Raw genomic sequence first — 121,896 nt, forward strand, 5'->3', positions numbered from 1 at the left:
TTAAATACCTCAGTTAAAATTTTCCCATATTTACTCAAAAAGGATGGAGGATTTTTTCAAGTAGCAATGGTGTGACTAAAGAGACACTGTCCTGAGGCTCTCAGTAGGGAACAAGTCCTGAGTCTTGGGGTAATTCAAGTGGAGGGTCACAAGCAGAGTCTACTTAGGAAGGTCAAGTTACAGTCCCAGTTTGTGTTGAAGAATTACAATTTCTCCCCTTTTGTAAGGGTCCAGCCAGGATCTAGGAATGTGTGCCATTCGTTCCAAACAGTCTGGACCCTTCACCATTCTGAGAGATAAGTATTTAAAGTGCTAGGGCCCTGGCTGGGTTGCTTGGTTGGTTAGAGCATCGTCCTGGTACACAGAGGCTGTGGGCTTGATCCCCAGTCAGGGCACATACAGGAACAGATCAATGTTTCTGTCTCTCTCTCTCTCTCCCCCTTCTTCTCTCTCTGAAATAAAAATAAAATAAAATAGCCCTGGCTGGTTGGCTCAGCGGTAGAGCGTCGGCCTAGTGTGCGGGGGACCCGGGTTCTATTCCCGGCCAGGGCACACAGGAGAAGTGCCCATTTGCTTCTCCACCCCCGCCCCCTCCTTCCTCTCTGTCTCTCTCTTCCCCTCCCGCAGCCAAGGCTCCATTGGAGCAAGGATGGTCCGGGCGCTGGGGATGGCTCCTTGACCTCTGCCCCAGGCGCTAGAGTGGCTCTGGTCGCAGCAGAGCGGCGCCCCAGAGGGGCAGAGTATCGACCCCTGGTGGGCAGAGCATCGCCCCTGGTAGGCGTGCCGGGTGGATCCCGGTCGGGTGCATGCGAGAGTCTGTCTGACTGTCTCACCCCGTTTCCAGCTTCAGAAAAATACAAAAAAAAATAATAAATAAAATAAAATAAAATAAAATGCTAAGGCAAGAGTTGGCACATTATAGCCCATGTACCCACTGCCTGTTTTTATGAATAAACTTTTATTGGATCACAGCCACACCTATTTGTTTATGTATTATCTATCACTGCTTTCTCACTGCAATATCAGAGTTGAATAGGTGGGACAGAGGCCTCAAATGTTTACCCTCTGGCCCTTTACAGAAAAAGGTTGTCAATTCCTGTGTTAGAGGACTGTTCCTATTAGTTCAGCCTGTCTAGGAGAATAATAGCACAAAAATAGAATAAAATTAAACCCGTGGCCATAATCCTCTCAACTATCCTTTGACATGGGTTGACACTCTTGTCACATTTTACAGATGAAGAAGTTGAGATACAGAGAGGTAGAGTGACATAGCCAGTGAGTGCCCAAGCCAAGATCTGATTCTGGACAAACTGGCTTCTTACTACTACATACATAAGACCAAAGCAGAAGAACTACCTGCTTTGTAGGGCAGAGCTAGGAATGCAGCCTTTATCGGGTTCCCAAACTGTTAGTGTTTTCATTATTCCAGAGCCCCGTGAGGCCTCAGCCTGCAACTGGACTGAAGCAACATGCTCCCAGAACAGCACTGGGATCCTGGAAGACAGATAATTCCACTATTCTTTACATCTTGTCTGCTTTTCCTGGTTACATCTGTGGTATAAGTCCTCCATTCTCCTCTCCTTAATTGTATTCTCCACACAGAGAAAAGTGCAAAGAAGGTCATAAGTAGCACCCTACCATTTACTATTTAATTCTAGCATTTTCTTATATATGCTTCAGAATTCCAGTTATTAAGAAATAAAATACAGCCTGACCAGGCGATGGCACAGTGAATAGACCGTCAGACTGGGATGCCGAGGACCCAGGTTCGAGACCCTGAGGTCGCCAGTTTGAGTGCAGGCTCATCTGGTTTGAGCAAAAGCTCACCAGCTTGGACCTGAGGTCTCTGGCTCGAGCAAGGGGTCACTCAGTCTGCTGAAGGCCCCCGGTCAAGGCACATATGAGAAAACAATCAGTGAACAACTAAGGTGTCGCAACAAAAAAACTGATGATTGATGCTTCTCATTTCTCTTCGTTCCTATCTGTCTGTCCCTACCTATCCCTCTCTCTGACTCTCTCTCTGTCTCTGTAAAATTAAATTAAATTAATTAATTAATTAAAAAAAAAAAGAAAATACAGCTTTGGCCAGTGACACAGTGGATAGAGTGTCATCCCAGAGCACTGAAGTCATTGGTTAGATCCCTGGGCCGCTGGCTCGATCCTGGGGTCACCAGCTTGAGTTCCAGTGAGGGCATGTGTGAGTAGTGATCTATGGGTGCACAACTAAGTGGGTCAATGAGTCAATGCTTTTCTCTCTCTCTCCCTTCTTTTCTCCCTCTCAAAAATCAATATAAAAAATAATAATAGAAAACTTTTTTAAAAAAGGAACAAAATACAGCTCCTGTTGGAGCTCCCTTAGTATTTCTGGATTTTTCCTTCCTGCTCCAGAGATAACCACTATACTGAAAATGGAGTTTATCGTTCCCATGCATGCCAGAACTCTTTAGTAGCCTGCCTTTTCAAAAATTTCATCATCCAGTATGGCCAAGAAGTACTAGTTCTTCAAGTTCATATAGCTTTCATTCTTCCTCTGATGAGGTATCCTTTGAACCTGGTTGTTTGGAGTCCAGTGTCTCTTGTTCTCAATGATCCTAATCTATTCATGGGCGTGGTTGTCAGGAAAGAGAGTGGGTGGAGGTAAATAGAACTGGAGTGATGACTGAATTATTAATCTTACACAAATCAGTGCTTCCCATCTCATCTGTCACATCCAGTTAACAAATACAGGGCCAAAGCAAATATAGTAGGGACACACTATGAGGGTCTTTGCTCAAATATTGTTCCAAAGTGTATGTTGAACTGAACATGGTGACCCAGAGCAGATCAAAACATTTTGATCAAAGAGATGAGGAAAGAAAGAACCTAGAAGTCACAAATAAGACACAATGATGGCATTAGCTTCCAAAGATGATCTTCACTTTTACATAAGAAAAGGGGGCTATAAGGTGGTTATAAATAAAATATAAGATAAGTGGAGGCCAACAGTTTAAGACCTAAGCTGTGATGAGGAAAGAGTAATAGGGACCAGTGCTGCACGTGCTTTATTGAGATTTGCTCCTCTAGATCCACCCTCCACTTGGCTATGTGCTGATTCCTATATACATACGTCAGTGAGGGTTTGGTCAAAGAGGAGGACAGGCAAGAAATTGCAGGAATGGGCCCTGGCCAGCTGGCTCAGTGGATGAAACATCCTCCCAGCAGATGAAGTCACAGGTTGGATCCCTGGTCAGGGCACATATGAGAAGCAATAAATGAGTACACAACTAAGTGGAAGTGAGTTGATGCTTCTCTCTCTCTCTGTCCCTTCCTCTCTCTCACTCTCTCTTCCTTCCTCAAATCAATTGAAAACTAAAAAGAAAAGGAAAGCAAGGAATGGCAGAGAATAAAATTGGGATACTTATTTCTATGACTTTTTCCCTGAGAGGTTTCCATAAGGTAGCTGCCTGTTTCCCTCACATGAAAATCGTAGCTCTTCCTGTCAGGTAGCCCTTGTCAAGTGACACTTGACCTCCCCCCACCCAGGTTCAAGAAATCATTCTTTCCCTTTGCTGCTTCAGGTACCATGGAGCTAAGCCTTACTAGCGGAGGGTTTAGAATATCACTTGTGGATTCCCCACACACTGCCTACATTTTATAAATAGTTGTTTTATTAAATGCTTCTTTTAAAAATTTGAGTGTGCCTTCTGTTCCTGCTGAATGTTAACTGATACAAGGCTCATTCTTAGGTTACTGAGAACATTTCTGACAAATCAACAGCATTAACTTTCAGTTAAATAAAAGAGGAGATATATAGGAAAAACTCTGTAACTGATCGTTTTATTAAACCGCAAAATAAATTCACCTAAACTTCCTAACGAAATAATTTCCAAGAAGATTGAGTCTTAAGCCAAAAAAATATATCTTTTTTAAAATGTTGAGTTTTACAAAGGTAATCTCTGATGTGCTTACTTGTCTAATGTCTGCCTTTCCCACGAGATTGTAAACTCCATGACCTGAAGGGCCTATCTGTTTTGTTCACTGCTGTATTCTCAGTGACCAAGACAGTACCCTTCAAATAATAGATGCTCAATAAGTTTTTTTTTTAATTTAATGAATGAGTGGATTATGGCTCCTTGAAGAGAGTCAAAAACAGTAGTAAAAATAATTAATTATTATGGAATACTAATAAGTCATTCTCTTAATTAGAGGCAGATATATGTAATGAGGCAGGTATTACTTGTTTGGATAGTTTCCTCAGTGAATTGTGACCTGTTTGTGGCTTAAATCATATCTTTTGGTGAAGGTGGTATACAAGTGTTCACAGATTTTTCAGGATGTCTGCTCAATTAGAGATAACAAAAAATGGTAAATTTCAACAGAGCCTGCACAGAATTCTTTGGGTTTTACTTTAGAAAAGGCTGAATATAAGGCTGAGGGATCCATAACACATGCTTGGCAGAGGTGTGCCTGTAATATCAAGCAAATCCTGAAGGGAAACGGAACCATAAATGCTTTTGCTAGGAGCACCAGAAGAAATTTCTGAATTTGCTTGATCCTCTATTTTACACATCATGTGGAAAACACCCCTCATGAGTGTGCCTTTTTCAGGACATTCATTTGCAGATACTTATGGTCAATCAACAAACATTCATAGCATACCTACTATTTCCCATCTTGTAAAGGCACCCTCCCACCCCAGGCACTAGTAATGAGGAGTAAGGCATAGCCCATGTCTGTGATTGCTCATGGACTACCCACAATTACCATGTGATAAGATAAATACTCTAATAAAAGTATTATTGTTCTGTTTTTTAAACTTTTTATTTGGAAATCATTTCAAATTTACATCAAGAATGCTAGAATAAGAATAGCAGAAAAGACACATGCATACCCTTTTAAAAAATACATTTTATTGATTTTACAGAGAGAAGAGGGAGAGGGATGAAAAGTAAGAACTATCAACTCATAGTTACTTCATTTTAGTTCTTCATTGCTTGTCATATGAGCCTTGAACAAGCAAGCCCAGGGTTTTGAACCGGTGACCTCAGTGTTCCAGGTCAATGTTCTACCCACTGCACCACCACAGGCCCACGTGTATACCCTTTTGTTTGTTCCAAACCCTGGGAGCTTCCTGGTGAAATCTAAAACTAGCCCCCTTATATGGAGGGCAAAGAGAGTCTGAAGAGACAGACCAGTCTAGAAGCCTCCATCTTCTGATTTCTTTTTGCCTTCATAATCAAGATAAAACCAGGAAGTTTGGGTAAAATATTTATTCACTGAGTGATGTCTGGAAGTCTCCAGGAGATGTTTCTAATGTCCTCATGAACTTATCTGTCAGCTATAGTTAATATAGAGCACCCACCATTCTCCTTCTCACTTGCTATAACCCTCTCATTAAACCCTACTGTTCAATCAAATAAGAGTGTTTCACCCTTACCACAACTACATGGCTACTCTCCAAATACTATTTTTGGAAAGTTAAAAATAGAACTCATGGCCCTGGCCACTTGGCTCAGTGGTAGAGCGTCAGCCCAGCGTGCGGGGGACCCGGGTTCTATTCCCGGCCAGGGCACACAGGAGAAGCGCCCATTTGCTTCTCCACCCCCGCCCCCTCCTTCCTCTCTGTCTCTCTCTTCCCCTCCCGCAGCCAAGGCTCCATTGGAGCAAGGATGGCCCGGGCGCTGGGGATGGCTCCTTGGCCTCTGCCCCAGGCGCTAGAGTGGCTCTGGTCGCAGCAGAGCGGCGCCCCAGAGGGGCAGAGTATCGACCCCTGGTGGGCAGAGCATCGCCCCTGGTGGGCGTGCCGGGTGGATCCCGGTCGGGTGCATGCGGGAGTCTGTCTGACTGTCTCTCCCCGTTTCCAGCTTCAGAAAAATACAAAAAAAAAAAAAAATAGAACTCATACAAAATATAAAATGAACCCTTAAATTTTTTATTTAACTCCTTAATGAAGAAAAAGCAGTATGGTAAGTTGGTTCAAAGGAGAATTTGAAAGAAAGCACATATAGGCACTGAAAGAAAGAGTTTTAGAATAAGATTACTAAGTTAGATACAATACTAGTTAATGTCCTATAGAGAAATACAACTGTTGTCTTTGGAGCTATCTTTTCTATTAGACAGAATCATTTGTATCTCTATCAATAAAAGTCTGAAAGTTAACAGAGACATGGCTTTAACTAATAGTAAATAGTAAGTCAAACAAAATGTATTTTACTAGAGAATTAAAAAATCTTTGGGTATATCTGTTAGACTATGCTCCAATATGACATAGAAAAGACAACTTTTTGTTTTATTTCCAAGTTTTGCATGCTTTTCTTGCCACCACATAAGAACATCTGTGTCAAGGGTGTAGCCTCGTTATATCATTGAAATGGCAAATCATTGAGGTGTCAGGGGAGTGCTCCCTCTCACACTAGCACATTCAGCTGGGAACCAGATCCATCAGCAGATGCCATTAACCTCTCCTTCTGTAGTCCTCAAATGTGTGACTCTGAAATTGGCCAGGAAAATCAACACCCAAGAAAAATAAGGTGCCATCTTCTTTATTTTCATGACTCCCAAGGTACCTATACAAACCTCCTTTATACAGGTGCCCTATGCAATTTGATATTGATGCAAATAAATATCTTTGTGTTGCTTGTCCCTTGAGGTTATGAGACATGCCTGGACATGGTTGAATTTCAGCCATGGGAACAATTGACACAAACCAGGAAACCCACAGTAACCATCTTCTTAGTTGATTACTGTCATTCTAGAAGGCTATGAAAGAAGTCAAATACTTGGGAACAGTGAAGGCAAAGGAAACAGCCAATATTGATACTACCCTACTAAGGAGTAAAATGACATCTTGATTATCTCTTTGATTTAGACAGTATTGTTCATTCTCAAGAAGTCTGTGATTGAGAGTCCCTGAGCCTCCCACGCCCACCCCCATTCAGAGACAAACTAGTGAGTCAGGGTCAAGCAGGAGGATGGGATAATGATTCCTCTTTGTTAAGGATCTGGTAGTCCTAGCAAAGCTTGGCCTTCTTAATTCACTTTTGCATGTGCGCGTGCGCACACCCAAGCACACATACACAAATAATCCCAAAAGCCTTTTATGAAAGAATAACTGTTTTTTTCACCCTTACCTGAGATTCATATTTGCCTGCTTTTCTGGGACCTAAGCCCATGATTCTGACAAGTATTCTCACTTGATGTGGAGGAGAACCCCAAACTCAATGAAAGTGGCTATCCTCATCCTGGCAGGAAAGAGATGACACTCAAAGAATTTATCTGAGATTAGTTGAATAAAGATGTGGGCAGGAGTAATAGATGGTTAGGTGTTCAAGGACTAGCAACAGGGGGAAGTCCTTACCACCCTTTCACCAGAAGAGGGAAGGAGAAGGAAATAATGCTAGAGTGTGCTGAGATATGGGAGCTATGGAAAAGAGTTGTGGCCATTGAGGAATGCTGCTCTTTCCAGGACCATGGCTGGGCAGCAAGAGGATAGAGAAAACACATACCCTGACTTTTCTTTCTTCCTACCAACCAATATCATGTCAGTGCCTGCCACTGGCCAAACCTAATCAGAAGTCAGAGGGCAAGGGAGCCCATGTGATATAGCCTCCTGGGCACAGGGCAAGGCAGGAAAAAGTGGAGAATGGCCTGGCCTGCAGTGGCACAGTGCACAGAGCTTTGACGTGGAGCTTTGCCAGTTCGAAACCCTGGGCTTGCCAGGTCAAGGCACATATGAGAAGCAATCAATGAAACTAAAGCAAAGCAACTATGAGTTGAAACTTCTTGTTCCCCCCTCCCTTCTTTCTCCTTTCTTTGTAAATCAGTAAATAAAATATTTTTTAAAAAAATTTAAGAAAAAGTATAGAATGGATTGTGGGGTGTAAGGAGATTTGAAGGAAAATACCCATCACTTTCCTCTCATGGGCAGAGTACTTGGTTTGCTATCTCACTCTGCCTGTCAGGTACTCGTGAGGTGGGCTAGAGAGTGCCCCCCATGCCCTTCTAGAAATATTGTTGGCAGGAGGCTAAGATTAATCTTAGGGTCCACTTTTTTTAAAGATATTGTGGCTTGGCCAGGTGGTGGTGCAGTGGATAGAGCATCGGACTGGGACACAGAGGACCCAGGTTCGAAACCCCAGCTTGACCACAGGCTCACCAGCTTGAGCACCGGGTCACTGGCTTGAACGTGGGATCATAGACATGACCCCATGGTCGCTGGTTTAAAGCCCGAGGTTGCTGGCTTGAGCAAGAGGTCACCCGTTCTGCTATAGTCCACTGGTCAAGGCACGTATAAGAAAACAGTCAGTCAACAACTAAAGTGCCACAACAAAGAATTGATGCTTCTCATCTCTCCCTTCCTGTCTGCCTGTCCCTATCTCCCCCTCTGTCTCTCTCTCTCTCTCTCTATCCCTCACACACACACACACACACACACACACACACACACACACAATATTGTATAATGGTTAAGTATATGATTAACCCAGGGCAGCAAGATGACAGATAATGGGATAAACCTAATGGTAGACAAGGAGAAAAGGAAAGAAGAAAGGGAGAGATGGAGAAAGGAAGAGAGGGAGGAGGGAGAGAGGGGGGGAGCAAAATACATTAAAAAGGGGAGGAAAGAAAGAAGAGAAGGAAGGAAGAAAAGAAGGGGGAGGGACTAAGGGTCAGTAGAGATCAGGAGAGGGAGAAAGGAAGGAAAAAATGTTCCAAGCATCAGTTCTGAGAAGAAAGACAAAGTTATAAAATTGGAAAACTTTCTTCATGACAGAAATCCCTAACAAAAACAATAAACACAATACAGACAAGTGATCAAAAGCATGGGCTTTGGAATCAGACAGACCCTGACCTCTCTTGTGTCTAGATGTCTGGCCTTCTCATGTCTGGGTGGCACACTGCAGTTCTTTCATACCACGTTGGTGTGACTTGGTCCTACATCCTCCTGCTTCCAAAAGTCTCCATATAAGAAATAGGCACAGGCTGGCCTGTGGTGGCGCAGTGGATAAAGTGTCCACCTGGTTTGAAACTCTAGGCTTGCCCAGTCAGGGCACTTACAATAAGCAACAAGCAAGCAATGAACAACTAAAATGAAGCAACAGGCCCTGGCTGGTTGGCTCAGTGGTAGAGCATAGGCCCAGCACGTGGAAGTCCCAGGCTTGATTCCTGGTCAGGACACAGAGGAGAAGCAACCATCTGCTTCTTCACCCATCACCCTCCCTTTCTCTCTCTCTCTTTTTCTCACTCTCTCTCTCACTTTCTCATCGTCTCCGGCAGCCATGGCTCAAATGAGCAAGTTGGCCTAGGTCGCAGAGGATGACTCCAAGGCTGCCAAGAAATGGAGCAGCAGCTCCAGATGGGAAGAGCATCAGCCCATGATGGAATTTTCCAGGTGGATCCTGGTCAGGATGCATGGGGGAGTCTGTTTCTCTGCCTCCCTGCCTTTCACTTGAGATAGATAGATAGATAGATAGATAGATAGATAGATAGATAGATAGATAGATAAATAGAGTCAAGCAACTATACTTCTCGCTCCCTGCCCTGCTCCCAGTAAAATAAATCAAAAAAGAATCTTAAAAGGAAGCAGGTACAATTTTCCTACTTTTGAGTCCTCATAGTGAAACAGGTTTGGGTTGTTAAAGAAAACTCAGAGTACCCAACACGACTATACTTACAAATGTACAGTTTATTACAGCAAGAAAGTAAGTATATGCATCACAGGCAAAGACTGTCTCACAGAAAGGAGTCTAGAAAGGCCAGATGCAAGCTCTAACTGTCCTCTGTAAGGTCCGTGGCAGGATGCACTTTCTCTTTCAGATCAGGGACCACAGAAGTTTAACTCCAGAGCCCTGGACAGGAGTAGCATGTGTGGCATTAAGATCGGGTGCAAATTATTAATCTCACTATTAATGAAAATAAATGTTTTAGTATCCAGAATACATAAAGAAGTCTTACAAGTAACAATAAAAAGACAATCCAATTAAAAATGCTCAAAGCATCTTAAAAAACATTTCCCTAAAGAAAAACACATTGCCAAAAAGCCAAGAAAAGATGCTTGTCATTAGTCATTACAAAAATGCCAACTGAAATCACAAGATATCACTTCACATCCCCTAAGATGACTATCATTTTTTTTTCTTAAGTGAGAAGAAGGAAGGCAGAGAGACAGACTCCCATATGTGCCGACTAGGATCCACTGTCAATCCCCCTACTGTGCAATGCTCTGCCCATCTGGGGCATTCCTCTGTTGCTCAGCAACCAAGCTGTTTTAGCATGTGAGACCAGGCCATGGAGCCATCCTCAGCACCAGGGGCCAACTTTGCTCAAATGGAGCAATGACTGCAGGAGGGGAAAAGAGAAAGATAGAGAGAGAAAGGAGACAGGGAGGGGTGGAGAAGCAGATGGTCACTTCTCCTGTCTGCCCTGACTGGGAATAAAACCTGGGATATCCACGTGGTGGGCCAATGCTCTACCACTGAACCAAGCAGCCAGTGCCTGGCTATCATTTTTTAATGAAAAATAAGTGTTGGCAACAATCTGGAGACATTAGAACCATCAGACGCAGTGGTAAGAATGTAAAATAGTGTGGTCACTTTGGAAACAGTTTGGCAGTTCTTTAAGAAAAATTAAGTATACAGTTGCTGTATGATACAGCAATTCCACGAGGGGATGTGTCTTGGACACTGTGTTAGCTGAGGAGTGGGGTTCTCCTCATGGATTGAGTGATGTTATAGGTTTAAGTGCTTGTCTTATTGGGGCTTTATCTTGGTGTGCCCAGTTCTGGTGTAACCACAAAGTATGATCTGGGAAGGGACTGTCTTCTGGTCCTGGTGTTTGGGTGAGTGGTGTGGGTAGAAGCTCTGTTCTGGCTTGTTGAAGTCTGCTAGTGGGCCATGTGCTTTGGTATGGCTGTATGCACCCATTTGCGATAGGCTCTCTACTGGTGTGGTGGAAGTACAGCTATTGCGTAAGGACTCAGCTCTTCACAGTGACACGTTCCTTCTTTGGTGAATATATGGGCCCTATTTGGGGCCATGAATACTTCCACTATGCTAAGTAGTAGTATAAGGAGTTTCATGGTCTAGTTCACATTTTGGCTTTGATATTTATAATGGTATAGATGTAGGACCTTATCCAAGTGACAGTTTTTTGGGTTTTTTTTTGGTATTTTTCCGAAGCTGGAAACGGGGAGAGACAGTCAGACAGAATCCCACATGCGCCCGACCAGGATCCACCCGGCACGCCTACCAGGGCTGACGCTCTGCCCACCAGGGGGCGATGCTCTGCCCCTCCAGGGCGTCGCTCTGCCGTGACCAGAGCCACTCTAGCACCTGGGGCAGAGGCCAAGGAGCCATCTCCAGCGCCCGGGCCATCTCTGCTCCAATGGAGCCTCAGCTGTGGGAGGGGAAGAGAGAGACAGAGAGGAAGGAGGGGGGGGTGGAGAAGCAAATGGGCGCTTCTCCTATGTGCCCTGGCCGGGAATCGAACCCAGGTCCCCCACACGCCAGGCCGACGCTCTACCGCTGAGCCAACTGGCCAGGGCCAACAGTTATTTTCTAATAGATTCTATGTGAATATAGTTATCAGTCTTGGTCAACAAAGACTTTCTGGTGTGGTGTTCAATGGTGGTATTATACCTTTCCTGTGCAAGGCTTTTTTTCTTGGTTTGCTAAGAAGCGATCTGCAATATAGACCTTAGTCTTGTTAGGGAAGCTCTTTTAGTGTGATGAGTATTGGAATGGTTCTGGATTATTGTTCTAGGTGTGGAGTACCTGATAATTTACTGAATGATAGGATGTGTGTTCCCTGGTCTCTGCTTTATAAGTTTTACTCTGGGCCTTTGTGTTAACCTTCCCATAAAGTGCTGAAGCAAGTATTTGTATGGGATGATTCTTGTTTTTTGTTTGGGATTAAATCTGTCCAGTGGTGTGCCAAACACTGGCATGAGTAAGGGTTCTGGACTACTGGAGGGCCATTTCTTGGAAAACTTTAAAGATATGTGGATGGAAGCCCAATGCTAAGATAAAAGATGTCTCTTGATTTGCTGAAGAATGTGTGAGTCTGAGCAGTGAGCGGTGATCTGAGCTGGATCAAGCTGTGTTGAAGGTTAAAGTGTATTTAGGTTCTCCTGAGATTGGGCTGTCCCCACATGTGTTGAGAGGCGAGATATGTATGTACTGTAGCCACTGTATGAGCTTTCACTTAGACTTGCTAAGTGATGCTAGCGATGCTACATGACCTGCCTTGGTGATGTATTGACTAGCAGTGAGATATAGGTCAAGGTTGCTCCTAAGAGTTAAGTGGTGTTATTTTGTCAGCCTTGAGTGAGGATGGGTTTTGTGGTTTTATAAGCAGGGATGTAGCTATAGACCCACCTCTAGGAAGAGATCATATTCTAATATGTTGAGTGGTGGCAGGATATGGGTCCATGACTGGGTGTGGGCTACATATCCCAAAGCTGCTCACTTCCACACCCTAGATTTCTGCCAGAACAGTATTAAAGCCATTCCTCCACAGAGATGGCCCACTCTGAAGCAACTATGTTTCCCACACACAATACTTTACTCTTCCCACATCAGTCATAGCAATAGTTTCAACTTGAGGACCAAGAAATGCTCCCAAACATTTATTCTGCTCAGATACTAAGAAATCTGGGCCTGACCTGTGGTGGTACAGTAGATAAAGCGTCGACCTGGAAATGCTGAGGTTGCCGGTTCGAAACCCTGGGCTTGCCTGATCAAGGCACATATGGGAGTTGATGCTTCCAGCTCCTCCCTTCTCTCTCTCTCTCTCTCTCTCTCTCTCTCTCTCTCTCTCTCTCTCTCTCTCTCTCTCCCTCTCCTCTCTAAAATGAATTAAAAAAAAAGAAATCTGGATAACAGGAAATAGTGAGGACCTTCCCTTTCACCACTATCATTGGCTTTTTTGCCTTTCCTCAAAAGAGGAATCTAAATTTTCTCTACCAGTCACACCTCTGCCATCTCCACTTGGTAGTTTCAGAAACCCAGAATGCATTTACTGTCCGAGTCATACCAGCTCTTGATCGAGTACATTTCCCCTGTGTACTGGGTTAAATAGTGTCCCCCTCAAAGTTATGTCCATCTGAAAACTATCAACGGGACCTATTTGGAAATAAGGTCTTTGCAGATATAATCAAATTTAGATGAGGTCATATTGGATTAGGGTGGGCTGTAAATCTAATATGTGTAGGAAAATGGCTAGGAATTAGACTGTTGTCCTGAGACAAGTGTTTGGTGCAGACTTTGAACGCCAAGTCCTGTGGGGGTAGAACGCTGCCCCTGCAAGCACTGATAAGATTATTTAAAGGAAACAGCTGATCCTTATGGCCTTTTCCCTACATACCTGAAAAGTATTAGTTAATTACCCTTCTCTGCACCTGAACCCAGGCTCTGCTAATTTGCTTGATGAGCAAAGAGACCAATAAATACGATGAGGCTGCAGAGATCTGGGCTCTTAGTCCTAGAGGCTGGGAGCCTCTGTACTCATCTTTTCTGTATGTTGTGTCTTGTGTGTTTTTCTTAAGTCCTGCAGCGCCTTCTTTATGTGCACACTCATTGCTGAGCTAGTCGTGGCAAATATGCCTGTTGTCTTCAAAAGAAGAGCGAAATTTGGACAGAGACACATGGAGATACACAGAGAAGAGAATGCCACGTGAAGGCAAAAAGAGGTTGAAGTGATGGGTCTACAAGCCAAGGAATGCCAAGGATTACTGACAACTACCAGAAGTTAAGAGGCAAGAAAGGGTTCTTCCCTAGATCCTGCAGAGGGAGCATAGCCCTGTTCACACCTTGATTTCAGACTTCCAGCCTCCAGAAAATGTCTGTTGTTTTAAGCCCCCTAGTTTGAGGTAATTGGTTATGCCAGCTATAGGAAACTAATATTATCAAGTGTGTATTAGCCAAGTGGTACCTATTTAAAGTAGGACTAAATTCTTTTATAGCATAAAAAGTGAATTTAAAATTTTCCCACTGAACCCTGGCAAGTGGCACAGTGCATAGAGTGTCATCTGGGAGCACCAAGGTCATGAGTTCAGTTCCAAGGGTGCCAGCTTGACCCCCAAGGTTGCCTGTTCAAACCCCAGTTAGGGCACATTTGAGAAGAAATCAGTGGCACAACTAAGTAGAATGATATGAGTCGATGCTTCTTTCTGTCCCTCCCTTCTTCTCTCTCAAATAAATGAATAAATAAATGTTTCCCACTGATTTAAAGCACAGAAATAACTCTTACTCCTTGAGAGAAAGAATTTTAAAAATTCCTAGCAAAATATCTTGCATCAATACTGCTTGCTCTGCTTTTTTATCTTATTAGTTTTGATAGTATGGTTTCAAACCATTTTTAATAAATACATATGCTTCATATTTTAGAGATTTATTATGTTCTTATTTAGAATTAAATTTCTAACGATTATATATTTGGGTTCCGGGTACTATATTTGACAGAGGGAAGGCAGATATATAACATTTTATTCCATCTCCTTTTTTCTTTTTTGTAGTTATTTGCTATCCTACAACACTCTCCCTCATTTTGTTTCATCCCATTATCAAACATTCCAACAGTATTTTTTTTTTTTTTTATAAATTTTGTTTATTGATTTTACAGAGAGGGAATGAGAAGTAGTTGCTTCGCTCTCTCTGTTCATTGATTGCTTGTCATATGTGCCTTGATGGGGCAAGCCCAAGATTTTTTTTTTTTTTTCCTCCATCGGGGAATTGAAGTCCAAGATTTTGAACCGGTGATCTCAGCATTCCAGGACAGAACAACTTTTAATTCTAAGGTAGACCCCTAGCTAGCAAATGGTTTGCTAGCATCCATGCCTCATTGAAAACCCAATGTTTAAGGTTATATGATGGATGGAACCTCAAATTATTACTTGAGCTTTAGTAGCTTACTCATCTTTCCTTGCTTAGATCCCAGCTCCTGTCTATTCACTTGTTCTTTGCCTACTGCTGCCCATCTGCACACCACCTACCCTACCCAACACTATTTCTCCAGTTTTTTAACCTTGCCCCACCCTTGTCAGTTGCCTTGACTACCACTATGCCCAGCCAGGACTTTGACTTCTCCACAGGGATCTTTAAGAAAACTCCATTTTATTGAGCCACCCACTGTGCTAAATGCTTCACATCCACTATTGCATTTAATACAAAAACCCTATGAGGTATAAGTCATCCCTCTCACCTTCAGCCAATGACCATAACTTCCATTGTACAGCAAAGAATGAGAATATCAACATAAGCTTGCCTAATTTTCCTCTTCTTCACCTAAGAGTCTCTCTGGATTTTCAATGGTTTTAGTTTCTTTAATTGTGAAAACGTCAAATGGGCAGAGACAGTAATAGAAGGGCATCCGAGAGGTAGACATAGTTGATCCAAAGGCCTCAAGGAGCACAGAACTTAATGAAATCCATAAGGATCAACAGGAGATGATCTAAGAGGAAACATCAAGAGCTTGCCAACCAACTTTTTGGAAAGCTTCTCATCCGAGAAGACACCAAAATGAAAGACAAAAAAGGAACCCCATAAAGTTTGGGAGTTAAGAACTGACCTTGGGGCCTGACCTGTGGTGGCGCAGTGGATAAAGCGTCGACCTGGAAATGCTGAGGTCGCTGGTTCGAAACCCTGGGCTTACCCAGTCAAGGCACATATGGGAGTTGATGCTTCCAGCTCCTCCCCCCTTCTCTCTCTCTCTCTCTCTCTCTCTCTCCTCTCTAAAAATAAATAAATAAAATTTAAAAAAAATCTCTGCCTGCACCAAGACAAGGAGATGGGTTTTTAAAAAAAAAAAAAAAAAAGAACTGACCTTGGTAGCACAGTGGATAGAGCGTAGACCTGGAATGCCGAGGTTGCTGGTTCAAAACCCTGGGTTTGCCCAGTCAAGGCACATCCAACAGGCAACAAGCAAACAATGAACAACTAAAGTGAAGCAGCTATGAGTTGATACTTGTCCCTGCCCCTTTCTCTCTTCTCTCTCTGTAAAATAAATAAATAAAGTCTAAAAAAGAAGAAGAAGAAGAAGACATAGCATTTCATGTGGGGCAGTTTATTGATGTCTAAGAACACCCTTTTCTCATGTAGGGTCCGCTGTTTTGTACAGGCTTGTACTCTTCAGTCTTTTCAAGGCTGTATCTACCTTTTGCTCTCTGCCTTTTCTACCTACCTAGGTTAATCACTCACATGGCTTTGATTTTATCTCAGCAACCACCACTTCAATGCCAATGGCTTCAGACCCCTTCTTTTTTTTTTAATTTTTTTTTTTTTTTTTTACAGAGACAGAGAGTGAGTCAGAGAGAGGGATAGACAGGGACAGACAGACAGAATGGAGAGAGATGAGAAGCATCAATCATCAGTTTTTCATTGTGCTTTGCAACACCTTAGTTGTTCATTGATTGCTCTCTCACACGTGCCTTGACCGTGGACCTTTAGCAGACCGAGTAACCCCTTGCTTGAGCCAGAGACCTTGGGTTCAAGCTGGTGGGCCTTTGCTCAAACCAGATGAGCCTGCACTCAAGCTGGCAACCTCGGGGTCTCGAACCCGGGTCCTCTGCATCCCAGTCTGACGCTCCATCCACTGCGCCACCGCCTGGTCAGGTTTCAGACCCCTTCTTGATGAGTTTCAAATAATGACCAAACGTTCCAGTTCCCCACCATAGCCAAGAACCTCAGCCAGCCTTAGATTTGAGGAAAGCTAATATTACCCTTCTTTACATCATAGCACATTCCAAGATGAAACCTCTCCAATCACTAATCCTCTGTTTTCATCTTCATACTACTCTGTACTTCCTCACCCACCAAATTCCCACCGTATCTCTCCCTCCCAGACTTTTCCAATTGACCCCAGGGAATTCCCGGTCAAAGATAGACAAACTCCCATCCATGGAAACTCTCCCACTTTCTGGCTTTATGATACACAGCTTTCCCCTCAAGACACCAATTCTACTGCATCTCCCTCCAGTGAAGGCTGCTTATTCATTCATTCTCCACACATCACAGGGACCAGAGATTGCATTGGCGTTCTCCTACTACCTAGTCACTCCTTCCAAGCCATCACTCCTTCAGTATTGCTTCTTTGAGGGTCATACCATCCATCTTCTCTTTTTTTTTTTTTTTACAGAGACAGAGAGAGAGTCAGAGAGAGGGATAGATAGGGACAGACAGACAGAAACAGAGAGAGTTGAGAAGCATCAATCATCAATTTTTGTTGTGACACCTTAGTTGTTCATTGATTGCTTTCTCACATGTGCCTTGACCAGGGGGCTACAGCAGACCAAGTCACTCCTTGCTCAAGCCAGTGACTTTGGGTTCAACCTGGTGAGCTTTGCTCAAACCAGATGAGCCCGCACTCAAGCTGGCGAGCTCGGGGTCTCAAACCTGGGTCCTCTGCATCCCAGTCTGGTGCTCTATCCACTGCGTCACCGCCTGGTCAGGGCCATCTTCTCTTTTTATCTGTAGTTATCTAACAACCTAGTGGTCTGTGTGTGTCTCTGTCTCTCTTTCTCTCTCTCTGAATATGTTGCCACTTGCCTCAAAGTCTTCCTTCCTCTCTAACAAAATGGCCATCATCCTGAGCAACTTCAGAGCTCTTATTAACAAGCATTGATCTTGGGCACTTAATGTTCAGGTGGGGGTCTCTAAGAAAGCAGCATTTAAACAGCCTTAGTTGACTAAAACTTGGCTTCCTAGTTGTTTGGTTTCTCAATATGAAATGAAAGCATTTGAACAGAAACTCAGCCTTGTGGTTTCCAGGGTAGAGAATCCAGGATGATTGCAGTTGAGAAGAGTTTCAATAGACTTGAATTTTTTCTCAACAGTAGACTTGGTCTCTGAGTATCTAAGATGGAGAGATTTCTGGGAAAGGTTATGTAAGAAAGAGTTGCAACAGATTGAGCCTAGGTTTATATGGCTGGTAGCACTGTAGCACATTAACTCTATTACAAACAGACGGCCCTTCTAATTAAATTTTCATAAATAAAAAATATTTCAACAAATATTTCCTGAAAACCTACTGTGTGTCAGGTACTCTCCCAGGAACTGAGAAAAGGGGGGGGGGCTTATCCCACTGTTTAAATTATTTTATATATGTTTAAAATAAATAATTTATAATTGAATTGAAATAATGATATTTCACGGGGTTATTGTGAATTTTAAATGAGATAATTTATATAAAGCGAATAGCTCAATAAATGGTTAAGTGGTAAGCATGGGGCTATAATGAACTCTTCTGCAACTTGCAAGGTTGACCACCAGGTGTCAGCGTCCGCTACCAAAACCCTAATAGGTCAAGGGTAAGCAGGTTGTCCACCCTCTTTACCACCAGAGGAAGAAGCAAAGGACTTCCATGCAGCTATTCGCCCCTCACCTACTTCTAATCCAAACGACTTGGATGCAGTAATGCCTTAGTAGCAATTTTAGGCAAGAACTTGTTTGCCTACTGAGTGAGCCCAGTTCAGAGTGTTCTACAGTATTCTTAGGCACCACAATTTGGAAATGACCAAGATCAGGTGAAGGAGAAACAGGAAAAGGACATTCCAGGGAAAGAGGAACAAAGCAATGCCAGTTCAGGAAAGGGCCTGAGAGTGAATGCAGTAGAAGGAGGAAAGAAGAGACTGAGAGAGAGGAAAAGGTAAAATGTTTCTTGCTCAGTCACCTCTCCAGAGCCTCACACAAAGCTTTGCCAAAGTCCTCTCATTTAAACCAGCAGCAACTTGAAATCCCCACTTCCCAGGCTCCTGCCACATATCAGATCCCTTTTTAATCCTTGTAATCCCTCATACTCTAGCTGGCTTTCTCCTGGATATATTTCAGAGAAGAGCTTTAGAGTCCCTAGCAAAGAACTCATTCTTTCTTAGCCCATATAATTTCTACTTTGTATTTGAGCTGCTGTATTTTCCAGACTTCCCTGTTCTCCTTATTAGAAACTACATTTCCATTTTTTGAAAGACATCCTTTTCCCCTTTACAACAGCCTCTTTGACTTTGCCAGTTAACCAAGCTGCATATTTTATTTCCCAAGTGTCTAGTAGTTTTGATCATTGCCATACATTTCTCAGGCTTCCAATATGGTATTTTTAAAATAATCCACAGGCTTCCTGTGGGTTATTGACTTTTTGAATGTTAGTCTTAATTTTTCCTAATGTTTTCTAACATGTGGCATACCCAAACAGGAATAGACCTTGTTCAGAGACCATCCTGAAGTGGAACTGTTGACTTAAGTCTGCTCTCTCTAGACAGAAACCTGGCTGCAACTCTTTCAGGCCCAACCACTAGTTAAGAGCTCTCTCCTTAACGCAGAAAAAGATCTTTGCCAGTAATTTCTAAACAAACCCCGAAGAATTAAATGAGAAAACAGAATCTACATTCTAGAAAGAATATAACAGAGAGTAAAGCATACTGTAATTAACATAAAGGCCAAACTTGTGTGCTCCCGCTAATTCCTTCTCCCCCTTAGCGAGCTGTGGCAAAGGGCAGCAGGTCAATTTCTAGGACAACACGAAGATTCCAGGAACTAACATACTCAGTTAGCTGAAAATCTGAACTTGGATTTCCTCCAAATCATGATCAATCCAGGTCATTGCCAGATCACTCAATACAGGCCTGAATCCTTCCACTTACCCAGCTACTATTTCTATCCATTGTCAACAGAGAAACAGCTTTATTTGGCAAACAGGTCTGCCATGGAGACATTGCATGTAACCATGGAGGTCAAGGCTTGAAGTATCTGAGTTTGGGTGGAATGCCTCGATCCTCCTGGAATATGAGGTGGGAGGCTCGTGAAAGCCACTACAAGGCTGTTTCCCACTGCCTCCCTACCTCCCCTGGGAGGCTGTCATGGGACAGCTTCTCCTGCCTCCCCAGTTCTGATTAGGTATGGCGCTTTCTGTCCTACTCCTTCGGAACAGAGCCGCAGAGCATACAAAACACTGGATTGGCAACCTTGAATGGGTTCCAAAGCAATATTGAAATACTGTTGTTTTGGTGTTGTCCTTTTTACTGTGTGGAGGTAACACCTTAAGATGATTCTACTTTTTGCTGTCTACTTAAGTAATAAAATGTTTAAATCTGGAAGTGGCTCGCTGTATCTTTACTGGCCAAATCAGTCAAGCCTACACCTTGGCATTGCTTTGTCTCATGTGTGAGCTTGACAAGCCTTGAGCCATTCCACACAACCAAGCTGCGGCTGCATCCAAAGCAAGATGGACTGAGGCTACAGTTGATGCCACTGACAAGGTTTGAGTCTCCTACCCTCTGAAGACCGTTGTTGTTTATAACAGTAAGTCAGGAGCCTATAAACTAATCTGTTTCCCTTTTGTACACCTCAGCTAAGAATGTCTCTGAGACACAATAACATCTTCAGCATTTTTTTCTAATTTTTAAATTTTATTTAGAAAATTGACTTTAACAGGGTGACATTGATCAATAAGGGTACATAGGTTTCAGGTGAGCATTTCCATAGCATTTGAACTGTTGATTATGTTGTATACCCATCACCCAAAGTTAAATCATTTTCCATCACCTTATATTTGTCCCTCTTTACACCCTTCACTCAAGTCCCCTTCCTGCTCCCCCATGTTCCCTTCCCCCTGGTAACCATTTCACTTTTAGCTGTGTCCATTAGTCTCACTTCATTTTTATCTATGTCCATAATTGAGATAATTGACATAAAACTACATGTCTGTCCTTGCCTATCTCTCCCCCCTCCCTCTCTGTCTCATGTATAAGTACACTAAAGAAAAAAAACAACTGTTTTGAGGCCCTGGCTGGGGAGCTCAGTTGGTTAGAGCTTCATCCCAAAACACCAAGGTTGCAGGTTCAATTCCCACTTGGGGCACATACAAGAAGCAACCAGTGGATGCACAACTAAGTGGAACAACAAATGAATACTCTCCCCATCCCCCGTCTAAAATCAATCAATTTAAAAATCTGCTATGAATATTTACACACAATTCAACATTGTTTTGAATCCCAAAGAAATGCTTGTTTGCAAGCATGTTTTTTGTTTTTATTATTGAATATTTCAAAAATTAGACAGAATAATAGGAGGAATACCTGTGTAAGCCTCCATTCATTTTACCCACTGTTAACATCCCCCCCACCTGAGTGGTACATTTGTTACAATTGATGAACTTGCATTAACACATCATTATCAACCAGAGTCCATAGTTTACGTTAGCGTTCACTCTTGGTGTAGTCTACAGGTTTGGACAAATGTTTATGACATGTATTCACCATTAAAGAATATAGAGTAGTTTTGCTGCCCTAAAAATCCTTTGTTCTCTGCTATAGGAGGTCATCAGAGAGACATGACTGTCCATTAAGAGCTGGACCTGGGCAAACAGGCCCTTCATCCCCTCCACACCCTTGGAACATATGTTCTACCCGCCATTCTCACTGTGAGAGCTGTTTTCAAGGACTCAGCCTTGAGAGAGCCATGTGTGGTTGAAACCATATGGACACCATACATGACTGAAACCACTGAAAGCCCCTATAGAAACTTTTAGGATTTTGGCAGGTATGTACAAAGATCTACTCATCTTGCAGCCACCCAAGATGAGCTTCATGAAGTTCCCTTGCTTGTTAAACCTGCCACCTACCCATCTGCCTTTGTCTTTGGTCTCTCCTTTCCATTCATGTATGGGGGCCAGTTTGCAAACTAACATCTGCCTATTTATCCCTCCCTCCCTCCTAACCCCTGGAAACCACGGCCCTTTTTATTGTTTCTGTAGTTTTGCTTCTTCCAGAATGTCATAGAGTTGAAAATATACAGTCGGTTGCCTTTCCAGACTGGCTTCTTTTGTTTAACTATATGCATTTAAGTTTCATCCATGCTGTTGCATGGATTGATTGTATATTTATTTTTAGTGCAAAATAATATTCTATTGCAGGGATGCACCACACAGTTTGTTTATCCATTCCAATATTGAAGGATATCTTGGCTGTTACTAATTTTTGACTACCATTTGTCAAAACTCATAGATCTGCTCAGGCCGGATGGCTCAGTTTGTTAAAGCATCGTCCTGAAGCTTAGAGGTTGTTGGTTCGATCCCTGGTCAGGGCACATACAGTAACAGATTGATGTTCTTCTCTCTTTCTCTCTCTCTCCCTCCCTCCCTCCCTCCCTTCCTTTCTCACTAAGATCAATAAATAATAATGAGGAAAAAAAGCCAGCTCATAGTACCTTACAGCACAAAGGGTAAACCTTGATGTATGCAAATTAAAGGGAAAAAATCATTTAGGATGTCAGGGAAATCCCGGGATAGAAGGATGCTGTAACAATAGAATCTAGCCTTATCACAAATGTATGACACAATCTCACTCAAGCAGAATTATGCTAACCTAAGGCAGAAGGTGCTAACCTAAGTACCTTCAGAAATTAGTGAAGTCTGTAAAACTAAAGGCAAAATAAACTGTATGTAAGCACTGAACTTCAGCAGGCAGTCATTTCCCATGGGGGTAAGGGTTAAGAATTCTGAAACTGCTAGATGTGCATACTGGGTTTGAACAATAAGTAAGTGGATAGTGGATGGTAGAAGACATGTTTCTCACTGTTGGACTTAAAGGTTACAGATAAGCAAGACCAAGAAGCTAAAATGAACCATATAATGGTAGGTTAGAGTTGAAGACATCAGTATAAACTCATCTTTAGTTTAGGCCTGACCTGTGGTGGCACAGTGGATAAAGCGTCTACCCACCTGAACCTCTGAGGCTGCTGGTTCGAAACCCTGGGCTTGCCTGATCAAGGCACATATGGGAGTTGATGCTTCCTGCTACTCCCTCTTCTCTCTCTCTCCTCTCTAAAATGAATAAATAAATTTTAAAAAAAAGATTGTATAAAATTTTTAAAAAGATTGTAGTTTAATGTAGACACTGATAGTTACATATAGAAATATTTATTAATATGTGTATATTCATGGTTAGTATACATACATTCTAGATGGAGTTTAAAACACAACTAAAAGACATTATTCCAATAATTGAAAATTTTTAATATGGACTGTAAATTAAATAATGACATTAAAACAAATATTAAAATGTCCTGAGTGTTTTCATTGTATTGTGGTTATACAGAAGAATGCCTTTGCTTTAGGAAATATATGCTGAAGTATTTAGGGATTAAGTGCAATTTACTCTCAAATGATTAAGAAAAAAAAAATAATGTGCCTGGCCAGGCAGTGGCGCAGTGGATAGAGTGTCGGACTGGGATGCGGAGGACCCAGGTTCGAGACCCCAAGGTCGCCAGCTTGAACGCGGGCTCATCTGGTTTGAGCAAAAGCTCACCAGCTTGGACCCAGGGTCACTGGCTCAAGCAAGGGGTTATTTGGTCTGCTGAAGGCCCGTGGTCAAGGCACATATGAGAAAACAATCAATGAACAACTAAGGTGTCGCAACGAATAACTGATGATTGATGCTTCTCATCTCTCTCCATTCCTGTCTGTCTGTCCCTATCTATCCCTCTCTCTGAGTCTCTCACTGTCTCTATAAAAATAAATTAATTAATTAAAAATTTTTAATGTTTTTTTATTGATTTTAAAGAGAGAAAGGGAGGAGGGGGCATCAATCTTTCTGTTCCTGTATGTGCCCTGACCAGGGATCAAACCTGCAACATTTGCAGATTGGGACAATGCTCTCAACTGAGCTATTCCAGTCAAGGTTCGCTGTATTATTCTTGCAACTTAATATTTTAAGTATTTTAATATAAAGGATTACTAGGGAAAACCATGTTGCAAAGAACATTTTTGGACATATCTTCTTGGGCACATGAAATTCTAGGTAGTATACTTAGAAGAAATTGAGTCTCATAAAATATGACCATCTTCAGCTTTATCAGAAATTGCTAAATTACTCTCCAAAGTGGATGTGCCTGTTTATATTTCCACTATATTTCACCACATCTTCATTCAACACTCAGTTCTCCTTTATGCCAATCTGATGGGTATAATATATCTCATTATTGCTTTTTCATTTTATTATGACAAAATTTAAACATACAATAAAAAATTTTAAATTATGCTGTGAATTCAGGTGGGAGTTACATGAACATTTTATCCTATTTGCTTTATCATATATCTATCTATCCATCCCTCTATCTATAACTCAAAATCAATCATATTTTGTATATAGTAAAAACTAAGTTGAAAACTTCAGTACTCTATACTTCATCCTTGAACACTTCAATGTGCATATCATTAGCTAGAGTTCAACTTTAGCTTACAGACTTTTAAGGTAAAATTTATACACTGTGGAATGCCCAAAACAAATATATATTCACTAAGTTCTAACAAATACATATACACCTGTGTAACCCAAATCTCCATAGAAATACAGAACATTACTAACACCAACAGCCAGTTTCCTAATTCCCTTTCAAGTCAATCCCTGGTCCCACTCCTACCAGGTAACCACTATTCTGTATTTGTTTTTCCATGATAGATTAACTTTGTCTGATCTAGATACAATATGTACTTTTTTGTGGAAAACTTCTTTCACTCGGCATAATGTTTTATGATTCATCTAAGTTGTAGTATTTATTGCTAGTCTGTTTCTTTTTATTGCTGAGTAAAATTCCATTGTATGAATTTTTAAATTTTGTTTATCCATTTTTTCTGGTGACAGATTTTGGTCTCTTCATTTTCTGGCTACTATAAGGCTGCCATGAGCAGCCTTATCAGGTCTTTTTGTGAATACATGCTTTCATCTTTCTTGGGATTTATTGTTTTAATCTGCATGTCCCTGATTACTAGTGAACTAGAACATATTTTCATATTAACCACATTTCATTTTACATATTTTCTAACTATATATTTTATTCATTTTTCCGCTGAGCTATTTATCTTTAATCTTATTTTGAAGAAAATTTTTAACGTTTATTTTATTGATTTTAAAGAAAGGAAGGGAGAGACAGGAACATCAATCTGTTCCTGTGTGTGCCCTGACCGGGGATCCAACCGACAACCTCTGCACTTGGGGATGATGCTCTAACCAACCAAGCTATCCAGCGAGGGCTAGAAGAAAGTATTCAGATGCTAATCATGTACCTCATACATGTTGTCAATATGTTATTTATGGTTACTATTCTTTTTTACAAGAGTGAAATAGAGAAACAGGAAGGGAGAGAGATGAAAGCATCAACTTATAGTTGCATCACTTTAGTTGTTCATTGATTGCTACTCATATGTGCCTTGACTGGGGGCTCAAGCCAAGCCAATGACCTCTTGTTCAAGCCAGCAACCTTGGAATCATGTTGATGATCCCATGCTCAAGCCAGCAACCTCAGGGTTTTGAACCTTCAGACCGAGTAACCCCTTGCTCGAGCCAGCAACCTTGGGTCCAAGCTGGTGAGCTTTGCTCAAACCAGATGAGCCCACACTCAAGCTGGCGACCTTGGGGTCTCAAACCTGGGTCCTTTCACATCCCAGTCCAATGTTCTACCCACTGCACCACTGCCTGGTCAGGCGCATTAGCACATATTTTAAATTTAAAAACAAAGTCAGATTTTTAAAAACAGAGTAAGACTGACTGACTTTGCCAATTTGATTTTATAGTGGGCATTTTCCATAAATTGAATAAGTTAAACCAGCAGCTCCAAAAAGTTTTGTTCTTTTATTTTCTCTCCCTTTCTTTCTTTTCTTTTCTTTTCTTTCTTTCTCTTTCTTTCTTTCTTTCTTTCTTTCTTTCTTTCTTCTTTCGTTCTTTCTTTCATTTTTAAATATTTCATTGAATTCATTGTAGTGACATTGGTTAATAAAATTATATAGGTTTCAGGTGCACAATTCTATACGATATCATCTGTATATTGCATTCAGACGTGTTCACCACCTCAAGTTTACTCTCCCTCCAAAAAGTTTTGATAAAAATATATTTAGGCCTGACCAGGTGGTTGTGCAGTGGATAGAGCATTGGCCTGGGATGTTGAGGACCCAAGGTCACTGGTTTGATTGCGAGTTCACCAGCTTGAGCACAGGGGTGTTAGCTTGAGCATGGGATCATAAACATGACCCCATAGTTGCTGGCTTGAGCCCAAGACACTGGCTTGAGCCAAAAGCCATGGCTCAGCTGGAGCTCCCAACCAGGTCAAGGCACATATGAGAAAGCATTCAATGAACAGCTAAGGTGTCATAACTATGAGTTGATGCTTCTCTATAGAGAGAGAGAGGAAGGGAGAGAGAAAGCACAAAGATAAAGTAGAAGCATTTTATTTTAATATACTTACTATATTGGCAAAAATTCATTCAAATTAATAATATTTTTATTTTTTCAACCCTTTCTGACTATATCAAGTTAAATAAGTGAAAATGTAAACAGGCATAGTTACTAATTATCTAAATAGATTTTTTTGTATAATTCTTAGAAATTGAAAAAGTGAATGACTTTAGTGCACAAGTAACAAATCCTTTTGCAGCTCAGGTGGTTTCCTAACCCTTTGCTTTTAACAAATTTGAAGAAAAATCTAATCAGGTAGTCAAACAATAGATCATAAAAAGACATTTCTGATAGAACACTACATGATTTTTGGCAAACAACTGAGAAAGAGTTCAGATAACTATAACTCTATTAGAATACTATTTATATTCCCATAGTCTATGCTTTAACAAGTTTCTCAGTGTGTAGATTTAGAAAAATAAAACCAGAAGATACTGGGAGAGAAAAAATCTAACTCATTCAAGGTTGGATTTCTAATAAAATTTGACTTTTATGTTTTCCATTCATTGATCAAAATGTATAATATATTTATGTTTTGAGCTATTTTATACCAATAAAAATGATTATAATATCTCTATTCGGAGAAAAATTTTAACAGCTAAAAACTTATGTTTACAGGACATTTTTTTTTTTTTTTCATTTTTCCGAAGCTGGAAACGGGAAGGCAGTCAGACAGACTCGCGCATGCGCCCAACCGGGATCCACCCGGCATGCCCACCAGGGGGCGATGCTTTGACCCTCTGGGGCGTCGCTCTGTTGCGTCCAGAGCCATTCTAGCGCCTGAGGCAGAGGCCACAGAGCCATCCCCAGCGCCCGGGCCATCTTTTGCTCCAATGGAGCCTCGGCTGCGGGAGGGGAAGAGAGAGACAGAAAGGAAGGAGAGGGGGAGGGGTGGAGAAGCAAATGGGCACCTCTCCTGTGTGCCCTGGCTGGGAATCGAACCCGGGACTCCTGCACGCCAGGCCGACGCTCTACTGCTGAGCCAACCGGCCAGGGCTACAGGACATTTTTTAAAAATTTATCTTACATTCATATTTTGCTGGAAAGAAATATGATAGAGTGATCAATCAAAGACTTTTAGGCATAAAAATACATCACATTAAGATACAATTCTATGGGGAAATGAAATGGATAAATGAATTAAAGACAAATATATATATAAATTTTCTGGCTGTTAAAGATGAGCTTATTCCTTTAATTTTCAAATGGGCAGTGGGTATCAAATTACTATGTATTTAGATTTTGTTTAGGATTATGATGGAAAATAACAATAAAAATGATGGCTTAGGGCTTTATATCAATATTTAAAATAGATTGAAAATTACATCTTTTATAATTATATATTTTAACTTATAATGGAAACATCCCTATACCACATTAAACATGGAAAAGAGGGTTCATAATTTTTCAAAATTCTTTTAGTGATATGAGAACAAAGAACATAAAAACCACTAATCTAAGAAATCTTTTTCTACTTTATAATTAATTATTATTATTTTGTTTTTAATTTTATTTATTCATTTTAGCATGGATCCAACTGGGATCCACCCAGCAGACCAATATGGGGCCAATGTTCAAGTACTGAGCTATTTTTAGCACTAGAGGCTGACAAGCTCAGACCAACCAAGAGCCCAGGGCCTTGTTTGAACCAACTGAGCTGGCTGCAGGAGTGGAAGAGAGAGAGAAGGAGGAAGAGAGGAGAGAAGCAGATGGTCACTGTAAAGCCAGAAGCCAAAGCCACCTGGCCCATGCAGGTTTGCATTGGATTCGGACAGTCGGTAAAGAAACCATGGAGCCAAAAACTGGTGGGCCATAACCTTTAATCCTACCTTGCACCCGGCGGGCAAGTAAAAATACACACTGGGCTCCAAAACCCAGTCACACTCAGTGCTCACAAAGCCACTGACTTATCCGAGTTTCCTAGAATCAAAGGTTTCTAGCTCACCAACCTTATTCTCCTCAGTTCCCCATTTCCTTCCTTATCCCAGATACAAACTCTACACAAACTGGCATCTCACTCAGCACTCCGCCATCTTGGCTGCTTCTCCTGGCCTCCTCCACGTGGCCTCCTTTAGCTGCTGGCTCTACTCTCTCCGCTCTCTCATGCTAACCTCAGGAACCAAGAGCCAAGTCCCGTTTTGCCCCCATTTTATAGTGTAGCTTCACAACCTTTAATCCAATATACAAAGTAGGGAAGTCTCCAACCCAAAGTCACCTTCTGAGGCATGATTGGATTGCACCACCCCACATTAAAAAGGGTAGGAAAGGCTTAATCCCAAAACCAAGCCCCAGGCTACAAGGATTCCGCCTGCCTTTAGCCCACCCCAACACACATTAATATCACCTGGGCGACGGCTTCCTCGTGTTATCTTTAACAAAGTGAGCATAATACATTTTATCTGCCCAACAATCCACCCCTATGCTCACTTTACTACCCACAATCTATACCACCGGCATCCCTGTGCAAGGAAATTAGAACATTACACAAATTACAACAGCAAAAATAATACAGTTTCAACAATTACAAAGGTACACTTCACCAGTCTCTGAGCACTTTGCCCAAAGCGCAAAATGTCCTTGGCCTTCTTCCTAGCCATGGGAAAAGCTTCCCGGGGCAGGGGAGCGCTTCCAGCAAAGCCACCCCCCACCCCCATCAGGGTATTTCACATTGTCCAAAATCCATAATCCGTAAGTCCATCCAACAAAGGAGCCAATGCCCACTCCGGTCGTAGTCCAGGAAATCAGTCCACACACATGGGGCATCAGCCACCCCCCTCATCCCTGCCATCCTGGCAGGTCTTACACTGTCCCAAAGAGGGGCACATGGCAATGGCAGTCAGCATTTCCATCTCTGCTCCGAAAAGCATGTCCAGGCCTATGTCCCAAAATCGCAGACCTACCGGGGCCATAGTAGGTGCTCCTTCCAGCTGGGCTCTCATCTTACGGAAACTGCGGATTGCAACTCCAGCCCAAATCTCCTCATCCTCCAAAGAGGTACTGGAAACATCAGCTCCTGCTGCCGGGCTCGAACCCTGGGCTGCCGCCACCTTCTGCTCCGCAGACCTTGCAGCTCCGGACCCGGCCTCAGCTTCAGCCTCAGCCCCGGCCTCCTGCCGCTGCTGGCTCTCTGCAACATCCAGGGCAAGCTGCAACTCACGAACCTCTGAATCCTCCTCCAGCGTTTGCTCCATTTCCAGGCAAATCTCGAACACCTGGTTGGCCTCCTCCAGTGCTTCCTCCAGCTCCAGGGTCAACATCGGTTTCTCCTGCGTTTGCTCCATCTCCTTCCACTGCTCGGTTTGCAGGTCCCGGACAGCCTCTTCCACAGAGCTCTGTTTCCTCACGCATGGCTGTAAAAGTCAGCCAGCCTACGGTCCCCAAGAGGACAGCCATGGGGAACCCTAACACTAGCCAGTCCTCTACTCCATCACTCAAAGGCTCCTTGCCAATCTGTATCGAATCCTGCCACAGACTACGCCAAATGTAAAGCCAGAAGCCACGGCCAGGGCCACTATCACAGCCGCCCGGCCCATGCAGGTTCGCATTGGATTCGGACAGTCCGTAAAGAAACCATGGAGCCAAAAACTGGTGGGCCATAACCTTTAATCCTACCTTGCACCCGGCGGGCAAGTAAAAATACACACTGGGCTCCAAAACCCAGTCACACTCAGTGCTCACAAAGCCACTGACTTATCCGAGTTTCCTAGAATCAAAGGTTTCTAGCTCACCAACCTTATTCTCCTCAGTTCCCCATTTCCTTCCTTATCCCAGATACAAACTCTGCACAAACTGGCATCTCACTCAGCACTCCGCCATCTTGGCTGCTTCTCCTGGCCTCCTCCACGTGGCCTCCTTTAGCTGCTGGCTCTACTCTCTCCGCTCTCTCATGCTAACCTCAGGAACCAAGCGCCGAGTCCCATTCTGCCCCCATTTTATAGTGTAGCTTCACAACCTTTAATCCAATATACAAAGTAGGGAAGTCTCCAACCCAAAGTCACCTTCTGAGGCATGATTGGATTGCACCACCCCACATCAAAAAGGGTAGGAAAGGCTTAATCCCAAAACCAAGCCCCAGGCTACAAGGATTCCGCCTGCCTTTAGCCCACCCCAACACACATTAATATCACCTGGGCGACGGCTTCCTCGTGTTATCTTTAACAAAGTGAGCATAATACATTTTATCTGCCCAACAGTCACTTCTCATGTGTGTTGTGACTGGGAATAGAACCTGTGGCATCCATACACTGGGCCAATGCTCTTTCCACTGAGCAACTGGCCAAGGCCTATTCACAGCTCTTGAAATCATGCCTTTACACTCCATTCACACTGCCACTGGCTGTTCTGGGAACTTCCTTATTTCCTGCAGTTGCCTCCTATGTTACCTCACCCCCATTCCCTCCCATCCATCCTCTCTATTACTATACCAGGGTGTTTTTCTAAACTCCAACTCTGATCATTTTACTACCTTATTTAAAGTTCTTTTGATGGATCTGTTGCCTTAAGAAGTGGTTCTCATAGGTGACTGCACCAGAATCAGCTGGAGAGTATGGGAGGGCTTCACATTTTTTCAAAACATAGCCCACATTTACTGACTCAGTCTGCTTAGCAGAAAGTGTTTGGGAATTAGCAGTTTCAAAACATTTTTCAGGTGGCTGGCCTTTGAGCAACAGGAGCACAAGATGGCAGCTACCACAGGCTTGGGAGTGAAAGTCCCTCACACTTTTGGGATGTTGGAAGAATTCGAAGAACACCAGAAAGGAATAGAAGATGGCACAGAAAGCTTGGGTCTTGAAAGTGATGAAGACATGACATTTATAAGATAGACAGTTATGATAATTGGGCCTCCAAGAACAATTTATGGAAACCAATATATAGCCTTAAAATAGAATGTGGACTTAAATACTCGGAGGCCCACACCCCCCCCCTTTGTAAGATTTGTAACAAAAAAATGAATATGAATGGAGTTAGAAGGTCGGATGGAATGGTGGACCCAAGAGCCACATCAGTGCTTAGCAAAATGGCAGAATTCATATAGCATCAAACTTGTCCTGCAGGAGCCTTGGTGCCTAATGATATCTAAAAAAAATATGAAACTCCTCCAGCCATCTGAAAAACAGTGTAATGGCAATTAAAAAGAACAATCATGGGACCTTTTCCTCCCCCTATTCAATTTAAGCAGTCTTTATTTTCCACAGTAGTAAATTTTCTAGAAACATATTTTGCAGACCTCAAAGTACTAGAAAGGAAGCTCCCATTCAAAGGTAATTTATCTTAAGATACTCTAAAGCAGGGGTCTCAAACTCGCGGTCTGCGGGCCGCATGCGGCCCGCCGAACAATTTTGTGCAGCCCGCAGAGTAATCCACGAAGTTCAAAATATTTTGGATAAAATTAAGTAAGCCTAGGGGCCTACTTGTATTTTTCATTTCTCTAGCATCCTAGCTAGATATTAGCTTAGTTAACAGCAGTTGTGATGCGAACTACAGTTTCTGGTCGTTTTGTGACACTGAGTAAACTGCATGTACGATTGTGCTTGTTGTACTGATTTTTTTTTTTGTTTTCAACTGCAGTGAGAAAAGTGTTGCATAACAGTTGCCTTTTGTAGACCTAGTGCGGCCCGCCAAACGGCTGTGATCTTGCTCTGCGGCCCACATGCTGAGTTTGAGACCCCTGCTCTAAATGATACTAATCTTTGTCCATTTGAAATATACAAATTGTGCTATAACAAATCATCCTGTCAAGCATAACCACTCTCCACATAGTTGAATTTCTGGGATCAAGAAAGTCTATTTAAATTGATTCCCATCATAACCGATGGGGCACTTCTAACTTAACTGTATAAAGACACATCACACAGTCACTGTGCTGCTGATTACCTGACCTGAAGTCCTTACCTTCGCCTCCCATGTCTCCTTCATCTCTGCAACAGCCCTCTAAGTTGGGATGGTTTGTTGAGTACATGTGAAGGTTCTAGGTCACTGTCTGAGACTACTGCTGAGTGTGTGTGTGGGGGGGTGCTTTGTCTGTAACCCCTGGCTTCTTTTTTTAAGTCTGAAATGATGCCTCCGTTCCAAATCATCATCTTTTCCCCATTCTCTACTATCGCCCTTGGCAAAGGGATAGATTGTAATCCTCCCCCGCCCCACCCCCACCCCACCACCCTGCTCCCTTTTAAAATTGACCTTTGGTGAAGAACTCAGGGCTTTCTCCATATCTTTTCCCCCCACCTTTATATCTAGGGTAATGTTTTCTCCTTCTCCTCAAGTCCCTCTTACATCGTCCCCACCCACCACTTCCCTTGACACTCCCTTGCTTTGGCCAGAAGCTACAAGATAAGACTGGAAAGTCTCTGACCTCCCTTGTTTAGTTTCGGAACCACATTAATTTACTTTTCACCAGCCTAGAAAATGAATATTGGTTCCTCAGCTCTGCCACCATCTGCTGTCATCAGCAGCAGCTGCGTTTTTGGAGCTCAGGTTTTGATAAGGTGAAAAGAACAGTCAGCAGGGTTACACAGACCTGCCAGCTGTCAAAGTCCTTGCTAGTTAAGCTTGGAGAAAGGCCCCAGAAGACACTTATAAGCACACATAATCCCTCTGAATGAATTGTTTTCTTTCCCCATAATTGCTTTTGCTTTTACAAATTGAAGGAGTTTTAAACAGGGCTCTCTCATTTGGTCATCTTTGCAATCCATTTGGGTCTAATTTGGAATCTGACAACTGGAAAAAAAATATCCTTGAATTCAATGTGTGTTTTGGTTTTGTGCTGCTGCTTCTCACAGTCTACAGCAAGAATTAAGAAAGAACTAGGTGTGCATGCCAGATCCTCAAAACTGGCGGGCTAGACTTCCTGGCAAATTGCTGTATTTTCCCACTTTTCTGTTCAGGATCACTAAACACTGAGATGTAGATGCATGTTGAAATAAAAGCAATTCATTGTGTTCTAAACAGTTGTTTTTTTTGGTTGGTTGGTTGGTTAAGGGGTTTTTGTTTTTGTTTTTGGAGGTTGTTGGGCAGATGAAATATATTATGCTCACTTTGTCAGGTCGCCCAGGTGATATTAATGTGTGTCTCTGTGGGCAGGTAGAATCCTTGTAGCCTGGGGCTTGGTTTTGGGATTAGGCCTTTCCCACCCATTTTGATGTGGGGCGGTACAATCCAATCATGCCTCAGAGAAGTGTCTTTGTATTAGAGCCTTCCCTGTTTTATATATTGGATTAAGAGTTTGGATTTCTACACTATAAAATGGGGGCAGAATGAGAGCTTGCTCTCTTGGTTCCTGGATGATTAGCATGAGAGAGCAGAGGGAGCAGAGCAGAGAGCAGAAAGAGGCCATGTGGCCAGGAGAAGCAGCCAAGATGGCGGAGTGCTGAGTGAGATGCCAGTTTGTGTAGAGTTTGTATCTGGGATAAGGAAGGAGATGGGGAACTGAGGAGAATAAGGCTGGTGAGCTAGAAACCTTTGATTCTAGGAAACTCGGATAAGTCAGTAGCTTTGTGAGCACTGAATGTGAGTGGGTTTTGGAGCCCAGTGTGTATTTTTACTTGCCTGCCGGGTGCAAGCTAGAATTAAAGACTATGGCCCGTCAGTTTTTGGTTCTGCTGTTTCTTTACCGACTGTCCGAATCCAATGCGAACCTGCATGAGCCAGGCGGCTGTGATAGTGGCCCTGGCCGTGGCTCCTGGCTTTACAGAGGTGTTTTTTTTTTTTTTTTGTAGATTAATGTTTGTGCAAAACCACCTTTTGAAGCAACAGCTGTCAAGTCTGAAAAGCAGTTGATGTTTCCATTATACTTTTTCTAAGGAAAACCTTAGTTGTAAGGTGTAAAGCCAGGAGCCAAAGCCACTGTCACTACAGCAGCCCGGCCCATGCAGGTTCGCATTGGATTCGGACAGTCAGTAAAGAAACAGCGGAGCCAAAAACTGATGGGCCATAGTCTTTAATTCTAGCTTGCACCCGGGGGGCAAGTAAAAATACACACTGGGCTCCAAAACCCACTCACATTCAGTGCTCACAAAGCTACTGACTTATCCGAGTTTCCTAGAATCAAAGGATTCTAGCTCACCAGCCTTATTCTCCTCAGTTCCCCATCTCCTTCCTTATCCCAGATACAAACACTACACAAACTGGCTTCTCACTCAGCACTCCGCCATCTTCGCTGCTTCTCCTGGCCACGTGGCCTCCTTCTGCTCTCTGCTCTGCTCCCTCTGCTTTCTCATGCTAATCATCCCAGGAACCAAGAGCGCAAGCTCTAGTTCTGCCCCCATTTTATATTGTAGCTTCACAACCTCTAATCCAATATACAAAATAGGGAAGTCTCTAATACAAAGTCACTTCTCTGAGGCATGATTGGATTGTACCACCCCACATCAAAAAGGCTGGGAAAGGCTTAATCCCAAAACCAAGCCCCAGGCTACAAGGATCCCCAACACACATTAATATCACCTGGGCGATGGCCTCACGTGGGCAGCACCATCTTTAACAAAGTGAGCATAATATATTTTATCTGCCCAACATAAGGGTTTAACAACCTGTAAGTAAAGTTTAACATAACCATATTCCGTAAGCAACATTTTTGGTGTTGGACCATTGCCTGATTTTATCCTTTTTTTTTTTTCTTTCTTTTTTTTAGTGAGAGGAGGGGAGGCAGAGTCAGACTTCCACATGCGCCCTACTGGGATCCACTAGGAAAGCCCACTAGGGGGCGATGCTCTGCCCATTTGGGGCTGCTGCTTGGTTGCAACCATAGCCATTTTTTAGCTCCTGAGGCGGAGGTCATGGAGCCATCCTCAGTGCCTGGGGCCAACTTGTTCTAATCAAGCCATGGCTGCAAGAGAGGAAGAGAGAGAGAGAGAGAGAGAGAGAAGCGAGAGGGGGCAGGGTGGAGAAGCAGATGGGCACTTCTCCTGTGTGACCTGGCCGAGAATCGAACCCAGGACTTCCACACGCAGACCAACGCTCTACCATTGAGCAAACTGGCCAGGACTATATAATTTTTTAAAGTCTGCATCTTTAAAAAAAGCTCTTCAGGAGATTTTATTTCATCACTAGGTTTGGGAAACACTGACTTACATGATAGAGGCTAAAATATTTAATGTGCCATGCAAGCTGGTGTGGACTGAATTATCTTCCCCAGAGGAAGTCCTAATCGCCAGTACCTCAGAATGTGACTATAGTTAGATATAGGGACTTTGAAGAGGTAATTAAATTTAAATGAGTCTGTTAAGGTATACCTAACCCAATATGACTGATATCTTTACAAGACACACCAAGAAGAAAGATTATGTGAAGATATAGGAAGAAAAGTCATCTGCAAACTAAGATGAGAGACCTCAGAAGAAACTGAACCTGCCAAATTCTTCACTTCAGACTTCCAGCCTCCAGAAACTTCAGAAACTAAATCTGTTGTATAAGCCACCCAATCTGTAGTAGTTTGTCATGACAGCCCAAGTAGACTAGTATGCAAGGATTTTCATGGGCCCTTACTATCACTCCAGAACCTCAGTTCTCTTTCAGGTTTCATTCACCCCGCCCTCATCAACACTCACTCACACCTCCATCACGTACTAGTTTTGAGAATGGGCAACCTAACCTCTCTGTAACTATTTTGTTGTTGTTGTTGTTGTTGTTGTTGTTGTTGTTGTTGTTGTTGAGAGAGAGAGAGAGGAAGGGAGAGACATGAGAAGCATCAACTTGTAGCTCTCAGTTTCATTGTTCATTGATTGCTTCTCATATGTGCTTTGACCCAGAAGTACAAGCCAAGCCAGTGACTACTTGCTCAAGCCAGCGACCTTGGGCTCAAGCCAGTGACTTTGGGCTCAAACCAGAGACCTTGGGCTCAAGCCAGAAACCTTGGAATCATGTTGATGATCCTGAGCTCAAGCTGGCAACCTCGTGCACAAGCTGTCGAGCCTGCACTCAAACCAGATGAGCCCGCTCAAAGCAGGAAACTTGGGGTTTCAAAACTGGGTCCTCAGCATCCCAGGTCGACACTATCCACTGCACCACCACCTGGTCAGGCTTTCTGTCCCCACTTTTTAAATTGAATTTATTGGGTTGACATTGGTTAACAAAATGATATTGGTTTCAAGTGTACAATTCCTCAATACATCATCTGTATATTGTATTGTGTATTCACCACCCAAAGTCAAGTCTCCTTCCACCTCCATTTATCCCCAATTTACCCTCTACTACCTCCCCTTCCTTGTTTTCCCTCATGTAATCACCATATTGCTTTCTGTGTCTATGAGATTTTACTTTTTTTTTTAATGCCTTCACCTTTTTCACCCAGGTCCCCAACTCGCCACCCCTCTGACAGTTGTCAGTCTGTTCTGTATCTATGAGTCTGTTTCTATTTTGTTTGTTTATTTTGTTCATTAGATTCCATATATAAGTTAAATCATATGGTATTTGCTTTCTCTGATGGGTTTATCTTACCATAATACTCCAGGTCCATCCATGCTGTCACAAAAGGTAAGATTTTATTCTTTTTTTACAGCCAAGTATTATTCCATTGTGCACATATACCACAGCATTTTTATCCACTCATCTACCATTGGGAACTCGGCTGCATCCAAATCTTGACTATTGTAAATAGCACTGCAATCAAAATAGTGGTACATATATATTTTGAATTAGTATTTTGAGTTTCTTAGGATATATTCACAAAAGTGGAATCGCTAGGCCATTAAAAATATTTATTGATTGATTTTAGAGAAAGAGGAAGAGAGAGAGAGAGAGAGCAAGAGAGAATTCATGTATTCATTGGTCGACGACTGCATGTTCCGTAACTAGGAATTGAACCCACAACCTTGGAGCACTGGGACAATACTCCAACCAACTAGTACACCAGACAGGGCAAGGGAGTTTCACTTCTAATTTTTTCAGGTACCTTCATACTGCTTTTCATACTGACTACACCAATCTGCATTCCCAACAACAGTGCATAAGAGTTTCCTTTTCTCCACATCCTAACCAGTGATATCTCGTTGTGGTTTTAATTTGCATTTTTTTTCCTTTTTTTTAAGAAAGAGAGAAAGGTAAGGAGATAGGTGGGGAGGAGAGAGATGAGAAGCATCAACTAGTAGCTGCTTCACTTTAGTTTTTGACTGATTGCTTCATGTATTGATTAGCATTTCTCTAATGATTAGTGATGTTGAACATTTTTTCATCTATTGGCCATCTGTATGCATTCCTTAGAGAAGTGTCTATTCAGGTCCTTTGCTCATTTTTTAATTGGATTTGTTTGTTTGTTTTGTTTAAGATTTTATTTATTGATTTTAGAGAGAGGAAAGAAAGAGAGAAAGGTAGGAGAGGATAGGGCAGCATCAACCCATAGTAGTTATTTCTCATATGGGCCTTGACCGGGCAAGCCCAGGCTTTCAAACTGGCAATATCAGCATTCCAAGTCAATGCTTTATTTACTACACCACCACAGGTGAGATGGATTGGTTGTTTTTTGGTTTTGGTGTTTGTTTGTTGTTTTTTGTGTTTCTTTGGTGTTGAGTTTTATAAGTTCTTTTTTCTTTCTTCTTTCCCAAGTGAGAAGAGGTGAGATAGAAACTCCCACATGTACTCTGCTGGGGATCCACTTGGCAACCCTTGTCTGGGGCCAATGCTCACAACTGAGCTATTTTCAGCAACTGAGGTGAAGGCTCCACAGTACCATCCTCAGTGCCAAGGCCAATGCACTCAAACCAACTAAGCCATGGCTGTAGGACAGAAAGAGAGAGAAAAAGGGTGGAGGAGGGGTGGAGAAGCAGATGGTCATGTCTCCTGTGTGCTCTGACCGGGAACTGAACCTGGGACATCCACACACCAACCCAATGTTCTACCACTGAGTCAGCCAGCCAGGGCCTATACCGTATTTCTCCATGTACAGTGTGTCCGTAAAGTCATGGTGCACTTTTGACCAGTCACAGGAAAGCAACAAAAGACAATAGAAATGTGAAATCTGGGCCCTGGCCGGTTGGCTCAGTGGTAGAGTGTCGGCCTGGCGTGCAGGAGTCCTGGGTTTGATTCCCGGCCAGAGCACACAGGAGAAGCACCCATCTGCTTCTCCACCCCTCCCCCTCTCCTTCCTCTCTGTCTCTCCTCCCCTCTCGCAGCCAAGGCTCCATTGGAGCAAAGTTGGCCCGGGTGCTGAGGATGACTCTGTGGCCTCTGCCTCAGGTGCTAGAATGGCTCTGGTTGCAACAGAGCAATGCCCCAGATGGGCAGAGCATCACCCCCTGGTGGGCATGCTGGGTGGATTCTGGTCAGGCGCATGCAGGAGTCTGTCTGACTGCCTCCCCGTTTCCAACTTCAGAAAAATACAAAAAAAAAAAAAAAAAAGAAATGTGAAATCTGCACCAAATAAAAGGAAAACCCGACCTGTGGTCGCGCAGTGGATAAAGCGTTGTCCTGGAAATGCTGAGGTCGCCAGTTCAAAACCCTGGGCTTGCCTGGTCAAGGCACATATGGGAGTTGATGCTTCCTTCTCCTCCCCCTGTTCTCTCTCTATCTCTCCCTCCCTCTCTCTCTCCCCTCTCTCTCTAATAAAAATGAATAAACAAAATCTAAAAATAAAAGGAAAACCCTCCCAGTTTCTGTAGGATAATATGGCAGCATGTGCACATGCGCAGATGATGATGTAACACCATGTATACAGTGGAGCAGCCCACGGCCATGCCAGTCGAGATGTGGACGGTACAGAGGAAAGTTCAGTGTGTTCTGTGGCTCACTAAATTCAAATCCGTGACCAAAGTGCAACGTGAATATTGGCACGTTTATAGCGAAGTGCCACCACATAGAAATAACATTACTAGGTGGGATAAGCAGTTGAAGGAAACCGGCAGCAGTCAGTGACGAGTCTGTAGAGGCTATACGGGATAGCTACCTAAGGAGCCCTAAAATATCTGTGCATGAGCCCACATCAAACTGCACTGAATAGGTATGAAACTGGGAGAGTTTTCCTTTTATTTGGTGCAGATTTCACATTTCTATCATCTTTTGTTGCTTTCCTATAACCGGTCAAAAGCACACCATGACTTTACGGACACACTGTATAAGACCCTCTTTCAAAAAATTTAGGTTCTAAAAACTGGGTGCATCTTATACAGTGGTTGTAGATTTTTTTACTTGCATTTCCCGCTTTTTCGTGCTTGTTGTCTTTGGGCTCATTGTTTCGCACTTGTTACTGGTATATTATGGTAGGTTACGCTTTGCCACGTTCTGCCCAGAAATGGCTCAGAAAAGATTTTCGTACGGTGCTGAATTCAAGTTATAAGTGATCCAGTTTGCAAAAGTGAATGGAAATTGTGCTGCTGAATGTAAGTTTGGTCCTCCTCTAACTGAGAAAACAATCCGAGACTGGCTACGGGAAGAAGAAACCCTACTGAAAATGCCACCACAGAAGAAGGCTAGGAGAGAGGCAAGTCAGCAAAATGGCCTGATTTAGAGAGGGAACTGAAGATATGAATTGAAGATCAAAGGGCAATTGGAATTCCTGTGTCCACAAAAATGTTTCAGCATGAGGCAAGAAGAATTGCTGATGAAAAAGAAGTTACTGATTTCAAAGGAGGACACAATTGATGTGAAGAAACCAATTATAGGAGAAGTTTGTACCTGGGTGAAAAGATTCTGGGATAATATCAAGATTGAAATCATTGTCAAGTCATTTAAGAAGTGTGGCATTTCAGTTCTGGCCAGTTGGTTCAGGAGTAGAGCGTGGACCCGGCATGTGGAAGTCCTGGGTTTGATTCCCAGCCAGGGCACACAGGAGAAGCACCTATCTGCTTCTCCACTCCTCCCCCTCTCCTTCCTCTCTGTCTCTCTCTTCCCCTCCTGCAGCCAAGACTCCACTGGAGCAAGTTGGCCTGGGTGCTGAGGATGACACCGTGGCTTCCACCTCAGGCACTAGAATGGCTCTAGTTGCAACGGAGAATGCCCCAGATGGGCAGAGCATCACCCCCTAGTGGGCATGCCAGGTGGATCCCAGTCGGGTGCATGCAGGAGTCTGTCTCTCTGCCTCTGCTCTTCTCACCAGAAAAATACAAAGAAAAAAACGATGGCATTTTAAATGCTATAGATGGAACTGAGGATGAGGTAATATATGAAGACAGTGATTTGTCATCAGACACAGATGAGGACAAGCTAATGGATAAGAGTTTTGACAGTGATGAGGAGTTGTATGAATTTTATGATGAATAAAAATTGAATTCAAATATTTTATGTAATAAAGTTTTTTTCAAATTTCGGACCCTAAAATTAAGGAGTGTCTTATACATGGGGAAGTATGGTAAGTTTTGTATAAATTTTGGATATTAAGCCCTTATCTGAGGTATCATGAGCAAATATGTTCTTCCTTTCATTGGGTTGTCTTTTTATTTTCTTGATGGTTTTTCCTTTGCCATGCAAAAACTTTAGTTTTATGTAGTCTCATTTATTTATTTTTTATTTTGTTTCCCTTGTCCAAGGAGATATGTCAGAAAAAATATTGCTATGAGAAATGTCCAAGATTTTACTCCCTATGATTTCTTCTAGGATTTTTATGTTTTTAAGTCCTACATTTAAGTATTTAATTCACTTTGAGTTTATTTTTGTGGATGGTGTAAGATGGTCTAGTTTCATCTTTTTTTTTTTTTTTTTTTTTTTTGGTATTTATTTATCCAATTTTCCCAACACAATTTATTCAATAGACTGTCTTTACCCCATTGTATGTTCTTGCTTCCTTTGTGAAATATTAATTGACCATAAAGACATGGATTAATTACTCAGCTCTCTATTCTGTTTCTTTAATCTATGTCTGTTTTTATGCCAGTACCATGCTGTTTTGATTACAATGGCCTTATAGTATATTTTCTTCTCCAAATTTGTTCTTCTTTCATAAGATTGCTGTGGCTAATCAGGGTCTTTCATGCTTCCACATAAATTTTTGGAATATTTGTTCCAGTTCTGTGAAATACACTATTGCTTTCTTGGTAGGAATTGTGTTGAAACTATAAATTGCTTTGGGTAGCATGGACATTGTAATGATGTTCATTTTTCCTGTCTGCGAACACAATATGTGTCTCCACTTATTTATATCTTCTTTGATTTTTTTTTCTTCAGTGTCTTATAAATTTTCCAGTACAGCTCTTTTACATCCTTGTTTAAATTTATTCCTAGGTATTTTTTTAATGTTTATTTTATTGATTATAGTGATAAGAAGGGAGAGAGAAGAAGAGACAGAAACATCAATCTGTTCCTATATGTGCCCTGACCTGGTATCAAACTGGCACCCTCTGTGCCTCAGGTCAATGCCCTAACCAACAGAGCTATCCAGCCAGGGCTCCCAGGTACCTTTTATGCAATTGTAATGGTATTGTTTTCTTCGTTTCCCTTTCTGATAGTTCATTATTGGTGTATGAAAATGCAACTGATTTCTGAATAATTAGTCTATATCCTGCTACTTTACTGAATTCATTTATCAATTTTAGTAGCTTTTGGGTGAAGTCTATAAGATTCTCTATATACAGTATCATGTCATCTGTACATAATAACAGCTTTACTTCTTTCTTTCTAATTTGGATTCTTTTTATTTATCTTCTTGTCTGGTTGCTGTGGCTAGGACTTCCAGTACTCTGTTGAATAGGTATGGTGAAAGGGGCACCCTGTCTTGTTCCTTATCTTACATGAAACACTTTTAATTTTACACATTGAGTATGACATTGGCTGTGAGTTTGTCATATACGGCCTTTAGTACACTGAGTTATGTTCACTCTATTCTCACTTTGCTGAGAGTTTTTATCATAAATGTGTGCCACATTTTACCAAATGCTTTTTCTTCATCTATTAATATGATTATGTTACTTTTATCCTTCATTTTTTGTGTGTGGTGAATCACACTTATTGATTTATGGATATTGTACCAACCTACATCCCTGGAATAAATTCTACTTGATCATGTTTGATGTAATTAATATATTGCTGGATATGCTTTGATAATACTGTGTTGAAGATTTTAGCATTTATGTTCATCAAGGATATTGGCTTATAATTTTCTTTATTTTAATTTTTCTTTATTGATTTTTAGAAAGAGACAGACAGAAACATCAATCTATTCCTGTATGTCCCCTGACTGGGGATGGAACCCACAACTTTTTGCAAATCAGGATGATGTTCTAATCAACTGAGCTATCTGGCCAGGGCTGACTTAAAACTTTATCTCTTCATAGTGTCTTTATCTGTTTTGGGGGGTTTTCTTCAATAAGAGAAATATTATTTAGAAAGTTACAGAGCTAGAAGTGAACCAGTTTGGTGTATAGGCTCAGGAAAAAGTTACAGAGTCAGAAGAAGGGAAGGATAAAGGCAAAAGTAATGTGCCTGGGGGGAAAAGAACAAAGAAAAGGCTCAGGCATGCTCCCAAAAAGGAGAGCTCCCTTCATCTGGTTTTGGAATTAGGATAATGCTGGCCTCCTAATATGCACTTATGAGTCTTTCCTCCTGTTGAATTTTTTGAAAAAGTTCGAGAAGGATAGGTGTTAGTTCTTTGAATGTATGGTAAAATTGACCCATGAAGCTATCTGATCCAGGACTTTTGTTTGTTGGGGTTTTTTGATTATTGCTTCAATTTCTTCTTTTTTTTTTTTTTTTTCCATTTTCCATTCCTTTCCTTTTCTTTTTTAAGGTGAGAAGAGGGAAGATAGTGAGGCAGATTCCCTCATGTGCCCCAACCAAGATCTACTAGGCAACCCCATATGAGGCTGATACTTGAGTACTGAGCTATTTTTAGTGCCTGAAGCTGGCACGCTTGGACTAACTGAGCTATCCTCAGGGCCTGGGGCCAGGCTTGAACAAATAAAGTCACTGGCTGTAAGAGGGGAAGAAGGAAAGAATGGGAGAGGGAAGAGGAGAGAAGCAGATGGTCGCTTCTCCTGAGTGCCCTGAACTGCTGGTCAGGGCCTCAAACCTGAGACATCCATATGCCAAGCTGACATTCTATCCACTGAGCCACTGGCCAGGGCCTCAAATTCATTAGATGTAATTGGTCTATTTGGACTTTTTTATTCTCCCTGATTGTTTATTTCTAGAATTTTATTGATTTCAACCAGGTTGTCCAATTTGTTGGCATATAATGGTTCATAATATTTTCTTACAATCCTTTGTATTTCTCTGGTGTCATTTATTACTCTCCTCTTTCATTTCTGATTTTTTTTATTTGGGTCCTCTCTCTTTTTTTCTTTTTCTTTTTTACAGAGACAGAGAGAGAGTCAGAGAGAGGGATAGACAGGGACAGACAGACAGGAATGGAGAGATGAGAAGCATCAATCATTAGTTTTTCATTGCACATTGCAACACCTTAATTGTTCATTGATTGCTTTCTCATATGTGCTTTGACCGCGGGCCTTCAGCAGACCAAGTAATCCCTTGCTCGAGCCAGCGACCTTGGGCTCAAGCTGGTGAGCTTTTGCTCAAACCAGATGAGCCTGCGCTCAAGCTGGCGACCTTGGGGTCTCGAACCTGGGTCTTCCTCATCCCAATCTGATGCTCTATCCACTGCGCCACGGCCTGGTCAGGCTCTTTTTTTCTTGATGAGTCTTTAGTTTGTCAAACTTCTTTATCTTTTCAAAGAATCAGCTCTTGGTTTTATTGATATTTTGTATTATTTTTTAGACTCTATTTTGTTTATTTATGCTCTCATCTTTATTACTTCCTTTCTCCTACTCACTTTGGACCTCGTTTGTTGTTCTTTTTTGAGTTCCTTTTAGTGCAAAGTTAGATTGTTTGAGATCTTTCTTGTTTCTTGAGGTAGGCCTTTTGCTGTGTCCCATAGATTTGGGGTTGTTGTGTTCTCATTTTCATTTGTTTTAAAGTGTCTTTTGATTTGTTCCTTGATCTCATTGTTGACCTATTGATTATTTAGTAACATGTTACTTGCCCTTCATATCTTTGTGTATTTTTCTGTTTTCTTTTTTTCTTGATTGATTTCTACTTTCATACCATTATGGTCATAAGATGATTTATATGATTTCAATGTTCTTAAACTTTTTGAGGCATAAAAAAAGAAGGAAATCTTACCTTTTGTAACAGCATGCGTGGACCTGAGATTATTATTATGCTGAGTGAAATAAGCCAATTAGAGAAAGAAAAATACCGTATGATCTCACTTTTATGTGGAATACAAGTAAAAACAAAGGCATGGATACATGGCACAGACTGACAGCTATCAGAGGGGAGGGGTGTTGTGGGAATGGATGAAAGAAAGTGAAGAGATTAACCAAATATAGACACATAGACACAGACAATAGTGTGGTGGTAGCCAGATAAGAAGAGGGGGTGGGCAGTAGATGGAGATGGACAAGAGGGAGAAAGTGGGGATGAAAGACTTTCCTTGGTCTATTAGGCTCATGATACAGTATGAAGATGATGTTTTATTGAGTTGTACATTTGAAATATATATGGTTTGTGAACCAATGTCACCTTAATAAATTCAGTAAAAAAAATAGAGTAAGCCCTGAGCAGATGGCTTGGTTGGCTAGAGCATCATCCCAAAGTGCAGAGTTTGATCCCCAGTCAGGGCACATACAGGAACAGATTGATGTTTCTTTCTCTCTCCCTCTCTCTCTCCTTTTCTCTTCCTAAAATTAATAAATAAAAATTAAAAATTAAATATTAATAGAATAGAAAATAAAAATAATAGTGGAAAGAAGAGCTTCTGCTTATCATTTTGCAAACATGTTTGTGTAATTCCTTTCCTTTAACTAAAAAAGGAAGAAAGCCTGACCTGTGGTGGCACAGTGATAAAGTGTTGACCTGGAATGCTGAGGTCACCAGTTCAAAACCCTGGGCTGGCCCAGTCAAGGCATATATGACAAGCAACAAGCAAGTAATGAACAACTAAATTGAAGCAACTATGAGTTGAAACTTCTTGCTTCCCCTCCTTGCCTCAGTCCTCCCTCTGTAAAAATCAATTTTAAAAAAGAAAATAAAAACAATCTACTTATAAAAACAGAAAAGACCCTTTAACATTTCTTTATTTCCCTAGAGAGAGAGAGAGAGAGAGAGAGAGAGAGAGAGAGAAAGAGAGGAACAGGCAGGAAGGGACAGAGATGAGAACCATCAATTCTTCATTGAGGCACCTTAGTTGTTCGTTGATTGCTCTCTCATATTTGCCTTGACTGAGGGGCGACAGCAGAGCAAGTGACCCCTTGTTTAAGCCAGTGACCTTGGACTCAAACCAGTGACCATGGGGTCATGTCTGTGATCCCATGCTGAAGCCAGCTGCCTTGAACCCACACTCAAGCTGGTAAGCCTGTGCTCCTTCCGCTGACCTCGGGTTTCAAACCTGGGTTCTATGCATCCCAGTCCGACACTCTATCCACTGTGCTACCACCTGGTCAGTCCCTTTAACATTTCTTATAATGCTGGTTTGGTGATAGTGAACTCCTTTAGTTTTGTTTTTTTGTTTTTGTTTTTTTTCTGTCTAAGAAGTTCCTTATTTCTCCTTTAGTTTTAAATGATTTCCTTGCTGGATAGAGTAGACTTAGTTGTAGATTCTTGCTTTTCATCACTTAGTATATATTATGCCAATCCCTTCTGGACTAAATATTTCTGCTGAGAAATTAGCTGAAAATCTTATGGGAGCTCCCTTGTATTTAGCTGTCTTTCTCTTGCTGCTTCAAAGATTCTCTCTTTGCCCATAACATGTGGCATGTTAATTATGATGTATTTTGGTGCGGGCCTCTTTGGGTTCATCTTATTTGGGACTCTGTGCACTTCCTAGACTTGTCTTTCTCCTTCACCAGGTTAGAAAAGTTTTCTGTCATTATTTCTTTTTTCTTTTATTGTGACAGAGACAAAGAGAGAAGAAGGCAGGGAGAAAGAAAGAGAGAAAGAGAGAGAGAGAGAGAGAGAAACATCTATTTGTTGTTCCATTTATTTATGCATTCATTAGCTGCATCTTGATGTGCCCTGACAGGGATCAAATCTGCTACATGGCCAGGGCGCCGTCATCATTTCTTCAAATAGGTTCTCAATCCCTTGCTGCTCTCTCAATTCTTCTGGCACTCCTGTGATACAGATGTTGTTATGTTTGTGCTGTCCCAAAGGTCCCTTAAACTATCATCATTTTTTTTTCTTTTTTTTTTTACAGAGACAGAGTCAGAAAGAAGGATAGATAGGGACAGACAGACAGGAACGGAGAGAGATGAGAAGCATCAATCATCAGTTTTTCATTGCAATACCTTAATTGTTCATTGATTGCTTCCTCATATGTGCCTTGACCGTGGGCCTTCAGCAGACCGAGTGACCCTTTGCTCAAGCCAGCGACCTTGGGCTCCAGCCAGCAACCTTGGGCTTCAAGCCAGAAACTTTTGGGCTCAAGCCAGCAAACATGGGGACATGTCTATAATCCCACGCTCAAGCCAGTGAGCCCACACTCAAGCTGGTGACCTCAGGCTTTTGAACCTGGGTCCTCTGCATCCCAGTCCGACACTTTATCCATTGAGTCAGCACCTGGTCAGGCTCATTATTTCTTTTCTTTTCTTTTTTTAATTGATTTTCTTTATTTATTTTCTTACTCGTTTTAGAGAGGAGAGAGAGAGAGAGAGAGAGAGAGAGGGAAAGATGGGGGAGAGGAGTGGGAAGCATCAATCATAGTTGCTTCACGTATATAACTTGACTGGGAAGGCCTGGAGTTTCAAACCAGTGACCTCAGCATTCCAGGTCAATGCTTTATTCACTGCACTACCATAGGTCAGGCTCTTTTTTAATTGATTTGAGAGACAGAAAGAGAGAGAGAAGGAAGAAGAAGAAGAAGAAGAAGAAGAAGAAGAAGAAGAAGAAGAAGAAGAAGAAGAAAAGAAAAAGAAAGAAAGAAAGAAAGAAAGAAAGAAAGAAAGAAAGAAAGAAAGAGAGAGAGAGAGAAAGAAAGAAAGAAAGAAAAAGAAAGAAAGAAAGAAGAGGAACATCTATTGGTAGCTCCATTTATTTATGCATTCATTAGCTAGGTGTTGTATGTGCCATGACTAGGGATCAAATTTGCAACCTTAGCGTATTGGGACAACACTCTAACCAACTGAGTCACCTGTCCAGGGCCTACTCTTCACTTCTGACTTGTATAATACTTTTTCATGGTTTCTATGCCCTTTTTCATGGTGGTGAAGTTCTCACTAAGTTCCCTGTAGTTCTCAACATTTTCTTTGATCATCCTTATAACCATTTTCTTAAAACTCAATATCTAGTAAACTCTTTGCCTCCATTTCATTTACTGTAGTGTTTTGTTTGTTTGTTTTTTAGATTTCTCCTATTCTTTCCTTTGGGTTGTGTTTCTTTGTCTCCCAATTTTGGCTATCTCTTTGTGTTTGTTTCTATGTGTTAGGTAGGATAGGAATGACTTCCAGTCTTGATAGTGTGGTCTTATGTAGCAGATGTTTTATTCACCCTGTGGCACAGTTTCCTTGATCACATGAGCTGGATGCCTCAAGAATATCCCTTGTGTGGATTTATGTGGGTTCTCTTATTTTAGTTGAGTCTTGATTGCCCTTGCCCTGTTCATGCTTGGGCTTGACCCTCAGGCTGGCTGATTGTGAGCATCAACCCCAACCATGGTGTGTGAGCTGCTATGCAAGTGCTGACCACATGAAGCAGAATTCACCTCAGTAGGCTCTGATGTTTGCTGAGATAGTCCCTTTAAGTATGCCACTTGTGAAGCTAATTGGATCTTACTCCAATGTTGTTTGAAGTGGCCACTGGTGTGTTAGTCCTGGGTCCTCTTGGGAGGGACTCTGGTATAGGTCAGTATCAGACAGTGCCTGTGACTAGCCCTCGGCAATCTGTTTGGAGCTACAAAGCAGTCCACAGTTTGTGGCTGCCTTTGCTGGACCTAGGTGTGCATGGGAAAGACCAAGCTATGTACCAAGGCTGGCTTCCACCAGCACCGAGCCCAGGAGCAGATCAGCAAAAGACCTAAGGCACTCCAAGATATACCTCTGCCTGCCTCCACCTGCTGGCTGCCTGTTAAGCTCAGTGAAAGAGCCTCTGATGGTACTTGAGTTGCATGAGGTAAGGTCTCAGTGAATCACCAGGTAGGGGCAGGTGACATTCACCAAATTGATACAGGTTTAAACTCAATGGCAGTGCTGGGTGTTAGGCTACTCAGCAAAATCCCTAGTGTACACTAAGTCAAGCTGCCCCTTGCCAGGTGCCTGCAGATCTTTGTGTTAGGGTAGGGTCTCAGGAAGTAATAGGGTAAGGATAGTAGTTTGTCAGGACCAAAGAGACCAACATGTATTCATGTGAAGGAAAGGTTCTGCACTGGCCATGTGAGGGAAAAATGGTCCCCTCCCTAGAGTCATACAGCTTGATCTGGTCCATATTCTGTATGGAACCCAGGCTCAGCAGAGTGAGCCACAGGGAGTGGGAAGGATGAGCTTAGTTGGTCCCTCCTGAGAGGAATGTTCCATTCAGACTATGGGGAAGGTGGGAGGAGTGGCTCCATCCAAGAGCCATACAACTCAATCTATCTCAGATTCTCCCCAGACCTCATAGGAGCCTGTGCTTTGCAGGGTAAGGCCACGAGAAGTCAGAAGCATGGGGTGGCTGGGAGACAGGTCAGTGCAGCTAGTGTATCACCATGAGGGGAGGCAACAGTCAGGTTCATGGGAAAGTGGGGAGAATGGTTCCCAATCCAAAGCCACACAACTCAATCACTGACACCCCTCTGAGTCTGCTGAGACCCAGGCAGCTGACTCTTCAGCAGGGTGTGAGCCCTGCAGGGTGGAGCAACAGGAAGTTTAGAGGGTGAGACTATTGCATTCCCCCAGGCTGATGCCACCCAGAATGGACTGCTCCACCCAAAAAAGATGGCATCTGTGGTGTGCAAGAGGGACTCAGCACAGGTATCCTGGTGGCTGTCCCTTCAGCTCTCTACCCAGAGCCACAAACTCCAGTATCTATTCATACAACTCTAGTCTGTTTCTCCATGCCTTTGCCAGAACCCAGGGTGAATGGCTGTGAATGAGAATTTGTGTGTTAGCCTTTCAAGAGGACTCCTGTGTTTCTAGCAGTCTTGTTTCTCCCTGGTGGACAGAATCCCCGCTGATTTTCACAGCCAGATGTTATGTAGGTTCCTCTTCCAGTTCTGGTGCTTTGGGATGGGTTGCCATGTATGAGGTTAAGATCCCTCACTCTTTAGGGGGAACCTTTGCAGCTGTGATGTCCCTCCAGAATCTCACCTGCTGCCTGGGCTGAGAAGCCAGCCCTTTTAACATTTCTACCCTTCCTTCCAGTCTTGATGTGGTTCTTTCTGTAAATCCTTAGTTGTAAGACTTCTGTTTAGCTAATCTTCAGTAAGTTATTCAGGATGATTGTTCTATCTTTTAGTTGCACTTCTAGTTTGGTCCTGGGAGGAGGTGCCATCTTTGATTCTCCTGTAGTCTCCATTTCTGACTGGTTGTTATCTATGGTTTCTATGTCCTTTTTTAATGCTGTTGAAGTTCTCACTAAGTTCCTTGAGCATCCTTAAAACCCCACTGTTTTGAACTTCCACCTACTCCACCACCGTCTTGGATCCTCCAATCTCCAGTTTTCCTATCCCTGGGGTTGCATGATGATTAAATGTGATAATATATGAAATGCATACTATTCATAAAAATTAGGGGATATTGCAAAATGAAGATAAAGCGATTAAAAAAGGAAGCATTTGATTTTTTTTTATTATACAAGAACATCAGAAAAGCAAATGACAGGTCAAAGAAAGTTGTTTGATTATGCAAATGAGATGCAAAACTAACTTTTATTTCATTGGTGAAAATGCACTACACAAAAGGCTGAAAGTACTGCTGTATCTGCATGTTCCCAGATCTCCTAATTTTTGTGAGCAGTATATTTAATACAGTATGAACATAAAAACATTCAACAAATGTTAGTGCTACACTTCAGCCATAAGGCAGTAACTTCCATTCCCTAAATGCGTGCTGTTTTCTTTCACTTCCATGAGTTAGCACATGATGACAGGTCTACTTAGAATGCCTTGCTCCCATTGCTTCACCTAGCTAACTCTTGGTTGTCCTGCAAGACTGAAGACTTGCTCTAATCCACCCTTCTCTCACTCTGGAGCCCTCTTCTGAACTCTCATAGCACCCAGTGATTGCCTCCACAAAGTGAGAAGCCATTGTAGGGTTAGATCTGGCTTGAGTGCTTACTATATGCTAGTCACCATTCTAGATTCTGAGTCAAGACAAGAATAAAAAGAACACTTAGTGCATAGGGATACTGAGAGGATTATGAGAGATCAAGTACGCCAAGCACTTAAGACAGTGTCTGGCATAGGGTAAACAGTCAGTAAATGCTGACTACTACTATCTGTCTATATTCAGGACACTCCCTCACACCCATTGACATCTGTGCTTTTTGGTTCAGTCTTTATCTCTAAACACAAATCCCACTGACATCTTTGGCAATGATCCCTTCAACATGTTAGCCTCTCTCCTGGACCTCAACTCCAGTACCTTTCATTTCCACTCTACTCCAGACACACCATGGCAACACCCTGACCTTAACATGGTTGTTGAAGTGTCGGATTTTTGCAGACTAAATAGATTGAGTACAACCATAGGAATAGATGAGCTACAGAAAGCCCAAGTGAAATTTTCCATTAGCTTGAGACAAGAGTAAGATCTTCTGTCTCCATCCCAACCAAGCAACAAGTCTCTTTTGTATGACTGGGTCCCTGGAAGATAAAAGCAGAGACGCAAAACCAAGGTCTAGCTGAAGATTCTAGTTTTGCCAGCACAAAATAAGGGCAGGCATGTTTATGACTGCTTAAAGAGAGGAAATTATAGCTGCAGTCTTTCTGGCAACAAGGAGGGAATGAGGGGTTAGCAATCAAGACACCCAAGTAAAAGTCAGGAGACTGAGGGGCGTGTGCTGCCAATACACACTGTTCAACATGAATGATCTTCACAAAGGCTGAGCTCTGATGATGAGTCAAGAGTAGTCCTGTGCAGGTGTGCACTCCTTCCTGCCAGAAGGTACATAAAACTGATGGCTCCAAGAGCAAGACCTGGAAGTCAGGGCATACCTCACCTTCCCTTACTCAAATCAACTCTGCTGTTTATCTATTTTATTTTTTTAGGCTTTCATTTAAACTTGCTTTTGCAAAAAGTATTCTAGTGCTAAACCTTTGCTGTCCCCCCCAGCAGATAACTACACATTTTACTTTCCAAAGAATCTCATTGCCATTAAGGTGTGGTGACCACCCTCAAATTTTCAACTTAGCTATATTGCATGCCCTTTGACCTCTGAGGAGGTGTCCTTTTCCTTGTTCAAGGCTAATGCCACTACTCAGTCTTGATCTCGTTTCTTTCTCATTTCCTCTGAATCATTATGCCATCAATTTTCCTTTCTCCTGTTCAGTCGACCCACATGAAATTGGTGCTTGGGACATTTGGCAATGACGGAACATTGGCAATTCCATATGGTTCAAGCTAATATAACTCTGTTTTTTCCCTCTCTAGATATTCCTTCTCCTCAACCAAAAACAGTTACCAAAAAAAAAACAAACAACCCCATTGTACTGGTAAGAGTTACCTCTCCATAGAATATGTTATTCTCACTTTATACCTCTATGTGGTATTACATATAAAACCTAGACACCATATCTCAGATATACCTGTGTTTGCTGTCCACATCTTCGAAATGACAATATCCCCAACAAGTAGTTACTGAGGGTCAGGTATGTCTATGTAATTTTTTGTTTATGCAATTTTTATTCACTCATTCAGTAAATACCTTTAGAGTACCTACTCTCTGCCAAACACTGTTTTAAGCACTTGGAATAGATCACTGAACAAAACAAAGACCTCTGTCCTCTTGGAGATTATATTTTAGCAAGGGGTGAGAAGAAGGAGATATACAATAGGTAAACATAATAAATAAGAGAAGCATGCAATATGTTAGAAATGACAGATACCAATGGAAAATGAAAAAATACAGCAGGGAAAGATGACTGTGAGTAATAGGAGAAGAAGTTGTAATTTCAAATATTGTGATCATGGTGGTCTTTATTGAGAAAGTGACAATTAAGCAAAGATTTGAAGGAGGTGAAGGAGATCTCTTGGGAAGTGTTCTGGGTAAAGAGCAAGTGCAAAGGTCCTGGGGCAGGGAAGCTAAAGGAACAAGAAGGGAGAATAGTAGGAGATGAGGATATAAAGGTAAGAAGGATGCCTATTACTGTAGTTCCTCATGTATAAGGCACTCCCATGTATAAGACACACCTTAATTTGGGGGCCTGAAATTTGAAAAGAAATGTATTACATAAAGTTATTAAACTCAAGTTTTATTCATCATAAAATTCATGCAACTCCTCATCACTGTCAAAACTCCCATCCATTAACTTATCCACATCTGTGTCTGATGAGGAATCACTGTCTTCAACAATGAGCACAAAAACAAGCGTGAAAAAGCGGGAAATGCAAGTAAAAAAATCTACAACTACTATATAAAATGTTTTAGACCTCAAATTTTAATTTTTAGACCCCAAATTTTTCAGGAAAGTGTCTTATCCATGGGGAAATATGGCATAAGATCTCTGTATGGGTTATCTGCTGCTAGGTAACAAATTGCCCTAAAATTTAAAATAACAATACATAGGAATTAAAGAGTGTCTTGGCTGGGTTGTTCTGGCTTTGAATCTCAAGAGGTTGTAGTTATCTGAAGTCTGGGCCTGAGAAATTCTCTTCCAAGGTAGCTCATTCACATGGTTGGCAAGTTGGTGTTGGTGGTGGGCAGGGGAGATGGAGATGTGAGGAAGGGGAGGACACAGTTTTTCCCAGTGTGGGCCTCTTCACATGGTGTTTGAGTATCCTCATGACATGACATCTGGCTTCCCCCAGAGCAACCAGTCTAAGAGAGAGCAAGGCAAAAACACAATGCCTTTTATGAGCTAGCATTTTAAGTCACACACCATCACTTCCACTGTGTTCTATTGGTTACACAGGTCAGCTCTGGTTTATTATAGAAGAGAACTGCCCAAGAGTATGAAAAGCAAGAGATAAAGATCACTGGAGATCGTCTTGCTGGCTGGCTACAACAGCTCTCGTAGGCGGCTATAAATATGTGGGAACTGAGGAGTGAAATGCGGAGTCACTGAAGGGATCTGAACAGGTAATTACCTTTGACAATGATCTGAGTTATTAGGATAACTCTGGCTCCTGTGTGAATAGACAATAGAGGGGCAAGGATGTAAGCTGGGAAACTGGTGAAGAAGCTTTTACATTCCAAGAGAGAGTAAACAAGGGGCGTAGTGGTATTGATGCGAATTGGTGATATTCTGGCTATATTTTGAAAACTGAAATGACATGATTTGCTCACAGATTATATGTGGAATAGGAAAAAGTGCAATTAAAGATGATTCCAAGGGTTTTGGGGGGATTACAAAAATGGGTTAGATTTGGATCTTGCCACAAATTAACTGAAATGTAGGTAGGATAAGGCATGTACACAGTTGCTACACTGGAAGGTAGAAAGCACTGTGTTCCATAACAAACGTGCAAATGCAAGTGCCAAGGAACGTGAAAAAGTTCTGGAGACGGATGGGGCATGTATACAGTGCCATTGAACTCTACACTTAAAAATGGTTAAAATGGCCTGACCAGGTGGTGGTGCAGTGGATAGAGCGTCTGACTGGAATGCAGAAGGACCCAGGTTCGAGACCCCGAGGTCGCCAGTTTGAGTGCGGGCTCATCTGGCTTGAGCAAAGAGCTCACCAGCTTGGACCCAAGGTCGCTGGCTCCATAGGGGGTTACTTGGTCTTCTGAAGGCCCACGGTCAAGACACATGTGAAAAAGCAATCAATGAACAACTAAGAAGTCGCAACGTGCAAGGAGAAACTGATGATTGATGCTTCTCATCTCTCTCCGTTCCTGTCTGTCTGTCCCTGTCTATCTCTGTCTCTGTAAAAAAAAAAAAAAAAAAAAAGGTTAAAATGGCCTGACCAGGCAGTGGCGCAGTGGATAGAGCATCGGACTGGGATGCGGAAGACCCAGGATAGAGACCCTGAGCTCACCAGCTTGAGCACGGACTCATCTCGTTTGAGCAAAGCTCACCAGCTTGAACCCAAGGTTGCTGGCTGGAGCAAGGGGTTACTCGGTCTGCTGTAGCCCTCCCCCCCCCCCCCCCCCCCCCCCGTTCAAGGTACATATGAGAAAACAATCAATGAACAACTAAAGTGCTACAACAACAACAAACTGCGCAGGGACTGCAGTCCCCTAAACCTGTACAGGGACTGCAGCTCCGAGCTTCTAAAATGGCTCCTTTTTATAGGGTGGCTGTTTAGGATGAGCAAGCATTATACAGAAGCTGATGTGGCTGTTAGTTATTGGCTAGGGAGGTCGTGCGCAGTTACGGGCGGGGGTATTGCTTAGTGGAGAATTTCAAACATAAACATTTTTTTTTTATTTAATAATTTTATTTTTTTAATGGGGTGACATCAATAAATCAGGATACATATATTCAAAGATAACAAGTCCAGGTTATCTTGTCGTGCAATTATGTTGCATACCCACCACCCAAAGTCAGATTGTCCTCTGTCACCTTCTATCTTGTTTTCTTTGTGCCCCTCCCCACCCCCTATCCCTCTCCCATTCCCCCCCTCCCCCCCGTAACCACCACACTCTTATCAATGTCTCTTAGTTTCACTATTATGTCCTACCTACATATGGAATAAATACAGTTCCTGGTTTTTTCTGATTTACTTATTTCGCTTCGTATCATGTTATCAAGATCCCCACCATTTGCTGTAAATGTTCCGATGTCATCATTTCTTATGGCTGAGTAGTATTCCATAGTGTATATGTGCCACATCTTCTTTATCCAGTCATCTATTGATGGGCTTTTTGGTTGTTTCCATGTCCTGGCCACTGTGACAATGCTGCAATAAACATGGGGCTGCATGTGTCTTTACGTATCAATGTTTCTGAGTTTTTGGGATATATACCCAGTAGAGGGGATTCTGGTCATAAAGGTAGTTCTATTTTCAGTTTTTTGAGGAACCACCATACTTTCTTCCATAATGGTTGTACTACTTTACATTCCCACCAACAGTGTATGAGGGTTCCTTTTTCTCCACAGCCTCTCCAACATTTGCTATTACCTGACTTGCTAATAACAGCTAATCGAACAGGTGTGAGGTGGTATCTCATTGCCGTCAAACATAAACTTTTGATAAGGGTCTCTGATTCAATGCAGGATGTTGCTGAACTCTTTGTTCTCAGCGTCACAGGGACCTTGTACACTCTTGGCAGCCCCAGCATGTCAGTACTCCTTGAATCTAACACACAGATTTCCTGTGTTTTCCTTCTTTCTGATTTCTGTACTCCCTATTTATTTTTTCCTTCATCTCCCAATCCCCTTCCTGCCCCCACTAATTGTCTACCGCTCTCTTTCCTTTCATCCTTCTCCTTGGACTCAGACCATATTGCAATCTCAGGTTCCTCATTTATTAGCTGTGTGCTACTGGGGTAGTTATCCTCTTCTGGGCCTCAATTTCGTTTGTAAAATAGGTTTAGTAAGGCTGTGCCTACTGTGTAGGGTTGTCAAAATTATAGCAAAGAACACGTTGTGGCTAGCAGTGTACCTGGTCTATAGTATGAACTCAACATGTTCGGTCTCTTCTCGTTTTATCCTTTAACTTCTACTTCTCTACTCAACCCCAGAATCCAGCAGGTAAAATCCGTGGGAAAAAAAGCACTTCGAGGCTAAAAGGAGGAAATGCTTGAGCTGGGGGGCGGGGACTGTGCGGCGCTCACAGCGCATGCGCGCCCACTCCTTCAGGTTCTGGTTTCCAACTTGGGGGGTGGGGGGGGAAGGGCTTCGCGTGTCCCGGCTGTCCCCTTCCCTCATGGGCAAGTGGGGGCACCTCGGCGGTGCCCCGGCTGGGCCCAGCGCTCCGGGAGGGACACCTGGGCCCTAGGGGTAAGTTCGAAAATGGCGGAGGGCGAAGAAGGAGGGGCTTTGCAGGGCGGGAGGCTGGCCTCCGGCGGGGGTGACGGGGAGGAGGCCGCGGGGGGCCCAGCGCGGGGCCGCGGCGGGGAGACGGGCGGACTTTGTCCGGTGCCTCTTTGAGGCCCTCGGGGTTCCTCTGGGGGCCGGACGGCCTGGTGGGTGCGAGGGAGGGAGACGGAGAGACTTCCGTTTCCTTTCAGGCCCGCGGCCGCGAGCGGAGCTGGCGTTTCCAGATTGGGGCCTGGCCGCCCCTCCCCCCGGACCCTCCCCTCGGGACCGCACGGGGCGCCGCGGGTGATCCGGGCAGGCTCTCCTGGCGCGGTGGGTACTGCCCGCACGGGCTTCCTCCTCCTCCTCCCCCTTTCTTCTCTCCGCTCCCCTCCCCCCGCCGGGCCCGCGCGGAGCGGGAAGGCGGGAAGGCGGGAAGGCCGCCCCTGTCTGGCGGTGGCGGCGGCCTGCCCGGGGCTCCTGGGCCAGGTTTCCAGACCCGGCAGTAAAGCGTGGGCGGGTGGGTGCCAGCCTGAACCTCATGACCTTTAAGGTAAATAGAGTCAAAGAACTTTTTTTTTGGTGATGAAAGGGACCCCTCCCCCCCGCAACTCCCAGCTGATGACTGGCAAGTATGGAGCTGGGTGGAGTGTGTGGGGCGAGGGCGTGTGAAGCAGAGAGAATGGGAGCCAAGAGCTTCCGGAAGAGGAAATTAGCTAGTAATTCTTTCCAACCTTTGCTGCCCTAGTCACCTCCCCAGCATATTCTGTAAGTAAAACAAAATTTAGTCTAATTTTCAGTTTCATTACTTTAACTCCGAAATATTTAATTTTTTTTTCGGGCAGAAGGACTAATTGTTACTGAAACTAAGCCAGGGCCCTCCCCCCCCCCCCCCCCCAAAAAGAGGAAGCCGTCAATCAAAGCTTTGTAAAAACTTTTTTTATAATCTGCTACTTTGCTTTCCAATATAGTTATATTACTAGTTCTGTCACAACTATACCCTGATTGTTAACAACACGTCGACATTTACTTTGGTAAGACGAGGTCGCTATAGTATCCTCTTAATACTTTAACATTTGTTGCAACCAGTTCAAGAGAACACTGTTGCAGACGGCCATCTTAGAATTATTACATTTTAGAGTTTGAAGGGATCTTGACCCAACCGTTTACAAAAGCAGTAACTAAGCCACAGGAAGATTTCATGGCTCGCCTGAGTCGACTCAACTACTTAAATTAGAACCCAGGTTGTCTGGCTTCCTGCTAACCGCTCTTTCTGTGCAACTGCACATAGCCTCCAAGCAAGATGTATTCAATTCAGTGCACATTTCTGAAGCACACACCACTTTTGTGACATACAACTCTGCTTCTGCTTAGTGTTTTAACATGCTCATGAAGCCGGTGCTTAAGACATTTTCTCATCATACAAGAAGTGGTAAAAAATTAGGTTTAAAAGATTTATACATGCACACAGGCACATATGTATACTTGAGTATGCTCAAGTAACTTCTTGAAAAATACACAAAAATGTTATAGAGGAGGGGGAGGCTTTTTACTTTGTACTTCGCATGTGGTCTAATATACAGTTTGAATTTCTACAATAATATTGATTTTATAATTTAAAAACAAGTTTTAAAGTTTACACACATATGTATATAAATATAAATAAGTGTATATCAATGGTATATATAGATATTTATATACATACATGTATTTATGTATTAGTGGTTCGGGTTTTTTGTTTCTTATGTGTCAGTGGTTGTATTGTAAAACCCAGTGTGGTTCGTGTCAGCCCAGCTGGCAAAGCATGCTCACGTTTCTTCCTTAGTTCTCTCCTATTGTTCCTAATGCGAGATGCTAAAAATTATATATGTTATACTAGTCTTCAAATATTTTTACAAAATGTACTAAATTTTTAAAAAAACTTTTCTGTTGAATTTATTGGGGTGACATTGGTTAATAAACTTACCTGAAAATGTGCTAAGTGTTTGATTATCAAATAATGTAACAAATTAACATTCAGTATATCAAATTTGATAACAATGAAAAAAATATGAATGTAGAATCCGTGGATAAGAATCATTTAAAAATTAAGACTGGAAAGTTCCCTGGTGATTAGTAGTTCAGCTCTTTTGTTTTTATGAATAGGTTAGTAAAGACTCAAGAAAATTTGAATTGCCCAAGGTTATATATCTGATTATTAGCAGATCGTGGACTATGATCTAAGTGCCAGTCCAGTGCCTCTTATAATGTGCCTGCAATTTTATTGCTTTTTTAGTGTATTTGATGACTCCAACTAGGCAAAGGAATGGTGACTAAAGGTTAGTCAGACCCTTTTCAGTAGATAAGAATTACTGAAATTAACGCACCATTAATTTGTGTAGTGCTTGAAATATTTTAGTTAACAGAAATATTCCCCTTACATTTGTTGTAAACATTAATTTGTTTAGTGAGTCCTTTGTTGATATTATAAATGCTTAGAGAACCCCAAATATGAAATGATACATTTCACTATTTTTGTTTGGTCTCATATTCAAGTTTGGCAGCTAGTGCTAACAAGAAAAAACTGCTTTCATGTAACAAAAACATTTGTTGAGCACCTACTCTATGCCAGTCATTGTACTGAATGCAGGGTTCCTTGTTATTTTGAGATTGGAAGATTATTCATAAGCTGTCAATTTTCAAACTTAATCTCTGGTCTAATCTAGTAATAGTATTAAGAATGTTATCTGTAATGCTGTTTAAGGTCATTGTGTGAGTAGACTTGAGGAGACAAAAACAGTGGTAAAATAAAGAGTTGCTAGTGAATTGAACAAATGCTCGTTTTGTATCCTAGAGGCCATGTGGTAGGTGGAAAGAACCCTGACTTGGGTACCTGGGTTCTTGGATTTGTTTCCATCTATCTGTGCAATTGTGAGCAAATCACTGAACCTTAGTACTCGGTAATTCTTTTTTCATATGTTTATTCCAACTAATTACAACTATAAGAAGTATTTGGAATATTATCTATTATAAAAGAAATATGTTTATTATAGAAAATTTATGAGATTCAGGATAATATATAGAGAATAATTAAGTATAACATTCTTTTATATTTACATGCTCTTTTTTATTTAGGATTATATTGTATATAGATTGTTTTAATTCTTTTTCTGTCAACATTCTATTGAATATTTTCTCTGTCATGAAGTCTTTCAAAATAGAGTTTTTATTCAATCAGCATATTCTGTGCCCCATTTCCTTCATCTGTAGAGTTACAGGTTTGAACTAGTTGATTCAAAGATTCAAAACCCATTATGAGAGTTTTTAAAAAAAACTGATTATGTCAGATTTTATCAAGGAGAAAAACCCATTAACAATCCCAAAACTATTTGAAATAAATATCTCAAAGAACAAGGTGGAGATGCACTTCTTAATAATTTATGGTTTGCATTTTCATGTATTTTAAAATTTCTCATGCTAAATACTTTAATTTGTTGGAAGTGTACGTAATACACGTATCATTACGGTGTTAAATGCTGACCTATTTAGTTTCATTTTGTAGGGTGGGTGTATAATAGGTTGTAGAGGGAGAAGCTGGGCTTCTGAGTTTGATACTCTGGGATTATCATAGTACAAAGGAGAAAAAATCTGTGGAAACTTGGAAGTGTTCAATAACTTGGCCAAAGTCCAAATAGCTATAAAGTTGCAAAGGTAGGGTTTGAATCCAGATTTCTCTGATTGCATTGCTCATGCTTTCCTTCCGTTGCATGCTGTATTTCAAACGATGAAGATCTCTTAAACATACTTCTGGATGGTATTGCTTTGATCAAAATTAACCAAGTTGGGGCCTGACCGGTGGTGGTGCAGTGGATAAAGCGTCGACCTGGAAATGCTGAGGTCGCCGGTTTGAAACCCTGGGCTTGCCTGGTCAAGGCACATATGGGAGTTGATGCTTCCAGCTCCTCCCCCCATCTCTCTCTCCTCTCTCTGTCTCTCTCTCTGTCTCTCCTCTCTAAAATGAATAAATAAAAATAAAAAAAAGAATGTTTCTAAAAAAAAAATTAACCAAGTTGGTATTTTTGAATAAATTTAGGAGCGAAAATGAAAAATGTTGAGCTAGCACTTTAGGAAAATAGTTTTCAGGCTGAGAGAACCCAAGTAACACACCTGAAGCACCTTCTCTTTGGAGCTGAACTTTAATATCAATGTACTGACAGATTGACAGGTAGTAAGTAGGTACCTGTTTAAGAAAAAAATTGTTGACTGAGTACTCCTGCTTATTACAAAGAAAAGTATTTGATGAAAGGAAAAAAAAATCAACTTCCCAGACCCTCCAGATAATTCAAAAGAAAGGCCTTTCTACGTTCTGAGAAATTAAGCAAAACAGAATATGAGGCCAGACTTCCATGTTTGCCTGGCCTGTGGTGGCGCAGTGGATAAATTAACATTCAGTATATCAAATCTTGGACCTGAAACACTGAGGTCGCTGGATCAAAACCCCTGGCTTGCCCTGTCAAGGCACATGTGAGAAGCAACTACTACAGGTTGATGCTTCCCGCTCCTGCCCCCCACCTTTCTCTCTCTCTCTCTTTCTCTCTCTCTCCCCTTTCTCTAAAATCAATAAATAAAAATTTTGAAAAGTTACATGTTTTATCTGCTCTGTATAACTTAGTAGCAGGTTGTCCTTTGTGTGATAAAAGCCTATTTATGTCCATTTTGTAGGACTTGCATGGACTTTTATTATTTTTAATAGCGTTATAGTTGTAGCTCTGCTGTTTGATACATTCTGGAATTTGATTTTTGTATGATTGGTACCCAGCCTTTGTTAAGGATGCATGTGATTCACTTAACCTGATCTGCTTTTATAATGTGTTTTCAAGGATCTGGGTCATGGTGAAAGTGAGATTTACCTGTGTAGGGGGAAAAATAATTTCCTCCTACGCTTCTAAGTTCTTCTGGCTGGTTTAATAATCAAATTTACATGCAACATTAACAAGAGAAAATAACCAGATTTATTACATACAGGGCTGGAAAAAGTAGGTTTACAGTTGTTCACATGGAAAGTAATACAATAATTAATAACATAAGAGTAAGTATTGTGTGTGCTCACAACTGTAACCCTACTTTTGCCCCACACTGTGTGTACATTTGGGGACTCTGTAAGAATATGGGACCCCAGGATTAATCAGGGAGTTGAGGGTTATATGCCATTTTGGACTAAGGAGAGGAAGGGGCTGCCCTGTGGTGACGCAATCGATAAAGCACTGACCTGGAACACTGAGGTCGCCAGTTCGAAACCCTGGGCTTGCCTGGTCAAGGCACATATGGGAGTTGATGCTTCCAGCTCCTCCCCCCCTCCTCTCTCCCTCTCTGTCTCTCTCTCTCCCTCTCTCTCTCCTCTCTAAAAATGAATAAATAAAATAAAAAAGAAATTCTTGCCATGCCACCCAGAACTAATGGGGAGTCCCCAGACTTGGCAGCCTCCTCTTTGCCACACTTGGATTGTATGGTACTGAGGTGATAGCTCCTATCTGAATTCCTTTAGGCTGCAGGGGGAGGGCCAAAGATTCTTTCTAAGTCTTTCATTTTTTTTTTTAAATAACCAGGTTAAAATAATATTTCAAAAGGCATCTTTTGGAGTTCTTCCCCTCACCTGTATAGACTGGGAATGGCTCGAACTCAGCTGGTCAGACAGGTTAAACTGAGTGAGTTAAGGCTGATTTCCTAATCTGGGAGCAAAGCTGGTGCCACTGTGCATTCCCCGGTATATCTATAAATACTTATATATTGTTTGAACTTTTATACTTACTCCTGTAATAATTTTGTTGACCTCAAAATCAGAAGCCTCTCAGCATATATTGCTATGCAGTCTACCTTTCTATGGCTCCAGCTAATTTTTCAACCCTTGAAAGGGCAAGGAGCCTAACATTTTCTGTTAGGTCACCGGACTACTCCTTTTGCTAATAATTCTTATAGTAATTTCCTTAGACCAATATTGGTCATAATCACAGGGTTTGATTTTTCACTGTTAATTACTGGTCATGCGATCTTTGATGAGTAACAACCAGTCAGAAAACCACAGTTTCCCTATATTTCATATGGGGGTTAGGATATATTGTATAGGTTAAATTAGATACCACTCATGAAAATATTATAAATTTTAAAACACACCTGACCTGTGGTGGCGCAGTGGATAAAGCGTCGACCTGGAAATGCTGAGGTCGCCGGTTTGAAACCCTGGGCTTGCCTGGTCAAGGCACATATGGGAGTTGATGCTTCCAGCTCCTCTGCCTTGTCTCTCTCTCCTTTCTCTCTCTCTGTCTCTCTCCTCTCTAAAATGAATAAATAAAATTAAAAAAATTTTAAAAATGTAAAAAAAAATCACTTTGCATATTTTAGTTATTTTCAAAAGTACCAGTGAAAAGAAAAGAGATGGGCTGTGGAGGAATCACAAGTTTATGCTTAAATTTTGACCATATGTTAAAACAAATAGGATTAGGAGTTTTTAGTTTCAATTCAGCATATTTCAATAGATTCGAGACTTTATTTTCATGTAGCTAAAATGTTGGGAAAAAGAGAAATGAAAATGTGTAGATCAGTGTTTAGAACACATGGGCACTTGTATATTGTATGCATTTGACTTGTAGTCACTGTGGCAAAGTTTACTTTGTGTCTTCTTTTTTTATTCAAACCAAGAATGAAGACAAAACTATTAAATGTTTACATATGGGCAGCAGAGTGGCTGTCAGATAGAAATAAATATTTTTACTGAGGAAAAAGTACTTGTTTCAGGCCCTGGCTGGTTAGCTTGGTTTGTTAGAACATTGTCCAGATATGCCAGGATTTCAGGTTCAATCCCCAATCAGGGTACAAACAAGAATCAATCAATGAATGCATAAATAAATGGAATAAGTGGAACAACAGATCTGTGTTTCTTTCCCTCCCTCTCTCCTTCCTCTCCCTCCTCTCCCTCTCTCTCTCTCTCCCTCCCTCCATCTCTCCTTCCTCTCCTTCCCTCTCTCCCCCTCCCTCCCTCCTTCCTCTCCCTCCTCTTCCTCCTTTCCCTCCTCTCTCTCTCCTTCCTCTCCTTCCCTCTCTCCCCCTCCCTCCCTCTCTCCTTCCTCTCCCTCCTCTCTCTCCTCTCTTCCCCTCCTTCCCTCTCCTTTCTATCCCTCCTCTCCCTTCTCTCCCTCCTCTCTCTCCTTCCTTTTTCCCTCTCCCCTCCCTCTCTTTCCTTCTCTCCCCCTCCCTCCCTCTCTCCTTCCTCTCCTTCCTCTCCTTCCTCTCCCTCCTCTCTCTCTCTTCTTTCTCTCCTTCCCTCTCTCCCTCCTCTCTTTCTTTTCTCTCCTCTCTCTCTGCTTCTTCCCTCTCTCCCCCTCCCTCTCCCTCTCTCCTTCCTTTCCCTCTCCCACCTCTCCCTCCTCTCTCTCCTTCCTCTCCTCTCTCTGCTTCTTCTCTTTCCCTCTCTCCCTCTCCCTCCCTCTCTTCTTCCTCTCCCTCCTCTCTCTCCTCTCCTCTCCTCTTTTCTCTCCTCTCTCTCTCTCTCTCCCCCTCCTTCCCTCTCTCCCTCCTTCCCTCTCTCCTTATCTTCTCCCTCCCCCTCTCCCTCTTTATAAAGTAAAAAGAACTTGTTTTAATACTTGTCTGAGATCCCAGCATGATCATGGAAGAGAATACTTAATTCTGAGAAATATCTGGTATCCCTACTGTGGGTCAAATAAGTTTGCAAATATGATGTATATGTTTGCTAGCTTGTAGTTTGCATTGGGTGTGGGGGCCAGGCTGTAAGCAGGCAGGGTCCTCTTAGCCTAAGGCTCAGTTTTAAGACTAAGCCTTTCCTACCCTTTTAATACTAAGATCTCAACACTTAACTTTTCCCCATACCCTTGACTGTTTCATGATGTGGGATGGTACACTCTCATGAGGAATCCAATTTATGCCTCAGAGAAGTGGCTTTGTATCAGAGACTTCCTTATTTGTATACTAGCTTAAAGGCTTTAATTTCTACACTATAAAATAAGGGAGACTAGGGGCTCTCACTCTCCGTTCCTGAAATTAACATTGCAGAGGAGAAGCCAGTATACAGAGTTTGTGCAGAGAGAAAATGGGGAACAGAGGTGAATAAGGCTGGTGAGGTACAAACCTTTGATTCTAGGGAAACTCGGATGAGTCAGTGGCTTTGGGAGCCCTGAATGGAAAGGGAAGTGCTTTCCCACTTGTGTATATTTCTTGCCTGCTGGGTGCAAACTAGGATTAAAGTTTGGCCCACCAGTTCTTGGCTCCCTTGTTTCATTACCGTCTGTCCGAATCTAATGTGAACCTGCACAGATCAGGTGGCTGTGATGGTGGCTTTACACCTACTTCCCATTAAAAGAACCTCATCATGACACTTGAACCATCTGATTTTTCAGTACTACCTCCTAATCATTGTGTCAGGATAAGTTACCTTGACGAATACCAAGTAGATTAAGCTCCATTTCTGTGCCACTCACTGATCAAATGTATGGCCTTGGTCAAATCATTTAACTTCTTTATAATTTAGTTTAGTTTCCTTAAGAGTGATTTCTTTAAGATGTTGAGCACAAACATAGTTATGGTGAACAAGTTTTGTTTCTGAGTATCTATAAAATATAATGATTTTCCTTTTCATTGTATTAATTTGAGCTGCCCTTTAGTAAAAATTACTTTAGAAAAAATTTTGGCTAAAGATCGGGGAGGCTCTTTTCTTCTTACTAGGCCCCAAATTATTTTTACAAATCAGTGAGTGAACAGTTCAGAACTCCAACAATAGACATCACTCAGAAACATTTTTCAACAAAGTTCTTTTATTTTCAACTCAAGTTATTATTACAGTAAGTCTTAATCAGGTATTACCTGTGTTTCTCAGCCCTCTCTGCTGGTGAGACAGCCACCCAAGCAACGGACCAGAAGACATTTGTTCTGGCCAACCACTGTGGACATGACCTTAGTACTGCTTTCTTCCTAAGAGTTGACTGTATCCCTCTGGTTTGGTTTGGTTTTGTTTTTATAATCTGATGATTGGCAATGTTGGCAACAGTTTACGATTTCTCTTTTTCTCATCAGGGTTCCTCAGAGGCAGTTATCTAACAGTGATATTACAGAGTAGCAGACTGGCAAAAATTCTCACAGTAGGTAAAAACAAAGACCAAGAACATATTCTTCCCTCTTCCTGTTGTGATTTAAAAAATTATCTTACAAAGCCAAAACTTTGTAATACTAGGCCCTCTGTTGATAATTACTGGGACAATGTTTTCACAGATGAAGGAAGCACTGTTACATGGAAAATAGCCAGCTGACACCCCCAGTCTTCTGGACAGGATTGCATAAGGACCTGCTCATCAAGAGCCCACCTGCTTGTTTCTTTTGATTAGAACCTAGTGTAATTGCTGGATAACTTTTAGAAAATTAAGAAGCAGGAAGAAAATAAAATCAATAATCTCACTGCCACAGTAGAATTTTAACATATAATTCAGCCTAAATCTTTATTTATATATATCTGTATTTTTATTATTGGGATTATACTATGCAATATTATTTTGTAACCAACTTTTTTCACTTAATAGAATCTCACGAACATATGTCCATGTCCTTTAGTACTCTTCTGCAACCTGACTTTTAATGGCTGCCTTGTATCCACATAACAGGTGTTGTCCTTTTTTCTTTTTCTTTTTTGTATTTTTTTTTCTGAAGCTGGAAACGGGGAGGCAGTCAGACAGACTCCCGCATGCGCCGGACCAGGATCCACCCGGCACGCCCACCAGGGGGTGATGCTCCGCCCATCCGGGGCGTGGCTCCGTGGAGACCAGAGCCATTCTAGTGCCTGGAGCAGAGGCCAACGAGCCATCCCCAGCGCCCGGGCCATCTTTTTGCTCCAATGGAGCCTCGACTGTGGGAGGGGAAGAGAGACAGAGAGGAAGGAGAGGGGGAGGGGGTGGAGAAGCAGATGGGCACCTCTCCTGTGTGCCCTGTCCGGGAATCGAACCTGGGACTTCCGCACACCAGGCCGACGCTCCACCACTGAGCCAACTGGCCAGGACCTGTCCTCTTTTCTTGAACATTGATTTTTTTTTGTTTTTAAAGTAGAACTAGATTGAACATCCTTATATATACCACTTTTTTAAATCGTTCCTGATCATTTCCTTAGAGTTAAAGATTTGCTTGTTCAAAAGACAATTGTATATTTAGGACTTTTAGAATATATTACCAGACTACCCTCTAGAAAAGATGTACAATTTTTTTAAAGATATTATTTATTGATTTTAGAGGAGAGAGAGAGAGAGAGAAAGGTGGAGGAGGAGGAACAGGAAGTACCAATTCGCAGTTGCTTCTCGTATGTGCCTTGACTGGGTAAGCCCAGGGTTTCGAACCAGCAAACTGAGCATTCCAGGTCAATGCCTAACCCACTGTGCCACCACCAATCAAGTGGCATACAGATTTTTAGTTTCTCCAAGAGTGCCTGTTTTCCCGTACCTTCCCCACTGCTGAATTTTTATTGTTGGTCGTAATGGTGATCTCTGCCAAACTAGACAAAAATGTTATCTTTTAGGTTTTTTTTATTACTAATGAGATTTTAAATTTTTCTACATGTTTGTTGACCGTTAGTATTTGCATTTGTAAATTTGCCTGTTTCCTATTGAGGTGTTTATTTTTTTCTTACAGATTTGTGTTTTCAAGCTTCTTGATAGATTAAAAGAAGGTGGTGATAGGACACACTCCTATTGAGACCATTTTATATTAGTGTTAAAAGCAAATAATGCCTGACCAGGCGGTGGATAGAGCTTCGGACTGGGATGCGGAAGAACCCAGGTTCGAGACCCCGGGATAGCTAGCTTGAGCATGGGCTCATCTGGTTTGAGCAAAGCTCACTAGCATGGACCCAAGGTCACTGGCTCGAGCGGGGGGTTACTCGGTCTGCTGAAGGCCCGCGGTCATGGCACATATGAGAAAGCAGTCAATGAACAACTATGGTGTCACAACGAAAAACTGATGATTGATGCTTCTCATCTCCATTCTTGTCTGTCTGACCCTATCTATCCCTCTCTCTGACTCTCTCTCTCTGTCCCTGTAAAAAAATAAAAATGAAAAAAAAAAATTTTTTTAAAGCAAATAATAACATAAACAGATTTAGCTAGGATATCCATGCCAACATTTTTTTTAACATTTTTTTATAATAAAAAAATACATAGTTTTTTTGCCCTGGCCGGATAGCTCGGTTGGTTATAGCATCATCCTGAAGAACAGAAGTTGCCAGTTTGATCCCTGGTCAGGGCACATACAGAAGCAGAGTGATACTCCTGTGTCTCTCTCTCCGTCTCTCTTTCTCCCTCCTTCCCTCTCTCTCTCTCTTTCTGTCCCTCTCTCCCTCTCTTTTTCTCTCCTTCTCTCTCCCTCCCTCTCCCTCTCTCCCTCTCCCTTCTCTCTCTCCCTCCTCTCTCTCCCCCTCTCCCACTCTCTCCCCCTCTCTCCCCCCACTCTCCTTCTCCCTCCCTCTTTCCTTTTATTCCACTTTCTGCCTCCTTCCTCCCTCCCTCCCTCCCTCCCTCCCTTTCTTCCTCCTCTCTTTCTCATATTCTCTCCCTTCCTCTCTTTAAAATCAATAAAGATAAACATTAAAATTTTTAAATTATTTAAAATTAGTTTTTATACAATAATATACAAAAGTATAATAGTAAAATATTGCTAGCTTTCTAAATGTTCATCAGTGAAGGTTCACATCTGTATATAGAATATGTTAACATTTGTTTTTAAGAGTGCTCATACATGCTTTTATTTATATTCATAGACCGTCTCTGGAGGAATACACAGAAAACTGGTAAGAGTGATTGCTTCTAGGAAGGGAACCAGAGGTTTAAGGTACAGGGGTGGAATGGATGCAACTTTTGTACTTGAATTGTTTGTAATGGGGGTATTTTCTCTTTTAATATACATCTAAAATTAATGTTCAGCAGTATGGCTTTGCTGAGGTTATGATATATTTATACAGCCAGGTAGTTTTCATCTATTTAAAATAATGTTTCTAATTCATATAAAAAATTGATGTGGGAAGATGTTTATTATATATTATTAAATGAAAAAGCAAGTTATAAAATACCATGTAAAATAAATCCCCTTCAGAAATATTTATAATGTGCACATGCACCTGCACACAGAAAATTTTCTTAAAGTGTTCACAGCCTAGGTAGTAGGATTTTTCTTTTTCTTTTTCCTTTGAGAACAACAGACAGGGAAGGAGAAAGATGAGAAGCTTCAAGTCACAGTTGCATCACTTTAGTTATTCATTGATTGCTTCTCATATGTGCCTTGATAGGGGCAGAGGGGGGCTGCAGCTGAGCCAGTGACCACTTGCTGAAGCCAGGAACCATGGGATCATGTTGATGATCCCACGTTCAAGCCAGTGACCGCACACTCAAGCTGGCAGCCTCAGGGTTTTGACCCTGGGACCTCAGCATCCCAGGTTGATGCTCTGTTTACTGCACCAGCACCAGTCAGGCTTAAGTGAATTCTTGACCCCAAAACCTGTGTATTCTTCATGTAAAACATTCTTTTAAGAGAACACAGTCTCATAATCTGTTGAATAGATGAGGAAGTGCCTTACTGTGTGTTTATTCTGACTGAACTGAACCTGTGGAGTGAATTGTTAGGAGTAGTTTTGTCAAAGATTGGAGATATGTCCTCAAATTCAAATATTACTATGACTTTCTAAATTAAGTGTAGAACCTGTAATTGGCGTTCCTTTTGTTGGTTCTCAGTGTGCCCTTTCGGGTATTAACAGAAGTAGCTTTCAAGAGCAAACATACATTGTATACAGCAGTATTAGTAAGCTTATGTTCTTGACTGAGTTTATGGGCTAAATGCTCATTAATGCCATTCAGTTATTTGAATGGCTCTAGTGCTTAAATTTAGGGAAAGAACTTTTAATTTGGTTGAATGTAATTAACCTCAAAAATATTTTATTGCCTGACCAGGCGATGGCACAGTGGATAGAGCATCGGACTGGGATGCAGGAGGACCCAGGTTTGAGACCCCGAGGTTGCCAGCTTGAGCGCGGGCTCATCTGGTTTGAGCAAAAGCTCACCAGCTTGGACTCAAGGTCCCTGGCTTGAGCAAGGGGTTACTTGGTATCATGGTCAAGGTACATATGAGAAAACAATCAGTGAACAACTAAGGTGTCGCAATGAAAAATTGATAATTGATGCTTCTCATCTCTCTCCGTTCCTGTTTGTCTGTCCCTATCTATCCCTCTCTCTGACTCTCTCTGTCCCTGTAAAAAAATAATAATAAAAATCAGGGATTTTAAAAAAATATTTTATTAACCATTTAACTTAAAAGAAAACCTGCTTCATGATTTAAAGAATTTCAGTATAGTATAAATGAACAATTTGACTAAACTGATTTCTTACGTAAATGTATCGTAGTATAAAAGCTGAATTTAAAAAATGATATTCCATTTTTTTAAAAAAAATTCAGCTTTTTATACTATGATACATTTGCCAGCACTGTAAACAAAATGCTATTTCTAAACAGGGAGCTAACTGGCTAATACTATAAAATAACTGAAAGAGGGATTGACCTACATTGGGTCAGGGAGAATGCTGCTTATCTGACAAGATCTCTGTGCTGGATCTTCTATAGAAGAAAAAGCTATTGATGAGAAAATCTTGTAGTATTTGAGCAGAGAGAGAATCTTAAGATAAATTTTAAAATACAAGAGTGTTTTTTGGTTCATACATATAAAATTTTTATGGTGTTACTATGAAAAAAATGTATGAGCCTGACCTGTGGTGGCGCAGTGGATAAAGCATCGACCTGGAAATGCTGAGGTCGCCAGTTCGAAACCCTGGGCTTGCCTGGTCAAGGCATATATGGAAGTTGATGCTTCCAGCTCCTCCCCTCTTCTCTCTCTCTGTCTCTCTTCTTTCTCTCCCTTTTTGTCTCTCTCTCTCCCTCTCTCTCTCCTCTCTAAAAATGAATAAATAAAATTAAAAAAAAATGTATGAATCCTGTAATATTTTGGAATATGATTTTAGTATGGGTTTTTATCATTGAAGAATTAGACTGTTTACATGGTATGCGTGTATTTCCTATTTTGGTTCCATTTCCTGGGCACTATGGTGTATTAACAATTTTTAGTACTTCCAGTGATTTCAGGAGTCCAGGAGAGGTGGTGGTTGGGATGCGGAATAATAACAGCAGTAGCCTGACAAAGGTGGTTCAACAGTTGTTCTTTTGCCCGATATTTATTAAGCGCTACTGTGTGTCGTGCATTGCTTTAGGCATTGGAAATACAATGTGATCGAACATAGCGCTGTCCTGAAGGACCTTCATTCTAACCACATATGTATATAGAGGCACACACATATACACACTTGCAGAAATTATTAAGTCATCCTCTACTGTACTTGGGTCAGCAGCAAATTTTGTAGAGGATACATGAGGACACAAAGTGTAGTCATTCTCCTGGGGTTTTGAGTTGAAGAATCAGCAAAAATGTCATAGATGAGATTGTAAAACAACCGTTTTCTGTGTTTTGAACTGATGCCTTTATTTGATTACATAATTACATAATGTTTCAGTCAGCATGATAGTAGTACTACACTCAGAGCTCATAGGGTTATATTGCTTGCATAATTCTTTTCATATTTTTAACATTGTATTAGTTTCTTCAGGCTGCCATAACAAAGTACCATAAACTGTATGGTTTTAAAACAACAGAATTTTTTTTTCTAATAGTGCTGGAGACAGAAATTTTGAAATTAAGATGTTGACAGGGCCATGCTATCCCTGAAGGCTCTGGGAGAACCTATTTCATTCCTCAGACCCTCTTTTATTTAATTTTTAACTCTTAAAATTATTTATTGATTTTAGATAGAGAAAAAGGGGCAGAGAGGGGGAGACCAGAACATCAAGCTGTTCCTGTATGTGCCCTGACCGGTGATTAAACCACCAACCTCTGTGCTTTGGGGTCAGTGCTCTCTAACCATCGGAGATACCCAGCCAGAGCAAAAGACCCTCTTTTTTATTCATTCATTCATTCATTCATTCATTCATTTCCTTCTTTTCCAGTGAGAGGGGGAGACACAGAGATAGTCTCCCACATGTTCCCTGACCAGGATTTAACCCAGCAACCTCTATCTAGGACCATGCTCACAACTGAGCTATTTTTAGCACCTGAGGTAGAGGCTACTGAGGCATCCTCAGTACCCTTGGCCAGTGTTCTCGAACCAATTGAGCCATGATTGCAGGAGTAGAAAGAGACAGAGAGAGAGAGGAGAGGGAGGGGTGGAGAAGCAGGTGGTTGCTTCTCCTTTGTGCCCTGACCAGAAATCGAACCAGGGACATCCACATGCCAGGCCAACACTCTACCACTGAGCCAACTGGCCAGGGCCAGACCCTCTTTTCAGTTAAGGTCATATTCCCAACTGCTGGTTAGGACTTCAACAAATCTTTTTGAGGGGGACACAGTTCATCTCATAACAATCATTTAATTCCCTTTGTACTGTGCCACATTGATATAGTTACTTAGAAATGTTTTTTCGCCTGACCAAGCGGTAGTACAGTGGATAGAGCATCAGACTGGGATGCAGAAGACCCAGGTTCGAAACCCTGAGATCACTAGCTTGAGCACTGGCTCACCAGCTTGCGTGCTGATTTGCTGGCTTGAGTGTGGGATCATAGACATGACCCCTTGGTCGCTGGCTTGAGCCCAAAGGTCTCTGGTTTGAAGCCCAAGGTCGCTGCTTGAGCATGGGGTCACTCGCTCTGCTGTAGCCTGCCCCACCCCCCCATCAAGGCACATACGAGAAAGCAATCAGTGAATAACTAAGGAGCCACAACAAAGAATTGATGTTTCACATCTCTCTCGTTTTCTTTCTATCTGTCCCTCTCTCTAGCTTAAATTTTTTTCTGTTAACTTTTATTTCAAGTAATGCAGATTTTTATTAGAAAATTTAATATTAAAATACATTTCTGACTAATATAGTGTTATTATATCATAAAAATATTTCTCTGCATGTGTGTTTTTCTATTGCTTTAACATTAGAGGGTTGTTGTTTTTTTCTACTAAGACTATTCATTTTTTTTTTACCATTTAGAAAAGTTATCCCTTAAAATAGAATCGTTTGATTTTTCATTTTTTATTGTTGTTATTTTGACAGTGACAGAGACAGGGACATACAGACAGGAAGGGAGAGAGATGAGAAGCATAAGTTCTTCATTACGACACCTTAGTTGTTCATTGATTGCTTTTTTATATATGCCTTGATGGGGGGGGGCTAAAGCAGAACGAGTGACCCCTTGCTCAAGCCAGTAACCTTGGGCTCAAGCCAGCGAGCCCATGTTCAAACCGGATGAGCCCGCACTCAATCTACAACCTTGGGATTTCGAACCTGGGTCCTCTGCATCCCAGTCTGACATTCTAGCCACTGTACCACCACCTGGTTAAGTGATGTTTCATTGTTTTTAATAGCATACAACTGTTCTTAAGGCAACCATACTAGCCCTACCATAAAATTAATGAATACCTTTGAAGGGAATTACCCATAAACCATAAGGAATTAATATAATTTATAATATTCTTAGCTTCTATATACACGCATACTGTAGTGCTCACGTACATTGTGAAATGATAAATATGAAAGAATAGGCAAAGAATAAATGCCTGCAGCCTTACCCTTCCTTGTTCTAAGTGGATGTGTGGAAAATAGCCTAATGAAAACATTAGGGATAAATGCTACCTGTCGAATGGTCGGTACGTCTTTTTCCTAAAGTGTAGGTGGTGTTTCTAAAATAATCTCACTGAAGAAAATCCAAAGCCTTTGTATAAAAAAAGTGCACAGATTTGTCTTGTGTGTGAAAATCTTTTAATGTAAGTTCATTTTGTATCCAAAACAGTCTCCGCTTCTGCTTGAATACATTAGCTCAAAAGCACACCAACATATAGACATACCCACCTAAAACAAAAGGGATGTTTTCCAAGGAGATTGGGGATGAGGTTAAGAATTAAAGGAGAGGGTTTCATATTACCAGGGTCAATGAAATTAACTGCACTTTAAAATAAATGATGCATATTTGGAATTAGTTTATAAATACATAAGCTATAGGATGGACAGACAATAATGTGAAAAGCTGCCACAGAATTTCATAATTTGTGAACATCTAGCTTCAGTGCTCCATAATATGGAAAGGAACTTTTAAAAACAGCCAACTGGTTTGATTTCTTAAAAGTTATATACATTTTGGAAAATACTGTAATTTGCAACAATTAGCAACAGAAGAACGACATTAAGAGATTAAATACTGGGAACAGAGAACTGAGGTCCTCAGAGTCCCACAAGAGATAGAATCAGACTTCACATTAGAATGTAAAGAATGTAGTTAAAGGAAAACTTAACTGGGATCTTTGCAACAGGTTAAATATTTAACTACTTCAAACAAATGATTTAGGACTCTCACATAGTTCTGAAAATGTACTTGTAACATCTGTTTTTCCATATCAAAAGCAGATAACTTCATTAGCAAAGGTCCCTTTATGTTAGACTTAAAATGACCTCTGATTCATCAGAGTGTATACTAACAATTACCAAACTATTATTTTAATAACATTTAGACAGCTTTATCGAGATATATTTCATATACCATAAAATTATTTTGAAAATGTACAGTTTAGTGGTTTTTACTGTATTCACAGAGTTGTGCAAGCATCACAACAACCTAATTTAGAATACTTTCATTACTCCAAAAAGAAATTCAATAACCATTTGTAGTTGCTCCCCATTTTCCCTCTTCCCCCAGCCTTAGGCAACCACTAATCTACTTTCTGTTTCTGTTTATTTTTACGTAACATTTTAACTTAACTTGGAACATTATTGTTCTCATGCCTATTCCAGGTCATTGGATCAGCGTTTAAATGCTCTTAAACTAGCCAAATTTACAAGTCCTGTGACATCCTGGGTCAGAAAACATTCAAACAATGGTTTCCTGATGTTATAATTGTTCCTTATTCTAAGAGTTTTGATCTGGAACATGTGTTTCAGATTCTCTGTTTGTGCACTTGCTGGGGATGGTAAACTCGGTTAATTAAAAGAAATAAAAAAAAGCTGTTCTGTCCAGACTCAAAACTGAGTTTGTTCTACTTGCATCAACCATTCCAAAGCCTTTGGTAATAGGGACAGCTTTAGGAGTCTTCTGTGGCACAGCGTTATCCTCAGTAAGAATGTTATCTTCATCACTGTCTTATTCTTTGGCTTAATGTTTGGTTCAATCTGCTGTAAACAGCCTAGAAGGCTGTTATCAGGAAGTTGGCTGGAGCTGCCAGAGTCCTACTGTTCCAAACGTTATTCTCTTGGCTTGGCTTGCTGTTATGGTTAGGTTGCAGCTTTTTGCAATAATTATGTCTTTTACTTGATCAAAACTCTTCCCTGAGTTTTTCTGTAGCATAAACTTCTTTTAAACTTTTGTGTATTGATTGATTTTAGAGAGGAAGGGATAGAGAGAGAGAAACATCGATTTGTTGTTCTATTTATTTATGTATTCGTTGGTTGATTCTTCTGTGTTCTGACCGGGAACTGAACCCCGCAAGCTTCGTGTGTCGGAACCGGACTAACCAACTGACCTACCTGGCCAGGGCTATATAATTAACTCTAAAACTTCATCATTAAGAGCCAATAGACTTCTACTGCGAGCAGACCTCCTGGAACAAGTCAGAATATCAAAGAGATCCCTGGGACCTTCTCTAAGCCATGTGATATCTTCCTTAACTCTATGATGAGTTTCTGGGTGAATATCCACATCTGTAATTGAAGACAGATGTAAAGTCTTGGGGCATACCAGTGACTGGATGTGGCTTTTTTCTTTGGTTGACAGAACATAGTGCGTTGCTTAAAACAATTTACTTCTTCATGAGCATGTTTGTACCAAAGGCACAATTGTGTTTCTTCCTTTTGTATAAAAATCCTAAGCAGTGGATTGGCTGTAATTATCATTATTTATAGGTATTAAGGTTCCCTGGAGGTCTGCATAGCCTACTAAAATGTCAACATTATTTTATGAACATGTTGCAGTAATCCATAAAACTCCTCAAAATGTCTAAGTTTTGTTCTTTCTAGCAAAACCCAACAAAATTCAGTGCCAAATGTGCTCTTTCCCCCCAGAGGCCCCTGCAGCCACTGTCATACTGCGTGTGGGGCTGTCCCTCAGGAGCACTAGGTAGACACAGCCCAGGAGCCCACAACTCACCAGATGCACCTGCATTGGTGATGTGGGTGCCAATGCTGAGCTCCACTAAGCTTCTCAGGGCTCATTGGTGGCAGGTGGAGACAACTCCTTTCTACCCTCCCTCTCTCTGCGGTGCTGGCCACAGGGCCACTGTGGAGAGCCCCTGTGGAGGGCTGTGAGGCAGCTAGCCCACACACTTCCTTGCTCTTGGCTGCCTCCCACATAACTGGGTTCCTGGCCCAGGTCAGAGGTGCCATCCTGAGAGACAGGAAGTGAAAATATTATTAAAGACATTCTGGAGAAAATCACCTGTAATCTCTGCCACCTTAGCATATTTTATCCACTTATTAAAAATTACCTTCCAGGTCTTGGCTGTGAGTGTATATTTTCATGCATTGGCAGTCTAATGTACATTCTATTTTATATCCTTTTCTGTGTTAAAATAGCTTGTATTTTGTGTATTTGATAATAAAAACCCAGAGAAATAGAAACTTTTGTATCATATGCAGATACCAGGTAGATGGCTCTTCTGTATGTGTTTTCTCTGTTCTCCAGCTGCCCACATTCCCACATTTTCTCTAGATTAGCAGTCAACCTCCCCTCCTTGGCGTCTGCCCTTGGCTGTCTTTACCTCGTTGACTAGGCTATACATATACTGCATGTATATGTATATGCATATTTTAAACACATCTCACATCTTGCAATCTTCCATACCCCTCATACAAATGTGCACCACTGTTTGCTGGTCCTTTTTTTTGTCAGGGTTTGCTTCCATAGTGCCATTCTCCTCAAACACTGTTGCCCTCAAGATTTCAGACTGCCTCGCCCCTGTGTATCAAAGCTTTGTTTGACTCTTTTCTCTGTACCTTATCTTTCTGCTTGCCCAGTACAAACCCTGCTATGCTTTCACAAAGAAGCCTTCAATTGTCTCAGCATGCTTTATTGCATTCAGATCTTTTCACATCCAAAAAGCCTTTTTATCGCCCTTCTGCAATATTCATACCTCATTTTCTTCTGTATTCACAATTCTGTACTCTAGGCAGACTTATTTTCTAAATATCTTCTGTACCTTCATTCCACTTAATTTATTTTTTGAAGTCCTCTCTCCCTTTCTTTTGGCGCCTTTCTCCAGACCCAAGGTTTCTGTCTTGTCAGTCACCTTTCTCCCTTTCACTCTGAACCTCTCTGGTATTTTTGTTTTCTCACCCTTCTCCAAAAGCTCTCACTCTGTTTATGTGTATGTGGTGTTCAGTTGAGTGCTTCTGAATAAACATCTGCTTTTCAAAACAGTGTAATCTAAACTATAGTTATATTTCTTGACCTTAATTCTGCCCTCAAGCTTCAACCTTTTCTAAATGACAGCATTTTAGATATCTAAAGGTAGATCATTACCCTATTCTCCATTCCCCCCTTATAGTTATTTTCCCTTTGAGATAAATACTCTCAGCTCTTCCAGCTACTCCTCATAAGACACCATTTTCATCATCCTTGGTTGCTCTTTAGGGAGTTGACACTTTGTTAATGTCCTTTCTAAAGTTTGTGCAGAACGTAAAATACATGCAGGGTGTAGCTGAATTGTCCTGAATGTTGCACATCTGGACATTAATGCAGCCTGATGTTGCTTTAAGTTTTTTAAAATTAGAATGTAAGACTTTGTACATATCCCTGTTAGAATTTATCTCATTAGCCCATCACCCAGCCTTGGTTTCTTTGAATCTTGACTTTTGGCATCTGTTTTATGTTGATTCAACAAAGAGCCTTGAAGCTAGTGTCAGAATGTTTTCAGGTTTCTGAGAAACAATAATCAAAAGTCATGGAAACTGTCCTCCAAAAATTGTTTTGTGCAGTTGTAATTTAGCTCTTGAGGTATATGGGAATTAATACCATAGTAAGTTGACAAGGCCAAGAAAAATTGATGCCCATTGCCAGCCTGCAAGACAGGAGCCTTGTGTTGAACATTACCTAAGAGGGGTGATGTTCCAAGACATAATGCCAAAAGAGCTGGTTACTCCTCCTAAGAAATCAGTGTACATATGAAATACAGACTGTCATTGTGACCGTTCTTTATTTTGCATGTGACAAGCATATGCAGAGTACCATGTTAGGAACTATGTGAGATTCTGTAGAATCAGCATTGCCTGAGGCCAGGCAAGCCTGATTTATGCCTGTTGTCCCAAAGGTAATTAATAGTAACGTCGATTTTTACTTTCAAACATGTCCACATTGGGAGAATAAATAACTGGCCATCCTTCTCGTAACCCAACTAGTTCCTTTTAGTTTTTTCATTTGGGTTAACTATTACACAGCTATAGTTTGGCAGCTCTAATGAGGCTGCAGTATTACTTTTTGTTTTGGGGTGGGTTTTTTTGTTTGTTTTTTGAGAGAGAGAGAGAGAAGAGGGAGGGAAATGGGGGAGAGACAGGAAGGGAGATGAAAAGCATCAACTCATAGCTGCATCACTTTGGTTGTTCATTGATTGCTTCTCATGACATGCCTTGTCTGCAGGGCTCTAGCCTGTGACCTCTGGGTTTCAAAACTGGGCCATTAACATCCCAGGGTGATGCTCTATCCACTGCCACCACTGATCAGGCTGCAGTATTACCTCTTACATTTGAACAGATTGTTTCTTGGCCACAGAAAGATGATTTCAAAAGTAACTCTGCATACTAAGTATTCCTCCTGAGCCACTCTCTAGAGGGCAGTATTATATATATCTGAAATGATCCAGTTCCGAATCAAAACTGGCCTCCTTGTTTATGCATGAAAATTGGAAACTTTTGATGTTCTTAAAGAACCTGTTGGAACCAATATTGTGAATAACTTGTCTTTTGTTAAGCAAAAAAGTAAAGAAATATTAAAAATTAATTCATTGGCATTCTGAACATTTTTTTTAAATTGTAGAAACTGAACTTTGATGCCTTGACTACATAATGACCCATTATAACAATTATGCATAGACTTCAAGATTCTGCATATTTTATGCTCTCATGTTTTTCCTAATTAAGTTTTACATGGTTAATTTTAATATATTCTGCATCACAGTTTCTATATTTATGTCGAATAAGTACTTAAAATGAATAGTTCTGTTCTACTTGCTTAAATACTACTTTCCTCTTAAAGAGTTCGCAAAAATGCTAGTTTTTACTTTATGGCTTGAATCATGTGGTGCTGTAGAACTTTATTTAGTATTTAGAATTAGAAGCTTTCTTAGAGATTATGTAATTACTTTTATGTCATCACTAAGTAATTTCTTAGTTCCTAATATCAAAAGTGATTGCCTATGTTTCAAATTTTGGATTTCCTAATGTAATATTCTCTTTTTAGAAAAGTTGGACAAGTCCTATTTTCAAGAGAAGATGACCTTTAACTGTTTTGGAGGATCTAAAACTTGTGTACCTGCAGACATCGATAAGGAAGAAGAATTTGTAGAAGAGTTTAATAGATTAAAAACTTTTGCTCATTTTCCCAGTAGTAGCCCTGTTTCAGCATCGACGCTTGCGCGAGCCGGTTTCCTCTATACTGGGGAAGGGGACACCGTGCGGTGCTTTAGCTGTCACGCAGCAGTAGATAGGTGGCAATATGGAGACTCAGCAGTTGGAAGACACAGGAAAGTATCCCCAAATTGCAGATTTATCAATGCCTTTAATTTTGAAAATAATGCTGCACAACCTACAAATTCTGGTCTCCAAAATGGTCAGTACAAAGCTGAAAACTTGCTGGAAAACAGAAATCATTTTGTTTTAGACAGGCCGTCTGAGACTCATGCAGACTATCTTTTGAGAACGGGACAGGTTGTAGATTTATCTGACACCATATACCCGAGAAACCCTGCCATGTACAGTGAAGAAGCTAGGTTAAAGTCATTTCAGAACTGGCCAGACTATGCGCACTTAACCCCAAGAGAGTTAGCGAGTGCTGGGCTCTACTATACAGGTATCGATGATCAAGTGCAGTGCTTTTGTTGTGGTGGAAAACTGAAAAATTGGGAACCTTGTGATCGTGCATGGTCAGAACACAGGCGACACTTTCCTAATTGCTTCTTTGTTTTGGGACGGAATGTTAATATTCGAAGTGAATCTGATACTCTGAGTTCTGATAGGAATTTCCCAAATTCAACAAATGCTCCAAGAAACCCAGCCATGGCAGATTATGAAGCACGGATCATTACTTTTGGGACGTGGATGTACTCTGTTAACAAGGAGCAGCTTGCAAGAGCTGGATTTTATGCTTTAGGTAAACTTTATTATAAAAGCAGGCTAATAAATAACTTTCCGACTACCCCATGGCTCCTAAAAAGTAGATTCCTTTAGCCCATGAACTGGTAAATATTTAGGTGTAGGCTGGCATGATTATATCACTATTATTCTGTTAACTCTTATGTTGAATAGGTAATGTAGCCACTGAAGTTATATGAAAAAAACTGCTATGTTGTGAGTCATGTTTATTTTCATGTAATTGGGTTGTTTTGGTTTTTTGTTTTTTTTGAGAAAGGTGACATGCAAAAGCTGATAGGTATCCCTGCTAAAAGAATGGATCTGATAGTAATACTGACTCTTAATTTATTGAGTGCCTACTCTGTGTGCTCAGTACATATATTACATGCATTGTTTCTACACTTCTTAAGAGTTAATAAAGAGTTTAGTTTGGCTGATACTAAAATTGATATCTGCTTTTTGTGCAGAGATTACATATTTGAAAGCTACCCATGTGATGCTTTATTGCTTCAAATGGGACTACAGTAGCAATGTTAGGAAGAGCCATTATGGCTTCCAGTGATACTCAGAAAAATAATACCATTATATCTATATATCTGATCCATTTACTTTAGGATTGAGTAGTGCCAGATACAAAATATCAATTATTTTAATATTTTATTTACATACTATCATATATTAACAATCTAGAAGGTTTTAGTGTCATGTAGCTATAACCTTAAAGAAACATCATATAATTTCATTATGCATTAAACTTTAGTAAAGTTTCACAGTTTGAAAAAATCATTGATGGCCCCAATGACATATGTTAAAAAAGAACATAACAATTATAGGCCCTGGCCGGTTGGCTCAGTGGTAGAGCGTCGGCCTGGTGTGCAGGAGTCCTGGGTTCGATTCCCGGCCAGGGCACACAGGAGAAGCGCCCATCTGCTTCTCCACCCCTCCCCCTCTCCTTCCTCTCTGTCTCTCTCTTCCCCTCCCACAGCCAAGGCTCCACTGGAGCAGAGTTTGCCCGGGCACTGAGGATGGCTCTGTGGCCTCTGCCTTAGGCGCTAGAATGGCTCTGATTGCGGCAGAGCGATGCCCCAAGATGGGCAGAGCATCGCCCCCTGGTGGGCATGCCAGGTGGATCCCAGTCGGGTGCATGCGGGAGTCTGACTGCCTCCCTTTTTCCAGCTTCGGAAAAATACAAAAAGGAAAAAAAAAAGAACATAACAATTGTAATTTTCTGCATGGAAATTGGGTAATTTTATTTTTGCCTCCTGTAAATACCTCAGGTTGTGAATCAGTGAATTTAATGTGTATTTTCTCATCAAATGATCAAATCTGTTGGCCTGACCTGTGGTGGCACAGTGGATCAAGCGTCGACCTGGAATGCCGAGGTCGCCGGTTCAAAACCCTGGGCTTGCCCTATCAAGGCACATATGGGAGTTGATGCTTCCTACTACTCCCCCCTTCTCTCTCTCTCTCTCTGTCTCTCTCTCTCTCTCTCTCTCTCCAAAATAAAAATATTTTTTTTTAAAAAGATCAAATCTGTTACTTAGGTGTGAATTTGAATATCTTAAGCTTGAGATTTTTATATAAATTTAAAAATGCTTAATTTTATGGCGTTAAAAAAGGTGTTTTTCTGTAAGCTTGTAATTGCACAAAATACATGTATTTTTACTTGTGTGTTTTCTTAGGTGAAGGTGATAAAGTAAAATGCTTCCACTGTGGAGGAGGGCTAACGGATTGGAAGCCCAGTGAGGAGCCTTGGGAGCAGCATGCCAAGTGGTACCCAGGGTAAGGTATTTAACTGGCCGTGCAGGAACAGCCGACCTGGACACTATGCACTAGGCAGACTTGAACAACTTTTCACCTCAACTATTTTTGCCTTTCCCTGGCTTGAAATTCACACCAGGTTTACAAAAATGGGGTCACCTACTTTATAGGAATAAAATAAAACTACCTAAGCCATCTCTGGTGATGAAGGTGTTATTGCTTGTGTAATATATTTTGACATTCAGATGATTCCTCTTCTAAACAACTCATTCGGAATGTATACTTTAGTTGTTGGAAGTAGGCTCTTTCAGGATGGGCACAAGAGAGTTCACATTGCCAAGGAGATGCCTTAAGAACCCAGCACAACCCCTAGCAAATATTACTGTATCTCCCTGATTCTGAGACACACAATTTTTTATTTTCAGATCTCTGAAATCAGCACACGTCTGGTGGTGGGTCATAATTTAATTGGCATCAACGGTACATAAAATAATCATGTTTTGTATAGTCATTGGCATCTTAGAATGATGATGACATACTTTAAATGTCTTTTTGCCATTTTGCCTCTTTAAAATAGAGTAACAGATACAGGACTGATACGCATTTTTGATCTACAAAATAGTCCAACTTAAAAAACGTCAGAATGATCATTTGCAAATAAATCTCAATCTTTTTTTTTTTCCTGTATTTTTCCAAAGTTGGAAACAGGGAGGCAGTCAGACAGACTCCTGCATGCGCCTGACTGGGATCCACCCGGCACGCCCACCAGGGGGCGATGCTCTGCCCATCTTGGGGCGTCGCTCTGCCGCAATCAGAGCCAGTCTAGTGCCTGAGGCAGAGGCCACAGAGCCATCCTCAGCGCCCAGGCAAACTTTGCTCCAGTGGAGCCTCGGCTGCGGGAGAGGAAGAGAGAGAGGAAGGAGAGGGGGAGGGGTGGAGAAGCAGATGGGCGCTTCTCCTGTGTGCCCTGGCCGGGAATCGAACCCGAGACTCCTGCACACCAGGCCGACGCTCTACCACTGAGCCAACCAGCCAGGGCCATAAATCTCAACCTTAAACAGCCTTTAAAGGAAATATTGAAAGCCTAAAGAATTCCTTTTAAATGCACAACTGGTTAATCCTCTAAACCTTGTTAAGATTATTTAAAACTTTTCTTAATGTTAAGGTGCTAATTTAATGAGTTGCTTAAAAGTTTAAAGTTCTAAAGTTGATAGTTTCTGCTGTATCATCAGCATAAGTAGCATAACAAAAGATAAAGTGACAGTTGGATTGGGAATTGAGTAAGGCTTTATTTTTCCAGCTCCTTAGAAATACTGAAAAGCAAGTTAATGGAATTAAGATGATGGAGGTTACATCATACACTTTAAAGATACTAAAATTTAACATTCTTGTTCAGGTGTAAATATCTGTTAGAAGAGAAGGGACAAGAATATATAAACAATATTCATTTAACCCATTCACTTGAGGAGTCTGTGGTAAGTCAAATACTGTAACATTTGTATTTTCAGATATGATGTAATTTGTTTTGTAATGATTTCTTGGTGTAAAATTCACAGTATAGTATTTTAAATGTATGGTGAGTTTTAAAGCGATTTTGAAAAGGGCTCGTTATTTTTTTCATATTTTTATCTGTTGATATTAGTGAGAGAAGGAGGGTGAGAGAGAGAGACAGAAATATCAGTCTGTCCCTGTATGTGTCCTGACCAGGGATCAAACTGCAACCTCTGTGCTTCTGGAAGATGTGCTAACCAACCTAACCACCCGGCCACTGTGTGCTTGTTATTCTTAACCTGAAGCAAATTTGTGGAAAGGGGATTAGGATGACCTGATTTAATTTCACTATAGGCAAAGCGGTCTTGAAGAACTGAAACACTTGAATCTCTCAGCCTTCTGAAATGTGACTTCTGTACAGTGTGTTTTGTACAAATAGTTTTAAACTTTGCACAGACAATATTTTAAATCTTAAAAACGTATCTAAATTGATAGTCACCTGGGGTGACCAAGGCATCAGTAGCATGTGGAAAGAGCCCTGCAATAACGGGGAGACTAGAGCTGAGTTGCCCTTATGGTCCTGTCGTGAACTACCTACCATATTTCCCCATGTATAAGATGCACCTTTTCTGAAAAAATTTGGGGTCTAAAAACTGGGTGCATCTTATACTGTTGTTGTAGTTTCAAATTTCGGGCCCCAAAATTAAAGTGTATCTTATACATGGGAGCATCTTATACATGCGGAAATATGGTATGTTGCCTTGATCAAGTTGTTTACTTTCCGCAAGCATCAACTTATTGTCTGTAAAGTGAATGGATTGGGTTAGATGATCTTTTAACTTCTTCTAGCTTCATCAACCTATGAATATTCATATGTTGAATTGGAATGAAGCCAATTTTTAAATTCCTGATTAATGTAACTTTCCAAATTGAAGTGATTGCCTTCTAGCAAAAAGAATTTTAACTTATAATTCATATTTCTATTTTAGGGAAGAACTGCTGAAAAAACACCATCACTAACTAAAACAATTGGTAAATATGCTTATTCTAATTTCATTTCATTGCCAACTTATGTTTGTTGTTTATAGGGTAGAAAGGTAAACATATTCTTTCATGTTCACTAAGTTGTATTTATTTCAGATGAGACTGCTATAAATTTAAGAAGTAATGAAGTCCCTTTCCATTTCAGGAAGGGATTTATGCATTCAGAACGTTCCTACAGAGGTTGGACAGTTAGCTTTCCCAAGTTTTCAGGAAGCAGCTATGGGCTGTGCACCATTTCTATTACAGTCACCAAAGGAAGGGTTAGATGTACTTTGTCCCTGAGACTTCTTTAGATAGCCAGGACCATGAATTCAGTGCTCTACTAAGGCCCCATCAGCATCATTGGCCCTGGACTACTTGCTCAGCTGTTTCATGCCACCTGAGCGCCTTCCCCATCCTCACAGAAGGACAGTTAGGTCTGTTTATTCCTGCTACCTCACAGAGAGGTAGTTTCTATCACAAAGATTATGTACTCATCATAGACAAATGGAAAAACCAGAACGTGGGCAGAGAAAGATGTGTGTTAAGTGAAGACGACGTTGTTATCCCCACTTTTCAGATGAAGAAACAGAGTCAGGGGAGGTAAGGGACCTGTGCACAGTTACATTACAAATCATTAGTGGGACAAGGACCTTAAAACAAGGTGGTATTCTGACTCCTCCATCACACTACAGACCTCAGTTCAACTGAGGTAGCATGTTGCAAAACTAGTAGAAAGTTTAATTTTGGACATGGCGGTGATTCCCCGCTCCCTACACACAGTGTCGTCTGTTCATATCCTGAGAATTACAAGGCGAGAATGTTATATACATTCATAAAAATGCTTGAGAGCCACCTTACAAGAGTTTTGTAATGGGAATAAGTAATACAATTTAAGAAATCATTTATTCCAGCCTATATTTTTGAAATTATCCAGAAACAAAGATTCTGTAACATTTCTTAATAATCATCCTCACACTGCATACTATTTTTTTGATGACTAATGAGACTCTTGTTTTGGTTTAGGATTAATGCTTTTAAATTGAGATATAATCTATTTAGCAAAATTTTCCCCATCATTAAGTATGTACCCTTTGGTAGTTTTTAGTATATTCACTAGGTTGTGTAATCATCACTAATTTTTAATTATAAAACATTGTCATAACCCCAGCAAGAACCCCATACCCGTTAGCAGTCACTGCCCCTTGCTGCCCTCCACGCCCCCAGCTCAGAACAGCCACTGGTCTGCTTCTATACAGGAAACGGTCTGTTCTGGACGTTTCATGTGAAGCGGAATCCTAATGGCCTCAAAGTCCATCATCATCCATGTTGTAGTCCTCACATATGAGCATTTAATTTTTATAGTGGAAAACCATTCCTTTGTATGGCTAATACATCTTGTTTATTCATTTGTCATTTGGTAGATGTAGCTTATCCTGCTATGAACATTTATGTATAAGTCTTTGTGTGAACATATGTTTCTCACTTTCTTGGGTATATATTTAGGGATGAAGTTGCTGGGGCACATGGTAACTCCTGTGTTTAACCTTGCAGTAAACTGCCAGGCAGGTTGCCAGAGTGGCTGCACCATTTTACACTCCCACCAGCGTAGGAGGCTTCTGGTTTGTTTCTCCACCGCTTTGTTAACATTTGTTGTTTTTTGTCTTTGTATTAAAGCCATCCTAGTGGGTGTGAAACGGTATCTCATCATGGTTTTGATTCAGATTTCCCTGATGGCAAATGATATTGGGCATTTTTCATGTGCTTATTGGCCATTTGTTTGTCTTCTTTGAAAAAAATGTCTGTTCCTCTCCTTTGCCCATTTTTTAGTTGGGTTATTTGTATTTTTATAATTGAATTGTAAGAGTTCTTTATATATTCTAGTTCTTTTTATATAAAAGTTCCTTATAAGATACATGATTTGCAAATATTCTGTTTTGTAGGTTGTCTTTTCACTTTCCTGTTGGTGTCCTTTAAATCGTATTTCTAATTATGATGAAGTCCAATTTATCTGCTTTTTGTTACTTATGCTTTTGATATCACATCTAAGAAACCATTGCCTAGTCCAAGGTTACCTATGTTTTTTTAAAATTATTTATTTATTTATTTATTTTATTTTTTTTAGAGACAGAGAGAGAGTCAGAGAGAGGGATAGACAGACAAGAACGGAGAGATGAGAAGCATCAATCATTAGTTTTTCATTGCGACACCTTAGTTGTTCATTGATTGCCTTCTCATATGTGCCTTGACCGTGGGCCTTCAGCAGACCGAGTAACCCCTTGCTCGAACCAGTGACCTTGGGCTCAAGCTGGTGAGCTTTTTGGTCAAACCAGATGAGCCCGTGCTCAAGCTGGCGACCTTGTGGTCTTGAACCTGGGTCTTCTGCATCCCAGTCCAACGCTCTATCCACTGCGCCACCACCTGGTCAGGCCCTATGTTTTCTTCTAAGCATTGTATGGTTTTGCTCTTACATTCCAGTTTTGATCCATTTGGAGTGAATGTTTACACATAGTGTGAGGCAGTGGTGCATTTGGTTGGTTTTTCTGTGGGTACCCTCTTGTCCTGCTTCTGGTTTTCAGCAAGATGAGCTTCAGTGCCTGTAGTATATCTGGGAACTTCCATAAATGAGGGTACGTTTGTGGTTGTAGGTAGGGTGTTCAGAGCGGTTATAAAGAAAAGGGGGGTCACTGAGGGAGTAAAAGGGAACATGAATATCTGGGCAGAAGGAGCCAGCAAATCAAACGGAAAAAAACAGTTAGTAGAACCAGGAAAGGGTGATGACCAGCTTACCTCTGGACATGACATCTCTGCCTACAATCTCAAAAGCAGCTCAATTCAGCATCTCTGAAAACCACTCAGATGAATTCAACCCTGCTGTACTCCCCACTATGTTAGTTAATAGTATCACAATTCCAAAAGTCATCCTATAATCTGAGTCATTTTTAAGCCCTTTGCTTTCCTTAGTCTCTCCATTTAATCACCAGGTCTGAGCCTGACCAGGCGGTGGCACAATGGATAGGGCCTTGGACTGGGACACGGAGGACCCAGATTCAAAACCCTGAGCTAGCTTGAATGCAGGCTCACCAGCTTGAGCGTGGGGTTACTGGCTTGAGCATGGGATCATAGACATGACCCCATGGTCGCTGGCTTGAGCAAAGGGTCACTACCCATCCCCTGTCAAGGCACATCTGAGAAAGCAGTCAATGAACAACTAAGGAGCTGCAATGAAGAATTGATACTTCTCATCTCTCTCCTTTCCTGTCTCTCTGTCCCTATCTGTCCCTCTCTCTGTCTCTTGTCACAAAAATAAAATCACCAGGTCTGATACATTCTATAATACTTTTTTTAATATTGTCTAAAATCCACTGGTTTCTGCCCTTACTTCTCATCCAGGCTATTGTAGTAGTCTCCTAACTGGTCATTATTACCTTCTCACAGAATTTTTATCAAACACAAATCTTAAGTTACTTTCCTCTTTAGAAAATATATTTTTTCTTCTTCTTCTTTTCTTTTTCTTTTTTTAAGTAAGAAGATGGGGAATAGAGAGACAGACTCCCACATGCATCCCAGCCAGGATCCACCCGGCAACCCCCCTGGGTCTGGGACTGATGCTTGGACCAACTGAGCTATCCTCAGCGCCTGGGCCCGATGCTCAAACCAGTCAAGCCACTGACTGCAGGAGGGGAAGAGGGGGAGGAATGGGGAGAGACGCAGATGGTCACTTCTCATATGTCCCCTGACCTGGGATCAAACCCTGCATGCCGGGCCAACGCTCTATCCACTGAGCCAACTGGCAAGGGCTGAAAATATCTTTTTTTACGTACCATATAATGTTTCTTAGAATCAAACCAATATCCACCCCCAAGTTATATTTTTATTTCTATTACCATAGATTAGAATTGAACTTTTTTTTTTTTTGTATTTTTCTGAAGTTGGAAACGGAGGCAGTCAGGCAGACTCCCGCATGCGCCCGACCGGGATCCACCCGGCACGCCCACCAGGGGGCGATGCTCTGCCCGTCTGGGGTGTTGCTCTGTTGCAACTAGAGCCATTCTAGCGCCTGAGGCAGAGGCCATGGAGCCATCCCCAGCACCTGGGCAAACTTTGCTCCAATGGAGCCTCGGCTGCAGGAGGGAAAGAGAAAGACAGAGAGGAAGGAGAGCGGGAGGGGTGGCGAAGCAGATGGGCGTTTCTTCTGTGTGCCCTGACCGGGAATCAAGCCCGGGACTCCTGCACGCCAGGCCGATGCTCTACCACTGAGCCAACTGGCCAGGGCCAGATTTGAACATTTTAATAAATATGATACAGTATGTACATTTTTGTCTCTGGTTTATCATTATGATGACATTTTATCTGTGAGATTCATCTATGTTGTCTGTAGCAGTAGTTCTTTCTTGCTTTGTAGTATTTGAATATACCACAGTTTACTTAGCCATTCACCTGGTGATGGACATTTGAGTTGTTTTCAGTTTGGGACTGTTATAAATAATGCTGCTATGAATATTCTTGTGTATATCTTTGGTGGACATATGCATCATTTTTAATACCCAGGAGTTGACTTGATGAATCAGAGGGTAGACATCTCTTACTTAGCATTTTCTTATGTAACCTGAATTCCTACTTTGAATGTCATTAAAGTGAGTTTCTGTTTGCCCCTTTGCCTCATCTAGTTTACTCCCCCTTGGCTATAGAAACAGTCTGAGAAATAGGAAACTCTGAGACCTTCACTGTCACAGACTGAGACTTCCCCCTGTTTCCTGTTCTGTTTTCAAAATAATTGCTAGGGATCAGTAAAGACATCCACTCTTTAAGTACCACGTTAGTTGTTGATGAGTGCTTCTGATTTGAAAAATGTTCTGATTATTTCAGCACTTAACCCTTTTCTTCTCTCTTTTACTTTATCTTGCACTATTTTATCAAGTCTTTAAAGCACCTAATCTCAATTCATAGTGCTGCACGGTGCTCACCGCATTTTCAGTTACTGTAAAATTCTGAAAGTGATCCTTCCGTGCCTAAATATTTCAAAATCTTCTGTTCAAAGCAGCTTTGGTTTGCTGGTTTGATTTTGGTTTTTATCTTGCTGCTTAAATTTTTCTTAACTATACTTTGTGTTGAGTTGTGTTAATGAAAGTACTTGTTTAAACTATGTTCTTTTTCCTCACCAATTTTTCATTTCAGATGATACCATCTTCCAAAATCCTATGGTACATGAAGCTATACGAATGGGATTCAGTTTCAAGGACATTAAGAAAATAATGGAGGAAAAAATTCAGACATCTGGAAGCAACTATAAATCACTCGAGGTTCTGGTTGCAGATCTAGTGAGTGCTCAGAAAGACAGTACACAAGATGAATCAAGTCAGACTTCATTGCAGAAAGGTATGCCTGGCTGGTTTTAAAAACCAAGAAACACCTGCCTGACGAGGCAGTAGTGCAGTGGATAGTGTCAGCCTGGGATGCAGATGACCCAGGTTCGAAACCCCGAGGTCGCCGGCTTGAGCATGGGCTCACCAGTTTGAACGCAGGGTTGCTGGCTTGAGCAAGGGTCCACTCACTCTGCTGAAGGCCCATGGTCAAGGCACATATGAGAAAGCAATCAATGAACAACTAAGGTGCCGCAATGAAAAATTGATGCTTCTCATCTCTCTCCCTTCCTGTCTGTCTGTTCCTATCTGTCCCTCTCTCTGTCTCTCTCTCTCGCTAGAAAAAAAAAAAAGGCAAGAGACATCTAACTGTACTTCATTATGGGTAGTATTTTGTCTGACTTTGTGACCCATTCATTTCCTTCCTCTCTCAGGATAAGCATTTTTAAACTTTTTATTATGAAAAATGTCAAATATACTCAGAAGTGTAGAGAATAATATACTGAGCCCTGACATACCCATCAACCAGCTTCAGTAATTATCACCACTTTTCTAATCTTGTTTCATTTCTTCCCCAGTGTGTGTGTTTCTTTTTAAATCTATTCTACCTTGGTTTAAATTTTTTGTGTGTGTTTGGTTTATTTGTGGGGTTTTTTGGTTTATTTGGGTTTTTTACTGGCCAAACAGTTTAAATTTGTTTTTTAGTTTATTATGCTGACATGGTTTCAAGTGTAGAACTCAGTATAATACCATCTACCCAGCGCACCGTGCCCCCCTGCAGAGCCTCCTTCCGCCTCCCCCTTTGCCTTTCGCTGTAGTATTTCAGAGTAAATTCCAGGCATCCTGTTTATCATTTACCTAGAAACACTTCACAAGTATCTAACAGATAAGGACTTAAGAAAAAGCAAACATTACCTTAATACTATGTTGATCTGCTTGGACTAATATAACAGAATAGCACAGGCAGGGTGGCTTAACAACAGGCATTTCTCACAGTTTTAGATGCTGGGAAGTTCAAGATCTAGGTACAGGCACATATGGTTCCTGGTAAGGACTTCTTCCCAGCTTGCAGATGGCTGGTTGCCTTCTCTGTGTCCTCATGGCCGAGAGAGACAGCACTCCCTCTCTTCCTCTTTATTGTAAGGACATCGCTCCCATTGTGGGGTTCCGCCCTCATCACCGCATCCAGACATAGTTACTTCCCAAAGGTCCCATCTCCCAGTGCCACTGCATTGAGTGTTAGGGCTTCAAAATAGGAATTTTGGGGAGACAGACATTTAGTCCAAAACATTCTATTATCACACTTAAATGAACAGTAATTCCATAATATCATCTGAAACTCAGTTGAGTTTAATTTTTTCCTTTGTCTTAAAATGTTTTTACAATTGATGTGTTCTAATCAGCATCATGTAAGAGCCACTGATTTAGTAATTTTAAAACGAATTTATTCTCTACTTGAGATAAAGACCAACAAAGGCTAACTTTTATCATTGTATGTAGAATAAGTTTATATAGTCTAAACTGGATTTAGAGTGTTCTGCAACTTTTCATATGATATGAACATATAAAGGGTCCATATTACTAAATAGAATTTGAATGAATGCCACCTTAAGACTGAATCATATTTAGAAACTGTACTAAATAATATAGAAGAGAGGCATATAAACTTCTTTCAGAAAAGAAAAGATTGAAAAATGAGGTTCCTCCTTGACTGATAGCAACTACTTTTGTTTGCCAGCAACATTGCAGGTTAAAGAAAAGGTGTCAAACTGAATATATTTATTATGATCATTGTTCTCTAAGCTCTTGCCCACTTCTCCTAGAAGACAATTCTCATAGTGCTAAATGAACCTAAAAGTTTACTTCTTTTTTTACATTAAAGACCCTTATAATCTTTGTTATTTCTGATGTTTTTGAAACATTCCGAGAATTACGTAAATCATAAAACAGTATAATATTAATGATTTTAAAAATCACATCAGTTGGTGTGAAAGATTCAGCGGAAAGTTTAAGACTCTTTTCCTAAAGATGAATTTATTTAAAACCTAAAATAGCCTGACCTGTGGTGGCACAGTGGATAGATCGTCTACCTGGAACACTGAGGTCACCAGTTCGAAACCTTGGGCTTGCCCAGTCAAGGCACGTACGAGAAGCAATCTGAACAACTAAAGTGAAGCAACTATGTGTTGATACTTCTTGCTGCCCCCCATCTGTAAAATCAATAAATAAAAAAATCTTTTTAAAAAAACCCACCTAAAACAGCTCCATTTGTCTTGGCCACGATAAAATAAATCATTTACTTTGTCCTCTTTCTACTGCAATAGAAATACAAAGTGATTGTGTCATTTTCCCCCTGCTTAAGCACAGCTCAGGCTTAATTAAATTTGACAATAAGGTGTTAGTTTTCATTCCTCAAGATATTGTCTGCAACAGAAGGATTTAGTGGGTTGCAGTAGGAAAAGAGCACGGGATGGAGTATACTGCGGGTGTCTTGTTTTCTTGCCACCACGAGTCAGTGGGGGTTCTTCCTACCGCTGAGACCACAGGCTAGGGTGGTGGGAGGAGCGTCTGGCTGTCTGCTCTGCTGTGGCTGATGCCTGTTTCCCTTCCCAAGGCTGAGGAGGAAAGAATGGCACTAAGAATCTTTTAATTCTATACAAAGTAGCAGGTGGGCCAAATTGAAGTAAAGCAGGTAGAAGTTTTTTTAGAAAAAGTACAATGTTATTGTTGCTTACCGAGAAATCCTAGCTTCAATAAAGCTTTTATCCCCATGGATATGTGACAGAGAATGCCCCAGTAAAATCTTCTAAAAATAACACCAAATCAGTATTCTTTTTTCTTTTTAAAAATTACATTGTATGATATAATGCCTTTTACTTCGTTTGTGTTCTAAGGTACTTACTTTAATCCTTATGTGACGATCACTGTACATAATATACAAATCAAATAACCCATATGCATTTCTCATCAGCCTGTTTTTCCACCGGATCTGTTCTGATAGTAAAATGAATGACATCAATTGATTCTAGAAGTGGTTCATAATAATATAATAGAAATATTAGCAAATAACATCATCAGAAGTTATCTAGCTATCGCTTTCATTGCTTCTGTGCCAGGAACCGCCGCACCTTGAAGTGGGCCTTATAGGAAGCAGAACAGAAAGGTGCCGCAGGGAAGGAATTAAATAGACTAGTCACTCTTAGGGCTACAGTGGAATATTACCAGAGGTAAACTGTTAAGCCTGGGGTAAACAATCTTTGCTCAGAGCATCACCATCTCAAGCAGGCATTTGTATGCAGTGCTGAAATAAGATAGGTAAAGGAGTTGATACCAGCGTTTGGTAGGCATGGCACTTCATTCCATCGTGTCTATAAAATGGAATCAAGAGAAACCTTAAAGACCATATAAATTTTATTACTTCGGTGAGAAAGCTGAAGTGCAGATGTGCTGTTGCTCCAGCTCACTCAGATAGTATATCCAGAACTCTCTGTAGCTACAAAACTGAAACTCTACCCATGAAACAACTCCGCGTCCCCCTGCCTGCTGGCTCCTGGCAGCCGCCATTCTGCTGTCTGTCTCATGAACTTGACTGCTCTAGGTCGCTGGCCCATTGTTCTTTTTTACTTATTGCAGTATCACATGCAAAAGTAATGTATAAATTATTTCGTTTTCCTCTTTTTTTTTTAATTACAAAGCAACTTCTAATACTTAGGGGTCAACCCCCTCACCTCCCAGGAGTCTCGGGGAAGAGAGACCATCTGTGGGGAGGGAAGCACAAGAGACCCCTGTAGACTCGGGCAAAGGGAATGCCATCAGCATGGGACCTGCGAGCTCTGCAGGAGGAAACGTGCATCATGAGACTGGTGCAGGCGCACAGGCGAAGGGCAAGGGAGTTGGACAGGAAGCCGCAAAGCTACTTGGGTTCCTCCTCACTTGCCCTTTTGTGTTTCTGCTGCCTGATCTCAGAGCCCCTCTGCTGCCAAGTGGCAGCAGGAAGCCCATCCTCAGCTTTTTTCCTTAACCAAGTGGCTCTGCTTTTTCCTATTTGGTGGGTGAACTCGTACTGGTTACCACTGGTTATGACAATGTCACGAATATGCATTTCATTCTGATTCTTGGTCACATGATTTCATATAACATGTCAGTTTATAATGCTATCCATTTACCTAAGTTGTTTTCTTTTGCCTGAATACTTTTTCCCTGTGTGTATACCTGACCTCATTCCCCACTCCACCCCAGATCCCTAAATCCTTTCTGTGACCTCCTCCTCAGGGCTCAGCTGGGAGGCCCATCTCTCGGGTTTCCCCCGGTTCCGGTACGTGGAGGGAGTTGGGTCCAGCTTCTTTACTCTTAGGGCAGTTGTAATGTTATTTTGGAACTGTTTCTTTCCGGCCCATTAGACAGGCTTCCTGAGGTTAGGGGCTGTATCTTCTTGTGTCTGATAAGTTTCATTTTTGAGCCTGTAGTTCTGATTATGCCCAGGAGTTTGCCTTTTAAGAAAAGGAAGTTAAATAATCCTTTCTTACACTAGCCAGGGAGACCTTTCTGAAGTACAAATCTGAAAAACTCTCTCTTTTAGGTTGAAACCCTCACTGGCTTCCAGGGCCCTGAGGATCAAGTTCAAACTCCTTTCCATGGGTTGCCAAATATTTCAGGTTCAGGCTCCTCCTAGCCTTCTATGGCCTTATCGCATGCTGTTTCCCCTTCCAGTTCTGTTCCCAAGCCTTCCCTGTGTGCTTCCGGGCCCTGTTCTGTCTGTCCTTGGAGCCCACTGATGCCGTTTCCTCTACCTAGAACAGCCTTCCGCTGCTGCTGCCCCCCAAGGCCTTCTCCCTCCCTGGTGTATCCGTACTTGTATGTGTTCGGACATGCACCCACATGGCACGCATGCCCTTCCTCTGTTCCTCATGACACAATGGAACCACCTATGTCGTTACATTGTACTGTAACCTCCTGTCTACTTGTGTTCCTTACTCATCTGTGAATGATTGGGGGCCTGAGGTCTACATATATAATGTTGTTCCTCTAGTGCCTAGGACCTAGTTAACTGTTTGGTACTTGTTGAATAAAATTAAACCACTTTTTCCCAAACTTGTTTTCATAATAGTGTTCCCCAGGATGTTAAAGGGGATCCCATGAGACAGGAGCTCTCTAGTTAAGTAGGGAAATGCATTAAGAATTTCTAGGAGGGTCCATACACTATATTGTACTGTCTTGAATTTGATAGCAGTGGTTTCCAAATGCCAGTGGGCTCAACCAACAAAATTTGAGATTCAGTGAGTGGGCCTAGGAGTCTACGGTTACAAACACCCCAAGTGATCCTCATGCGAGGCTGGGTTTGGAGACCACTAGTACACAGTGATTACAAAGATTAGTAAAGTGTGTATTGCAATTGGAATAGTGCCTAGGACCTGGTAATAAGGGCTATATGACTGTTAACTGCTGCTGCTGTTTATGTTGTTATAGTTACATAAGAACACAAAACAGATTTTTCTGACATATGTGTTAACATTTCACAAAACCTAGTTTGGGAAAAGCTGAATTAATCAAGTACTTCAGTACCACCCATATGCTGATGACACCCAAATCTCTATCTGTAATGCTAACTTCTGACCTCAGGACTTGACTCTCTATTTGCCCACTGGACATTTTTATAAAAATGCCCTGCAAATACCTCAAAAACATCTTGAAAATACCAAACCTGTACCTCCTTTGTATTTCCTATTGGCATCACCATCTCCCAGCCACACTAGAAGTCTTTGTTTTTAGGATTTTGTTCATTGATTTTAGAAAGAGTGGGGGAGGAGTGAGAAATATCAGCTCGTAGTAGTTGCCTCTCGCTTGTGCCTTGACCAGGCAAGCCCGGGGTTTCGATCAGTGACCTCAGCGTTTCAGGTCAGTGCTTTATCCACTGTGCCACCACAGGTGGGGCCACACTATAAATCTTGAAGTCAAACTATATTTCTTCTTCCTCATCCCTCACCTCTGAATCCTACTTGTCCCACTTCTGAATTGTCCCCTCGGCCTGACCTGTGTTGGCGCAAGGGATAAAGCATTGACCTAGAACACTGAGGTTGTTGGTTCAGAACCCTGGGCTTGCCTGGTCAAGGCACATATGGGAGTTGATGCTTCCTGCTCCCCCCCCCTTTCCCTCTCTCTCTCTAAAAATGAATAAATAATAAGCAAATAAGTAAATAAATAATGAAGTGTCCCCTCAGCTCCACCCCTGCATTCCCAGAGTAAGCCCTGCCCTTTCTATACACTACCTCCTTTCCCTAACTCTTGCTTCTCTGCCTGGCAACTTGCTGGCCGTGTTTAAATGTCATTCCCCCACTTCCCAGCCCCCCTGCCCAGCAGCTGCCAACCCCTGAAGCTCTCCCCAGCTAGTCTGAACGGAAGAGCTTGTGCTGTCATCTTAGCCCGAGTACTTTGTCTGTAATTGCATTATAGCTCTTAGCACTTGTTTTTTCGGGCTTGCTGTCCTCTCCTGCGAGCATTCGAGCTAGTTAGGAACAGATGCCATCTGTGAGTCCTAACACTTGATTAGTACCTGGCACATACAAGGGCTTCAAATTGTTTTTGATGAATTTAAAACTAAGAAAGTCTACAATGAACTCATTTGTTTTCTCTTTGAACAGAGATTAGTACTGAAGAGCAGCTAAGGCTCCTGCAGGAGGAGAAGCTTTGCAAAATCTGCATGGATCGAAATATTGCTGTGGTGTTTATTCCTTGCGGACATCTGGTCACTTGTAAACAGTGTGCTGAAGCAGTTGATAAATGTCCCATGTGCTACACAGTCATTACTTTCCGGCAGAAAATTTTTATGTCTTAATCTAACTCTACAGTAGACTTGTTATGTTCTTATTACTCTGATTGAATGTGTGATGTGAACCAAATTTAAGTAATCAACATTGAATTCCATTAGCATTTGCTACCAAGAAGAAAAAATGTAAAACTGCATGTTGTAGTTGATGATCTAAAATTTTAATTTCTGGAATTTTCAGGATATTAGCTGTATTATCTATCCTTTTTTTATTTTATTTTTTACTATTAATTGAAACCCTAGACTAAGAAGCATCGTGTTGTAACTGGTCACAATGTACGTTTGTAGTACACTGACTTGGCTTCTAAGTGTAAGTGAATTAATCAACTGAATTTTTCAATGTTTGCAGATAGACTTAACAAATGGAGCATTCTCTGTAAACGTGGAGATTAGAGTTAATCTCCCCAATCACATAATTTGTTTTGCGTGAAAAAGAAATGACCTGTTCCACACTGGTGGAAAGATAGAGATTATTTTTAGATATTAGTCTTTGTGTTTTAGATTTTGTCTAGTTTCTTTTAAAATTATACATACATACTTGGGTGGATGATTTTCCGAAACAATTTTGCCATTGTTAAAAGGGTATTTAATGATAGATAGAATGCAGTCTAGCCTACATGTATTGACAGGGAAAGACGTCAAAGATATCAATGTAAAATGCAAGTGGCAAAACACTGTGTATCAAACGAGCCAAATGAAGGTTGTGTGTGTTTTGTATATGTTAGAGCAAAAGATTTGGAAACATATGCACCAAACTGTTAAATGTGGTTTCTCTTTAAGGGGGTTGGGGGTGGTGTGGGGGGTGGGTCCCAGCGGGCTTTACAGGGACCTTTTGCTTTGTACTATTTTCAGTTTGTTCTCTTTGAATTTTTGTAAGTATGTGTTACTTTTGTAATCAAAAGTTTTAGAGAGTATTTTACTGATTTAAAGGCTTAGGCATGTTCAGACGCCTGCAAAACTACTTACTGCTCAGCTGTGGTTTTTCTAATCCAAGAAGGCAGGGCAGTTAACCTTTTTCGTACCAGTGTGAAATTTAAATGTCTTTATGTTTGTCCTGCTTTGTGGATGAAAAATACTTCTGAGTGGTAGTTTTCTGACAGGTAGATCATGTCTTCTTCTCTTGTTTCAAAATAAGTATTCCTGATTTTGTAAAATGAAATATAAAATATGTGTCAGATCTTCCAATTAATTAGTAAGGATTCATCCTTAATCCTTGCTAGTTGAAGCCTGCCTAAGTCACTTTACTAAAAGATCTTTGTTAACCCAGTATTTTAAACATCTGTCAGCTTATGTAGGTAAAAGTAGAGCATGTTTGTACACTGCTTGTAGTCGTAGTGAAGCTTTCCATGTGGAGATTCTCATATCATCTTGTAAAGTTCCCGTGAGTTTTACCATTAGGATGATGAAGATGTATATAGAACAGAATGTCAAGTCTTTCCTCTACCTTTTGTTTTGTTTTGTCTTCTTGACTAGTAATAATAGTAGATAATTCTGAAATAAATATTCCCTCAAGATCCTTAAAAACCTCTTGGAAATTATAAAATATTGACAAGGAAAGAAGAATAGTTGTTTAAATATTAAAGAAAATGAAACACATAAGAATCAGTATAGATTTTAACAAATGAAAGTTTAAAAATGCTTCGTTGAACACCCAGGCTTTATAAGATTCTCACAACAACCTGTTGTAGAGAGGTGAGTGAGGCATTTTACAGCAGAGAAAAGTTTGGAATTAGAACTGTTAAAAGTTGTAATTATTGTTGTATTTTCTAAGAGAGAGTATTGTCATGTTTTCCTAACCCCTGTTGATTGCTACTTTAAGTGATACTCATTTAAAGCATTGCAATTTTAAATGAGACTTTTTAAAATAACGACTGTCCTGTTTTTGTTTTACTATTTGTTATATATTCATTAAGTTAAATTTTAAATGTGTAGTTTAAGCTTTAAATTTAAATTACAAGGGGAGGAAAGTGTTAAAGTTTTTAAAATGTAATTTGCAGGACACACCAGTTCCAAGTCAGGTAGGTAGTTCAATCTAGTTGTTGGCCAAGGACTGAATTGTTTTAACAAAAGGCTTTTTCTGTTCTGGGAGCCTTGGTTCATTAAAACTCTTATTTTAAAACTTGGATGTTTAGAATTAAGCAAGACCTTTTTTATCCCCATGAGTTGTGAAATTTAAATGTATGAAGCTGATGTGACTAACAAGTTTATTTTAAGAATTGTTTAGAAATGCTATTGCTTCAGGTTCTTAACTCAGCACTCCAGCTTCTATTAAGATCTTTTTAAAAGAGTTACCAGTGTTTGTCTGTGTTCACACTATAAAAAGCACTGGATCCTTCCCAACTAATTGTGCAAAAACTGATCACCTGCAAAGTCAGAAATATAACCAGATCCAAACCTCTGCCTCCCCCTTCTCAGAATAGTTCACAGTATCTACATATAGACATTCTTTTCTGTATGAAGTTCACTGTAAGATTTCAAAGTCACCACCTATTTTACTACATTTAGTTACGTGAAGAGTCAAATTGTTTTGTAATAAATAGTTATCTTTGTTCGTAATAATTTGGTGTGTTGATCAAAAGCTTTATCTTAATTTTTCAGTAATGGGTTTAGTGTTTGTAAATTCCAGTTTATTAATGAATGGCTTTGTATTGCTTTTCGTACTAGATTTGTGTGTGAATGTGTGTGAGTTTTTGCTTTTTTTCCCTTTGGTTAGGGTCTAAGATGGGGTAGGATGGGTGTAATGAGTGTATATAATGTCATGTGGCCCTGTGTATTATGATCTTTTTTGTTATAATATTTAAATTTTGGCAGTTACTTTTTCTTATTTTCATTTTAGTGGATAAAATTGGTATTTTGAACTCTCTGAATGGGAGACTACCACCACAGCGTTAGTTGCATGTATTGTACCCTTTAGATCCAAATCATTGTTTTATTTCCTGATTACTCAGGTAATAAAAACGAATATGGGAGAAGGGAGTGGAGGTGTGGGAGAAGTGGGATTGGTTGTGTGTTGTTTCCATTAGAGATATAAGAAAACGGAAGGGAATATTGGACAGATACAGTTATTTTTTAGTGAAATGCTTTTTAACAAAGAGGTAGCCATTTCTTTATCTGTGAGATGAGAATAGTACCTAGCTTACATTTAGGAGAGTTCAAGGAGATCCGGTATGGAAAATACCTGCTATCAATGTTAATTCCCTTCCTAATACCCTGTTTCCCTCCTGCTTTGCCTTGACTCTGGAAATTTGTGCTAAAATTTAGCTAACTCTTTCGGTGACTTTTACTTATTCTTTTTTGGTGTTTCTCATAGTTAAGACGCAAATTACAGTAACTAAATAGGTCAAGTCCTTAAAAATATTTAAATTTCTTCTTTAAAAATTTCTTAAATTTAGTTTAGCTTTCCTAATAGAAACTATAGGTCTATTCCTACCTTCACAATCAGTTTCAATTTGACACATACTTAGCACAATGTGAATTTCATTTGCAACATAATTGAATTACAGGGCATCAAAACTAGAAGTGACCTTAGAGAATATCTAATTCATCCCCCTCGTTTTACATAAGAGGTCACTGAGGCTCAAAGGTGAAGTAATGTTTTCAAAGCTATGTAGCTAATTAGTGGCAGCCCAGACTGGGACATAGTTTGAAGGTGAAAAACTTGAACCTACCTCTCCTGGAAGGTCTCAAAAGTTTATTTTTTTCAACTGTTCTTTTCTTCTATATCATAACTTTCACTACATCTTAAATGACACTTTATAACCAACACAATAGGACAATCTTAAATACATTTATCTTCAAATTGTACAATACAACATTAATGTTTGGGTGGTAAGATTCTATTTTTAAGTCTAAAGTTTGCAGACATGTACAGATTTTTTTGGCATTTACTGCATTCTTATTGTGTATCACTAATGTAACTTCACTGTAGACGTGTATTTTGTCTGTACTTAGTTACACATTTGCAGTTTTGATTTGCTGTAACAAAGGCTTTTATGTAATTTTTGTTAGAAAATTTTCAATTTTTTCATTACTGTTATACTTTAACCTGAGAGAGTGGCTGATTGTTATGTCATTGTCTTAGTGTTGTGAATAATTGTGTGAAATGTTTTGAGATAGAGTACTATATTTGTGAATATAATTTTATGGCCTTTTTTTCATTTAGTAGAAACCTTTCCATCAGTATGGAAAATTAAGAAAATTACTTTCCGCTGCATAATCTGGCAGTCATAGATTAAAGCTTATTTTTCTGTGAATAAAACGTATTCAATAAAGTACTATTCTTTAAAATGCTATCACTTTGTATATATTGTACTTTTTCAGAAAAAATATAAAATCAACCTTTTAAAAATACTAAAATGTAAGCACCTAACTACACCTTATACCACTGGGCCAGGCATTAAGGTACACATTAAGTCATTTAAAAAAATAATAAAGCCTGGCCTGTGGTGGCGCAGTGGATAAAGCGTCAACCTGGAAATGCTGAGGTCGCCGGTTCAAAACCCTGGGCTTGCCTGGTCAAGGCACATATGGGAGTTGATGCTTCCAGCTCCTCTCCCTCTCCTCTCTCTCTCTCTCTCTCTCTTCCTCTCCTCTCTAAAATGAATAAATAAATAAAAAATTTAAAAAATAATAATAATAAATCCTGGCCGGTGGCACAGTGGACCAAGTGTTGTCCCAGAATGCTGAAGTCGCCACTGGATCCCGGGGGTGCCTGTTTGAGCCCTGGTCAGGGCACATATGGGGAGTAATGGCACAACAAAATGGAACAATGAGTTGATGTTTCTGTCTCTCTCTTCCTCCCTCCCTCCCTCCCCTAAAAAAATACCTATTTTCAAATTAATTTATGGAATTCTATAAGTGCATGAGAAGTCCATTTTAAAAATGTTTTTTACATGAAATACTTCATTGCTTCATATTGGTTTGGCAATATCCTCTAATTTTTGTGAGCAGTATGGTAACACTCCCCTGCCCGCAAAGACTGGCCTGGTTGTCCCAAGATATAGTATTGTCACCATAACAGAGCTTGGACAAGCAAGGTTCCCAAAGCCACTGCCCCTTTGAGGCAGGCCCCAGAGAGGGGCTTTTATTGAATCTGAGAGGCAGTGACCCCAGAGAGTTTCAGAAGCTGCAAGTAATCTGATGGGATAAGAAAAGAGAATAAAGGATCCTTGAAGTCAAAGTTTGAAGTAGGCATTTAAAGTGGCTGTTTCTCCCTGACCTGTGGTGGCACAGTGGATGGGGCATCGACCTGGAAACAGAGGTCGCCGGTTCGAATCCCTGGGCTTGCCTGGTCAGGGCACATGTGGGAGTTGATGCTTCCTACTCCTCCCTCCTCCTCTCTCTCTCTCTCTCTCTCTCCTCTCTAAAATGAAGAAATAAAAAAAATATTTAAAAAAGTAAATAAAGTGGCTGTTTCTCCTACCATTCTGCCTACAATGGAGATTCCTAAATTCGGAGCTGTATCACAGGCCTAGGCTAGTACGGTGATCATCAAATCCTTGATTGTGTGATCACTGTTGAGATTACCATAAGAACCTTGTTTTAAATGCAGTCCACATGTCTTTGTACATGTCAGCTCTACTTTCAATGAATATTGATGATGAGGATGTGACTTTTCAAAGCCTTCTCTTACAGAAGTTTTAAAACTTAAGAGTAGAAAGGGAAGGATAATGAACTCCATGATACTCCTCATTCAGCTTCAACAAATATCAATACTAAAAAGGGACTCCCCCCCCCTTTTTATTTTTGCTGGCATATTCTAGAGCAAATCCTAGACATGGCATTTCTCCTGAATAACTTTATTTTTACATAAATCTGAATTTTAACTCATTACTGAATTTTAATGGCATGTAAATAATTAAAATCAACTTTATTCTCTCCTTATTTAATGACTAAGGTAAATAAACCCGCTCAAAACTAATATTATCCTTTGAAATTACTTTAAAACTATGTTATCACTTTCATTTGTAGTTTGCTTATAGACTAGAGTAAATATACTTAATAAAAGTTAGTAGGCTAGCCTGACCAGGCGGTGGCAGAGTGCATAGAGTGTCGGACTAGGATGTGGAGGACTCAGGTTCGAGACCCTGAGGTCACCAGCTTGAGTACAGGCTCATCTGGTTTAAGCAAGACTCACCAGCTTGAGCCCAAGGTCGATGGCTCGAGCAAGGAGCTCAGTCTGCTGTAGCTCCCCGGTCAAGGCACATATAAGAAATCAATCAATGAAAAACAAAGGAGTCGCAACTAAGAATTGATGTTTCTCATCTCTCTCCCTTCCTGTCTGTCTGTCCCTATCTGTCCCTCTCTCTGTCTCTGCCACACACACACACACACACACACACAAAGGCTACTACTGGTTGGTTCTCAGCATGCAATAGGGTGGGGGGTGGGGACCAGCCACATCTGCATTGCTTGGGAATTTGTTAGAAATGCAAATCATTGGGCCCCTCCAGAATCGGAAACTATGGTGTGACCCAACAATTTGTTTTTTACAAACTCTCTAGGTTGTTTTGATACAGGTTAAAGATTGAAAAACACTGGAATATGGTATGGGGTGAAGTCCGAATCCACAAAGAACTATATACATTTACATGGCTGAAACCTGTAAATCAAATCACTCTCTGCAATGACTGTCTTTCTCACCTTTCTTTCTTTATAACTCACACATTGCTGATCCAGTCCTGTATTTTCTCCTGCTACCAAAATGTGAGGGCATAAAATGCAACGTCCTGAAGTTCCCCTCTGATTCTACTTTGCAATAAAACTTTTCTGCATACAGTATCCTTTGAATTTTGTAATGAGAATCTTCAGACCTTTCACGATTATATCGCAGAATAACCCCACGTTGCTCATTGTCATTAAACTACACTCCAATCAAGCAATGAAAGAGTTAAATATTTAAGGACTCATAACTGCTAGTGAAACAATCAGTTGAAATTATACAGAACAGACCTGCACTTCTAGAAAAAGCCAAAGCTTCAATGAAATGTGAGCAGTTAACCTACAATGATAGAATTTAAGAGTTAGAAGGAGTCAACCTATCTAATTCATAATAATTAACAGTTCTGAATACTTTTTTCGGTCTGAAAGTTTTAAGTAACTGGCACAAAAGACCCAAAGAAGTGAAGTGGTCTTAGATCTCTAAAATGTCGTTGGAAATGCATAAATCTATACTCATTGGTCAGTGTTAGTCTCTAAATATAACCAAAATAAAACTCTTAAGATAGGTAAGGCTTAGATGAAAGTTAGTGGACTGAGTTTTCTTTTCCTGCCAACCACTAATTTGCTTCTAACAAATACTTCATAACTAGCCATTTAGCTGTGTATAGAGCTGGTCTGCTTAGAGTTTGTGTGTTTCCAATCTTATTCTCTTTAGAGATTTCCAAGACGCTATAGGCACCATAATTGATAACAGCATAAGAAATATCTTCATAAGCCTATACTTGTTAACTTCAGGTTTATGAATATATGTTGGGAAAATACTGGTTCAAAACAAATAAGGAATAAGAACCTAAGAGACCAAACTTCATTTCCACCTTTTAATTTCCCAAAAGAATTTAAATTTGCTAAAAGAAAGACTAGGCGATGATTAATTGAGGTAATAGTATTTCAACAATGATCATGCTACAAAATCTAGTTCCTGTTTCAATAAACTTTACTTTTCTGAAACTATATTTTACATAAAAAATTATAGATATTCATTTTTTACATAAACTTATTTTGAGAGTTATTTTTCTTGAAGTCTTTGTGTTGTGTATTTTTAACTTCATTCTGTTAGTACGTACAGTACAAGGGATTTCTTCTTAATTTCATTAGCATATATAAGGGGCTTTGCATTTTTGGCTAAAGCATCAAAAACATATTTTCTCATTAAATATCTGAATTTTCTTTGGCAGTGATTAGGTTCTGCTTCTGCCAGATTACTGACAATTGTACTGAGGGGGAAGAAACATATGTCCATGAACACTTGAAATTTTAGAGGAACTTAATATTAAAAATAAACGACCCCAGCCGTGGCCAATAGTTTGGTTTGTTAGTGTTGTCCCTAAACACAGAGGTTATGGGTTCAATCCCCTGTCAGAGCAAATAAGGATATTTCTCTCTCTCTCTCTTTCTCCCTCTCTCTTTTTCTAAAATCAATAATAAAATAAAAGACCTCAAATCTCCCCCATAAAATTAATATAAAATGGAGAAAAACTTTTAAAAACCATTATATTTTTCATGAAGTAAACATTGTGCATGGATTTCCTAGTAGAAATTTAACAAAGGCCTGTGTTAATCATTAAGGGAATAATGACCTAACTCATCTGGAAAAACCTGTTTTTCTTTCAACATGATTTTTGTTTGTTTGTTTGTTATTTGATGACTAAAAAGAATGTGTTTTACTGTACTTACACCTTTCTTGGTTTCCTACTGTAAGCTTTTCAGATACATTATGTTCTTATGTGCTCTATCAGCATTAAGGAAAAAGACCTATACTAAGTACTGAGTTATAAATCAATATTTGATAAGTTATGTGAAATTAAATGTAACAAAAATATTAATACATAAGGATAATAATCCCTGCTCCACCTACATCAAAGGATTGTTGCAGAGAAAATATGAGTAAATATACATGAAAGAGCTTCAAAAAAGTATAAACCCTCCATATAAGATCAAGAAATCGTTTCTCTAATTAGGGTTCACTACTAATTACAGGTTAGTTTCACACGAAATTAAACAGTCATGGACCAGTATCTGATTAATCAGGAATGTATGTGTTGGGCAAATAAGTTTATAAAATGTGATTTTTATGTTTCCTCACTTTGTTAAAAATGGCACTGCCTACGTGAAACTGCTAATTACTTTCTTGCTTGGGAAGGGGCTTTGTTATACTAATGTTACCGGAGGAGGGGTCTTTGTGGGCCCAGGTAGTTTTTTAGAAGAGAAGAAGGAAGAGGAAGGAAACCATTTTTTGCAGAAAAGGCAGCCAAGATGGCAGGGTGCTGAAGGAGAAGCCAGTTTGTGCAGAGTTTGTGCAGAGAGAAGGGGATAGGGAACCAGAAAGGACTGAGACTAGTGGGCAGCCTTTGATTCTAGGAAAACTCGGAAAAGATTCTCCTGCTTGTGGAACCGGAGAATGTGTGAGTGGGTTTGGGAGCCCTCTGTGTGTTTGTGTTTACTCGCCAGCGGGTTGCAAGACTAGAATAAAGGAGTGGCCCACCAGTTTTTGGCTCCGCAGTTTCTTTACCTCTGATTGAATCTAATGTGAACGTGCATGTGCCTGGCAGCGGCTGTGATTGCTGTGGCACCTGGCCTTACAGTAGGCCTGACCAGGTGGTGGCTCAGTAGATAGAGCATTGACCTGGGACACTAAGGACCCAGGTTTGAAACCCTGAGGTTGCTGGCTTGAGTGCAGGCTCACCAGCTTGAGTGTGGAGTGGCTTGAGTGTGGGATCATAGGTATAACACCGTGGTCACTGGCTTTGCTGGAGCCCTGGTCAACGCACATGTAAAACTGGTTGGCTCAGCAGGAGCATTGGCCCAGCATGTGGAAGTCTTGGGTTCAATTCCTGGTCAGGACACACAGGAGAAGCACCCATCTGCTTCTCCACCCTTCCCTCTCTTGCTTCTCTCTCTCTCTATTTGCCCAACACATACATTCCTTATTAATCAGATACTGGTCCATGACTGTTTAATTTCGTGTGAAACTAACCTGTAATTAGTAGCCATGGCCTGGGTGCTAAGGATGGCTCCATGACCTCTGCCTAAGCCGCTAAAAAGGTGGCTCTGGGGCAACAGAGCAAGAGTCCCAGATAGACAGAGCATCGCCCCCTAATGAGCTTCCCAGGTGGATCCCGGTTGGGGTGGGATTCTGTCTCTGTTTCCCCTCCTCCCACTAAAAACAAAACAAAACACAAAAGCAATCAATGAACAACTAAAGTGCCACAACTACAAGTTGATGCATCTCATCTCTCTCCCTTCCTGTACATCTGTCTTTGTCTGTTCCTCTCTGTCTCTCTGTCTCTCTCAAAAAAAAAATTCAGGGATGTATAATATAATGATGAAATTAATTTCTACAGTTTCTTGGCTATTTCCATGGCTCTCAAAAACTCTTACATACATTATATCTTTGCCTTCCAGTCTCCTTGTGTTTAAATGAGAAGTATATGGGCAATGGTGGAAAGATAATGAAAGTGCTGCTGTGTACAATTGTGGACATTGTGTTTATATACCCTGCCATTCAAGTAGCCCTCAAATAGATTTACTTTGGGAGTCAGGTTATCTCTGTTTTCTAACATGTGAAAATAAGAATATATAAAACGGCCCTGGCAGGCCTGACCTGTGGTGGCACAGTGGATAAAGCATCGACCTGGAAATGCTGAGGTCGCTGGTTCAAAACCCTGGGCTTGCCTGGTCAAGGCACATATGGGAGTTGATGCTTCCTGTTCCTCCCTTCTCTCTCTCTCTCTCTCTCTCTCTCTCTCTCTCTCTCTCTCTCTCTCCCCCTCTCCTCTCTAAAATGAATAAATAAATAAAATCTTTAAAATGGCCCTGGCAGGATGGCTCAGTTGGTTGTAGCTTCATTCCAAAGCACAGAGGTTCCTAGTTCAATCCCTAGTCAGGGCACATGCAGAAACAAATTGATGTTTCTGTCTCTCTCTCTCACCCTTCTTCTTTCTAAAATCAATGAAATGAACATTTTAAAAAAAAAGAATATATAAAATAGTTAAATTTAGGGACAACAAAATAATTGGTCTGGTACTCTTGCGTTATGACAATGTATCTCTCATCTCATTCATTATACTCCTAGCATCTCTGTAATTTACAGCTGAGGAACCCCAGACATAGAGGTTATGTGACTCACCTAAATCATATGGTGAATCACAAAGTCAAGCTATTCTTATAGGCAGTGAAATGTCTAGCTAATTTTTGGTATGAATTAGCTAAACTGGCTGCCTCACTGTCTGAACTTAGAGTATATATGTTCAAATCCAGGCTCTTTTTTGGATGGCAAGACCTGGCTGGCCATATAATACCAAACCACAAAACCAAATAGAAGTAATAAATAGGTTATGTGGTTCTTAGCATGTCTACTCAACTAGAATTGAGAAATTAAAGTAATCTAAAACACCAAAATTTATAACTATGTTTCTGATCTCAAGAATTTGGAAATGGCCTGACCATGCGGTGGCACAGTGGATAGAGCGTCGGACTGGGATGCAGAGGACCCAGGTTCGAGACCCCGAGGTCGCCAGCTTGAGAAGGGCCTCATCTGGTTTGAGCAAAAGCTCACCAGCTTGGACCCAAGGTCGCTGGCTCGAGCAAGGGGATACTAGGTCTGCTGAAGGCCCACGGTCAAGGCACATATGAGAAAGCAATCAATGAACAACTAAGGAGTTACAATGCGCAAAGAAAAACTAATGATTGATGCTTCTCATCTCTCCGTTCCTGTCTGTCTATCCCTATCTATCCCTCTCTCTGACTCTCTCTGTCTCTGTAAAAAAAAAAAAAAGAAGAAGAAGAATTTGGAAATGAAAAAGAGAACATTTTATTATTATGTTGCCAAGGCAAATCTTGGAGGTCAAGACATATCTCCCTAATCATTGCATTCTCAATGGCGAGCATGCTGTCTAGCCTATTAAGCACTGAGTTATTTTTTTCAGTACTTAAATGTATGAATGAAGAAATAATAAGGAAATAAATGAACAGAATGGGAAAATTTCATCTCAAAGTTGTGCATTGACAAATATAATACAATTTGGAATCAATACTGATTTTCCAGAAATATTCTTTTTTGGGGGGAGGACAAACATGAAGCACCTACTATGTTCCAGGCTCTATGCTAGATGCTAAGGATAAGGAGTACATTCTGTCACAGACTGCGGAAGGCTCTGTATCTAATAGGAACTGTATCTAATTCAAACTGTTTGGGGGAGGGTCTAGGGGAAACTTTTCTGGAGGAGGGAGCCCTTGAAATAGTCAAGGAGGTGGAGAAAGAGAGTTCTGCCTGGGAGAGAAGCTTGTCCTGAGCTCAGAATCAAGAAAGCTGGAAGAACTAAAAATGGAAGTTTTGAATGAGAGGTCTGAACACATTTATTCTTTATGTTACTAGGTCTGTTTGGGTACACTTTTAGGATAAATTTGGTCTCTCTTTTCCCATACAGATTAGAGAAATTCAAGCTGGTATGATGGGTGTTGAATTTCTGAGCAGGAAACTAGCAGGTTTTGTGAGGTACGTTGGGGGATAAAGGAAAGGATATTCATTCACTAGGCAACCATCACGAGTTCTAACCCTTTGCTGGGGCTGGGTGGAATATATGTCTCCCATAGGTTGCTTTTTATTCGAAAGGTATGTTCAAATAAAGCCAGCTATTTAATGAGTTTAATGAAACCTTGTTTCACTTCATTGTTGATCTCCACCAACATCTCTTCGTCCTATTAAATCATACTAACAGTGTGTATTAAGTGCTTTCAGTGTACTGAAAAGTTCTGGGAGGTAATGATAGAAAATAAATGAGATTCAGGCTGGGCCCTCCTGGAGTTTACAGTCTTGTTCTCAGAAAGAGATCTACATTCATCATTCCCCCATCCCAAACATAGTGCAGCAGCCATTGGTAACCACTGAGTTGTTGAACTAAAAAAATAATGATGATGATGATGATGATAAAAGGAACACAAGAGTGTAGGTCCTGTGTGATATGGTGCCAGACTGTGTGGTGTAGACTGTCATTAGTACTGGAACACAGAAGGACAAATGAGGGTGTAGCTCAATAATTGGAGTGGTGAGACCAAAACTAAAGAGATTGTTGAAGGCTGTTCCAGATACTAAAACGTGATGATTGTATATGACATATTTGTTGTTGTTTTCCTTTGTCTTCTATGCAAGCTTAATGATGCAGTCACTTAATGAAGGACCTATATGTTTGTCTGGCATATGTATTGAATAGTATTTTAATATATTCCCCTCCATGTTCCATTAAATAATAATGCTTTGAACAGCATTCCATCTTAAAAGGCACTCAGCCTCCTTTGCTTCGAAACACAAAAACAAGAAGCCAAATATCACTCAAAGCCTTGCCCACGCGTTCCCATTCCCTCTTCATTGGGAAACGGTCAATGCATTCAGATGACAACTTCAGAATGGGAGCAAGTCAGCAGGTGATTCGTGGTGTGATTGAAAAGGCCTGGTAACCTTTCTGTCTGAGTTTTCATCTGTCTGTAGGAGATAATGGTCTCACATAGGTGTTATGAAAATAATTAAAGTTGGTAATGTGCTTTGAGATCCATGGATGAACCATGCTTTCAAAGTGCTTAATTACACACCGCAGTGAGTCTCCCAGGCTGGCTTCTTCTGCTCACTCTTTAATAGGTATTCAAAATGATACAGCTCAGGTAAGTCTACCTTGTTCTCATGTTGCTACTACATTATTTAGCCACAGATACCAGTTACCTTTAAAATAGAATGCAGCCCACAGTACTAGTAAGGACCACTAATTCTTTGACTTTAGGATTCTTAAAGTCTTTCCTTTGGGGACTTTAGTTTTCCAGATAACTCTTTACCTTCATTTCTCAAATTTTCCACTGATGACAGTCCCCAAAAACTGTAAGAAATCTGCCCAATGCCTTCACTGGAATCTAACAGGAAGCCTTCCTCTGATTTGCTTAATACTTGCTAATTTCTTCTTAGCTGTTATTACTTTTCTTTCCTTCCTCCCCTCTCCTTCATTTGAATTGGCCCATTGGAAACACACAGCAGGTGTAAATTCTTTAGATGACTCCGCAGCAGGAGAAGAAAGGAGATGCTGAAATCCAAATGTTCAGTTGTTGAGTGGAGAGAGGAAAGGAGCTGGGATTGGACCAGCCGAAAACAAGAGTCAGATGTGAGCAAGATGGGACATTAGGGTCTGTCTGGGTAGTAAGGGGAAGTTTAGAACAACAAAGTCAACTGAGAACACGTGAGAAAAGAACCATTGACCCCCTAATCTGGCAGCATTCCCACAAACTCCTTTTGCCATTATAGGGGAAGGAAGCAAGAGAATGTGGTATCCCTCCCCGTTACAGAAAAAACAAGGTCAAGCTTATATATCCCAGTAACCTTGGGTCCATAGTGACATCTTTACGTTCAAAGGAAAGCACATTTTTCTGAATATTTGGCTCTGGGATGGAAGATGAAGTAGAATCCTGTTAGATTCCAGTGAAGGCATTGGGCAGATTTCTTACAGTTTTTGGGGACTGTCATCAGTGGAAAATTTATGAATATAAATAATAAAAAAATTTTATTGCCCTGGCCAGATAGCTTGGTTGGTTGGAGCATCTTCTGGAAGCAGGTTTGATCCCTGGTCGGGGCACATATAGAAACAGATTGATATTCCTGTCTCTTTCTTATGAAAATCAATAAATAAACATTAATATATATTATTATATATCAATATATTATATATTATTAATACTAATATATTAATATTATTATTAAATTTAAATTAGTATTAATATAATAACTATTAATATATACATTTTTTTCCTTAAGCTCCATTTGAATTCTGTCATTTATCAATATGTGTGGTGATGTTAACATGAATCTCAGGTAAAAGCTTTCTTTCCTCCTCCCCCAGTTCTGTCTTTACTGGGGGGGGAGAGTTTCCTTTCACAGAAATTCCTACTTGAAGCAGTGCCCATTTCTGAGGGGCTTCACTTAACCATCACTAAATTAGAACTTTACCAGACTAAGATATCCAGAGAGTGGGTCAATATCACTTACACTTGGCTGGTAGGAAATATTTCCCTTCAAATGGAGTAACAAAAACACAAAGAGGGCTTTTGCTCTTCCTGAAATACTGTAGCACCACATAGGCTCTCACTTAAGTGCAGAAATCTTTGGAAAAGTATCTACTTATGTTTTTAATATAATTTTGAATATAAGTTATATATATATTACACGTATTAGATATACATATAGATCATATATCATATATAATATTTTATACTTTTAGAAATGACAACATTTAAGAAACGGAGGACAGATTAGTAGTTGCCAAGGCCTGGGGAGGGAAGGGCAAAGGGCGGTGGGTGCAGGGTTAAAAGGGCAACTCGAATCTTGTGCTGTTGGAACTGGTCTGCATCTTGACTGGCAATAGATTTGTGAATCTACGAGAGTGCGTAAATTGCGTATAAATTGCGTATAAATTAATATACGCATGCATGTGCATGCACACACAGATCAGTACAATTAAAGCAGCGGAGGTGTGAATAAAGCCAGGGGAGTATATCAGTGTCAGTATTCTGCTTGTGATATAATGTTACCATTGGGGGAACATGGGCAAACTGTACAAAGGATATCTCTGTATTTCTTACAACTGTATGCAAATCTACAATGATCTCAATAACATTTGCAATTTTTAAAAGCTTTATTGTATTGATTTTATTTATTTTTACTTTTTGTTTTTTTAGTGAGCAAGGTGGGCAGACAGGGATAGACAGACAAGAAAGGAGAGAAATGACAAACTTCAACTCATAGTTGTGGCACCTTAGTTGTTCATTGATTGCTTCTCATATGTGCCTTGACTGGGGAAGGGGCTCCAGCTGAGACAGTGACCCCTTTGCTCAAGCCAACAACCTTGGGCTCAAGCCGCCAACCATGTGGTCATGCCTATGATCTCACGCTCAAGCCGGAGACCCCACGCTCAGGCTGGTGAGCCCTCAGTCAAGCCAGCAACCTCAGGGTTTTGAACCTGAGTCCTCAGTGTCCTAGGCGATGCTCTATCCACTGCACCACCACTTGTTCAGGCATATTGTATTGACTTTAGAGAGAGAGGGATGGAGTGTGAGAGAGAAAGAAAGGGAGAGAGAGAGAGAGAGAGAGAGAGAGAGAGAGAGAGAGAGAGACAGAAAAATCAGTCTGTTCTTGTATGTGCCCTGATTGAGGATCAAACCAACAACCTTTGCGCTTCAGGATGACACTCTAACCATCTGAGTCATCCAGCCAGGACATTATCAATTTTTTAAAAAATTTAACTGAAACTTTTTTAGGCCTCACTCAAATAGCACAGCTAAAGAGACAAGTTACCCATAGCTGAGACAAAGAGAAGCAAGCTGGACCCTGAGAGGTGAGCTGTCCTCTGAGGACTGAGTGCCCTGGAACCAAAGTTTGATAAATCAGAAAACAAGAAAAAAAAAAAGGTTTTGGTTACAATTTAACATTCCATATAAAGGATTTAAGTTACAAATTAGTGGAAAAGGATGCTGATTTGTAAAATATTTGTTTATTTCTTTTAAATGTTGGTCTAAAAAATGAACTTTCAAAACAAGTAGCTTGGCCCTGGTCAGGTAGCTCAGTGGATAAAACATAGATCTGTCATGCTGAAGATCACAGGTTCAATCCCCACTCAGGGCACGTAGACTACGCACTGAATGGAACAACTCAATGCAACTGTAAGTTGATGTTTCTTTCTCTCTCTTTCCTTTCCCCCTTCCTTTCCTCCCTCTCTCAAATCAGTGGAAAAAAAATTTTAAATAACAACAAATACCATATTTCCTAATGCCTATTTTTTTATTGTATAATTGTATTTTGGTGAATAAGAGTGGAGAAATCATGCCAATCTTGAGCAAAGATTTGCCTTAAGCCAGATGGTATCACTGTAAAATATTTTGAGAAGTAAATAACTCTTATAAAGGCTAAAATTTTACACTAAAAGTATTAAGTGACAGCAAAGGTATGGACACAGACTTTTTTTAATGAAGACATATTAAGTCTAGGTTTTGAATATATATATATATATATGTATTTGAACCAAAAAGGTAACAGTAGGTAGGACCAAAGTAAGATGAGAAAGACTCTAGTTGTTGAAGGCATTAATATTCTCTGTTAGATAATTGTTATCCTGAGGAAATAAAAGAGGAAAAACAAGCTCAGCCAATCTGTTTAAGTATTAAAAGCTTCTCCAATTCAATTATCCTGTGTGAGTCAATAATGAGGTAATTCAGATAAAATCAAACTAACAAGCACCTTGATACAGAACCAGAAAGAATTCCAAGTCAAAGTCAGATCTCTGTCTAGTACCTGTTGGTGTAATAAGCAAGACTAGGTGTGACTAAACAATGATGAAAAATGCATATGCTGAAAGTCCAACTGCTGTACAGATATTCCTGGCAAGTAACAGCATTCTTGTGAACAACATCCTGAAGGCTCAACAGGATAATTTTTTTCCATCCCCACAAAGCAAGATGGAAAATAATTTCCTGGAAAATAATTAGGGATCTCAGTGCCAGGACGGAACAGGAGTGAACTCATAACTTAGCAGACACAGGCTGGACATGACCACGTTGGGGAGAACATGGGAGAAAGGGAAGGGCTGCCCTCATAGAGGTTTTCAAAGACACATGGGCAAAATGAAGCTGTCAGCTAGATACACTATAAAAGAATTATAGGGCAATATGGTGATTTCTAATGAGCCAGAAGAGAGTCTGGATGGAGGGAACTGAAAAGAAAGATTGAAAGCAAAGGAGGGGGGGAGCAATGAGGAGCTTCAAATCCAGAGGCTGCAAGTATTAGCACAGAACTGATTCCAAGACCGCCAAATGCTGTGAAATTATACATGAATGAAAAATATATAAAACATAGACCTCATCCTGGACAGTAAAAAGAACCTCAAGGGGCAATAATTAATAAGAACTTAAAAGTGAAGATTTCAGAAAAGTATTCCATAGGAACTAAAAAGGGAATTTGACAAGCCTGACCAGTACTGGCGCAGTGGATAAGGGTGTTGACCTGGAACACTGAGGTTGCTTGTTCAAAACCCCTGGCTTGCCTGGTCAAGGCACATATGAGAGTTGATGCTCTCTACTCCTCGCCCCTTCTCTCTCCTCTCTCTCTAAAAATGAATAAATAAAATCTTTAAAAACAAAATCTGGCCATCTGCAAGTTCGCTTTTTTGGAACACAATTTACATTGACATTCAAGTACTCCAGGTGGTCTCGAACCAACTGGTTGGATGTAGCCAATTGCAGTTTCACGGCCACTTGAAACCCTACAGTCTCATATTTTAGAAACAAATAATGGATCGTGATGACAATCGTCTCTGTGAATATAGTATTGTTTTATTTTATTTTATTTTGTGACAGAGACAGAGAGAGTAAGACAGAGAGAGTCAGAGAGAGGGACAGACAGACAGGAAGAGAGAGAGATGAGAAGCATCAATTCTTCGTTGTAGCTCCTTAGTTGTTCATTGATTGCTTGCTCATATGTGCCTTGACCAGGGGCTCCAGCAGACTGAGTGACCCCTTGCTTGAGCCAGCAACCCTGGGCTCAAGTTGGTGAGCTTTGCTCACACCAGATGAGCCCACGCTCAAGCTGGAGACCTCGGGGTCTTGAACCTGGGTCCTCCACGTCCCAGTCCGATGGTCAATCCACTGTGCCACTGCCTGGTCAGGCAATACAGTATTGTTTTAGATAATAATAATTATATAAAAACTTCCTTTCTGAGGCCCTGGCCGGTTGGCTCAGTGGTAGAGCGTCGGCCTGGCATGCAGAAGTCCCGGGTTCGATCCCCAGCCAGGGCACACAGGAGAGGCGCCCATCTGCTTCTCCACCCCTCCCCCTCTCCTTCCTCTCTGTCTCTCTCTTCCCCTCCCGCAGCTAAGGCTCCATTGGAGCAAAGATGGCCCGGGCGCTGGGGATGGCTCTGTGGCCTCTGCCTCAGGCACTGGAGTGGCTCTGGTCGCAACATAGCAACGCCCAGGATGGGCAGAGCATCACCCCTGGTGGGCATGCCGGGTGGATCCCGGTCGGGCGCATGCGGGAGTCTGTCTGACTGTCTCTCCCCGTTTCCAGCTTCAGAAAAATACAAAAAAAACGAAAAAAAAGAAAGAAAAAAAAAAAAACTTCCTTTCTGAGATGAAGCATGCTGTATTGTCATTTCCTACTGTTTGTCAGTTTCTAGAAGTTCAGACTAGAACCGTGGCTTACTTTTTCTGAATCCCAAATGCCTGGCATATGCTGAGAATTCAATAAATGTTTGCTTCTTTAATAAATGAATAGCAGCTCTGGCTGGATAGCTTGGTTTGTTGATGTCACCCAGAAGCTCAGAGGCTGCCATTTCATCCCCTGTCAGGGCACACACGGGAACAGAGTGGAGTTCCTGTCTGTCCCTCTCTCCCTTCCTTTCTAATAACAATAATAATAATATTAAAAAATAAAAATAAATTAACAGCAAAGCAAACTTAGTGAAAATGAAAGGCACTGGAGAGGCAGGTAAATTCTTTTTTTTTTTTTTTGACAGAGAGACAGAGTAAGAGAGAGGAACAGACAGAGAGATGAAAAGCATCAATTCTTCATTGCCACACCTTAGTTGTTCATTGAGTTTTCTCATATGTGCCTTGACCAGGGGCTACAGCAGACCGAGTGACCCTTTGCTCAAGCCAGCGACCTTGGGCTCAAGCCAGCGAACATGGGGTCATGTCTATAATCCCACGCTCAAGCCAGGACCCCATGCTCAAGCTGGTGAGCCCATGCTCAAGCCGGTGACCTCAGGGTTTCGAACTTGGGTCATCTGCGTCCCAGTTTGATGCTCTATCCATTGCATCACCTCCTGGTCAAGCAAGGCAGCTAAATTGTTAAAATGCTTCTTAAAAAAATGCTTCTTAGCAATCTCTGTATGATGGTATCGAAGGAAAGTAGATAATGACCTAACAATTCCTTTTTTTATTTTTATTTTTTAAGTTTTATTTTTTTATTTCAGAGAGGAGAGACAGAGATGGGGTGGGGGGGTAGGTGGGGAGAAGCAGGAGGCATCAACTCCCTTATGTGCCTTTGACCAGGCAAGCCTGGGGTTTCAAACTGGCAACCTCAGTGTTCCAGGTCGCCGTTTTATCCACTGCGCCACCACAGGTCAGGCTAATTCCTTTTTTTTTTTAAGTGAGAGGAGGAAAGACAGTGAGACAGACTTGCGCATGTGCTGGGATCTATCCGGCAGCCCCGTTCCCGGGGCAGATGCTGGAACCACAAGAGCCACTGGCTGTGGGAAGAGGGAGAGAAGGAGGAGACGGAGGGAAAGAGAAGAGATGGTCACTTTTCATGTGTTCCCTGACTGGGGACCGAACCCAGGACGTCTGTATGCCGGGCAGATGCTCTATCTGCTGAGCCAACCAGACAGGGCCTCCTAATACTTCCTTTGAGAAAGTTTGAGAGAAAGTAGTTCACAAAGGAAAGGAACAGTACAAGAGAAGCACAAGTCCTGTATGACGTCAGGATCTGTTATTTTCTTGGGTAGCAGGAAGTCCCAATTATCCTCCAGGGAGCCCGACTCCGCCTGGCTGTTGACAATTTCACCTCATAGGTGTTACTGAATCACACTATCAATATTCACACATGCTTGCAACAGATGTCTTTGTTGACCAGCACGTTCTTGCCCTTGTAGTTGAGGATGACATGAACCTTCTAGGTGCAGGGGCCACAGATGTCAGGGCCAAACATGATGTTGTATTCAAGAGTCTCCAGACGTGTCTGTCTGATCCAAACTGTCTGGAAATAGCCTCACAAAGCCACCCCTCAGTTGATGTTCTGTTCCTGTTTCACAGTAAACTGCCCCATCAGCGTCTGGTCCTTGTTGCTGCAAGGCTCAAATGTGGTGGACAGGATGTAAAAGCAGGCATCCTGGCTCATCTGCAGCCCTTTATCTTTGTCCAGGTCACCATAGAACTTGATGGCACTGAGGATGAATTTTCCAAAATCTGACTTGTGTTTGGATTTGATGCAGCAGTCAGTCCACTCGTCTCCATCTAGAAACTGCTCCATGAAGCAGAGAAAGGGTTTAGCGCAATCAGGCTGAGAAGGCTGAGAAGCAGCTGCACGGGTAGCAGCATGGCTGGCCAAGGTGGCGGTGGCATGCAGGCCCTTTAACTCACTTCTCCAACAGTGGCTCCGCAGCCTTTATTCTTTTTTTTTTTTTTTTTTTTTTTTTTTTTTTTTTTTTTTTTTTTTTTTTTTGCAGCCTTTATTCTTATTCTTCAAGATGGTAGTGTAGGGAAAACAGCTGTGTTAGGCTTGCTTGTTCGTACTTTGCATGATTAGTGCATGAGCACGTGGCAGAGCCACTTGTGTGTAGCCGTTGTAAAGTTACGAATACCTGTACCCAGGACAGATTGCTTGCCCTCCGGGCAGATTGCTTGCCCACCACTGTGTGGGGCCATTTTGCTGTTCGTTCGCCTCCTACTGTGAGAAGTGAGTTTTCCCCTGCCTGTTTGTTTGTCTACCATTGCGAGACTCTAATAAAAGGTAATAGCCCACCACGTTCTGGCTCTGCAGTTCCTCTACCGTCTGCAAGAAACCATTGTGAACATGCCTGGCCATGGTCATCGGCATTACACCTGCTGTAGCGGGGAGGATTCGGATCAGATTGGTATGAAGCTGTGGACACTCTTGAAGGCTAGAATAGAGGAGGGAATGTTCTTGAGCATGTGGTTCCCTGTGGCTACCCTGTTGGGGTCCATGGGCTGGATGTGGGTTGTGTTTTTTTTTTTATTTTAGATTTTAAAACAAATTTATTCATTATAGAGAGAGGAGAGAGAAGGCAGGGCGGGGAGGAGCAGGAAGCCTCAAATCCCATATGTACCTTGACCAGGCAAGCATAGGGTTTTGAACCAGCAACCTCAGCATTCCAGGTCCATGCTTTTATCCACTGCGCCACCACAGGTCAGGTGGCTGGATGTTTTTTACAGCCCTGCAAGCCGAAACTGAAAGCTCTGTGCAGTAGGGTGTATGAGGTCAAAAACTACAGTGTAACCTTGAGACTGAGTGTAGACAGTGGCAGGAACTGCAACAGTTGCTGAAGGAGGCTGACTGTTTTCAAGAACTTTATTGTGAAATGCAGGCTGAACACGAATGGTGCCTGGAACGAGAATGTTCACTTGAGAAGGAATTGCAGGTTTGAGAACTCTAGTTTGCCCTAGAAGCTGCACACTGGCACTGGCAATTATTAGAGAAACAACTACAGGTTCAAGAGCTCCAGTTTTAGTGTCAGACTGAGAGCCAGCAGCCACAAGAGCTGAAGCAGTTGCTGAAGAAGGAGGAGGAGGTTTTGGGCTGAAAAAGCTGTTGGCAGACTCAGAGCCTGGCCAGTGGTCACCCAGAAGGTAAAAACCCAGCAGCCAAAAGTGCCTCAGGGGCAGGCACAACCCCTCCCTCCGCAAGTAGTTGAGTACTGTTTGGTCTGGCCCTACACCCAGACAGAGTTGATGGCGTAAGAGGCAAAATTCAGGCAGAAACTCACTGAGTGCCTGGTAGCTTGGTTGCTGTAGTTGTGGCACATAGGAGTGGATGGCATCACGCTCCCCAGAACAGAGATGGAGAAATTAGCTACCACTACCATACACTCCTCCTTGAGGCAGTGTCTTCAGAACTTCCATGACAACCCAGGAAAACATACACTATTAGAATGGATGATGGCTGCCATTTGTATGGTCTGACAGAATGCCTGATACTAGCGAGGGGCAGTGAGTTGGTGATAGTCATATACTGAGCTGCAACAAGTGTTCTTGGAACTGGGTATGAGGAATGCTGCTTTCAACCTGAGGTCCTGTGGTCCAGATGAGGAAGTATTGACAGCAGGGATGAGGGATCTTATTCTCTGTAGTGCCTCATCAGCCCCTTTTGGGTCACTAATGGCTATCCTGAGACCCTATGTGGGGCAGTCCATCAATACTGTTACACAAATGGTGGCAGATTTGGGGGAGGTGGAAGAAGCATGGAGCTATAAGGCTGTGAGGGCTGCTGCCCATGCTGCCCCCTCCCCGACTACCAAACAAAACAGGCCTGTAAAGTATACTGACTGCCGCTGGGCAGGAAGAAAGAAATTAAATGACAGGTCTAATAGAGTCCTATTAGAGTTTTGGTGGCAGCTTAAGCTGGAACAGAGGTTTCAACTGCTGAAAAAGCAGGGGAAGCAGGTGGCCCTGACAGCTGCCAAGAAAATGGCTGGCGTTTTTGTATTACGGTGGCAAGATTGCAGCAGCTAAAAGAACTGTCAAGGTAGCACAGGCCTTGAATGTGTTTGACCCTGCCAGGCTCTGTGAGCTTGATGAGGGGTTTGGATGGGGCTTGTGGCAATGCACAGAGCACTTATGGAAAGACACTGAGGTCCATTATCAAAGAGCTGTAAGGCTAGTTGTCTGTAATGGATCTTCACCTTGAGTGATTTACACATACAGCTGCACTATCTATTGTGGACTGATCACTGAGAGGTGTAATGGACTCTTGAGGCAGGGACTGCAACAAGAGGGGGGGCACTGGCTCTTTTGCTAGATGAACACACTGCTTGTGGCCAGTAATGAGAGACCCTGATGGGACCCCTGCACCTGTGGAGGCCCTCCTGCACCAGACAGCTGCTCTTAAACAATTGCAGCTATGCACCAAGGACACTTTATAGATATGGTCCTGGACTGTACACCCCCCCAGGTACTATGGGTGGCTTAGCTGGCACTGTCGGTTTCGGGTAGGAGACTAAAGGTGGGCCTCCAGATAACTCCCTGGGCAGAGTGCTCAGGGAGACATTATGAAGGGCACCTTTGTAAATATTGTCATTTTGGGCATAGCTTGTGCTTTTGTAATTCTGTTATTGCAGTCTGTACTGTTTCTGTGATGTAAAGCAGTGGTCCCCAACCCTCGGGCCGCGGTCCAGTACCGGTCCGTGGGCCATTTGGTACTGGTCTGCAGAGAAAGAATAAATAACTTACATTATTTCTGTTTTATTTATATTTAAGTCTGAAAGATGTTTTATTTTTAAAAAATGACCAGATTCACTCTGTTACATCCATCTAAGACTCACTCTTGACGCTTGTCTCATAAGTTCAACAATTATATTTAAAAATACCACAGTTTTTACGCCAGTCACATAATTTTATTTTGTGCATTTATCTGTCCCACCCTAAAGGCCGGTTCGTGAAAATATTTTCTGACATTAAACTGGTCCGTGGCCCAAAAAAGGTTGGGGACCACTGATGTAAAGCACTTCAGTCCTCATACAGGGACCATTGTAGAAGATACCTGTTGTGTACATTGTGAGGCGAGCAACCCTAAGCAGTGGAATGTAGGAAAAAGAGCTATGCTAGACTTACTCACTTGCACTTTGCATAATTAGTGCTTGAGCATGTGGCATCACCAAATGTGCATAGCCTATAGAAAGCTATTGGTGCTTGCCCTCAGGGCTGATTGCTTGCCGGCCACTGTGAGAGACTGTTTTCCTGCACTGCCTGCCGTGAGAAGAGGTTTTCCCCTGCCTGGTTGCTCATCTGCCATTGAGAGACTAATAAATGAGAATGGCACAATGTTTTCTGACTCTGCATTTCCTCTACCGTCTGCCCAAATCCAATGTGAACTTGCCCACCTGCATTATAGTAGCTATGGTGGAATGGAACATGCCTGACTAATGAGCAATAACCATCACCGATTTTCCACCTTCATAGTCCTTAATCACTTTCTTTTTCTTTTGACAGAGAGAGAGTCAGAGAGAGGAACAGGTAAGGACAGACAGACAGGAAGGGAGAGAGAAGAGAAGAGAAGCATCAATTCTTTGTTGCGGCACCTTAGTTGTTCATTGATTGTTTCACATATGTGCCTTGACCTGGGGGCTACAGCAGAGCGGGTGACCCCTTGCACAGCAACCTGGGCTCAAGACAGCAACCTTGGGCTTCAAGCCAGCAACCATGGGGTCATGTCTATGATTCCACACTCAAGCCAGTGATGCTTTACTCAAGCCAGATGAGCCTGTGCTCAAGCCTGCAACCTCAGGGTTTCAAACCTGGGTCCTTCACGTCCCAGTCCAACGCTTTATTCACTGCGCTACCACTTGGGCAGGCCTTAATCACTTTTAATTTCCGTTGCAGATCGATCACTATTTGTGGCCTCTTACTGGTAACATTAACAGTGGATTTTGTATGCTTTTGGGGCCGTGATGAACAAAACAATATGAGATTAGCTCAAGCACAAGAGAAAATGATGCAATCTAGAGACACAGTAAACATGAGATGTATGAGGCTGCTGTCAGCGTAACATGGCAGACTGTTTTAAAGCAAACATTTTTTTTATAAGTAGAAAAAGTACACTCTAAAATAACAATAAAAGGTATAATATAGTAAATACATATACCAGTAACAATAATTTATTATCATTGTCAAATATTATGGACTGTACATAATTGTGTGTGCTATACTTTTATAGGACTGGCAGCACAGTAGGTTTGTTTACACCAGCATCTCCACGACTATGTGAGTCATGCGTTGTGATACATTACAACAGCTACATCACTAGGCAACAAGAAGTTTTCAGCTCCATTATAATCTTATGGGACAACTGTCATATATGCAGTCAACCTAAATGTTGTTATGCAGCATATGATTGTACTTGTGTCTACGTCTGTTTCTCCTGCTATACTTTGACATGCTCTGACGCACTTGAAGGAGGAGGGGCTTAGGAAAACAAATGCAGAGTCTGAAAGGACAGCTTTCAGTAATCTGATTGAGGAAAGCTATACGGACGAGAAACACTTCAAAAAACAGTTTGGGGCCAGATCATGGAGGAACTTGAATGCTATGCCAAAGTGCCTGCTTGGTGCTGGTTCAGTGGATAGAGCTTTGACCTGGGATGCTGAGGTCCCTATTTGAAAACCCTGAGGCTGCCTACTTGAGCACTCGATTGTCAGCTTGAGTGTGGGATCATTGACATGATCTCAAGGTCACTGGCTTAAGTCCCAGGATGCTGGTTTGAGCAAGGGCTCAGTGACTCAGCTGGAGCCCCCCTAACCCACATCAAGTAATCAATGAACAACTAAAGTGAAGCAATGACAAGTTGATGCCTCTCATCTCTCTCTTTCATGTTTCTCTCTCTCTCTCTCTCTCTCT

The 121,896-nt window shown here is 41.3% G+C and overlaps 1 protein-coding gene and 3 pseudogenes across 1 annotated transcript; 2 read left to right on the forward strand and 2 right to left on the reverse strand.

Annotated features, from left to right (window-relative positions):
• The first annotated feature begins 30,870 nt into the window (after positions 1-30,870).
• Positions 30,871-31,323, forward strand: LOC136386032 (ubiquitin-conjugating enzyme E2 variant 1-like; annotated as a pseudogene).
• Positions 31,324-55,991: 24,668 nt separating this feature from the next.
• On the forward strand, positions 55,992-98,371 carry XIAP (X-linked inhibitor of apoptosis). Its single transcript, XM_066357903.1, has 8 exons — positions 55,992-56,122; positions 56,353-56,473; positions 78,677-79,585; positions 81,249-81,348; positions 82,724-82,802; positions 83,808-83,850; positions 89,020-89,220; positions 95,843-98,371. The coding sequence occupies exons 3-8, from the start codon at positions 78,709-78,711 to the stop codon at positions 96,034-96,036; spliced, it is 1,494 nt and encodes a 497-aa protein (XP_066214000.1). The 5' UTR covers positions 55,992-56,122; positions 56,353-56,473; positions 78,677-78,708; the 3' UTR covers positions 96,037-98,371.
• LOC136386001 (partitioning defective 6 homolog beta pseudogene) lies at positions 74,656-76,127 on the reverse strand (annotated as a pseudogene).
• Positions 98,372-116,162: 17,791 nt separating the features above from the next.
• Positions 116,163-116,865, reverse strand: LOC136386466 (calreticulin pseudogene; annotated as a pseudogene).
• Between the last annotated feature and the right edge of the window lie 5,031 nt (positions 116,866-121,896).

The sequence above is a fragment of the Saccopteryx leptura genome, chromosome X, assembly GCF_036850995.1.
Source record: "Saccopteryx leptura isolate mSacLep1 chromosome X, mSacLep1_pri_phased_curated, whole genome shotgun sequence".
Lineage (NCBI taxonomy): Eukaryota > Metazoa > Chordata > Mammalia > Chiroptera > Emballonuridae > Saccopteryx > Saccopteryx leptura.

Excerpts from the sequence above, each read along its gene's own strand:
- XIAP (XM_066357903.1), top strand. The coding sequence starts at position 78,709 with ATGACCTTTAACTGTTTTGGAGGATCTAAAACTTGTGTACCTGCAGAC. Across the intron at positions 83,851-89,019 it reads ATCACTAACTAAAACAATTG|ATGATACCATCTTCCAAAAT; the intron begins GTAAATATGCTT and ends TTTTCATTTCAG. Across the intron at positions 89,221-95,842 it reads TCAGACTTCATTGCAGAAAG|AGATTAGTACTGAAGAGCAG; the intron begins GTATGCCTGGCT and ends CTCTTTGAACAG.